Consider the following 144,179-nt stretch of genomic DNA (forward strand, 5'->3'; position numbering starts at 1 on the left):
ATGGATAGCACGGCCTACCTGGAGATTTTGGCCAAGAACCTCCGCTCCTCCATCAAGGATCTTAAGATGGGTCGTCATTTCATCTTCCAACAAGACAACGACCCAAAGCACACAGCCAAGAAAACCAAGGCCTGGTTCAAGAGGGAAAAAATCAAGGTGTTGCAGTGGTCTAGTCAGTCTCCTGACATTAACCCAATTGAAAACTTGTGGAAGGAGCTCAAGATTAAAGTCCACATGAGACACCCAAAGAACCTAGATAACTTGGAAAAGATCTGCATGGAGGAATGGGCCAAGATAACTCCAGAGACCTGTGCCGGCCTGATCAGGTCTTATAAAAGACGATTATTAGCTGTAGTTGCAAACAAGGGTTATTCCACAAAATATTAAACCTAGGGGTTGAATAATAATTGACCCACACTTTTATGTTGAAAATTTATTAAAATTTAACTGAGCAACAAAAATTGTTGGTTTGTAAGATTTATGCATCTGTTAATAAATCCTGCTCTTGTTTGAAGTTTGCAGCCTCTAACTTATTTGCATCTTATCAAACCTGCTAAATCTGCAGGGGGTTGAATACTACTTGTAGGCACTGTACAATGGCAATTGGACACGTCATGAAAGGGAGCAATGTCACAGAATTGGATATCCTATGCGATGTAAGCTTGGTAGCTAGTTCCAGTACATATAATACTGAGAGGGTTAATAGGGCTGACAAGGGCCAGCTTTATGAGCAGTTAGAGAGATGGGTGAAACTGGCTTCTCACATATCCCCACCCCAAGCGTAGTATGGTGGACATAACAAAAGTCCAGGTGAATTCATTGGGCTGTCGGTGTGTGGAGGTTTGCAGACCTCCAGTGTTGTTTGTCTAAGTAGGCAATCCCGTTTTATGGACTATTTGCTTTATGTTTTCACTGTGTGCCAGGAACAGCGGCTTTACTTTGTTCTGAGTGGTTTATGGAGTTTAAATAACCAGCCCCCATATTTTACTAAAACCATTTCTGTGCCTACCTCAAAACACAACCAAATAAGCCATATCCCTGCAATAGATAGATACGGAAAGATAGTCATATAGACAGCCAGACACACAGACAGATAAATAACTCACATACTGTGTGTCCAGCATCCGATAAATTACATTATGTTTGAGATAAACTAATTGAACCATGAATCTTCTGTAAATTAGGACAGGGTCATGAGAAATAGGCTACACAAAGCTACAGAACAGACAACACTGAATGCAGGAGCCATTACTTTTCTCCACGTGGATTCTTGGCCTCATTAGCAGACAGTGCTCATAGTTCAGTGTCATGCTGAGCAGATATGAATAACACGTTCTGAGGAGATTTCTGTGCAAAAACTTTTTGTAATATTGACAATAAAAGATGAAGAGTGAAATGATCCAAATATATCTATTTATTGCCTTCAGCATGCTTATTTCCTGTTTCTATCAATTGTGCCAACATATTCTGCTGTAATAGCATAACTCACATGTCCACTGACTACACTACAATGTAACAAAAAGGAGACAGTTGCACTCTGCAGTGCTAAGATATGTGGAGCAATGAATATGGGAATATAGACATGCATTACTGGTTTGAAAAAAACATGTAAAAATGTAGATACTTAGCACACAAAATTGGCCAGGTTTATGTGAGCCCAACAGCCAGCGGCAAGGTGACCTCTATTTTTATGGGTCCCTATCAAACTAATGCCTCTGTTTGGTTTAAAAAAACCCCTACAATTTATGGGTGGATGGGAACCTGCAAATGGAGAATTAAAACTGCCTGAGGCTGAAGAGGAGTGGTGCTCAACCAGACAGCATAACCCTGCCATCTAAGAAGAGATTGATGGCACATACTACCTTTCTAAAGTGAACAGGTGCAAACTGAGTATGAAACATAGTAACAAAAAGAAGACAGATGTAGGGTTTTTTTTAACCTAAATAGAGACATTGGTTTGATAGGGACCCAACAAAAAAGAGGTCACCTTGCCGCTGGCTGTTGGGCTCACATAAAATCTAGCCAATTTTGTGTGCTGAATATCTCAATTTTTCCATATTTTTCATAGCAGTAACATGCATGTCTATATTCCCATGTTCCTTGTTCCACATATCTTAGCAATACAGAGTGCTATTGTCTCCTTTTTGTTACTATGTTACATATTCAGTTTGCACTTGTTCACATTAGAAAGTTAGTATGTGCCATCAGTCTTTTTCTTAGATTACGGGGTTATGCCTTCTGGTTGAGCACTCCTGATCTTCAGCCTCAGGCAATTTTAATTCTCCATTTGCAGGTTCCTGTCCACCAATAAATTGTATTTTTTTTTTTTAACTCAAGCAGAGGCATTAGCTTGATAGGGATCCAATAAAAATTAAGTCACCTTGCTGTTGGCTGTTGGGCTCATATAAAATCTGGCCAATTTTGTGTGCTGAGTATCTCAATTTTTGCATGTTTTCCATAGCAGTAATGCTTGTCTATATTCCCATGTTCCTTGACCACATATCTTAGCACTACAGAGTGCAATTTTCTCCTTTTTGTTACTATGTTTCATATGCAGTTTGCACCTGTTCACATTAGAAAAGTAGGATGTGCCATCAGTCTTTTTCTTTCACTACAATATAACCACTAGGTCTCTTATCTCACTGTAAAACTATGCCACATTGCCAACCCAGGCTATCGCAATATGATAAAAAAAATTAGAGATGACTGAATGGAGTCCAGTCCTAAAATGTGCTCGCAAATTCAAACATTTTGAAATTCAATATGCAATTTGCAAAAAAAAAGAAACATGCCTGGCATCACGACATCATGACATCACATCGTGCCACATGACCTTGACCTTGACCGTGCATGCGCAGTATCATTCCAGTCCTCATCAGAAGCAGTAATCCTGGCTCAGTGTAAAAGGCCACGTGATTAGAGATTAGTGAGCCCGAACCACAAAGTTTGGGGCTTGTACCTAACAGCTGCTCTGGGTGTCGGACTATAACACGGACTTTAATAAAAAGTCCGTGTCCAAAGGTGGAGTTCCGGTGCTGTTCATATGTTAATTAGGTTTGTTGAATGGCTGCAGGAATTTTTAAATTATTTATTCCCTATCCACATTTGTTTGCAGGGCAATTGCCCTCTTTTGCTTCCTTTTGCAGCCCCCTAGCCCTTACAACAACAATTTCCCAGCACAGAAATTGGTCTACATTGACTAATATGTAGCGCTCAGCGCACCTGTGACTGTTCAGTTTCGCCTACTTCGGCTAGACTTCAGTTAAAAGTTTGGTTCTGGACCCTGACTTGACCCGGACCCTAAACCCCATATAAGTCAAGGGAGATCTGAACTTCAGTGCTGTAATATAGCTGGTGACCAAAAATAATCTCTTATGGTCAGTGGCGTCCCTTCACTGTCTCTCCTGTAGAGTGTAAGCTCTTGTGATCAGCGGATCCTCTCTTTCTCCTGTAGGAGGTAAATTCTTTTGGTCAGCGGGGTCCTCTCTCCTCCACATGTATTTTCAAAGCAATTCCAGCATTAGTATTTGGTTATATTATTCCTCAGAAATCAAAACCAACAATTGTTTTTAAAAAGTCAGCTCATCTCCAGAAAACATCTAAGTTATACCTTTATACCTGGATGAAACCTCACATGAAACAGCCGTCGTGACCCACCCTGGCTCCAAGCTCGTATATAGTATGAGTGTCATGTATGTTAATAAAATCATACTGTAAAGACGCATGAGCACCGTACATTTTTTTAGATCTGATGATGAAGCTAATGTTCATGCAGTAACCATGAAATAATAACATTTCATGACATGGTTGTGCATATGTGGCACCCCTGAGGCTTCAGTCGCCACAGAGTATTGCACCCAACATTGGGTATAATGATAAACCCGGTTCCTTAGGAGGTCAGTCCCGGTTTCACCACATTACACACTCAATACACACCAGGTTGCCCTGTTCCCACTGAGGACTGGGCTAGAGTCGGGTATCAAAAGGGGTCGCTGACAGAGAGGCATTTTCAGGATGCCCTTAACTTGGGGCCTCAGTCCCACTAGCTTAGAACTTGGAAGGGGTGAGGTGCAGCCAGCAGGGGGAGTCAGGAGCCAACACAACAGTTGTAAACCTCTCCTCCTTCCCACTGGAGCACCTGTAGATGTGACTGCTCCGCTGCTCTCCTGCTGGAGAACTCGCTAACAGTTGCCGCGGAGAGAGGGATCTCTGCTCCCCAAGGAACCGACGCCACACAGGGTGGCAGGACCCTAGGGAAAATCATATTTCACAATGGTTTTCCAGAATCTGCCTGGACGGGGAAAGTTTCAAGCTTTCCTGACCACACAGCATCCTAAAGCACAGTGCCAGGGAAGATCCGGGGCTTTGCTTCAAGCCAGACCCCACATCTGAATCGCGGCACCTGCATATAGGGACAAGAGTACATCTCGTGAAACCCAGGGTCCCCTCGTAGCTTCAAGCCAGGGGATCCACAGACAGACGTTACTAGGAGAAACCCACCGAACATCAAACCGGGCTGACCTCTAAAGGGATTCGGGTTTGTCGAAGCCCATCATAGCAAGTGACCGGTATTAACTGGGTGAGCGGCATCATACAAAATTGAGTAAACAACCTGGAACCGCAGCCATAGACTGACTATTACCTGCACTGCCGCTCACCGCCACCATTGCTACTCCCCTCATCATCCTCCCCGTGGCCGCTCTACCTGTGGAAAGCGATACCATCCCTGGCTGCTACCACCATCTGCCCCGGAAGACAGCTACAGCAGCGGCGGCCTATTCCCTGGCCGCATACCACAGGTGGCGTAAAGACAAACACCTCACTACTACCCCCATCATCTCTCCCCTGCCAACTTTCTGTACGCCTTGGGGCAACAGAGGCGGGCTAGGCCGCCCGTGACAGACAAGGGCCCGGCGATGAGTAGGTTAAAACGCATCTGCCTCGTGGGCCGCTACACATGCATGCCATGCAGATAAATAGCCTACCATATAATACATGGGTATCAGCAATGCTAAATATTAATTATCAAGTCGTTGCCAGTCATGCTAACACAGCTGAATGGGTGCCAGCATGGATTTATATAACAACTATAAGACTGGAGGTCAGGACTGAAGAAAGAATTGTTCTTTTGTTGTATTTAGCTCACAGAGCGTTGTGTACACTGATACATTGTAACTTTTATACACCTAGCTATTGGAGATACAGAAATAGTGACTACACTTTGGCCGTAGAATCTGAGGGGGTCTAATTGTTCTCTCCGTGGGGTGGATATGCAGCTAAATTTGTGCTGTAAATCCACACGTAGGATTGGATTCATCGTTTATAAGGGGTTTTTTTAGATATTTTTCTTTTTTTGTCTTTTGGTACATGTTGACTTTTTTACTATAAATGTTCCATATTGTTACATGTGGTTGATACTTTTTAACCAAAAATTGTTACAACTTTCTAAAAAGTCACAATTGACGAACCAGCCCAACATGTTCGGAAACCCCATACTCTGCCCAAAACGGGGAACAAAAAAATAAAATAAAATCTAGGCAAAATGTATTTTTTAAAATAGCACAAATCAAAAGAATAATAATGCGCAATTTGAATTAATTAAAAAAAAAAAAAACAGAACAAACTAGCAAAACAGGAGTTAATGCTGTGTTGAATTTGATGGAGAAAATGTGCAGAGTAAATTGCTTGTTGCTGAGAATTTTACTTTGCATTGCAAATATTAAAATATGCAGCGAATCCACAGCATTTCCCCAACTAAATCTGCAAAGGTATTTAAAAGGTGCCAGTATTATTAATAGCATGTGGTAAGAAAGGACTGGAGTACAGATTTTTGCAATGGAATGCAGGAAAAGTCTTGCACTGGCCCACTGGAGGAAAGGTAAATCCCCTGGTGGGCCCCTCTGAAGGAGTAAGCCACTTACCCCCAACATGAGAAGGAATTGGCCCAATAAATTGAATTCTCTTTGTAGAGTCAAATGCTGCATGTCATCATTCATTCATTCATTCATTCATTAATTCAACAAACTGCCCAGTATATTATTATATGGAGAGCTGGGGTAACTTTGTGAATGAGTGCAATGTAATATTTACATGGAGCTGAACAGGGGCCCTCAAAGTCAATGTTCCTGGTGGACGCTTGCCACCCAGATCCAACACAGAGTATACAACACAGTCCACTCAATGTGGATTTGTAACACAAATGTTATACCTAATTTACCAGTGCAGGACTGGGCCACTCAACATCGCTCCTGATTAGGAACATTTTCGGGTCTTCTCATACATGCGGTTTAAAGATATTTAAGAAAAATTCTCATACAGATATTCAAGGTATTTTTGCATCTTTTTTTATAGATAGAAAAATAAAAGAAATAAGTATATGTTTTCCCATTTTTTATGACCACAAAGGACCAGAAAACTACACTGAAAAATGTGTTTCAGATTTTGTAACAGATTTTTTTATTTTTACAGGGGTGGAGCTAGTAAGCGATTTGCATAGAGAGTGGTGTTTTTCTTTACTTTTCTCCCTGTTATTTTTTATTTAGTTCTCACTTATTTGACACCTCTTGCCCCCCAATAAGGTCATATAAGACCTTTAGGGAATTATTTTGTAGCACCCCTGCGGTACCAGGTGCCACAAATGTAACCAGTGGAACCCCAAACCCAGGAATATTCGTGCCGGCCTGTACACCAGCACCTTCAGGCCACATACACAACCCCAACACCAGACTGGGAGACTGCCTAGCAACAGGTAAAAAGGAAGGGCACTGACTGGATAGTAGCCACCCAATCTGTAGGGAGAGACTCAGTGAGGGGGAGGGGCCAGTGGTCAGTTGGGAAGTTGGCGGGAGGAAGTAGTCAGTTTTAGTGAGGAAGTGAAGGAGAAAAGTGAAGTCGAGGAGTGTGAAGGGAGGTGTAGAGGAGTTGTGAGGAGAAAAGAGCGAAAAGTACAGAAAAGACCTGAAGTAACAATGGAGTGCTATAAAAGGAGTGAGGGACTGTGAAGCACGGAACCATGACTCCAGGCACCGTGGGTTACCTGTGGAAGTGTAAGACTCCAGGAACGGCTGAATGCCTGTGGAAGTCTGAAACCAAGGCTCACACGACTCAGCACAAGGCGGGGTGCAGACCCTAGGACAGTGGGGCACTTTATGGTCAGCTGATAACTCTGCCAGGGGTGAGAAGATCTCCAGGGTCCATCGTCAATCAAAAAAATCTAAAGCACAAGTAGCGAAGAGGGGACCGAAGAATGAACCCCTTAAATAGTCCAGGCTACCTGCAGTAGGACCAAGACTGAATAGAATGGACTCCCAAGTAGCTGCAGGCAACAGGAGTCCAACCACAACAATTGTGTACAGAGGACAGGCAACCCAGGTCACAGCTGACACGGAGAACAAGGAGAGCGGGAACACTTGGAGCCGGCACCAGCGGGTCCAAGAACCACAAGTAAAAGCAAGGCAAGTTGAAACTGTAATACTGGGGTGGACTGTTTATCGCCCTGTGCACTCACACAGATGGTTCCCCATTACAATCCCCAACTGCTGGGGCTTGTCCCTGCTTGCAGAGAGCTCAAACACCTAAGCTGTACCACTTCACCAGCCCCTGCAGGACCCTGCCACGGTGGCCCCAATAACCTGGCCGCACACCGCAAGTGGCGTAGTCGAGAACTCTTTTATTTTTATTCCCTTTTATTTTTTTAAACCCCTTTTTTTATAGGACTGACCCCCAGGGTCACGGAAACGATTATCGGCTGCGACCACGACTCCCCCTGAGTGTCTCAGACGCCCGGGACCGAGTACCCACAGCCCTGGGGTGTCACAGTTTCAATATATCGTCTTCCTTCTCCTGTAACTTGGGTTGGTATACTAGCCCCTGTTACAGGGAAAATGCAGGCTCCTGGCTATGTAAGTGATCCATCTGGTTCTCATAGGAGCCAGAATCTCTTTCTCGTACCCAATGGCTATTTCAGTGATACGTATAGAAAATGAAGTGACATTAAACAATCTACATTGGATATTTTTCATTTTTTGCAAGGCCACTTGCAGCTTTTCCTCCTATTGAAATCATCCTTGATTGCACTACAGCAGCCAGGTATGTTTTTCTTTGAAATTTTTCTGAGAAAACATAGATTGCTAGTCTTCTCCTACACCATGCCAGTCAATCGAAAGGGCTTTCCCTTGGGAGAGATCTATCAATCACCCCGAACGGTATGGGGAAAAGCCAGCCGGTGGCGATGCCGGACTAGTCAGGAATCTTCCTATGGTCCATGGAGGATCTTCAACCTATAGCTCATCTGAAATACCAAAGCATTTCAGAGAAATGCATTCTGATTATTGATGTGCATGGTTTGGGCATCATGAATTGAGTGACAGGTTCCCTTTAATCCTTTGCCAATATTGTGTTATTCTTCAGTTTTCCTTTTTCGGAATTCTGAATATTTATTGGATTCTATCATTTTCATGCCCCCAAATTCACTTGGGTTTTCAAAAACTGCGTAATTATTCTCAAGCTTCTATCGTCTGGTTTTATTTTATATCTTAGCCTTGAGTCATGAAAACTTGATTCCTGATTATATTCTATATGTATATAAATATATATAATGAGATAAGAATTCCATATTTAATAGGAGTTTTTGTGAAGATTTTGTGAGAACAGCTCCCTTAGAGAATGGGAGGAATAATTGATTCAGTCTCGAAGACGTTGCGATAATGTGAGCGTCTCTGGTGGACTCATCACTGCGGAAAGTTAATATTTGCCAAGTATTTAATATATAATGTAACTGTAACTTCATAAGCCAAGTTCTGCATTTGTCCAAAGAAATCTATCATTGAATCTGACAGATGGATTGGAGGCAAAGTGAAGCCTCGAAAGATCTCATGATACTTGAGGAGGCTTAGCCGGAACAAGCTCTACATCTACTGATCAACTGGAGGCTGAAAATCCTTCCGGTTCTATTTCTTGTGGTGGTGAATGACGGCTGAAGAGTTAAAGTGCGAATGTCACCAGAGATCAAAATGCATTAAATTATTGAAAACATTTCTTAGACCATTTGAGACTAGCGGAGATACTTTGAAAAATCATGTTAGGTTATAGGTCAAACCCGATGGACTTGTGTTTACCTTCAACCTCGAGAAACTATGAAACTATATCAAAATGTCTGTCAGCCCCAGACTAGTAATCTGATATGCTGGAGAGTCAGGGGTCCACATGCCTCATTGATTACTGCAGTATTCAATATTAGAAGTAATGGATCTGTGTAAAATAATAGTCACAAGGATTTTACTCTGAAAAATTAAAGGAACTGCAGAGAAAGTTAGAGAGCTTGGTCTCCATAAGGATTTTTAGAATAATGGAGCATATTAAAGCGCACCAATCACCAGAATTTTCCTATATACCCTAAAGCCAGTGCTATACTGGCACTATCAGGCTGATTCTATACATACAGTGCTATACTGGCACTATCAGGCTGATTCTATACATACAGTGCTATACTGGCACTATCAGGCTGATTCTATACATACAGTGCTATACTAGCACTATCAGGCTGATTCTATACATACAGTGCTATACTGGCACTATCAAGCTGATTCTATACATACAGTGCTATACTGGCACTATCAGGCTGATTCTATACATACAGTGCTATACTGGCACTATCAGGCTGATTCTATACATGCAGTGCTATACTGGCACTATCAAGCTGATTCTATACATACAGTGCTATACTAGCACTATCAGGCTGATTCTATACATACAGTGCTATACTAGCACTATCAGGCTGATTCTTTACATACAGTGCTATACTGGCACCATCAGGCTGATTCTATACATACAGTGCTATACTGGCACTATCAGGCTGATTCTATACATACAGTGCTTTACTGGCACTATCAGGCTAATTCTCTGCATACAGCGCTATACTGGCACTATCAGGCTGATTCTATACATACAGTGTTATACTGGCACTATCAGGCTGAGTCTATACATACAGTGCTATACTGGCACTATCAGGCTGATTCTATACATACAGTGCTTTACTGGCACTATCAGGCTGATTCTATACATACAGTGCTATACTGGTGCTATCAGGCTGATTCTATACATACAGTGTTATACTGGCACTATCAGGCTGATTCTATACATACAGTGCTATACTGGCACTATCAGGCTGATTCTATACATACAGTGCTATACTGGCACTATCAGGCTGATTCTATACATACAGTGCTATACTGGCACTATCAGGCTGAGTCTATACATACAGTGCTATACTGGCACTATCAGGCTGATTCTATACATGCAGTGCTATACTGGCACTATCAGGCTAATTCTATACATACAGTGCTATACTGGCACTATCAGGCTGATTCTATACATACAGTTCTATACTGGCACTATCAGGCTGATTCTATACATACAGTGCTATACTGGCACTATCAGGCTGATTCTATACATACAGTGCTATACTGGCACTATCAGGCTGATTCTATACATACAGTGCTATACTGGCATTATCAGGCTGATTCTATACATACAGTGCTATACTGGCACTATCAGGCTGATTCTATACATACAGTGCTATACTGGCACTATCAGGCTGAGTCTATACATACAGTGCTATACTGGCACTATCAGGCTGATTCTATACATACAGTGCTATACTGGCGCTATCAGGCTGATGCTATACATACAGTGCTATACTGGCACTATCAGGCTGATTCTATACATACAGTGCTATACTGGCACTATCAGGCTGATTCTATACATACAGTGCTATACTGGCACTATCAGGCTGATTCTATACATACAGTGCTATACTGGCACTATCAGGCTGATTCTATACATACAGTGCTATACTGGCGCTATCAGGCTGATTCTATACATACAGTGCTATACTGGCACTATCAGGCTGATTCTATACAAACAGTGCTATACTGGCGCTATCAGGCTGATTCTATACATACAGTGCTATACTGGCGCTATCAGGCTGAGTCTATACATACAGTGCTATACTGGCACTATCAGGCTGATTCTATACATACAGTGCTATACTGGCACTATCAGGCTGGTTCTATACATACAGTGCTATACTGGCGCTATCAGGCTGAGTCTATACATACAGTGCTATACTGGCACTATCAGGCTGATTCTATACATACAGTGCTATACTGGCACTATCAGGCTAATTCTATACATACAGTGCTATACTGGCACTATCAGGCTGAGTCTATACATACAGTGCTGTACTGGCACTATCAGACTGATTCTATACATACAGTGCTATACTGGCACTATCAGGCTAATTCTATACATACAGTTCTATACTGGCACTATCAGACTGATTCTATACATACAGTTCTATACTGGCACTATCAGGCTGATTCTATACATACAGTGCTATACTGGCACTATCAGGCTAATTCTATACATACAGTGCTATACTGGCACTATCAGGCTGAGTCTATACATACAGTGCTGTACTGGCACTATCAGGCTGATTCTATACATACAGTGCTATACTGGCACTATCAGGCTAATTCTATACATACAGTTCTATACTGGCACTATCAGACTGATTCTATACATACAGTTCTATACTGGCACTATCAGGCTGATTCTATACATACCTTTAATTGTCAGCTCAAATGTATAGGTTTTGAAACACAAGAAATTAAAGTTTGTAAAATTGGGAGCTTCTTGAATGACAGCAGCTGCAGCAGCTGAAAGCTGGGGGGTATTCATTGTTATCCCTATTTATGCCAATCCTGATATAGAATCAATTTACTTTGTGACTAGAAGGACCTGTGCTGATGTCATACCCATGTGACTAGAAGGGGTGGGGCCTCAGTCAACAGAAAAATGTTGCTTCCTGATATCAGCTATGTTGGCTGAGGCTCCACCCCTTCTGGTCACATGGCTATGACATCAGCACATGGACTTTCTCTCGGCTCACTCTGTACACTCTGTACAGCGCCATTTAGTGACAAACCTCGTACTACGCCACATAGTATCCAGTATTCCATGCAGCGCCACCTAGTGACTAGCATCACTATTTTGTGGTATCTAGCATCACAGCCACTCACTTTGGGATCTGATTTTTTTTCTTGAATCCATAGACTTGGATGACGGTAGTTCATGCTGCAATTTTTTTTTTCACGGACACTGGGACTATGTAGTCTAACCTTACTCCATAATTTGTTGGCTTATTTTTTCCGAAAAATGTACACAAAAATGTGCATTTTTGGGGCACAAAACCACGACCGTTTTTCAGTTGGGCCATGCCCCTTATTGAACAAGTCATAAAAGTGTTTAAGGCTATGTGCGTACACTTCAGTTTTGTTTCTTCAGCAAACAACGCGGCTCTGGACGAAAAAACGCATAAAAAAATGCATGCATTTTTTTATACTTTTTCTGTGCATTTTTGACACGTTCTAGTGCATTTTTGCTCATGTTTTTTTCACTATATTCAATGGAAAAATGCAAAAAAAGAATTGACATGTTGCTTCTTTTTTTTACACCCAAAACTGCAGGGAAAAAAAAAGAAACGTGCGCACAGCCTTTCTGAATTCTCATAGAGTTTACTGGGGAAGGAAATGCATGCAGTTTAGGGCAACAAAGTGCACCCAAAACTGTACTGTGCGCGCAGGGCCTTAAATTCATAATAAATAAAGTCCAAGTGACAAAATATGGTTTGGGGGGCAACATTTATCCACATTTAGCTTGACAAATATGCACCTATATATTTTATTTCTTAACAGTTTTCAAAATTTGTGCTTGGTGTCAGCGACTGAGAAGTCTTGTTAGCATTCAGAGGCAGCAGCCTTGTACAGCCGAGAAGTGGTTACAATTGTATCCACTTTAGACAATGCTTTGTAAACTAAGCACATGAGGAGCAACTGCTCAGTTCTCCCTGGTGGTTTGCTGCAATGTATCAGTCTGGAGTTCAGTCTATTTAGCTTTTACTGATAGAGATTTAACCCTTCACTACACGAGACTTGCATAAATTTACCGCATTCAGCTGCGAAAAGAACTTAAAAGAAACAAAACACCAAGTTCTCGAGGGAAAGAGACAAAGAGTAAATGATTATTGAGAAGCATTAATAGCCCAAGAAGCCAGATCTGGCCGAGCGAGATAAGACAAGACGTTTTATTCCGGCATTGTGAGAAGGAAAAAAAAAATACGACAAGAAATAACAGCGAAGACGAGGATGGAAGATGAAATCTCAGGGAGCTAGAAGTGGTTTCAGCTTCTAAGAGCTTTTTAACCAGCACTTACAGCAATAAAGGGAATCAAAAGAGGCCACCACAATCCTATTCACAGCGGTGGCAACAAAGTCTTAATTTGTTGCAAACCTTTCAATGGGCAGTCTCGGGAAGGAAAAGTACACACATAAATTCTGCACCCGCTGAAGAACCATTTCTTATTTTGTTTCCATTAATTCTGTACATTTTCCGCAGATAAAATGGGGAGTTACACGTTTGTGAAACCGGTGATTTTTTTTTTATATAACAGTTTATTCCTAATTTTTCATTATATATTGCTGATTGATCCCTTATCATATCTCCACCACCCAACTCTTGTATCTCCTTTTCTTCCATGCTTATGTGAAGCCCTGGCCTATCAGGTCGTCACAGGGTATTGTGCAATCTGCCCTTCTGCACAGTATCCACTCCTCCTTGGTTACGGATCCTGGTCCTTTGGTGTTGGCGTTAAAAGTTTTTATATATATTAAGTAGAAATGGACCACGGTCACAGGACTGGCGTGACCTGTAACACAAACTTGTGTCTTGTAAAATAGTTACACCTTCTGTGCCAACCACAGTCGTCTAAAATACAACACCCGGAACCTTAACCCGGTCAAGGACCCACCTTAGGTTTCCAGGGGGAACAGGTTGTTTGGGTGGCAGATTAATGGGATACGGGACTTTGGGACTGGACTGTCGCAGGAAGGGGCTGCAACAGAGTAGGTTGAGCCTCCATTACCATGGAAACTGGTAGCGTCCCACCGTTGAGCAACGAACTCTTAGCATAATAGAATTTTAGTAACGTTTAAGTGCATTGCCTCCCCTGTGTGGGATGGACAACAGTTTAAGCTAAACAAAAATAAACCTCTGGTGTCCTGTAGCTTGCGGACGAGCTACGTTTAACCAAGGGGGAATGTGACGCCCTGGCCTATCAGGTCGTCACTGGGTATTGTGCAATCTGCCCTTCTGCACAATATCCACCCTCCTTGGTTACGGATCCTGGTCCTTTGGTGTTGCTTAGCCAATCAAAATCCTAGGAACACTTCCCACTTTAACCTACCAGACACACCATTGGGGGGCCTGAAGGGCATACGGCCGCCCACATGGGGGATTGGTGAGGGAAAGTGAGGAAAGTGACAGTTGAGCCTGAGAGTTGAGCTTGAGAAGTTGAAAGGAGAGGAGGTGGAGTGGTGGCTCTCACGAGGAGAGGCCACGGAAGAGAGTTCCTGTGTACTAGGTGGCAGATGTTGGTCTGGGCCTGGTAGGAGCTGGAACCCCAGTCGCAGGGGACAGTGTCAAGGGGCACGGACTGCCGAGGAGGGCGGCCGGCAGCCTTGAGCTATCACCGGGCAGGGGCCAGGGCATGACGGGGTACGTGGAGCCTAGGCCGGAAAGTGGCTTCACATGTTCCAATAATATTCCCGATGGGGTGAAGACTTCAAGTGTCATCCCCCACCCACTCCAAAATCGGGGTACTAGCGCACCAAAGGAAAATGACTTTCCCAATACACTCCAAAGAAATCCTACGCGTGAACCCTGAGAGCAAGCTCACTCCGTTAGCCATACGGGTGAGCGGGACCCAAAGAGTTTTATGCTCACAGGTCCAACAGAGACAGAGGTGCCAAGGACAGGGCCACAGGCTAACAGCAACACCAAGGGCACGGACCCAAGCGTGCTCCCTACAATCTGCAGCAGTGCTCAGAATTCTGGTTTACAAGCTGTCGGTGTTGTTATTCCTGGACTGAGTGAGTACACTGAAATACCCCTGTTCCTACCCCAGCGGCACCCATTCACCAACCATCCAACGGGCCCCGGGACAAAAATCACCTACCCACGGAGGGGTTAAACATCAGGCTGCCACACCATCGTCATCGAGCTTCCCAACCGCAGCGGTGGTCCCTCACATTACCACGCACCGTGGGTGGCGTCACAAACTTTCCAAACCCCCTGTACATAGCCGCCAGGTCTGGAGACCCCTCGAGCCACCACAGATCCGGATCCGAGCAGCGGCCCGGCTGCTGGCACGGGGCGGCACACCTCTGTCTGTTTGTGCGGATGGTTGTGGACCTTATTGTCACATCTATGCCTGAACTTAGTGCTGCTACTTTTGCCCAAATTACTTGGTGGCATCACACTATTATCACGGGTTCTGATGGACAATGGCTCAAAGCGGATGATTAGGTTTATTATTGTGAAGACTAGTGGTCAGTTTCCTGTCCACTTCTGTTTTCCGCAGTGAGATGGTAATGTAAATAGCTGTCTGCTGGGAGCCACGGGTGGCGTTTGCTTATATATACAGTAAATCCCAACAGCTAGTTTCTGACTTACAGCTAATTACTTCAGCTAGGCCTGGTAACTCTTATTTTGTTCCATTAGCCTCTTTCAAAATTATCATTCTGGGTTATAAAAATGTGAAAAATGTAAGTAGCACCAACAAATGACGTCCGAATAATTCTCCTTTGTATTCTGTATGCATATTAGTAGGAAGCAAGCAGGAGACATTATGCACTATATCAGTCAACTCCATCACAGGAGAATGATGTTACCTCTGACAGTGACATTGTCATGCCCCAACCCGCGGGACTGACCCCTACTGGGCACGTGGTTCCGTATGGTCTGCCCATCCCGCTGTTCTTCCTTCCATACAGCGTACTCACTCGGATTGCAGTTCTAGATCCTCCTCCAGCTCTCTGCCCGTAGCCTGCTCATCTAGAAACATGCATGCACTGAACAGATCTTCCAGGACCTTCCTTAGGTGACGCACACTGCAACCTGATGATTTAAAGGGCCAGTACTTCTTAACCTGGAAGTGCTTCTCAGCCTATTGCAGAGAGGCACTGTATATATAAGGCAGCCTCCCCTTCTGGGAGCTGCCTGAGCAACAATTTCCTGTCCCTTAGTGTTGCGTTGCTTTTCGTCATGTCCCTGTTCCCTGTCCTTTTTGTTTGCCCATGTCCTTGTTCCTAACCTCTGTTCCTTGCCTCTGCTCAGAGCTTGTTGTCCTTGTCTGGTGCTCCAGTCCTTGCCCAAGATTCCTGTTTTCCTAAAGAGTCCACATCGGGTCGGCCGTGACTGCTCCACCACAGATTGCTGGTCCGGATCTAGCATCACATGTGGAGGTCTGTACCGAGTTGTCTGGCCTCTACATCCATCCTGCTTCAAGATCAAGACCGGGCTCATTGATACCATCTACTTCCACTTTGGTCTGGACTCTGCTGATGCTCAGGTCATACCTACTTGCATTGCTACTCTGCCATACCTACGGGTATCCGGACCTCTCTAGTGCTGCGAGCGTGTGCGCACTGGACTCTACACAAGGACTCTAGTTATTTGATACTGGTCAGTAAAGCTCTTCCTTTACTGCAAGCTGTGTCCGAGTCAATTCCTGGGGTCAGCTGTCACAGTCCTCTGTGGTCCTGTGGGTTCACTACCGCACTCCCCCTGTGGTTAGTGCAACAGACATCATCAGTTTAAATCATGTTCTGCAGATTCATCCACCATGTTAACCTTTAACCTTTTTTTTTTTTGCAGACTTTTAATACCGTCTATGACATATCTGTATTTTCTGACCTTAAGGTAAGGATGACTTTTCACAACTACTTCCAGTTGATGTGTTGGATGAGAGCAGTCATCTTCTGGACTTGGATAAAATTGGGCATGGAAGAAATAAAGGACATGGTTCACCCATTTACCTATGTTAGAGGAGGTAGTAGTAGCATTGGCAGCCATTGTGATAAGGACACTGGCAGTATTAGCCAAGGTGTTAGCGGTACTCTGAATCCTGGGAAATCTTGACACAAGAAGGTCAAGACTAGAAATGAGCGGTTCTGTCGAGGCTCGGTTCGCCGGCAGTGAACAAGCCTAGCTCCACAAGCTCGAGTTTGACCTGAACCCCGGATCAATTCACTGATTGGCAGTTTGAGTCTCCACCCACATACAGCCAGCCATAAGCAGATCACTTTTGGGGGAGGGTGGGCAGGCGGCTTTTTCAAACTTTTTTTTATTTCTTACATACTATATCTGATCATGCTGTTGTTTCCCCCAGTGTGTGCCATTCACATACACTGCAAGCGGCTCGCAATGGGCTGAACACCAAGTGTACCTGAGCACAACTTGGCTCGCTCAAGTTTTGTTCACATGTAAAGTATCCGAATCCGAACCTACAATCTGAAACAGCTTTTAACTGAATCAGAACTGATGATGATGTTGATGCTTAACTTCTGGGCAGGACTTGGTAACCAGATTGGGGGGAAAGAAGTTTATGTTATTAGAGAAGGGCGAGTGGTGGCATTGCCAATAAAGAACCAAGCTGATGTACAACTACAAGAGCTTCTTGGGGCAAATTTGCCTCTGGTGGAATGCTCAAGAGTAGGTTTATTCTTCAACTGCTATTGGTGGAGGAGAGTCAATAGTGCCTGAAACCTCTGTGGTTATGTTTTGTCAATATTAGTGTATGATTTATTTTTCATATTACCAGACAAGCAATTGTTTGCAGTAGGCAGGCTCTAAGGAACCTCAAACTAAGTCGTGAAAGTCACATTTCAAATCTTGTGAAAACTATGGCTCTCAATCAGCAAATGATCGAGCATCACCTGCTTCTGTGCTAAATGCAAACTCATCCGCAATATGAGCAAGACTCACTCTATCCTTCTCCTTCTTCTCCTTTTGGGTGTCTATATAATAACCAGGTGGCATAGGTGGACATATCATTAAAGCAACCTGTAAAGCTACACAGGGGCCCAAAAAGTAAAGTGGGCCATTAATAACTACAAAGCAGGTGTAATTATGCATTATGATGAACTATTGGACAGTAAAGGGCCCATATATTGTTCTTGCACAGGGGCCCTTTTCTGTCTGTGTCCAATAGTGCCTAGTTGTGTCAAGAAGAAATTCCACAGTTTTCGAAAATCTCCTCCATAACAGCGAATGTCTGCTGAAATCTCTGATTAATAGTCACTGAGTGCCGGCGGAGAAATCCAGACCACACAGATTAGCTCTAGTATGAATTCCTTCTCAGTGAAGGTGCCCATGAGTGATGTGCTTTATTTTTACAAGCCTCTTATAGAGCTGTAATGGGTTAATCTCTTAGTAAAATTTTTACGTATGCCATTGGTTATATTAAAAACATATGCAAAAAGTCTGATGTTTATCCATTTTTGGAATTAACTCTCTCTTTCCCTTCCATTGCTTGTGGTGCTGGTGTCATGTAGCTCCGGGGTGCCTTATCTTGAATCCACCATAGATCGAGGGGCCCTTGTTTCATGACGTCAGCTGTTGGCCATGGTATACACATACGTGCTTTCCTGATAGGCAGCAATAACCAGAAAACAGGCTCTCTCTTCTTACTCATATAAAAAAAGAAAATTTGGTTATAGAAAAGCATATAGAAAAAATTGATATATATTCTCACACTACAAAGCATCTAGAAAAATATTTTGTATTCTCACAGTTGTTGTCATTAACACAATCACCTGCCTCTATACTTTTCTTTCTTTCTCCTTTCCTTCATCAATTATCCATATATATATATAGCTAGTAAGCATCCATAAGTTGCCATTTGCTTGTTTGGAAACTAGGGCCCTATTCATCAAACCAAGCAATCATTTCCATTCTGGTCTTGATAAGTAGGCATGTTGAAGTCAGACGCTCCTGACTCATTAAGAGGCACTGCCTGATTTCCGACATTGCAATATGCGAGTAATAGAATTCAAGACTATATATGTCTTCTTCGTTCTTTTTGTTTTCTTTTTCGTATGTGCTTTCTTGCTTCTTTCCATCTTCCTTTACGTCCTTGTCCTTGACAATTTTTTTTCTTCTCATTTCTGGAAGAATGTCAAACAGTTTGTTAATAAGTGATGACGTTAATGCTGAGTCCTCGCAGTTTCCGCGCTCTCCAGCCTGTTAGTCCCTGACCCGCCGTCTGACCTCCGGCTGCTCTTCTAGTTTACATCTGAATTATATTTTTTTTGCTTTGTCCTTAATAATTTATTTCTTGAAGGTTTGAATATGTTTTCAGAAAATTGATTTTTCTTTCACTCTTTCAAGCGCAGGTATGGAGGAATTGATCTCATCTCCCGGACACTGAAGATTTGGCAGCCGGATTTTCAGCTTAAATTAGAATTTCTAAGTGAAATATATTTATAGATTTATAGGGAACATTATCTACATTTAAGTATAAATGTTGTTCTGAGATGAAGCCCATATAGCGCCTAAATTGTGTTTTGAAATTCATGATCCAATGTAAAAATTATTCAGTGAAAGGTTTGTTGGTACAGATGGTCTAATGGGTAATAATTTATATTTCATGAAGCAGAGAGACCATAAGGCTATGTGCCCACGCTGCGGAAAATGCGCGGAATTTGCCGCAGATTTTTCGCGGAAATTCCGCGGATTTTTCAAAAATCTGCAGCACAGCTACTCCCCAGCCATTTCTATGGCATTTGGGAACTGCTGTGCCCACTGTCATGATTCGCCTCCCTATCCACATGGCTAGGGGGCGGAGCCTTCTCTCAGGCCTCACTTCCGGCCCCTGGATGCCTTAAAAGCTGACACTTCCAGTGAACCAGCGCCGGCTATAAGCTTAGCTCTGCTTTGCCTGTGATTGCTGGTCCTGTGATTGATATCCTGATCTGTCTGTTCCTGTGCCCCTGTGCCCTTGTCTATGTTCTGTCCCCTGGTCGTCCCTCCTGTCCTGTGTCCCCACTTCTATTTCCCCACTCGGTTGCTTCCTCCGGTACTGACCTTAGCCTGACTTTAACTTCGCTTCTGCTCGCTCCTCCGGTCCTGCTTCTGCCCGTACGGTGATTGACCCAGCCTGTCTGACTATTCCTCACATACCCTGCAGTTCTGCCTCTCAGCTGTGCTGATTAGGCAGTGCATGAGAACGCTGTGCATTTCCTTCCTGGTTCTCATTGCTCTGTGTAGTGTCATCTGCTGCAGAGCTCTGGCTCCCCCTGGTGGCAGCATTACAGTATAGCTGGCCTCAATAGGCTTATCTCCCATAGGGGAAAAAAAAAAGCCATTTAATTCTTGGTAGTGGGATCCAACTTTGCAGGATAATGGACTGTAATGGATCCACTCAGTACTTTGTGCGAGCAAGTAGCCAACCTTTCGCAGCTGGTGCAGAATTTGGCTGCAGAGCATCGCACCCTGGTAGCTTCACACAACATTCTGCAGAGTGAGGTTTCTGCTTCTGCGAGAGCCACCTCAGCGGCAGTTACCTCACATACCGTAGGACAGCATAGTCCCACTGATGTCCAACTGACCTCTCCCGAACTCACGGTGATGCTCCCCGATAAATTCTCGGGAGAGAAAAACCTATTTCGGACATTTAGGGAGAGTTGCAGGCTTCCTTTCACTCTCCGGCCTCGGTCCTCGAGAAATGAGAGCCAGCGGGTGGGGATCATCATGTCGTTACTTAGAGGGGGTCCCCAGACCTGGGCGTTTTCCCTACCCCCTTCGGCCCTGGCATTCGGTTGACCTCTTCTTTGACTCCCTCGGGGTGATATATGACGAACCAGACCGTGTACGGGTGGCTGAGGACAGGATCATGTGTCTCACTGAGGGAAACCACACTGCTGAGCTATATTGTTCTGAGTTTCAGCAGTGGTCCACTGAGGTACGGTGGAATGATTCTGCACTCAGGTGCCAATTCCGGAGAGGTCTTTTGGACTCCCTGAAAGACGCTTTGGCTCTGCACCTTACTCCCAGCACCTTGGATGATGCGATTACGGAGGCAGTTCGTATGGACCGCAGATTACGGGAAAGAAGGGGAACCATGCGTGAGATTCCGCCCCCTCTACCTAGGGCACCTTCTTTGCCGGCTATGGAACAGATGGAAGTTGGAGCCATCAGTCCAGATGAGAAGGAGAGGAGAAGACACCGGGATATCAAGCTGTGCTTTTATTGTGGACACCATGGACACTGGAGGAAAGACTGCCCGGCTTGCCCCTCCGCTAAACAGTCGTCGGGAAACTTCTAAGTCTGGGTAACGGTCGAGGAGGTTGCCCAGACTATCAGGTACCTTTCCTCTCCTCCAATAAGATACTTCTGAATGTTGACCTCCGGATCAAGGAGTCGGTCTGGTCTGCTACTGCCTTTGTTGACTGTGGGTCCGCTATGAACTTTATTGACTCTGAGTTGGTCCAAAGATTAGAGTTAGGGACAGTGGGTTAGAAGGACCCATTCAACTCCTGGCAATTGATAAAACACCGCTGCCTCAAAACCTCATTCGGTTTGCTACAGAAAAATTTACTCTGGTGATCGGGTCTCTGCATTCTGAAACTATTTCTTGTTTTGTAATGGCCAATCTCCCTGCTGGATTAGTGTTGGGGTATCCATGGTTAAGGTTACATAATCCCATTATTGATTGGGAGTGTCGTGCCATAGTCAAATGGAGTCCTGCTTGTCATAAAAGGTGTTTACAATCTGTACCTGTGTTCTCCGTAAGTCCTGAGGGTCTTCCGGAATACCTGAGGGACTACGGAGACGTATTCTCGAAAACAGAGGCCGAGGTTTTGCCGCCTCATCGCCCATATGACTGTGCCATCGATTTACTTCCCAATACCAAATTGCCCAAGGCCCGTTTATATCACCTCTCGGGTCCAGAAAGGGCTGCTATGAAATCATACATATCTGATAGTATACGTAAAGGGCATATCCGTCCTTCTTCTTCCCCTGTGGCTGCTGGGTTCTTTTTTGTAAAGAAGAAGGACGGAGGATTAAGGTCATGTCTCGATTTCCGAGAATTAAACAAAATTACTGTGAAAAACACGTATCCGCTTCCACTCCTCCCTGATCTCTACAACCAACTCTCTGAAGCCCGGTGGTTTACCAAACTAGATCTCAGGGGGGCCTATAATCTTATCCGTATTAGAGAAGGGGATGAGTGGAAAACGGCCTTTCTGACGTCAGAGGGGTTATTCGAGAATTTGGTGATGCCTTTTGGTCTAACAAATGCCCCTGCGGTGTTTCAAAATTTCATCAACGATATCTTCTCTGATTTTCTTGGTCGTTTTGTGGTCATCTATCTCGATGATATTTTGATTTATTAGATAGAGATACGCATATTATGCATGTTCGCTCAGTATTACAGACATTGCGTGATAACCATCTGTTTGCCAAGCTTGAAAAATGTGTTTTCTCTGTTCAGGAAATAGCTTTTCTTGGGTTACTCCTTTCTCGTGATGGGTTTAAAATGGACCCAGGAAAGATCAGGTTATCGTGGATTGGGTGCAACCCAGGGATATTAAGGTGCTACAACGCTTTTTGGGTTTCGCAAATTATTATCGAAGGTTCATTAAGGGGTTCTCTCAAATTGCCAAGCCATTGACTTACCTTACACGGAAAGGGGCGGATCTGCAGAACTGGTCGCAAATGGCTGTCTAGGCCTTTCTTGAGTTAAAGGACCGGTTCATGTCCGCCCCAGTCCTGGTACAGCCTGACGTCGAGGAGCCGTTTGTTGTGGAGGTGGACACCTCAGAGGTGGGGGTGGTAGCTGTTCTCTCTCAGGGCCCTGCTACTCTGACTAATCTGCGACCATGTGCGTTCTTCTCCAAGAAATTCACTCCGGCTCAGAGGAACTATGATGTGGGTAACCGTGAATTATTGGCGGTAAAGTTGGCATTCGAAGAATGGAGGCATTTTTTGGAGGGTGCTGTTCACCGTATTACTGTCATCACTGATCATAAAAACCTCGCGTATATCGAGTCCGCCAAGAGATTGACGTCTCGACAAGCGAGGTGGGCTCTTTTCTTTTCTAGATTTCATTTTTGTATTACTTTTCGGCTGGGGTCTAAAAACGTGAGGGCAGATGCACTGTCTCGTAGTTTGGACCCGGTGTCACCTCCAGAGCCTCCTTCCTCCATTCTTCCACGAGGGGTGGTGGTCGCTGCCTTGTCGTCCGAGTTAGAGGCTGAGGTCAGGGAGGCCCAGTCCTCAGCGCCATCTTCCGCTCCAGACACTAAACTGTTTGTTCCTTTGCACCTCCGGTTACGGGTACTTCAAGAGTTCCATGAGTCCGTACTTAGTGGCCATCCTGGAGTTACAGCCACTCGCAGGGCTGTTGCTCGACTGTTTTGGTGGCCATCTCTGCACTCAGATGTTGCTCGGTTTGTGTCTGACTGTGCTACATGTGCCCGTGCTAAGGTATGTCGTAACCGGCCGGCCGGGGAACTGGTTCCATTACCTGTTCCTGAAAGACCATGGACCCACTTGTCCATGGATTTCATTACGGACCTCCCTGTCTCAAATGGTATGACTGTGATCTGGGTGGTGGTGGATCGTTTTAGTAAACAGGCACATTTTGTTCCCCTCTCCGGTCTACCTTCTGCTGCGGCCCTTGCCAACCACTTTATTGACCAGGTGGTTCGGTTATATGGGTTGCCCCTGAATATTGTGTCTGACAGGGGGGTACAATTCATTTCTCGGTTTTGGAGGGCCTTGTGCAGGCGGTTGGGAATTGAGTTGTCCTTCTCATCCGCCTATCATCCCGAGTCCAATGAGCAGACGGAAAGGACGAATCAGACCCTTGAGCAAATCTTGCGGTGCTTGGTTTCTGCTCAGCAGGAGGATTGGTGTACGTTTTTGCCCCTTGCGGAGTTTGCATTCAATAGCAGAGTCCATTAGTCTACGGGAACTTCTCCCTTCTTCTGTAATTACGGGTTTCACCCTCACTTCGGGACCCTCTCTAGAGTGGATTCGGGGTGTCCAGGGGCCGACTCCATCGTTCAGCATCTGGGGGAGGTGTGGAAGGAGGTACGGCGGTGCATCAGCAGTCCCAGAAACGCCAAGCGGACAAACGCCGTTCTCTGGGACCCCCCTTTCAGGTGGGGGACAAAGTGTGGTTGTCCACTCGGAATATCAGGCTCAGGGTTCCATCTGCTAAGTTGGGTCCTAAGTTTATAGGGCCCTATGAGATCATCAAAGTGATCAACCCGGTGGCCTTTCGGTTGCAACTGCCCCAGACCTTGCGTATTCCCAATGTGTTTCATACCTCCTTGCTTAAGCCATTTGTTCCTTCGGTGGTGGATTCTCAGACCCCTCCGGCTCCAATACTGGTGGACGGTGAGGAGGAGTACGAAATTCAGCATATTATCGACTCTCGTTGGGTTCATAGTTCCCTCCAGTATCTGATTCATTGGAAGGGTTACGGTCCGGAGGACCGGTCCTGGGTGCCGGCTCGATCCGTGCGGGCCGATCGGTTAATTGCGGCTTTCCACCGAAAGTATCCTAGGAAACCTGGGGGTCCGGTGGCCCCCCCTTGAGGAGGGGGTACTGTCATGATTCGCCTCCCTATCCACATGGCTAGGGGGCGGATCCTTCTCTCAGGCCTCACTTCCGGCCCCTGGATGCCTTAAAAGCTGACACTTCCAGTGAACCAGCGCCAGCTATAAGCTTAGCTCTGCTTTGCCTGTGATTGCTGGTCCTGTGAGTGATATCCTGATCTGTCTGTTCCTGTGCCCCTGTGCCCTTGTCTGTGTTCTGTCCCCTGGTCGTCCCTCCTGTCCTGTGTCCCCCCTTCTATTTCCCCACTCGGTTGCTTCCTCCGGTACTGACCTTAGCCTGACTTTGACTTCACTTCTGCTCGCTCCTCCGGTCCTGCTTCTGCCCGTACGGTGTTTGACCCAGCCTGTCTGACTATTCCTCACATACCCTGCAGTTCTGCCTCTCAGCTGTGCTGATTAGGCAGTGCATGAGAACGCTGTGCATTTCCTTCCTGGTTCTCATTGCTCTGTGTAGTGTCGTCTGCTGCAGAGCTCTGGCTCCCCCTGGTGGCAGCATTACACCAACGCTGCGGATTTTTCCGCAGTGGAAATAATGCCGATTTCCCTGCAGAAAAATCAGCAGTATGTCAATTATTCCTGCGGATTTCTCCGCAGGGTCCCATATACTTACCTGCCATAGCAGACACCCGAGTCACTTTTTCCGCCCGGTGTACAGCAGCACGGTGGATCCAGGTACAGGAAGGAAGAGGTGGGCGGGGCCTGCAGAGCTCCGGTCATGTGACAGCCGGAGCTAGTTCAGGCCTGCCCACCTTCTCCTGCAGACGCTGACAGAGTGACCCGGCCGCCAGAAAGCGAGGTGCTGCGTGATGGAGGTGAGTATGAACTCCCGATCACTGCAGCACATGTTCTGCATTGAGGATGCAGTGCCAAAGCCATGGTACTATATCCTCAATGCAGAATGCTCGCACCATATCCGCAGGACATTCCGCAATAAAACTGCAGCATGTAAACAGACAAAGTTGTGCTGCGGTTTTCTGGGAGCTCCTGCGGAATGTTCTGCGGATATATCCGCAGGACACTGTCCCCGTGGGCACATAGCCTAAGAGCTAACACTCTACAGAGAGAGAGAGGACCACACTTATTATAAAAGCTTACACTCTAGAAAAGAGAGAAGAAACCACTGACCATAAAAGCTTATGTGTCGCCCTGGGCAAGCCAGGGGACACAGGTCACACACCACCACACCCTACATCCCAGTCAGGAACACCAAAGCTAACCAAAAATCCTTGTTGCCTTCCTCCAGAGGCTGATGATTCACACCAGGGGGTGGGCCAGGCGGTTGGCTCCGCCCACCGAGGAGATCACAGCTCTGGAGGCGGGAAAAACCAGGCAGATTAGCCCAGGCAGGGCAAGAGTGAAGTCTAGCTGAGGGCTAGAGAGGAGTAAACAACTAAGTGAAAGTAGAAGGAAGTAAAGTAGTAAAGGAGGAAAGCAAGAGTGGTGACAGAGAGAGAAAAGCCTGAAGTAGTCCAGCTGTGTGCAGGACAGGTCAGCAAGGTCAGCAACGGCGGTGACTGTCTGGAGGGGAACCGTTTGGAAGTTCCTGGAAGGACTCCGGAGGCTGTGTGCCCGGCGGTCTGGAGCAGTGTTCCGAAGGACAGTCAGCACCAGGGCAGGGGCCTCTCGGACCCCGGCAAGGCTTGGAGTCGCCAGAAATTGCCGAATCCGTCAGTGAAGGGGACGTAGATCCCCCAACAACCAAGTCCCGAGTGAAGGCAACAGCCCAACCTGTACAACAGAGACACCGCCACCGCCAGGGCACCAGTTTCTGAGGGCCAGCGCCTGCGGGCAAAGAGTAGAGCTCCTCCGGCCCAGCTTGAAGCCGGGGAGCGGGTTACCGGTGGGGACCCATCGCAACCAACAAGTACACAAAGGTGCAAGGAAGAGGGACATCACCGTCACCTACTGGGAGAGCAATTGCAGCCGTCCGTGGGACCGTCTTACCAGCCGTTTGGTTTACCGTAAAAACTGTGTCAACGTCTCAGGCTGAGTGAGTACCACAGTGCCGCAAGGCACAGCGCTGCCCCCGCGTCCCTGCGCCCACCAGGCCCTGCACCTCCCAAGTCATCACCGGGCCCCGGGATCACCAACCCCTACCCACGGAGGGGCAACACAACACCTGGCTGCTCCGCATCACCATCCCCGGGATCCCCGTATTGAGCAGCGGTGGTGAAATCACCACAGCCGTGGGTGGCGTCACGGACAATAAACAATCCCCACACCCAACCAACCCCTTTCACTCATGGGCGAGGAGTGCCGCTCGAGAAACCCCTGGGATCCGGCCCACCGCTCGAGCCACCACTGAGCAGCAACCGCCGGACCCGAGCAGAAGGGGTGAGCGTAGTGTGCTGACACCCTCCTCCCCGCCCGCGACAACTTGGCGTCACGAACAGGATCTTACCGCTCTGCCGTCAGGTAGAGGTGCGCCTTGTTACCGCCGGAGGTATCCGGCAGGAAAATTTCAGAAGCCGCCATCTTTGGCGCGAAAAGTTCCCGCTCGAGCGTCTTCTCGAGTAGTAGAGGCGCGAAGGCCAAAACCCCGCCCCGAGAAAGGAGGGGCCGGAAAGAGCTAAGGGGGACGGAAACAAGATGTCTGCGCCCGACGGAGCCGCTGGAGGAGCGGTGGTCGCAGCCGCAGCGGCACCCGCGGATGGGAATGGACCTGCCCAGGTCCCGGCCGTACCAGCGGGAGGTGCCGCGGCCCCCGCGCTCGCTCAGGTCATGCCGTTCTCCTTGCCCTATGCGCCCGGAGCTGCCTGGCTACCGCAGTATGACGGGAAACCGGATGCCCTACAGGCCTTCCGGAAAAAGCTTAACCCGTTGCTAGAGCTGTACCCCCTGAAGGATAAGCAACGTGCAGCGATAGTGCTAGGCCAGTTAACCGGTGCGGCGGAGCAGGAAGCGGAGACCTGGGCCGAGGGGGACCGGCTCTCTGTAGCCACCATCTTTGAGAAGCTACAGACTGCCTTCGAGACCCGGACTGAAGCTGAGCTGAGGATGCAGTTTTACCAGTGCCGGCAACGAGCTGGGGATAGCATTCGGGACTATGCTCTACGTCTGCAGACCGCCCTCCGCACGCTGAAGCGGGCGAACCCTATTAATGAGGCGGATAGCAACAAGATGTTAGTGGAGCAATTTGCGCAGGGGATGAGGTCCCCTGAGGATCGTAAACAACTCCGGCTGTGGGCCCTGGAACACCCTGATGTGGACTTTGCTGTGTTAAAAGAGCGGGCCATTAAAGCACTACAGCCCCCAGCAGCCGAAGTTCTGGAACCCGCCCCGTGGCCCGTCGAGACAGCTCCCGTTGTGGCGGCCTCAGCCAAACCAACATCTCCAACATCTGCAGCCCCGAGAAGCACAGTGGAAGAACTGGCAGCCCAGGTCCGTCGCATGGACGGAGACCTTGCCAAAATCCTGGCTGCACTACAACCTCTGACCAGACCTCAGCCTCCAGCACAGATACAGCTTGCTGACAGTCCAGAGGATGTTCCCTGGATGCAGCGGAAAAGTGTTAACAACCCGCGAAGCAGACCCCCAATCTGCTACAAGTGCCGTAAGCCGGGTCATTACTTCCGACAGTGCCCGTTAAACGAGCAACCCCTGGGGCCCCGGGCCAATCCTCAGGAGTAGAACATCGTGGCCCCCCGGACTGGCGGGACCGATATATCGGGGCCCGCCCTATCATCCCCATGGCTGTGGACGGCATACCAGTGATGGCTCTCTTGGACACTGGATCACAGGTAACTACCATACCGTACACGTTGTACCAGCGGTATTGGGCCGTAGACGAGCTGGCGCCCCCAGACAATAGTATAACGCTGATTGCCGCTAATGGACTTCCATTGACCCAGGTGGGGTATAAACAAGTGGCTATGACAGTGGGGCAAGCCGAACTGCAACACCAGGGTATGATTGTGATCATGAATGAACCCAGTGATCATAACCCGAAAATAGTGCTGGGAACCAATGTGATGGAGCACTGTATGACTGATGTGTTGTCCCTATTGCAACAGCTGGCCACCACAGCGGCAGGGAGCCGGCAGAGGGCTGTGCAGCGTGAGATCCGAGCCCTGATGTACCGCCAGCATGTAAGCTCAACAAGAGGGGAGATTGGTGGAGTGAGAGTGATGGATGTTGCTCCATTGACTGTGCCCCCTACGAGTGAGATGATGATCTGGTGTAGGGCAGAAGTAGGGCCTCAGGGGCGTGACTACCTTGCGATGATGGAGCCCATGCCTTCCGAGCACTGGCCCACTGTAATGGCCGCCCGAGGGGTGGTGGATGTGAAGAAAGGGAGAGTGCCTGTGAGAGTGCTGAACTGTGGAGAGGAAGAAGTCAGGCTTCCCCGGTATGCCACCATTGCCAAGCTGCTCACCCTGGACCCTCACACTATCCATGAAGCTAGTCCATCCACACTCCCACCTACCACCAACACTTCCCCACCCCAGGGGGAGACAAAGGAGTGGCATCAACAGCTACATGTAGGCACTGATAATACCCCTACACATCACAGGGCAGGGGTATACAGGGTGGTGCAGGAGTACGAACAGGTTTTCAGTAAGCACCCCCTAGACTTTGGGCAGATCAAGGGGGTCCAACACCACATCCCCACCGGTGAACATCCCCCTATCAAAGAGAGGTATAGACCTATTCCCCCTGCACATTACCAGTGTGCCAAGGATATGTTGAGGAATATGAAGGAGGCAGGGGTTATTCGGGACAGCTGTAGTCCCTGGGCTGCTCCGTTGGTACTGGTCAAGAAGAAGGATGGTACCATGCGGATGTGTGTGGACTACCGGAAGATCAACCAGATAACCCATAAAGACGCCTATCCATTACCTCGTATTGAAGAGTCTTTGGCTGCACTGAGAACTGCAAACTACTTCTCGACCCTTGACCTCACCAGCGGATACTGGCAAGTGGCCGTGGCCCCAGAGGACCGGGAGAAGACCGCCTTCACCACCCCGATGGGGCTCTACGAATTCAATAGCATGCCGTTTGGGCTGTGCAATGCCCCCGGAACCTTTCAACGGCTGATGGAGTGCTGTCTGGGACATTTAAACTTCGAGACCGTCCTGTTGTACTTGGATGATGTGATTGTTTATTCCCAGACGTATGAGGCCCATCTGGAGCACCTGGCCGAGGTGTTCGCGTCCCTTGCCAAGTACGGGATGAAGTTGAAGCCCTCTAAATGCCACCTGCTGAAACCCCGGGTGCAGTATCTAGGGCATGTGGTGAGTGCGGATGGTGTTGCCCCCGACCCTGAGAAGATTACTGCCATCCAGAGCTGGCCGAGACCAACTACAGTGAGGGAAGTAAGGCAGTTTCTGGGTCTGGTGGGGTACTATCGGCGCTTTATAAAGGGGTACACGAAGATGGCTGCCCCCATGCAAGACCTCCTCGTGGGACAGACTAAAGGTGGTAGACCCATTGGAGCCCCACTGTCGTGGGAGGACAAGCATGAAGAGTCCTTTTGCCAGTTGAAGGCGGCCTTGACCGGAGAAGAGGTCCTGGCGTACCCTGATTATGGGCGCCCGTTCATCCTTCACACAGACGCCAGTAACGTGGGGCTAGGAGCGGTCCTATCCCAGGTCCAGGATGGAAAGGAGAAGGTGATTGCCTATGCTAGCCGAAAACTCCGGCCGACCGAAAGGAACCCTGCGAACTACAGCTCCTTCAAGCTCGAGCTATTGGCGTTGGTGTCGGCCATCATGGAGCGGTTCCGCCACTACTTGGCGGCAGCAACATTCACCGCGTTTACGGACAACAATCCGCTGACTCACCTGAACACGGCCAAGTTGGGCGCGCTGGAGCAGCGGTGGGTAGCCCGGCTAGCCAACTATGATTTCACCATAAAGTACCGAGCCGGTCGCGTCAACATCAATGCGGATGCACTCTCCCGAATGCCCCACTTGTCAGAAGAGGGGTGCGAGGATGACGACCTCGAGGAGACTGAGTTGCCTGCGTTTCACCAGCCGCCTACTGAGAGGGTACAAGTACATCAGCAACGAGTGGATCTGGACCCACGGACCAGTCAAGAGTGACAGGAAGCTCAGGACCAAGCGCCGGCTGTTCGCCTTGTCAAGACTCTGGTGGAACAAGGTGCTACGGGAATAGACCCTGCCGCCCCAGCCGAAGCCCAACGCTTGTGGAAGGAACGGAAACGGCTTTACCTACACCAGGGGAGGCTGTACCGTGAGCTGATCAACCCGAAGACCCATGAGAAAATATGCCAGTTGGTCATTCCTCAAGCTGACGTCGCCACTGTCCTGCGGGCATACCATGATGGTGCTGGCCACTTCGGGTGGAAGAAGCTGGAGATGCTGTTGAGGGAGGGGTTCTATTGGAGTGGGATGCGTGAATCGGTGGAAGCCTGGTGCCGAGAGTGCGGTCCTTGTACGCTAAGGAGAAAGGACGAGACTAGCCAGAGGGCACCCTTACATCCAATAGTCACCCATCAGCCGCTGGAATTGGTCGCCCTAGACCATGTCAAGCTCACCCCTAGCCGAAGTGGGTACACCTATGCATTGACCATTGTAGACCACTACTCAAGATTTATGGTGGTAGTCCCCGTTAAGGACCTGACTGGTCGAACCGCTGCTTGAGCGTTCCAGGCTTATTTTTGCCGACCCCATGGGTACCCCGAAAAGGTGCTGACTGACCAGGGCCCGGCCTTTGAAGCAGAGGTGTTCCACGAATTCTGCCAGTTGTATGGCTGCAAGAAAATCCGGACCACTCCGTACCACGCCCAAACCAATGGCATGTGCGAGAAAATGAACCACTTGGTCCTGGGGCTTCTCAAGACGCTACCACTGGAAGAACGGAACCTGTGGCCGGAAAAGTTACCCGACCTGGTCGACATGTACAATAATATCCCCTCTAGCTCGACGAAGTGCACCCCAGCGTATCTGATGAGGGCTCGGCCTGGCCGCCTGTCGGTGGATCTGGAGATGGGGTTGGAGGCCCCCGAAGCACTCCCTTCGACGGTGGAGTGGGAAAGTCGGAGGAGAGCACAATACCGGCAAATCCAGGAGTATGTGGAGAAAAACCTCAGTCGAAGTCGAGAACAGCAGGAGCACCGGTTCAATCAGAAGGCGTCCGCGGGTCCTTTCCAGCCAGGAGATGTAGTGCTGAAATGGAAGAGGAAAGCCCACAAGCTGGATGATCAGTGGGAGCAAGTCCCTTACATCATACAACCCACAGAATGGGAAGATGGGAAGGCCTACCAGATCAGTCGTGACCAAGGGGGCACCCTGGCCACAGTTTCCCGGGACCATCTAAAAAGGTGCCCCCCAGCGTTGAAGGCATAGGCTGAAGTACCGGTTCCTCCCCCAGCGGAGAAGGCAGCAGAGGTAATCCACACGGTAATGGGTGACTTCCCAGCAAACTGGCCTACACAGAACGGCGCGGTGATTCTTCCAGTGATACTGTTCCCACAACCCGTGGATGAAGAAGTAGTGGAAGCGGTTAACCGTGAGCCAGAACCAGTGCCAGTGCCCAGGGATGAACCTGTACCCAGCTCCCCTACGCCCCCGCCTGCTCCACACTATAGCCGGGAGGAGGAACCGATTGTTCCCTCTACCCCACTGTCTAGCACCACTGACACCGGGCCCCGAAGGTCCACCCGTTCCAACCTAGGTAGACCTCCACTTAGGTACAGGGAGACCGTTCTGTGAGTAAAAGGGGTCAGGGAATGTAAAGAGTGCTTGTTTGTTTGAAAAGTTTGAAAGTTTGAAAGTTCTGCCAATGAAGAAAATAATTACCGAACAGTAACCTGATTTGCTTTTGTGATTGAACCGGCCGGAGCCGGCACCGTTGTCCCCGTGGGGACCGTTTAAAAGTTTTGCATGGGAACTTTCCATGGACAAGCCCGTGAACTTGCAGGGCAACCACAGACGTTAGTGGCTTGTAAATATGTTGTTTACCATTACCGTTTTTCGCAGGCCGCCTCCGGAGAGGCAGATTGGAGGGAGGGCCCGCAGCAGAGCAGGCTGGGGCCCAGCCACCACAGGGACCGGTGGCTACCCTCTGGAGGGCAAGGACAGATCCCGCTCGGGTACCGTGTGCTGGACTGTGGGTCAAGGGGTGCTGCCTGGGCTTTAGGGGCAGCATCAGGGCCAGGTTACTTGGGTGGGAGAGAGCGGAAACCGTAACCGTAAACCGTTATGCAACTTTAAAGTAAAATGTGCCTCCCGTTAAGGGAAGAGTTATTAAAAATGTATTTTTGTTTGATTTACCATGTTATCTTTTACAGAAAAATAAAACCGGTGTTGGACGGCAGCCCGCGGACGGTCTGCATTTTGCTAAGGGGGAATGTGTCGCCCTGGGCAAGCCAGGGGACACAGGTCACACACCACCACACCCTACATCCCAGTCAGGAACACCAAAGCTAACCAAAAATCCTTGTTGCCTTCCTCCAGAGGCTGATGATTCACACCAGGGGGTGGGCCAGGCGGTTGGCTCCGCCCACCGAGGAGATCACAGCTCTGGAGGCAGGAAAAACCAGGCAGATTAGCCCAGGCACGGCAAGAGTGAAGTCTAGCTGAGGGCTATAGAGGAGTAAACAACTAAGTGAAAGTAGAAGGAAGTAAAGTAGTAAAGGAGGAAAGCAAGAGTGGTGACAGAGAGAGAAAAGCCTGAAGTAGTCCAGCTGTGTGCAGGACAGGTCAGCAAGGTCAGCAACGGCGGTGACTGTCTGGAGGGGGACCGTTTGGAAGTTCCTGGAAGGACCCCGGAGGCTGTGTGCCCGGCGGTCTGGAGCAGTGTTCCGAAGGACAGTCAGCACCAGGGCAGGGGCCTCTCGGACCCCGGCAAGGCTTGGAGTCGCCAGAAATTGCCGAATCCGTCAGTGAAGGGGACGTAGATCCCCCAACAACCAAGTCCCGAGTGAAGGCAACAGCCCAACCTGTACAACAGACACATCGCCACCGCCAGGGCACCAGTTTCTGAGGGCCAGTGCCTGCGGGCAAAGAGTAGAGCTCCTCCGACCCAGCTTGAAGCCGGGGAGCGGGTTACCGGTGGGGACCCATCACAACCAACAAGTACACAAAGGTGCAAGGAAGAGGGACATCACCGTCACCTACTGGGAGAGCAATTGCAGCCGTCCATGGGACCGTCTTACCAGCCGTTTGGTTTACCGTAAAAACTGTGTCAACGTCTCAGGCTGAGTGAGTACCACAGTGCCGCAAGGCACAGCGCTGCCCCCGCGTCCCTGCGCCCACCAGGCCCTGCACCTCCCAAGCCATCACCGGGCCCCGGGATCACCAACCCCTACCCACGGAGGGGCAACACAACACCTGGCTGCTCCGCATCACCATCCCCGGGATCCCCGTATTGAGCAGCGGTGGTGAAATCACCACAGCCGTGGGTGGCGTCACGGACAATAAACAATCCCCACACCCAACCAACCCCTTTCACTCACGGGCGAGGAGTGCCGCTCGAGAAACCCCCAGGATCCGGCCCACCGCTCGAGCCACCACTGAGCAGCAACCGCCGGACCCGAGCAGAAGGGGTGAGCGTAGTGTGCTGACACCCTCCTCCCCGCCCGTGACACTTACACTCTATAGGAGAGACAGGACCCAGCTAACCATAAGAGCTTATACTATACAGTAGAGAGAGGACCCCACTGACCACAAGAGCTTACACTCTACAGGAGAGAGAAGAAACCACTGACCATAAAAGCTTGTGTGGTGCCCCGGCGGCTCCAGTTGCCACAGGGTACTGCATCTCACCAGAGGTGTGGTACTCATCCCAGGTAAGGAGGAGTTCGGTGCCAGTTCAAAACATGCACATTCACACATAAGCCAGTTGCCCACTCACTGGGATGGGGTTAGGGTAGTGTCATTTAGGATGGTCACCATATTATCTGGGGCCTCCCACCCACTAGATCAGGGACTCCAGTGGGCGGGGTAACTGATCTGGGGAGCAGGAGCTATACACACACTTACTCAGTCTAATCACCACTGGGAACAAAGTGAGATGCAGGAGAATACGGGACGGAGAACATAACCACCCCAAGGACTCGGGTCCCTGTGTAGCTTCAAGTCAAAGGGACTCACACAACAGAGCGCAAGGAGGAAGAACTCACGAAGTATCCCTCCAGTATCGGCCACCGAACTATCCAAGATCGTCTGGAGGTCATCACTGCGGAGTCTGGCAGTCCAACGGCAGGAGCAACTCAGTGAGTAAACACCTTAAACTGCAACTGCTGTGTCATCTGATCCTTCCCATGCCCCATGCTTCCCGCACTGGGGTGGATACTATTCTTAACATCCTCCCTGGGGCCTAGCTCTGCCTGTGGAGAGCTGCAACACCTGAGCTGCGTTACAATCCGCACCGGCAGAGAGAAACCTTGCACAGCAGCGGTTCCCATTATAGCCGCATATCATAGGTGGCATCACGAAAATCAACTACACCCATCATCACCACCATCCCATCCCCACCATTTTGGTTCGCACCACGGGATCACAGAGCCAAGCCAGGCCACTGTGACAACCCAAACCTCCAACACCGGCCCAGTGATGAGTAGTTCCCACGACCCTGCAGGTGCGTCACTTACAGGAGAGACAGCAAGCTGCTGACCATAATAGCTTACACTCTACAGGAGAGACAGGACCCTGCTAAGCATAAGAGCTTACACTCTACAGGAGAGAGAAGACCCCACTGACCACAAGAGCTTAAGCGGGCTTTACACGCTGCGACATTGCTAGCCGATGCTAGCGATGGCGAGCGTGATAGCACCCGCCCCTATCGTTATGCCGATATTTGGTGATCGCTGCCGCAGCGAACATTATCACTACGACAGCATCACACGCACTTACCTGGTCAGCGTCGTCGCTGTGACTGCCGAACAATACCTTCCTCAAGGGGAGGGACGTTCGGCATCACAGCGACGTCACCATGACGTCACTAAGCGGCCGGCCAATCAAAGTGGAGGGGCGGAGATGAGCGGGACGAACATCCCGCCCACCTCCTTCCTTCCTCATTGCTGGCGTGTGGCAGGTAAGGGGAGGTTCCTTGTTCCTGCGGCATCACACGTAGCGATGTGTGCTGCTGCAGGGACGAGGATCAACTTCGCCCATGCGACAGCAGCAATATTTGAGAATGGACCCCTATGTCAACGAGGAGCAATTTTGGACGTTTTTGCAACGATCCAAAATCTCTCCTAGGAGTCACACACAACAAGATCGCTACAGCGACCAGATGTGCATCACAAAATCTGTGACCCCAACGAGATTGCGGTAGCGATCTCGTAGCGTGTAAAGCCCGCTTTACACTCTACAGAAGAGAGAAGAAAACACTGACCATAAAAGCTTACACTCTACAGGAGAGAGAAGAAACCACTGACCATAAAAGCTTACATTCTACAGGAGAGAGAAGAAACAACTTACCATAACAGCTTACGCTCTAGAGAAGACCCCACTGACTATGAGCGCTTACAATTTACAGTAGAGAGAAAGAGGACCCAGCTGACTATAGGAGCTTACACTTTACAGTAGAGAAAAGACTCCACTGACTATGATCACTTATACTCTACAGGAGAACAGAGAGAGGATTCCGCTAATCATAAGAGCTTACACTCTACATTCTACGGAAGAGACTCTTACCCAGTGACTATGGAGATGGAATCGCTGATCTGTGATGGCCCTTGAACTGACCACAATTTTATGAGGGATGATAATCTGTAAGATTTCATAGATTCAGAGCATCATGGGGAGGCCCACACTGCCCACTCTCTGATGTTTCAGCGTTATGGGAAATGGTGTTGAGAAGAGCTCCACAGACAGAGACACGGCTAGAAAAGCCTGAGGATCATGGACAGCCCCCAGCCCAAGACCTGCAGACTACCCCTCAATAGGTTATTTTCCTCTAAAGAAATCTTCCCAGGCACTGCCTTCACCCTGCAGGGTTGTAGGTCATCATTCTTCAGGAACAGAAAGCCAAGCTGGTGTGTTTAGAGAGATAACGCCTTTTCATTTTCAGTAGATTTCCTGCTCTTGTTACTCATGTGTGCTGCTGTCATAGTAAAGGGAAAAGTTGACTTATAATGGAATTTCATATTTTTACATGATGGCACAGACTCTGGCTAATAGTAATATATGTATTAACATATGAATAATTAGTAAAGCAATTGAGGCACCACTGAAGCTCAATTAAACTGATTTAAGATGCAATGCTTTATCCTGGGTGATGAAAGAGTTAACCACTAGTGTTTATATCACTTACACAAAATCCAGTCAGACAGTTACACAGGAAGCCAGACAGTGTGGGGAATTCCAGGTTGCTGGGGCAACAGCCACTATGAGTCATCCCAAAGGTGGGGGCTTCCTGATTAAGTGAGCAAACACAAACAGTTTCTGGTCAGATCAGTCTGAGACACAGAAGAGAGCGGACAGCCTGAGCAGAGCTAAAGCAGACTGGTCCTGGGGATGGAAGGCTGGTGGAATTAGTCCCCAGACCAGGGGCCATGACACCGCACTGAGCTATACCCGGGCAGACAGGAAGAGGGCGAGAGGTAACTGGTGGAGATGGTGAGACAGAGGAGATCATGGTAGCTGGAGGTCGAGCCTAACAATTGACACAGTGCCAGCGCTGACAGGGTGCAGAACCCCTTAAGCAGATTATACTCTATGTTGTCTGCCAGAATCTGCAGAGGATGGGGATTCCAAGTCCCATCACCCACTACCCATTTTCCCAGAGCACAGTGACACATACTGTAGGAATCGGGGTCAGGATTGCAGCCAGGCCCCATGGCGAGGATCCACGCCACCTGCATATGGGATGAGACACTTAACAGAGACACCCCAAGCTGCTTCAAGCCATGGGGTTCCACAACTAAGTGCAAGGAAGGGAGGTCTCACACTCCCCAGACACCGGTGAGTGCTTCTGATTTACAGCAGCCAAAAAAATGGTCAAATAATGGCAAAAGCACATGCAAGATGCATACTGCCCCCCATGATAAAGGTTGGAATTTCACAGGTGCAGAATGCCTATAATACAACCACCCACAGCCTAATATGTCAGGAGGGGGCGGTTGCCGGCATAAGACTGCACACTAATAGGACCTAATATAGGGCGTCAGTCACACAGATACGTGCAATGCACAGTGTCCAGGCAAAGCCTATTGATCACGCCCTTCTATTAGATCAGGCGGGCTGCCCAGCACCTAAAAGGTTCACTGGTACAATGGACAGACATCCCAGGGGGCCGGCTGCATCCTGTGGAATTGTGCGATAATAAAATGATAAAAATGATAATAAAAGTGAGGTATTGGTCATATTTTGGCCAGAATATATAAGCTCGTAACCCATACGTCAAGGGTCCCCACGCTTACGAGTCCCTAACTACATCAAAAAAGCTCATCAAAGGACATAATCAAAAATAAGTTCACAGAAAAAAACTCACCAGAAATAAAGCCACCAGCCAAAAATATGGTCAAATGATGGCAAAAACACATGCAAGATGCATACGGCCCCCCATGATAAAGGTTGGAATTTCACAGGTGGCTTTATTTCTGGTGAGTTTTTTTCTGTGAACTTATTTTTGATTATGTCCTTTGGTGAGCTTGCTTCTGATTTATCTGGGATTGGCTGAGGCCCACTGCGGTGGAGAGTGGCACCTCCGGGGCATCTTAAGAACTGTGAATTAAAAGAACTTTGAACCGCAGCCCAGATGTCGTCCTTGTCATTGCCGGCGCCACCGCCCCGGACTTCGGTGCCATCAGCCGTCCCCGCCACCCTCATCCTGGGGCTCGCTCCACCTGTGGGGAGCTGGACTATCTGAGCTGCGTTAACATCAGCCCCGGAGGAGAGCAGCATCTCACAGCGGCGGCTAATCCCTGGCCACACACCATTGGTGGCGCTGCAAAGCATACCCCATTCCCAGCCAACACCGGTCCTGGAAGAGGAAAAGTCGCAGGAAGGATTGGCGGTGGAGGAGGCCGAGACCCCAGTCACCCCTGCAACCGGTGACATGCTTCTCAGGGACCCTTCAACCTCCTTCCATCCCCCTTTACACCGAACATCTGTTTGTTTGTTTTTACATGTAGCCAACGGGGCCACGGAGCCGGATCAGGCCAGTCACAGCAACCCCACAAAAGCCACTGACCCGGTGACGAGTACCCCTGAGACCCCGTGGAGCGCTATACAGTAATTGTATGAAAAATAGGATTAAAGAATACATTTTATATAGTAAAGATATTAACTCAGAGACACATTCCTGGTTTGTTCATGAAACTATACAATTACATTTGAAATGTATAGGTTTGGCAATTTGCACATGTAAGCTTTTGTGATTGGCTAATATATTTCGAGAGTAACAGATATAATATCACTAATGTTTATTTCTGTAGACAACAGATGTCAAATGTAGTTTTTCAGAAAAAAAGTCACATGATGTCTTTGTCTTTTCCAACCTTGTATACTGTTGACAATATACATTGTGTCCACCCATATCCTGTCCACCGCCATTAACTTGAGAACGGCAGCAGCTATAGGCATAGAAGTGGTGTCTAGGTATAGTAAAGTAGCCATGCTCTACCACCTATAGCACCACCTGGTGGAAAACAACGGAGTTAGCATTTTTATCTCAAAAACGGAACGAGATAGAGAAAAAAAGTGAGTTACAAAGTTGTAGGGCATCATCAATTCAATACAAATCGACACCTTGCATACAGAAATGCTAAGAAATGACCAAGAAGAATGGGCGGCTTCACCATCTGAGAAAATAAAGAGCCTCATCCATAACTACTACAAAGACTTCAAGCTGTCATTGATGTTAGAGGGGGCAATGCACGGTATTAAGAACTGGGGTATGGGAACTTTTCATCAGGGTCACTTGGATGTTTTTGGTTGTCATTATGATTTATAAAGAGAAAACACAGTAGATGACAATAAATGGCTTCACCCGACCACTAACCATGAATGAAAAAAAGATTATGTGTTATCAATCATATTCTCTGGAAAAAGGCCAATAAAAAAAATTCTGCACGGGTATGTAAACTTTGGTGCACAACTAATATATATAAAATTATTGTTTTAAAATTAGATGGCACTCAGAATGGTTTCGGAGGTTGTTGTAGTTCTAAAAGATTTCCCTTTTCCTCGGGACCTCAAATTGTACAATAATTTGAATTTGATAATGTGATCAGTGGCGACACCAGATATAGCAGCTAAGGAGAAACTTTTCTTTACTGACCCAACATTAGAAATCAATCTTAAACATAGAGTCACATGATTGCACCTCCAAATAATGAGGAAGAAGAAACCATTTCTGTTACCACCAATGATCAACAGTACCAAAGACCTAGGGTACCAAAAGGGAAATCTAATGGATCCCTAAACCCTAATTCCCACATCTCCATCTAGTGTTCAAATGACAGATTACAGACAATCTTCATGATAATGTGTTTGAAGGGTATACCGAGGACACCTTGTGGCCAAATTAATTTATTACACCTAGAAAACTCCCCCTGCAGCTAAACGAAAACTGACGTAGGTGTCAGCAGCGAAAAACATTAGCAGCACCTAGAGCTCTGGCTTATGACATTAAGGCTGCTTTCACACTACGTTTTTTTAACATGCGTCACGAACGTTTTTTGCAGTAAAAGTGGATCCTGTTTTTACAAAGAAAAACGCATGCAAACGCATGTGCTATTGGAGACATGTGATCGGCAGTGAGGGGAACTGAACGTGATAGACTGGGAGCCAGCATCTGAAAGCTGCGGACGCTGGTAACCAAGGTAAACATTGGGTAACTAAGCGAAGTGCTTTGCTTGGATACCCGATATTTACCTTGTTTACGAGCGTCCGCAGCTGCTAGGAGCCGGGCTGCCTGCTCCCTGCACACGTAACCAAGGTAAACATCGGGTAACTAAGCAAAGCGCTTTGCTTGGTTACCCGATATTTACCTTGGTTACGAGCGTCCACCGCTCTCAGGCGGGGGAGAGAGGGAGGGGAAGAGAGGGAGGGGGAGAGAGAGACTGATTACGCCAGGCTGGTTTCTGGGCATGCTCAGTAGAGCAAGCAGAATCCTGTCTATCAGCATACCAGCGTTCACATGCGTTTGCGTGCAATGTAGTCAGGATCCAGTGAAAAGCAGTATTTGGACGCAGCTCAAAAACGCTACAAGTAGCGTTTTTGAAAAAAGTAAAAAAAACTGCAACTCGCTCCATCTTCACTATAACGCACGCAAACGCATGTGAACGCATGTTGACGCGAGTCCATTGCAAATGCATTGAAATGAAAACGCATTTGCACTGGATCCGTTTTTGCGTTAAAAAAAATGTTCATGACGCATGTTAAAAAAACGTAGTGTGAAAGCCGCCTAACCCTCACAATGTTTCCATCCACAATGGTGCTATCTGATGAGCACAAGAACTTAATACATGTATCTATAGCGGTAATTATACAATCTTAATGTGATTGTATTGTTTTATTAGTCTTAAGTCTGCCACTGATCTAAGTGAATATAATAGTATATTCAGTTGTGCACACTTACAGATGAAGTCATGAGGTTACATACATAGAGCAAAAAAATAAAAATAAATTATCCCCTTCACAGATTCTACCAGGTGACAAAAGGAATCTGTTAGCAGGATTTTACTATGTAATCTGAAAGAAGCATGATTTAGTGGCAGACACCCTGATTTTAGGGATGTCACTTGCTGAGCATTTGGCAGTAATCTCAATACAATAAGTGTTTTATCACCAGGAGATTATCACTGCAGGACTAGGTGTGGCATGTCAGGCAGTCCAGTTAATCTGTGTAATCCCGTCCCACCACTGGTTGGAGGCTTGAAATTTCTATCTTTGCATAGCAGACTGACTCCCCGCTGCACAGACTTGTCCATGTGCATTCTACAGGATTGCCTCATCTAAACAGGACAAAGTGACATCTCTATTGGTACCCTCTTATTATTCTATATTTCAATACACCTTTGGATCACCGTTTTTTTGTTTGTTTATTATAACAAATTTACATTTTTTTTCTCGTATACACTGTGTATATATATATATATATTTATTTGATGGTAAGAGGAAAAATAATGCTTTTTTTTTTTTTTTTTTTTTTACGTATTATCCTTGTTTTGTAAGTAATACAGTTTTACAATTACTCCCATCTAGTAATTTTGGCCAACATCTTGTAGTAATGTAATATTTCCATCCTGGTTCTCATCATTTATTAATGTCCCCCATCCTGTTCCCCTTTTTGTAGCAATGTGCACAATCCTGCTCCCCATTCTGTAGTAACATGCTCATCCTTGTCCCCTTGTAGTAATGTGCCCTTCCTTGTTCCCATCCTGTAGTAATGTGCCCCATCCTTGTCCCCTTGTAGTAATGTGCCAATCCTTGTCCCCAACTTGTCGTAATATGCCCATTCTGGTCTCCTTGTAGTAATGTCCCCATCCTCTAGTATTATGCCCATCCTGTAGAATTGTGCCCACCCTGGTCTCCTTGTAGTAATGTCCCCATCCTCTAGTATTATGCCCATCCTGTAGAATTGTGCCCACCCTGGTCTCCTTGTAGTAATGTCCCCATCCTCTAGTATTATGCCCATCCTGTAGAATTGTGCCCATCCTGGTCTCCTTGTAGTAATGTCCCCATCCTATAGTATTGTTCCCATCCTGTAGTATTGTGCCCATCCTGATCTCCTTGTAGTAATGTCCCCATCCTCTAGTATTGTTCCCATCCTGTAGCATTGTGCCCACCCTGGTCTCCTTGTAGTAATTTGCTAATCCTCTAGTATTGTTCCCATCCTGTAGCATTGTGCCCACCCTGGTCTCCTTGTAGTAATTTGCTAATCCTCTAGTATTGTTCCCATCCTGTAGCATTGTGCCCATCCTGGTCTCCTTGTAGTATTGTGCCCATCCTCTATTATTATGCCCATCCTGTAGCATTGTGCCCATCCTGATCTCCATGTAGTAATGCCCCCATCCTCTAGTATTATGCCCATCCTGTAGCATTGTGCCCATCCTGATCTCCATGTAGTAATGCCCCCATCCTCTAGTATTATGCCCATCCTGTAGCATTGTGCCCATCCTGGTCTCCTTGTAGTAATGTCCCCATCCTCTAGTATTGTGCCTATCCTGTAGCATTGTGCCCATCCTGGTCTCCTTGTAGTAATGCCCCCATCCTCTAGTATTATGCCCATCCTGTAGCATTGTGCCCATCCTGGTCTCCTTGTAGTAATGTCCCCATCCTCTAGTATTGTGCCTATCCTGTAGCATTGTGCCCATCCTGGTCTCCTTGTAGTAATGTCCCCATCCTCTAGTATTGTGCCCATCCTCTATTATTATGCCCATCCTGTAGTATTGTGCCCATCCTGATCTCCATGTAGTAATGTCCCCATCCACTAGTATTATGCCTATCCCGTAGCATTGTGCCCATCCTGGTCTCCTTGTAGTAATGTCCCCATCCTCTAGTATTGTGCCTATCCTGCAGCATTGTGCCCATCCTGGTCTCCTTGTAGTAATGTCCCCATCCTCTAGTATTGTGCCCATCCTCTATTATTATGCCCATCCTGTAGTATTGTGCCCATCCTGATCTCCATGTAGTAATGTCCCCATCCTCTAGTATTGTTCCCATCCTGTAGCATTGTGCCCATCCTGGTGTCCTTGTAGCAATGTCCCAATCCTGTAGCATTGTGCCCATCCTGGTCTCCTTGTAGTATTGTGCCCATCCTCTATTATTGTGCCCATCCTGTTCTCCATTGTGAGGAAAGAGTTAACTTTTCACTGGTTAGAAAAAATCATAGAAATTCATTCTCCTTTTGCAAAGAGCACAACCAGCCTTGTTTATATAAACGACTTTGAGATAGTTACAAGGACTTGGAATGTTTTGACTTAGGGTGGCTTTACACGCTACGATCTTATTAGCGATCTCGTTACTACTGCGTCACGCCCATATCGTTACAGCGACGACTCCACGTCGCAGTAAAGTTGATCTCTCCACCTTCCATTATGTTTACACGTGTTTTTTCCATTTTTTAGCAAAGCGATTCAAAATCGGCCATCGACTTGTCCGTCCGCCTTTAATATCGCGAGTTATGCGTCACACTACACACATCGTATCGTTTTTTTTCCCTTGTGGTTGATTACCGTATAATTAGGCAACACAGTTGCGTGCCTGTTTAACTTTCTAGTTACGCAACTTCTTTGTTTCGCTAATTGCCCTAATCAGGTTTTTATTCCCCCACAACTATTTAATTTGTGCAGATGTGTATTTATTCAGTCTTGTAACCACAACCCCGTGCGTGTCGTTACTTATTCGTCCTGCGTTCTGCATTGTGATTTCGTTTGTTACATTTTGGAGGATTTCAAGGTATTTTTTCTTTTTTTTTCTATATTATTTTATGTCATTTTTTTCTTTTTTTTTCTTTTTTATACGTTTTTTTGTCGTAAAATATTTTATCTTGTGTTTTGGATTACCTTTAAAATAAATTTTCCTGCACAAGATATTTTTTAAACAGTTTATTATAATTCGTAATGTTTTGGGGGTTTTTTTGTTATCCAAAAATTTAAAAAAATCTCAATGTCACAATAATAACATACAAACATCTTTTGGCAGATGTCGGGCACAAAGGAGAGTTTTTTGCGCGAATTCATAGAGGTCTACAAATCCCAACCGGCTTTGTGGAAAATCAAAAGTGTGGACTACAGCAACCGGCAACTCAAAAAAGATGGCTATGCACTTTTGATAGATATTTATAATAAATATCATCCAACAACTCAAGGCAATTTAGACATAATAAAGCGTAAAATTCAAGCATTACGCACTGTTTATAAAAAAGAATTGAATAAAATAGAAATGTCTAAAAGATCGGGGGCAGGGACTGGTGATGTGTATGCTCCCAGTCTATGGTACTTTGACCTACTTGCATTCACCAGAGATCAAGAACTCCCCCGGCCATCGAATAGCAGTCTTTCAATTGTTGACGATGAACCAGCTGCTTCAATCAGTGAGGATTTGATTGTGGAGGTATTTTGTTTATTTACACTAAAATCACAATTTTAAAAATGTTAATGTGTAATTTTTTACATTTGAAAGTATATTGAATTACCGTATTTTTCGCTTTATAAGACGCACTTTTGTTCCCCCAAATTTTGGGGGAAAGTAGGGGGTGCGTCTTATAAACCGAATATACGGATTATATACTGCAGGGTCCAGGGGAGGTGGGTGCCGCTCTGGAGCGGTGCTGGGGGGGCTGGTGGAGGCTGGTGAAGCTGAGGGAGGGAATCTTTGATCTCCTGCTCCCACTCATATAATATGCAAAGCCGCTGTCCATAGCTGTGGTGCTAAAACCGCACCGCGGCGATGGGCTGGGGGAGCGACGCATATTATACCTGCCTGCGCCCCTTTGATTGCACATGCACCCCTGTGTTAGCTATGGCCCCCATGCTGCTGCCCATAGTAAAATAAAAAACTCTCTACTTACCCCCTCCAGCGTGTCTCCCTCCTGGTGCTGTGATCAGGCAGAGATTTCACTCTGCTGTGCCGATCACATGACCGGACCCTGAACCAGCAAATGCAGGCAGGAGGCCGGAGCTCAACCCTGAGGAGGGGGACACAAGGGAGCACAGTGCTGGAGGAGGTAAGGAAAGAGATTATTTTACTAAAAGCAGAAGCCTGGGGGCGATATCTAATACAGGGGGCCCGTGTGTGTCAGCCACAGGGGGCCCGTGTGTGTCAGCCCCAGGGGGGCCGTGTGTGTCAGCCACAGGGGGGCCGTGTGTGTCAGCCACAGGGGGGGCCGTGTGTGTCAGCCACAGGGGGGGCCGTGTGTGTCAGTCACAGAGGGGGCCGTGTGTGACAGCCACAGGGGGGCCGTGTGTGTCAGCCACAGGGGGACCGTGTGTGTCAGCCACAGGGGGGCTGTGTGTGTCAGCCACAGGGGGGCCGTGTGTGTCAGCCACAGGGGGGGCCGTGTGTGTCAGCCACAGGGGGGGCCGTGTGTGTCAGCCACAGGGGGGCCGTGTGTGTCAGCCACAGGGGGGGCCGTGTGTGTCAGGCACAGGGGGGGCCGTGTGTGTCAGCCACAGGGGGGGGCCGTGTGTGTCAGCCACAGGGGGGCCGTGTGTGTCAGCCACAGGGGGGCCGTGTGTGTCAGCCACAGGGGGGGCCGTGCGTGTCAGCCACAGGGGGCCGTGCGTGTCAGCCACAGGGGGGCCATGTGTGACAGCCACAGGGGGACCGTATGTGGCAGCCACAGGGGGACCGTGTGTGGCAGCCACAGGGGGGGCTGTGTGTGTCAGCCACATGGGGGGCCGTGTGTGTCAGCCACAGGGAAGCCGTGTGTGACAGCCACAGGGGGACCGTGTGTGGCAGCCACAGGGGGGCCGTGTGTGTCAGCCACAGGGGGGACCGTGTGTGGCAGCCACAGGGAGGCCGTGTGTGGCAGCCACAGCGGGGGCCATGTGTGGCAGCCACAGCGGGGGCCGTGTGTGGCAGCCACAGCGAGGGCCGTGTGTGGCAGCCACAGCGAGGGCCGTGTGTGGCAGCCACAGGGGGGCCGTGTGTGGCAGCTACAGGCGCCGTGTGCCAGCACAAGGGGGCTATATTCAATATAAGGTGGCCATATCCAGATTAAGGGGGCTAGTTTTAGGATGGGGGGCTATGAGGGATATATACCCTATATGATTTGTTAGACAGACACTGGCATTATAAGACGGACCCCATTTATTAAAAAAAAATACTCTATTCCTTCACCAAATTTAGGGGTGCGTCTTATAATCCAGTGCGTCTTATAAAGCGGGAAAAATACGGTATGTGAAATGTGTTCGTTTTGCTTTTTTATATCTGATATAGATTCATAATTTTTAAAATATGTTCTAAAGTTTACATTTTTAAATGAATTTTTAAAAATTAATCCTTTTACCCAAAAAAAAAAATATATATATATAATTTATCGTTTTAACAAACTACAAAATTCTTTAATAACTTAATTTATATTCTAGGTCCCTAACACAGATGACATGTCAGTGTCTTTACCTATTGATTCTCAAGCTCCCGAAACCACGGAGCAAGAAGCCTCCACCAGGACCCTCAAGTGTGGTAACGCAAATTATTGGAACAAGGAAACGCAAAACCCCTCCTAATCCCACGACTAGTGTAGCCACTTAAATAATGGGAATGGCGTCTAATATTTTGGAAAGACACAACCGTCCTCCTATTACTGGACTGGCTCATTTCATTGACGATGAATTGCGTTGTATGACATCTTCTCAAAAAATATTTGCACAAAATTTAATTCTTGAGGTTCTCCGTTTAGGACGTGATGACAAACTTATAAGTTCCACATTTGTGTCTTTGGGTGAAAACAACATGACCCCTACATTTGCAGATGTTGCTACTGCAGCGTCTGTGTCAAATGATCTCTCAGAACAGCAAACCAGGCAACGTTCTAGTCAAGTTAAAGGAAAAAAAAACCTCAAAAACAACGCTAATTTTTTTTTATTATTTTAAACAAGAAAAAAAAACAACTGGTATTGTTTAGTCACTAGTAGTGTTGTTGTATGAAGATCATTACCTAAATTGTGAAACATATAATTTGAAAATTAAATGTTTAAATTAATTATGAATTAACAATTTGATCATTTTGAATGTAATGTTTAAGCTAAAACAGTGTAACAAAAAAGTCAATTCAACTTATTTTATTATGTTCATACAATGTTTTGCTTTAATAACGAAATTAGAAATAAATTACATTGACTCATGTGCAGTTATTATGAATGTTAACTTAAAAATTTAAAAACAGAAGATGTGCAGAATGTTTTTTTTTTGTTTAAAAAATATTTGAATGGACAAAATTAGTAGATGTTTAACAATCATCATTTTTGAAAAGATAAGTATTTTTTTATTTTTTAAATGTAATAATTTATCTAAATGTTATATTTTTCTGGTGTATAAAAAAAAAATAAAAAAAAATAAAAAACATGATACAGCATTAACACTAATAATTTTTTATATTTATTTACATTTAGAAAGCAATCTATATCCCAGTTTATAAACTGATTCATGATTATTAACATTATTAATATAAATTTATAAATTTTAAAAAAAAAATTAAACTTCCCATTGCCAGCTAACGGCTCCTGGTCCAGAAAAATATGAACAAAATCTTTCACGGTTCAATAAGGCCTCATTTCGGCTTCTACTGAGAGAAGCCTGAGGAGACAAAGAATTGAGGGGCCTTCCATGTTGGCGCCAAGCACCAGGTGTAATTTGCCCATCCAGATTAGCTTCTACATCCACAAATCCAGGAGGAAAATAATCTTGGCCATCACGTTTGCGCAGAAAATTGTGCAAATAACATGTAGCCAAAACAACTTTATCAATAGAGTCGATTTTTTTTTTTTTTTTTTATTTTTTTAATAGAGTCGATTTTTAAATTAATTGAAGTATGCAAAATGCGGAAGCGATTAGCCAAAATTCCAAACGCATTTTCAACTACTCTCTGGGCACGACAAAGTCGGTAATTGAAAACACGACGCTCTCTAGTAATTGATGATTGTGGAAAAGGTCTCATCAAATTATTTAACAAAGGAAAAGCCTCGTCACCAATAAAAACAAAATTTAACCCAAAAATATTAGTTTTTTGAAGGCAAATTAAGATCCTTATTTAATAGTTTTTTGGCAAATGTTGTGTGTTCAAAAACACCACCATCAGATACGCGCCCATTCATTCCGACATCCACATAAATAAATTCATAATTAGCATTGGCTACCGCCATTAAAATTATACTATGATATCCTTTGTAATTAAAAAAAAAAGAACCAGAATTATGGGGCTGCGTGATCCTTATATGCTTTCCGTCTATTGCTCCCCCGCAATTAGGGAACTGCCACAACATATTGAAGGCTTCACCGAGATTCAGCCATTCATCATTACTTTTAGGAAAAATCATATAGTCTCGTAATGAATAAACAACGGCCATACACGTTTCGGGTATAAGTGAACTCAATAATGATTTTGAAATTGCCGATGAGTATTGCAGGTCAGTTAATGAACGTCCTGTTGCCAAGAAACGAAGAGTCACTCCTAAACGTTCATCCACAGGAACAGCCGGTCGCATCACTGTATCATGTCGCAAAATATGTGGACCAACTAGTGACAAAAGTAAATCAAATGAGTTGTCAGACATCCTTAAATAATTACGGAAGTCTTGGGGGTTATTCCTCTGCAATTCTTTGACAAGACACATGGGGCTGTATGTGCGACGCTGCAGGAGCCAATCACGAGACCAAATGTGTTTTTTTCTGTTTTGGCGTCTTGAAGTCCTTATTTCGTCATCCAAAGCCAGGGCTGCAGCTGCGACAAACAAAGATGCTACCACTGCTTGTTCTGGCTCTGACAGCATTTTTTGTCTTAAAAAAAGTAAAATTTAAAGAAACATTTTAAAAAAAAATACCTTTTAAAAAAAAAAAAAAATACTGGATATGCAATAATATCAAGGATGACATTTTTGTGATGACGCATGTGCGCAATTTATAGACAAGTCACCCGAGACGCTTATCACACACCCACACACAGCTACAAATAGTCTCAAATGAAGACATGCAAGTGAGCGTGCCGGCATTTTTATACTGGTTTTTCTAATTAACAGGCTGATTAGCTGACCTATCCAGATTCCGTTACAATTCATTAAGCCACCAAAAAAAACAAGTTTGCATCAATGCGGACGCACACATGAACAATAACATAAATCGCTAAATAAAAGTCACACGTAGCGATATGCCCAATGAAAGGATGTTTATTCAAAATTTAACAACAACTTGCAACGAAAATTGGGAGCGGACCCCCATGACAACGATTAACGATTTTGGGTGTTTTTGCGACGATTTTACATCGCTACTATGATTCACACGCAACGACGTCGCTCTGATCTCCGGATGTGCGTCATAATTTTCGTGACCCCAACGAGATCGCTGTTGCGAAATCGTAGCGTGTAAAGCCCGCTTTAGAAGAGAGAGAAAAACACCTTGTTATGGGTAACAGACTGTCTTGGGAATAAAAGTCATCATGTTAATTTCTCTTGCTGGGAACATGTAATCCACGCCTATGATGAATGTAGACTAATGAATATGCATGTTACATAGTTATGCCCTAATTGGTTTTTGTATAACCCTGTGTATCAAAACAAATCTATACAGTTCTTTTTGGAGCGCACATCTCTTGCTTCTGTGTAGATATCAGTGCGTGCCTGTATGTCGCTAGAGCTGAGGAAGCATGGGGGGTTACCGGGACACCCTCTGTATTAGGTCATCACTGGCAAAAGTTGTGACCGTTAGGTCAACCTAACATTTCTGGCCCGGTGGCCAGGACCCGGTGGATCGCCTTGCCAACCCGAGGAGGAGGCAACCAGACGTGGGGACCAGAAATACCTGGCCAGGTAAGAGTTGAACGCGTTCTGCTCTTTTCTCTGCTCCCCATCTCGGTTCTCTTCCCTCCTCAACGTGCAAGAGGTACACTGTGAGTAGATACTGGGTAATTGGCGGGTGACTACTGAACTCTGAGAGAACTTTTGCCAGCAGATGTTTTCTGTGTCCTTGTCTGTTTGTTTGTCTGCTTCTCTGTGCTTTGCCTTTGTTGTCCGTCTAAGATCAGAGGAGTTGGTAACATCTGGTTCCTCCAGGCTAAAACTGTGCGCCCAGGGCCAGACCGGACACCTTCAGGTTACGGGCGAATGCAGTGGGACCAGTGCCAGTGCTAAAACCCCCTTGGGATGAACCAGATAACCAACCCCATTGGCCCTCACGTCAGTGAGTGTTGCTAAGGGAACAGTGTGTCTGCCCTGTCCAATGGATGTGATATTCACTGCCCTAGTGTTAGTTGGAGGAGCCCTGTTTGCCATTGCTATCGGATATAGAGTGTACCTTTGGTACAAGAAGGGTAACCCAGTGCTATTCAACATACTCAGCCCCCTCTGAACAAAGTTAGGACGCCACCTTTCAGTAGGAATACAGATAAGGAGCTAGTCTCCGGGTACTTCCAGGGTAAGTGAGGCTAGTCCAAGGGACGTTCAAGGGTCTAAAAGCTGAAGAAGATAGACGAAGAATGGGGCAAGGAATATCAAGGGACAGAAGAGCTGGATGCACCCTGCAACATCTCATTATTTGTTATCATGGCTAAAGAACAGCCAGTCAGTCCAAGGAAGTTTTTAAGACATTTGGATTGAAGGGGAAGGATCAATTGGACCCCAACGAATGGGACAAAATAAGAGATACTAGAGCAGGAGTAATAGGAGATAAATCATGGACTGAACTGGTTAGAACTCTTTCTGACATGGCCAAGACCGCCCATGATCAAGGTTGTATATACCATGAAGAATCAGATACATGGGAAGAAACTGGGAAGAAGGCTAATGAGGATCACCAGCCTCCTCCGTACCTGTCAACTACTCCTGCAACAACTCCAAAAATAGCAGGATCCCCGGGATGGACCTGCACAAACTGTGGCCAACAAAATCCGTACTGGAGTGAAACATGCCTAGCCTGTGGAGCCCCACAGCACAAGCTACAAGCCACAGCACCAGTATCTCTTTATCCCATAGTAGAAAGAAGAGTCCTAATAAGACCACCTGTTAATCCACAAACCCCAGATGCTCCCAGAGATGCAGTTACTCGTACGTATGAAGACTACGTACCCTGGACTCCAGCCGAGCAGATGGCTTTCCTGCAAAATGCTCCAGACCCGACTAGAAGCCCAGTCAGTTTTTCACGTTACCTGAACCAAATACAGGTCTCCTACAGAAGCACTTGGTTGGACATGGAGGGCTTATGTAGAGTTAAAATGTCCCCTGAGATGTATGCCAAACTCACTGCCCATCTGACAGGACATGTTCCAGCTGATACCCGTTCTGTGGAATCGGGCCAAGACTTCATGACAAGACTCAATCTCTTCTGCGCCCAGAAGCAATGAACTAAGGGCACAATGGGACCAGTGCATCAAGGTCCTGTGGAGAATGTCAGCTCATTTTACTTGCTTTGAATATTTCCGAGGGGGCATTGCTCTAGAATCACTGTGTTGAGAAACACGTGATGGTGTCTCCGCAGTGGTGGATGTTGATCTCCCTAAGGTCAACCATCCTTGCTTTCATAGTCTTTTACTAGGCAATGCTCCCACTAGCCAGATTCCTACTCCACACTGATGAGGGGCAAATACCCCGAAACGGCTGTCTGTGGATGGATACCATGTTTGGCATAGGTGGTCTCCTTGACTGGAGACTGCCCTTCCCGTGGTTGTTCCTTCCCGGTGAAAGACCTGGCTAGTTTCCTGCCAGCGTTGAGAAACATGTGATGGTGTCTCCGCAGGCCTTCTTGCTTTGCATATTTCCCAGGGGGCATTGCTCTAGAATCACTGCGTTGAGAAACACGTGATGGTGTCTCCGCATTGGTGGATGTTGATCTCCCTAAGGTCAACCATCCTTGCTCTCATAGTCTTTTACTAGGCAATGCTCCCACTAGCCAGATTCCTACTCCACACTGATGAGGGGCAAATACCCCGAAACGGCTGTCTGTGGATGGATACCATGTTTGGCATAGGTGGTCTCCTTGACTGGAGACTGCCCTTCCCGTGGTTGTTCCTTCCCGGTGAAAGACCTGGCTAGTTTCCTGCCAGCGTTGAGAAACATGTGATGGTGTCTCCGCAGGCCTTCTTGCTTTGCATATTTCCCAGGGGGCATTGCTCTAGAATCACTGCGTTGAGAAACACGTGATGGTGTCTCCGCATTGGTGGATGTTGATCTCCCTAAGGTCAACCATCCTTGCTCTCATAGTCTTTTACTAGGCAATGCTCCCACTAGCCAGATTCCTACTCCACACTGATGAGGGGCAAATACCACGAAACGGCTGTCTGTGGATGGATACCATGTTTGGCATAGGTGGTCTCCTTGACTGGAGACTGCCCTTCCCGTGGTTGTTCCTTTCCGGTGAAAGACCTGGCTAGTTTCCTGCCAGCGTTGAGAAACATGTGATGGTGTCTCCGCAGGCCTTCTTGCTTTGAATATTTCCCAGGGGGCATTGCTCTAGAATCACTGTGTTGAGAAACACGTGATGGTGTCTCCGCAGTGGTAAATGTTGATCTCCCTAAGGTCAACCATCCTTGCTCTCATAGCTCATTTTACTACACATTAATGCAGTCATTCGCAGATGAAGGGTTTGACTTGCAAGAAGGCGCAATACGTCACCTGATGGTAAGATCCTTCATGGATGGAGAAACATGGAAAACATAGATCTTCTAGTCAACAAAGCAAGTGGCTTAGAAACCGACGCAAAGGTTAAAGGGACCAACAAGAAAGTTGTCATAGCAGCAGTGGACGGTCAGCCAGAAGGCGCAAGAAAGAAGGCACTGACATGCTACTATTGTGGAATCAAAGGACATGTGATCAGAGACTGTAGAAAAAAGAAGAGGGACACTCAAAACCAGCCCGGGAGTCAGGAAGAAATGACTGCCTGACTTGCGGCAACACGGGACAGGGATGCCAAAGGTCTATTTATACACGTCCCCCTCCAAATTGGCAACAAGGAAATAAGGGCTCTGGTGGACTCAAGAGCCTCACACTCCGTACTCCCCAGGAACCTGGTGCCTGAAGGCTCCATCTCATCCGAAGCTACTATAGTATCCGGTTTTGATGGATAAGCCCAGATAATCCCAATAACACATCCACTGAAGGTGAAACTGGGACCACACATGTTCATGTCCAAATTCTTAGTGTCCCCCCTGGGTGGAGATGCCCTGGTGGGAGCAGATGTACTATCAAGATTACAAGCTCAGATTGTATACAATGAAGATGGATCTGCTATCCTGCAAATTCCGGAAGATATTCCAGAAGAAGTCCTGTGCACTCTTCAAATGATCGAAGATCAACCAGAATCTGATGTCACACAGGAAGCAAACACGGATCCAGTACTTATACAAGTTCCTGCAAAACTCTGGTCCACGTCGAAAACTGACCTTTGCACACTACCCATACCCCCCGTAAAAGTTTCAGTCAAACCTGGAATTACACCACCACAGCTGAGACAATATCCTCTCAATGCTCAACAGGAAGTAACTCGCCCACCCCAGGGCTATGGGACACCCGGTGCCGGGCCGGACTAGTCCGGGGGACATCAGTGGTGGCGGGGCCCGACTCCGTGGCCCTGGTGGGTGTCAGTTTAATATGGCTGGTGACTTGGGAGCAATTAAAGTATTTGTTTCGTGACGCCACCTGTGGTCTGCGGCTATTAAGCCGCCGCTGCTGTGTGAGGCCTCCGGGGTGATGATACGGCAGCAATGGTGGTACTGCTCCCCACAGGTGGAGCGGAGCCCCGGGGACACTGTTAGTGCTCGTGAAAGTCTATGGTGTTGTGTGGCTAACACTGTGCAGGGCCGACAGGCAATGAAAGAACCAGGCACAAACAACAGTCTCTTTACCTTCTCCTCTTTTACTTTAGGAACAGTCCAATCCTGGGAGACCGTCACAGGTGGTGAAGGGGATCCGGTCGGCCTGGAAGTACTTGGGGTGATCTTTCTGGCCAGCTGAGTATGAGGCCTACTCCTGTTCCTTTCTTTACTACGATAGGACCCTGCTTCTCTGGATCCAGCAATGGCCCTCTTTGCTGCTGGGACCGGTGGTACATCCCTTTCCCTCTGTGGTAGGCTGCGCAGGCCCTCTCTGGTGCTTCTCTGCTGGAGTCCACACCGGGCCCTGATGCTGCAGCTGTACCTTCGGGCTGTTTATGGGCCAGGTGCTTGCAGCTCTCCTGCCCTTCGGATTCGGCTACCAGGGAGTATTTTAAGCCCTGGTGGCCACAGACTCCGATGTCCGAGTCTCTTCTCTGCCTCTCTGCTACTCCTGCTTCCCTGGGCCAAGCTGTTCCAGCTCCAGGCCCCAGATCCACAGGACAGCACACTCTGCGTCTGCTTCCTTTCACTTCTCTCTACAGACTGAACCCTACTTCCTCCCTCAGGTCAGACTTAAGGAATGCTCCCTGGAATTCCAGGTTCAGAGCTCCCCCTGCTGGCCGGAGGGAGAACTGCGTTGGATGTTAAACTTGCTGGCCAATGGACCTCCCAATTACCTCCAGGCTCAGCATTAACCCTTTGGGAGGGCAATGCTGTTGTGGCGACCAGGTCCTGGGGCGCCACACTCCCCCTTAGTTAAATTCAGTAGAAAACAAAACAAGACATACATGTTACAACCTTAAACAACTATAAGAGTCCAGTGTGGCTCCCTGCCGGGTGTCCATTGCACTGCTCCATGGGGGACCCGCCACGATAAAACCTCCAACGTAGGCTCTGGGCGTGTGTCAGAGCATTGATGACCCCACTCTATGCACGCCGGACGGGTTTTTCTTCAGGGGTTGCTGAGCACACTGGTGCTAACTATGTACAGCTAGGTGTTGGCCACCCATAGTCCAGTGGCCCAATTGTCCATTTTCTCAACCAAAAAAAAAAATTTTATACACAACATTACAGACATTTCACATAACTATTTACATTCTAATAAGTACTCTTTCTTTTTACTCTCTATACCTTGGAGGGGGCTGTCCCCGAGTGCTGCGTTGGGACCTGCGTAGCTCTGGTGTCTGCCCCTGACTACTTGGTGTGTCTTCTACCTCAGCACTACAGGTAGGCCTAACCCTGATAGGTATGCGTGATGATTGCCTACGTGGTCTGAGAGTCGCCAAGGGTATGACAGGTTCACCACTGACAGGGGGTTGATTCTCCTGTTCCACTGCTGGCGTGTCATCTCGTGTTGGAGCGGACGGTTCTTTAGGTGGATCTGGAACCTCTTCTGTTTCTGGCTCGACCAACTGCGGGAACGTCAACACTGGTACCACTATGGCATTGTTTATTCGGGTCCAAGTTTTGGGGAATTTTCCAAGGATTGTTTGGATCACCTCTTCCTCTTTTTCTGGACTTTGGGGACTTTCTTGTACTTCTTCTACTTCTTTTTGGGTTCTGCACCGTTCGGGGCACGCTTTCAGGCGGTCTCGAGAAACTGCTTGATAGGTCTTGCCTTCATCTTTGCTTATGAGGCATACCTTACTATTGTCAAAGTTGGAGGGGATAATGGTGTAGGGTTCATTCTCCCACTGATCATCTAATTTATGCGCCCTCCGCTTTTTCTTGAGGACCTGTTCTCCAGGTGCTAAGGGAGTTGCTGGAGCTGTTTGATTGTAATGCTGCTCTTGTCTCGTTCTTGCTTGGGACAGGCTCCTTTCTACGCATTCCTGGACCTTGCGGTACTGCTGTTGTCGCTCTGTATCCCAATCTTCTATCTCCTGAACCGCTTCAGGTGACACAGTCCCCATCTCAAAGTCTACAAGTAACTTGCCAGGTCTTGCTCGCATCAGGTAAGCAGGGCTGCAGTTGGTCGAATTTACTGGGATATGGTTGTACAGGTCTACCAGATCTGGTAACTTCTCTGGCCATTGGTTTATTTCTTCCAGAGGTAGAGTCTTGAGCGTATCAATAACCACATGGTTCATCTTCTCGCACAATCCATTGGTTTGGGGGTGGTACGGTGTGGTTCTGATTTTCTTACAACCGTACATGTTACAGAACTCTTGGAACACTTCTGCCTCGAATGCAGGACCTTGATCAGTCAGTACCCTTTCAGGGTAACCGTGAGGTCGACAAAAGTATGCCTGAAATGCTCTAGCTGCTGTTCTGGCTGTCTGGTCCTTCACGGGCACTACTACCAGGAAACGAGAGTAATGGTCCACAATGGTGAGGGCGTACACATAGCCTGACCGGCTTGGTGTTAACTTCACATGGTCCAGGGCCACCAACTCCAGGGGCTGCTTCGTGACAATTGGCTGTAGGGGAGACCTCTGGCTGGCATCATCTTTCCGCCTCAGGTTACACGGACCACAGTCTCGGCACCACTTCTCGACTGTCTTTCTCATGTGCACCCAGTAGAACCGATCACGGAGTAGGGTCTCCAACTTCTTCCACCCGAAGTGTCCTGCGTTATCATGGTAAGCTGCTAGGACCATTGGAGCATCCCTCTGTGGGACCACTATCTGCCAGACGAGTTCATTCGTTCGCCAGTTGACATATCTCTTGCAGAGCTTGCCTTGGTATGTGAACAGTCGTCCCCTCTCCTTCCACAGCTGCTGGGCTTCTTCTGGAGCATCTGGGCCAAGATGGGTGTCAGCTTGTGCTAGCTTTTCTTTGACCAATCGCACGGCCGGGTCACCGTTCTGTGTCTCTTCCCAATTATGGTGGAGTAATGGGTTGACCGAGACCTCGTGCTGGCTCGAGCGCTTCACTCCTACAGCATGCTCACACTGGGAAACACCTTGGTGATGGAAAGCCGGTAACTCTATCTCTTCGAGTTCATCCAGGTCTTCTCCAGACTCAGGTAAGTGAGGCATTCTGGACAGCGCATCAGCATTGTTATTCTTCTTGCCAGCTCGGTACTTGATGGTAAAGTCAAAGTTAGACAGCCGGGCCATCCATCGCTGTTCCAACGCACCTAACTTGGCTGTTGCCAGATGTGTCAACGGATTGTTGTCCGTGAAGATGGTGAACTTGGCCGATGCCAGATAGTGCTTGAAGCGTTCAGTCACTGCCCAAACAATAGCGAGGAACTCTAGCTTGAAGGAACTGTAGTTTTCTGGGTTCCTTTCTGTGGGCCGAAGCTTCCTACTGGCGTAAGCTATCACCTTCTCTCTGCCTCCCTGCACCTGGGACAGAACTGCTCCCAGGCCCACATTGCTGGCGTCTGTGTACAGTACAAACGGCTGGCTGTAGTCAGGGTAGGCCAGAATTTCTTCTCCCGTGAGAGCCCCTTTCAGCCGGACAAAGGATGTTTCTATTTGGCTGCTCCATTCAAATGGAGGGCTCTGCTTCTTAGCCTGCTTTGGCTGGCCCACCAGGATATCTTGAAGGGGCGCTGCTATCTTTGTGAAACCATCAATGAACCTTCGGTAGTAGCCCACCAGCCCAAGGAACTGCCGCACCTCCTTTACCGTGGTGGGTCTTGGCCAGTCCTTGATTACGGTGACTTTCTCCGGATCAGGTGCCACACCTTCTGCGCTGACCACATGACCCAGGTACTGTACCTTTGGCTTCAAGAGGTGACATTTGGACGGCTTTATCTTCAGGCCGTATTCCGACAAGGACTCAAACACTTCTGCTAAGTGCCTCAGGTGGTCTTTATAAGTCTTGAAATAGACTATGACATCATCCAGGTACAACAGCACGGTTTCAAAGTTGTGGTGGCCCAAGCAGCACTCCATCAACCTTTGGAATGTCCCTGGGGCGTTGCAGAGCCCGAATGGCATACAGTTGAACTCGCAGAGGCCCATTGGCGTCGTGAATGCAGTCTTCTCCTTGTCCGCCTCTGCCACGGGAACCTGCCAATACCCACTGGTGAGATCCTAGGTGGAGAAATAGTTAGCTGACTTTAAAGCTGTTAGTGACTCCTCTATTCTGGGTAGTGGATAAGCATCTTTATGTGTAATGCGGTTAATTTGTCTGTAATCTACACACATTCTCATTGTACCATCTTTTTTCTTTACGAGCACTAGTGGAGCTGCCCAAGGGCTACAGCTATCTCTGATAACCCCGGCCTCCTTCATTTCCCGTAACATTTCTTTGGCACGCTGATACTGTGCTGGGGGTACAGGGCGGTATCTCTCTTTAATGGGATGATGATCACCCGTGGGGATTTGATGTTTAACCCCTTTTACCTGCCCAAAATCTAGGGGGTGTTTGCTGAAGACCCGCTCGTACTCCTGTACCACCCGGTAAACCCCATGCTTTTGGTGTGAGGGGGTGGAGTCGGTGCCCACATGTAATTTTTGGCACCAGTCTTCCAGCTGCCCCTTGGAGCCATTGTCTTCCGCCTGGTCGGACGGGGTCAAGGGTTCCACTGCTTTGATGGTATTGTTACTGACAGTGTACAGTTTTGCTACAGTGGCGTACCGGGGCAATTTGGCTTCTTCCTCCCCACAATTCAGGACACAGACGGGCACTCTCCCCTTGCGGACGTCTGCTACCCCTCTGGCTATCAGGACTCCAGGCCTACTGTCTGAATACACCGGTTCTACCAAGGCATGGTAATCCTGACCCTTGAGGCCTATTGCTGCCCGACACCATATCAACATTTTACTTCTTGGGGGTATTGCAATGGGGAGGGGGTCACTTACCCTCACACTGCCAATTTCTCCTCCGGCCAGCTCTACCTGCTGCCTCCTCATCAGGGCTCTGATCTCCCTCTATAGGGCACGCTGCTGCCTGGAGCTGGCACCTTCAGACGCCTGTTGCAACAAAATTATCACCTCGGCAATACAATTTTCTATCACATTTGTACCAATGGTTAGCAGTGGGTCAGATTCTTTGCGATCAATATCTACAATTATCATCCCCTGACATGGCAATTCTACCCGCCCCACTTTAATGGTTACTTCTTTATACCCAATTTGAGGTAAGGGCTGACCATTACTGGCCACAATTGTTAAATCATCATCTGGGCCATGGTCAATGTCTGAATCAGCCCAATATCTTTTGTACAGTTTATAAGGGATGGTTGTTACCTGGGACCCCGTATCTAGGAGGGCATTCAAAGGGATCCCATCCAGCACAATAGGAAGGACCGGTCGTCCTCCCAGATACTTGCTGCGACTGGGGGTTGAGCCGGGCTTCCTTACACCTGGGGGTTGGCTCCTGGCCCCAGGCTCGGCCCATTTAAAGGACAGTGTCTTGCAATATGGCCCACCTGACTGCAGCGGCGGCAGATCGGTTGTCCCGTTGAATCATACCGGTCTGTATCTTTTTCTCGGGTCGGCGGAATCCTCCTCTGTCGCATCCATGGGACGTCATCTGGGCTGGAGGCCAACTCGATTCTTGCAGGCGATGGGGTCACTTGTAGAGACTGCACGGTCTTGGCAAGGGCAGCTACAGTCTTGGTCAGCTCCTGGACCTGCTGTCTGAGCTCTGCAGTGGGATCCTTATCCAGGGACTGCGCCTCAGCCCCTGCAGCGGCTCGTGTTGCAGGCACCACCCCGGGGTACGTGATAGCAAGAGGCCGGAGGGGTACTGGGTCATTCGGTGTAGATTCTCTCAGTACCCGGATGGCCTGGTCCTTAAACTTTGCAAAGTCCAGAGCAGGGTTCGGCAGGACCATGATATGCAGCTGGGTCCTGTGGGCATCTGACAGGAGCCCCTCTATGAACTGCTCAGTTAGGAGTTTGTCTTCTTCACGTACACTCTCTGGGTCCACCTGTTTAACTGCTTTCAGGGCCTCCTGCAAGTTTAAGGCATAGTCCCTTATGCTGTCTGTGGCCCGTTGTTTGCACCCAAAGAATCTCATCTTTATTTCTGCTGCGGTGCGGGTGTCAAAAGTACTCTTTAGCTTGGCCAGTATCTGGGTTGCTGTCCCTTTATCTGTATCAGGCCAGGACTTCACTTCACGCTGGGCCGCGCCGGCTAGCTGCCCCATTAATATGCCCACCTTCTGGCTCTCAGTCAGCGGATACACCCGGAACAAGCTGTGCAGCCTTTCTCTGAAGTCGCTCAAGGTATGGGACTCCCCGGAGTACTGCGGCAGCCATTCTGCTCCCGGGATGTACGGCATTGTGATCAGCATTACCGGCGCTACAGCGGGGGCTGGGGCGACGGCGACTGGGATTGCTTCGGCTGGCGCCGCGGCGTCTCGGGCTATGGCAGCCACCTATCCTCCCTCCGAGTCGGACATCTTCCTCCCCCTTAGTGAACCTTACCAGGCTCCGTTCACTTTTCAAATTCCCTTCTGGGTCGCGCGGGGTTAACGGCGCTCTGCTCTGATGGCGCGCTCCCTTCGCGCTCTTTGTCAGGCACGCCCCCCTTCTTCCTGCGCTCGGCGAGGCTAATGGCGGCGGCAGTTTGCAAACAGTAACACAGTCTTTTAAGCAAAGTTTCTGCAGGCGCACAGTACCCGGTGGGACCGGGCACGAAATCCTGTTCGTGACGCCAAAAGTTGACTCGCCCACCCCATGGCTTTTGGACACCCGGTGCCGGGCCGGACTAGTCCGGGGGACATCAGTGGTGGCGGGGCCCGACTTCGTGGCCCTGGTGGGTGTCAGTTTAATATGGCTGGTGACTTGGGAGCAATTAAAGTATTTGTTTCGTGACGCCACCTGTGGTCTGCGGCTATTAAGCCGCCACTGCTGTGTGAGGCCTCCGGGGTGATGATACGGCAGCAATGGTGGTACTGCTCCCCACAGGTGGAGCGGAGCCCCGGGGACACTGTTAGTGCTCGTGAAAGTCTATGGTGTTGTGTGGCTAACACGGTGCAGGGCCGACAGGCAATGAAAGAACCAGGCACAAACAACAGTCTCTTTACCTTCTCCTCTTTTACTTTAGGAACAGTCCAATCCTGGGAGACCGTCACAGGTGGTGAAGGGGATCCGGTCGGCCTGGAAGTACTTGGGGTGATCTTTCTGGCCAGCTGAGTATGAGGCCTACTCCTGTTCCTTTCTTTACTACGATAGGACCCTGCTTCTCTGGATCCAGCAATGGCCCTCTTTGCTGCTGGGACCGGTGGTACGTCCCTTTCCCTCTGTGGTAGGCTGCGCAGGCCCTCTCTGCTGCTTCTCTGCTGGAGTCCACACCGGGCCCTGATGCTGCAGCTGTACCTTCGGGCTGTTTATGGGCCAGGTGCTTGCAGCTCTCCTGCCCTTCGGATTCGGCTACCAGGGAGTATTTTAAGCCCTGGTGGCCACAGACTCCGATGTCCGAGTCTCTTCTCTGCCTCTCTGCTACTCCTGCTTCCCTGGGCCAAGCTGTTCCAGCTCCAGGCCCCAGATCCACAGGACAGCACACTCTGCGTCTGCTTCCTTTCACTTCTCTCTACAGACTGAATCCTACTTCCTCCCTCAGGTCAGACTTAAGGAATGCTCCCTGGAATTCCAGGTTCAGAGCTCCCCCTGCTGGCCGGAGGGAGAACTGCGTTGGATGTTAAACTTGCTGGCCAATGGACCTCCCAATTACCTCCAGGCTCAGCATTAACCCTTTGGGAGGGCAATGCTGTTGTGGCGATCAGGTCCTGGGGCGCCACAGAAGCTGCTCTGGATCCCCAAATAAAAGAACTGTTGATGTCGGGAGCTCTCAGAACTACTAAATCTCCGTACAACCCTGTTTCCTGTCAAGAAGAAACAAGTGAAGTAAGGTGACCCAGTCACGTACCGGATGGTACACGATTTGAGGGCAGTGAACTCAATACTGGAGCCCCTCACTCCTGTTGTTCCCAATCCACATACACTGCTCACACAGGTACCGGCTACATCTACCCATTATATGGTCATAGAACTTGCTAAAGCTTTTTTCTCGGTACCACTGGACCCAGCATGTCAAGACCTCTTTGCATTCACGCACAAGCAAAATCAATACATGTGGACCAGGCTGCCACAAGGGATAGGGATGCAACATTCCCCTTCGCTATATACTCAGGCTATGAGTAGTGTCCTTCAAGGCTGACAACCTCCTGAACGCTGTGTCCTCCTCCATTTCGTGGATGATTTACTACTGTGCTACCCTAGTGAAGAAGAATGTAAAATGGCTTCAATAAGCCTTCTTATCTTTCTAGCAGAATCTGGATGCAAAGCAAGCAGAGACAAATTACAATTCTGCCAAACGAGGGTCACTTTCCTGGGTCACTGTCTCTCTGCGGGACAAAAACACCTCAGCCCGGACAGACAAGAAGTGATTAGAAAAGCAAACATTCCCAGGAATCTCAAGCATCTCAGAGGATTTTTAGGACTAATATCATTCTGCAGACAATGGATTCCCAATGCATCACTACTCATGCAACCAATGTATGATTGCACGAAGAATGTTCCCCTCTGCCTTACAGAAGAAGCTCGACAAAGCTTTCAACAGCTCAAGGACCTAGTGATTGATGCACCTGCTCTGGCACTACCAAACTACGATCTCACCTTCTATCTGTTCGTAGCAGAGCTTCAAGGATTTGCCGTAGGAGTACTCACCCAGAAGACGGACAAACATCACATAATCGGGTACTACTCCTCTCAACTCGACAACATCACCAAAGCAGCACCAACTTGTGTCCGTGCTGTTACAGCAGTTTCAAACATACTGCAGAAAGCATCTGAAAACTCACTTGATTTCCCGACCACCATCCTTACCAGCCATGACATCTATGCTATTCTAAATCAAGTGCAGTTGAAACATCTCTCCATAGCAAGACAAGTCAGACTTCAGTGCACGCTGTTGCTACCCCCAAACATCTCATTTGCTTGAGTTACAAGTCTAAACCTCGTTGATCTGCTGATCTTCACAAGTTTAGAAGGGGGGACAGAGGAAGAGAGCGCACCATTTGACCATGATTGTCAGGAACTCATCGAACATGAGGCAAAGCCCTTGCACAATATTCAGGCAACACCGCTTACAAATCCAGACTTTGAACTTTTTGTGGATGGAAGCAGATATGCCGATGACACAGGCAAGTTCCACACCGGATTTGCGGTTGTAACTCTACATGCAGTTTTAGCCAAACAACCGCTACCTCCGCGCATGTCTGCTCAAGAAGCGGAACTTCTCGCCCTCATCTGGGCAATTGAGTTTCTGGAAGAACGAACAGCGAACATCTACACGGACTCAGCCTATGCACACGGCATTGCGCACGATTTTGGCACTATCTGGCAGACTAGAGGATTCCTCACAGCGGCAGGAAATCCCATCAGGCATGGAGCCTCAGTGAAGAAACTAATGGAAGTAGCCTTGATACCAAAGCAGCTAGCAATCATAAAGGTTGCTGCCCATACCAAGGCTCAAACACCCGAGGCAAGGGGAAATCGCTTGGCCGACCAAACAGCAAAACAAGCAGCCTTACTCCCTTTGAAAGAGACGGAAACAGTGTCAACGACGGAGGAAGAAACGCAGAACCTCTCTGAGACACAGGAAAACGCCTCTGAGGAAGAAAAGGCTGGATGGTGGGCCAAGGGGGCAGAAAAGGTGGAGGGGATATGGCGCCTAAATGGACTTTCCGTCCTACCACGCAGTTGGTTCCCTGCCATTTTCCAAATACTCCACTACCCTACGCATGGTAGCACAAACTCAATCATGAACCAGATGCAACCTCATTGGGTAGCCCCCGGCTTCAGACAATACGCCTCCCAGAGAATAAAAGCTTGTCACATCTGTCAACAGCATAATCCAGGCCAGCTAACTAAAACCCCGCAAAGACACATGCCAAAGATGTCTGCCCCATTTCAAAGAGTACAAATAGACTATATTCAGCTGCCAAAACATGGCATCTACGAGTTTGTACTTGTCTGTGTAGACCTCTTCTCAGGATGGCCAGAGGCCTACCCTGTCAGCTCAGCCACGGCCAGAATCACAGCAAAACAACTGGCCTGTGAGCTGGTGCCTCGGTTTGGACTCCCTGAAGTCATAGAGTCAGACCGATGTACCCATTTCACTGGACAAGTTTTCCAGAACACTTGTGCCCTGTTAGGCATTCAGTCAGCCTTACACATGCCTTCAGCTGTACATGCCCACATGCCTACATGCCCACAGTCATCAGGGAAAGTGGAAAGGTTAAATGGAACGCTAAAGCTTAAACTAGCCAAGGCAGTGGAGGAGACTGGTAGACCATGGACAGAATGTCTCTCCATAGCTCTTTACTCCATAAGGACCACCCCGCAGGAAAAGCACAGGCTCTCACCCTTTGAAATACTCTTTGGTAGTGCACCCAGATTAGGATGCTACTTCCCGCAGGAGTTACACCTGCAATGTGATAGCCTAACAGCTTAGGCTATGTGCGCCCGTTGGGTACTGTCACTGCAGAAATTTCTGCAGCGATTTGAGCAGCACACGTGCGCTTCAAATCGCTGCAGAAACAGTCCGTAATGAAAAAAAAAAAAGCCGATTCCATGCGCTCTGACTGCAGCCCCTCCCATAGACAGGGTGGTGGATGCAGGCAAAGCGCAGGAAAGAAGTGACATGTCACTTGTTAGAACGCGCGCTTCGGGAAGCAGCCGAAGCGCTGCGCTCTAAACGCCATGTGCGCACGGCTCCTGCACAATCTCCATAGATTGTGCAGGGGACGCAGGACGCATGTGTCGCGGGCGGGGAGGAGGGTGTCAGCACACCGCGCTCACCCCTTCTGCTCGGGTCCGGCGGCCGCCGCTGCTCAGTGGTGGCTCGAGCCGTGGGCCGGATCCCAGGGGTTTCTCGAGCGGCGCTCCTCGCCCGTGAGTGAAAGGGGGGTTTGGGGTTGTTGGGATAATGTCCGTGACGCCACCCACGGTTGTGGTGATGTGTAGCACCACCGCTGCTCAATACGGGGATCCCGGGGATGGTGATGTGGAGCAGCCAGGTGTTGTGTTGCCCCTCCGTGGGTAGGGGTTGGTGATCCCGGGGCCCGGTGATGGCTTGGGAGGTGCAGGGCCTGGTGGGCGCAGGGACGCGGGGGCAGCGCTGTGCCTTGCGGCACTGTGGTACTCACTCAGCCTGAGACACGGACACAGTTTGTACGGTAAACCAACGGCTGGTAGGACGGTCCCACAGACGGCTGCTTTGCTTTCCCGGTAGGTGACGGTAATGTCCCTTTTCCTTGCACCGGTATGTACGGTTGGTTGCGATGGGTCCCCACCGGTAACCCGCTCCCCGGCTTCAAGCTGGGCCGGAGGAGCACTACACTTCGCCCGCAGGCGCTGGCCCTCGGAGACTGGTGCCCTGGCGGTGGCGATGTCTCCGTTGTACGGGTTGGGCTGTTGCCTTCTGTCGGGTCTTGGTTGTTGGGAGAGCTACGTCCCCGTCACTGACGGATTCGGCAAATTTGGCGACTCCTAGCCTTGCCGGGGTCCGAGAGGCCCCTGCCCTGGTGCTGACTGTCCTTCGGAACACTGCTCCAGACCACCGGGCACACAGCCAACGGGGTCCTTCCAGGAACGTCCGAACTGTCCCACTCCGGACAGTCACCGCCGTCGCTGACCTTGCTGTTCTGGCCCTACACAAAGCTGGACCCTTCAGGCTTTCCTTCCTTCTTGTCACCTCACTTGCTTTCCTCCTTTACCACTTCTCTCTCTTTACTTTCACTTTGCTGTTTTCACTTGCCCTCCCTGGGCTAATCTGCACTTCACTCTTGCCCTGTCCGGGCTAATCTGCCTGGTACTTCCTGCCTCCAGAACTGTGATCTCCTTCGTGGGTGGAGCCAACTGCCTGGCCCACCCCCTGGTGTGAATCATCAGCCTCTGGAAGAAGGCAACAAGGATTTGTGGTTCAGCTTAGATGTGCCTACCTGGGATGTGGGGTGTGGTGGTATGTGACCTGTGTCCCCTGGCTTGCCCAGGGCGACACACATGCAGTTACGCTGCGGTGCAGATCGCAGCGTAACTGCATGCAATTATGCAACGTGCGCACATAGCCTTATGTTGTTTCCCTGCAGAAGAGGCTAACTGAGACCCACCAAAGGGTCTATTCTTCTCTACCTGATCTTGATGTCGTTCCAGGAACCCACTCCCTAAAGCCTGGTGACCGGGTCTACCTAAAGAAGCACGTGAGAAAGACCCTTGAGCCACGATTTGAAGAGCCTTTGACTGTCCAGCTGACCACTCCAACCTCAGTCAAACTTGAAGGGAGATCGACATGGGTCAGCCAGCCAGCCAGCCACTGCAAGAAGGCCTAATACTGCTGATAAGTATTTCTATGTGTACTTCCTTTTTGGGTCCTTCTACACCATGGCAGAATTCATTTGAGACCCACCATGAAGTGTTGGCTGAAAAAGTTGAGATCACAGACTGCTGGATATGTACACACGCACCTGTGACAGCCTCTTCTATGCCTTAGCCATACCAGTCCCAATAAACGAAGTGTTCCAATGGGGAGGCTGTTACAATAGACTATCAGTCAATGACACCAAGTATCAAAAACTGTGGAACACTAGTGTGCCCATACCAATAGTAGGATGGGTAGATTTCCCCTGGTGGCAAGGCAACCTTACTACCGGCCTTCCCGGAACCCAACAATATTTAGCCTTTGAAGGAAGCAGCTGGGTACCCCGTAATTACACAAAAACACCTACTATGGGCAAGATTCAAATAGAAGGAATCAAAATAAGTTTTGGGCGAACCTCTGACAGTACAGATGCATTTAAACCCTTGCTGTTAGAGAGACATCTGCATGACCATGGGTGGGTATACAATTCATTATTTCCAGAAGGCACAAATGATACTTGTTACTCCCAACCCGAAAATTTATGGTGCAATGATTCAGACCCATATGTGCCTGGCCGTGAAACCTGTGGTGAACAGTCTGCAGGGTATTGTAGTCTCCTAGGCCAACTTCCCGGATGGTGTATGCTGAGAAACGTATCAGCCTTTATAGATATAGTACATAGACTCATACTACAACATTCTGCCATCTGGGATCTCCCGCCGCAAACCTACTGGGTTTGTGGTTATAATGCCTACAAATGGCTACCAGTAGGAGTAAATGGCACCTGCACCTTGGCCCGTTTGACCCCTGCCACCTTCATTATCAATACTACTGATATACCGGCAGGAAAAATGCCTCTCCACCTACTGGTAAAGAGAGCGGCAGACAACAAAGACAGGCCTAGTGGCCGACCCCATGTGATTCAAATGAGCTATGTCAACAAATTTTTCAGTTCCCTTTTTCTCTATCCCATGATAATGCAGATGTATGATAAGTTGGTGGACAGCACCGACTATCTTGATGATCAAATTGTTGAGGTTCTCCAAGCAGTAAATAGTACCATTGCCATACAGAGACAATCATTGTAACCAACCAACATACTTTGGTACTGGATTACCTCACTGCGGCCCAAGGGGGGATGTGGCAAATAATAGGCCCCAGCTGTTGTCACTACATAAATCCAAAAGGAACCTTAAAAGCCCAAGCCAGTTTAACTGAGATACAAAAGCTGAGGAAAAAACATGATGAGGAGGTACTCAGAAGCTCAGATGCATGGCGGAGCAATACATTTTCAATACTCAACCCTGCAAACTGGTTTAAGGGAATAGGAGGATGGTTCATGGGGATACTGCAATCAGTGTTCCAAGTGCTACTCTGTTTATTAGTTGCCTATGTAGTGTTTAAGTTGCTAAAGGCTTTGTTTTTCCGCTGCTTGAGGAAATGCAAATACAATGATTATTCAGCACCCCTATGAAATCGCTATTATGTTTTTTTCTCTCTCTCTACTCTTTCCTCTAGAAATCCCCTTGGCGTATCATGATGTGACACCTGTCGGGAGGCATGCATGCAGTTTTTTGGAGGATGGATGTGGACGACACTCCCCGAGCAACCCGCGGCACGGATAGTATCTAGTGACTAGCCTGCTTTCACAGCTTCTCGATGGACCCCCATCCATCAACCATGCCAAAAGGGGGGTTATGAGGAAAGAGTTAACTTTTCACTGGTTAGGATAAATCATAGAAATGCATTCTCCTTTTGCAAAGAGCACAACCAGACTTGTTTACATAAACGACTTTGAGAAAGTTTCAAGGACTTGGAATGTTTTGACTTAGAAGAGAGAGAAAAACACCTTGTTATGGGTAACAGACTGTCGTGGGAATAAAAATCATCATGTTAATTTATCTTGCTGGGAACATGTAATCCACGCCTATGATGAATGTAGACTAATGAATATGCATGTTACATAGTTACGCCCTAATTGGTTTTTGTATAACCCTGTGTATCAAAACAAATCAATACAGTTCTTTTTGGAGCGCACATCTCTTGCTTCTGTGTAGATATCAGCGCGTGCCTGTATCTCGCTAGAGCTGAGGAAGCAGGTTGGGTTACCGGGACTCCCTTTGCATTAGCTCATCACTGGCAAAGGTTGTGACCGTTAGGTCAACCTAACACCTTGTAGTAATGTCCCCATCCTCTAGTATTGTGCACATCCTGTAACATTGTGCCCATCCTGGTCTCCTTGTAGTATTGTGCTCATTCTGTAGTATTGTGCCCATCCTGGTCTCCTTGTAGTAATGTGCCCATCCTGTAGCATTGTGCCCATCCTGGTCTCCTTGTAGTAATGTGCCCATCCTGTAGTATTGTGCCCATTCTGTAGTATTGTGCCCATCCTTGGACTGGAATTATTAAACTGGGATGATTTTTTTGTCTCTATTTTATAGACACTATACTTATTTATTATTCTGAATTGTAAATAGTCAACACAATAGAAATTCACACAGAAGTCCAGCTAAATTTTACCGGGAAGTCCTCCGAATATCGGGCTCCCTGAAGTGAGGTTCCTTCACTGGAGGCAGCGTCTTCCTTGCAGAGGTTTTTAGTTGTGAAGTTTATTAGCTCTTATTTCAGTCAGTGACATTTTTATTGTTGAACCTAAAGTTTTTATGACCTCCTTCAAATCGTATTTATGGCAGCGAGGGATTTGCGTTCACAGCTTCTGTGATGATAGACACAGCGCCATGGAAGCAGCAGGGATGAGCTGAGCTCCGCCACATCATGGTGAGGATAGCACGCACCTTGTAGCTCCACAGGGTAGGCTGCGGAATTAACTGATAGAAAGAATAACAGACATCTGAATTCTGCACTTGTACTTAAGATCAGGGGGAGATAATATTTCATGGGGTATGACAGGCGCTATAAGACCCTCTTTAGCCCCTTACCATTGTAGCTAAATTTCATTGAGTTTTCATCAACGTAGCCATAGGAGGACTTGTTTTTCACAGCCTGAGTTGTAGACTACATAATTCACTTTGACATATAATGTCTGAAAATAGAAAAAGTGGGGTGAAACAGTGAATAAGCACAATTCTTCCAGTGTATTTTTGGGGTTCATTTTTAAGATTAAATGTGCAGTAAAATGACCAGGAAACAATATGATGACTAAGAAACAAAAACTATATATTTCTCCATGTATATTTATAAAACTATATATTTATTTGGAAATATACAGTGTTCTGAAAAAGTATTTATACCCTGTTGTCTGATAGCCCTAAATAAATCCTGAGTGACCAATTGCCTCCAGAAGTCACACTGTAGTGACCGGGTGCAGCGCCCCCCCCCCCCCGGATGCTCCCGTTCTCATGCCTCGGCAGGGATTGAGTTCTTCTCACCTGCCCGGTGGGCCCATGCACCCTATTCTGTCCTGGAGCCTACCACAGCCTCTTCCTTCTTCCAGGCCACACGCAGGCCTTCTGGGAGTCCCCTCTAAGGGTTCACATGTGGCCATGTCCCCTTTCTAAAATGGCTGGTGTCCTATTACCCAAAAGTTAAAAAGGTCATTAAAAGCCACAACACCGCAAGTGGTGTCACGTATGAACACTAAGCTAAATTCTCTGTAAATATCCCCATTACAAAAAGGGCCCAGGGCACGGAACCGGGCAATGGCCACCACCGTGACATTCCAAAAGAGAGACACTGCCCAGGACCGAGTGTATCGCCCCGCGCTCGGCTGCAGCCGAGCCGCTCGGATCTGGACTCGTTGGTGGGTGGCTTTAGCGCCGGAGATGGTAGTGCAGCAAGGTGTTAACCCCTCCGTGGGTAGGGTTGATGGCCACAGGACCCGTTGGGGATAGCTGGGCGGTGCAGGGCGGTGCGCGGCCGGATGGCACTGTTGTACTCATGGTTATTGACACACACAAGTCTCTGGTTAACCAAGTTGATGGTGGTCGGTGCCCGCAGCCGGCTGCGTCTGGTCCCCCACCCGGTTCGGTGGTCTTGGCCTTTCTCCTGCACCATGTTGTGTATCTGTGGGCTACCTGCGCTTCAGCGACGGGAGTCCGCTCCCCGGCTTTGTGAATGTCGGGAGAGCCCTTTTGCCCGCAGACGCTGGCCCGTTGGATCTCTCTGCCTGTGAGGTGGCTTTCTATCCCCTTCGGTGGGCTGTTATCTTCAGTCAGGACTTGGGTGGTAAAGGACCTATAGTCCAGACCGCAATCAGCTAATTAACTAAGTCCAGTGGATTCTGCCCCTCGTTTCAGGGTCTGAGTACCCCCCTGTGTGCTCCGGTTTCCGAGTCGGTTCCCCTGGTCGGTACCGGCGGGCCACTACCCTGTCCCGGTCCACCACGGTTCCACCGAGCCGTCTTCCCGGCTCTTGCAGGCTAAGGCCATCGTATGCCTCCTAGCCAAAGGTGCCCAGGCTCCAACCCCAGCACCTGTCAGACTGCTGCAGACCTGGGCACAGGCCTGTTTCCCCTCTCCTTTACTCCTGTCAACTCTAAAACTGATCTAACTGTGTTTTCCTGCCTCAGGCCCTCTGAACTCCTCGGTGGGCGTGGCCAACTGCCTGGCTCCGCCCCCTGGTGTGTCCATCAAGCACTGAGAGAGGTGACTAGGTTTTAATGGTTGGCTGACGACACCTTTTTGGGGGACAGGTGTAGTGTGGGGATCTATCTGTGATGACCTGGCTAGTCCAGGGAGTCTCACGAGTACCCCATATCCCTGGGCGTAACAATGACATGCAAACCAAACAGTCCAGTACAACACTGCACAAGACATTCTGCCTCCCTAGACAATCACCGTGTGCCAATGAAGCGCTCTGCCTTGGGATTAGTTTGACGAGTCAGCCAGGGACTATGTGTAGAGATGTGACTAGTAGTCCACTGCAGCCACCAACCGGTTTCTTTCCACTCCACTTCAGTTGATTACAGGTCTCTGGGTATGTACATACATGGGAGAAGTCTGTAAATCATCAAGAGTAGTGCATTGAGAAACTAAACTATTCAAACCCTATTTTCTCATACTCATTCATGTTGCCTGTGGTTTGTGCAGCATGAATGCAGTGGCAGAATCTTTTTTAAGCAGGGAATATCTGCTTTATAAACAATGAACATTTTTTTCTCACAATCTGCATGGCATTGTCATCCACTTTGTGCTAACCAGAAAAGCAGGAATAAAAGTGTAAATAGGCTATGTTTGTCAATAAATTGTGCTTCCTTATAGTTAAATTGCTACCGACGCATGTTTCTATTTTTACATTGCCCTTGTTACGATCTAATTTGAGCTTTTCATGACATGTAATGTAGATGTACATCAAAGGTCGTGTCCCAGCCTTTGATGCAGGCTTGCGGCAAGCCCACATCATTCCCGGCAGATGATGGCTAATTTAAACTATTAACCCACAGATGTCTCTGTGAATCTCTGAAAGTGGCATTTAACCTACATCAATGGGGGGGCATCATTACTTGGCGTGCCCTTTAGGCCCATTAAAACTGAAGCAAAAAGAAATACACATATTTAGCATTGCTAAGTTCATAAAAGTCCAGCTAATCAAAATATAAAATAAATTAATGCGATTGGTAAATGGCACAACAGCAAAGAAAATAGAACTGCCAGAATTGTTTTTTGCAACTGCTACATTGCTATAAAAAGCAATAAGTAGAGATGAGTGATCCTGATCGTCAAAGATTGGGAAATGTAAAAATCGTATGATCTTTAGCCAGATCGGATCGGACTCGGACATCTGATCATTTACCGCAAAAGTCATTGATTGTGCCAAAGATGGAAAAATGTATAGATGGCAAAAACACTCCTCTCCCTGCTTATCACAGCCATGTCAAGTATTGGCATGGCTGTAATTGGCGACTGTAAAAAATAACCCCAAAAAACATACTTACTGAGTTCTAGAGGCTGCAGCGCTACTTCTGGGTCCAGTAGTTAACTCTAATGCATATTCACTGCTTTCTCCGGTCACCGGCATCTCTGATTGGCTGTCATTGGACCACACCCCCACCCTCTGAGACAGCGTCTGTGAGTGGTTGGAATCACAAATGCTGTCTGTGTCCTTATACTGGTGATAAATAAATAAATTGGCATAGGGTCCCCCCATATTATGATACCCAGTACAGATAAAGCATACGGCTACAGGCTACAGCCCCCAGTCCTGAGCTTATTGTGGCTGATAATCAAACTAAGAGGAACTGCATGTGACTTTTTTGAAAAAAAAAAATGTAAATAGATTTAAAAAAAAAAAAAACTTTGCGGTCCCTCCCCCAATTTTGATAGTCAGCCATAGAAAAGCCGACAGCTGTGGGCTGGTATTCTCAGGCTGGGGAGACCCATGCTCATTTTGAGCCCTCCAGCCTAAAAATAGCAGCCTACAGCCGCACAGGATGCTCACATCCATTAGACAATGTGCATTATTGATTTTTTTTCCTCAAGAAGGAGTCTATGGCTCCGAAATGCGTCGAACAATTAAATCAAACATCTAAATCCCCATTTATCTTCAGTGATCTTCTTTTGGAAGCGCGGATTAACCCTTTATTACGGGGGACTGACAGATCAGGATAAGGTGGTAAATATCCCAATCTCCATTCGGGGACAACCATGCTCCAGGCGACAAAGGAGCTGCTAGCAACCTGAAGGTTAGGCGGAGAATACAGAGCTGGGTGGCTCTGAAATAATAGGGGCCTTATCCAAGTTAAGTAACACTTGGATCAGGAGACTGTGAACCCTGTTAGTATCACAGGGTCCACTCACCCAGCCCAGGAATTCCCTGTTGACTGCACTGGAGACCTGGGAACCGGTCACGTATGTAGGGACATGTCAGACCGAACGACAACCCAGATAGTGTTTCGGTGTACCTTTGGTGCTACACCGACCACATGTGCAGGGAACATGGCAGGCAGGGTGGTGACCAGGTAGCGTTGGCCAGAAGAACGCCGTAAAAGCACCCTGTCGGCCACATATGTATGACACGTAAGACCGAGCGGTCCCCTGATTAGCATTTCTGGCCACCAGGGCTCTCAACTGGCCACGTGTGTGTGACACCCTGGACTATCCAGGTCGTCCCAGGTAGACACAACAACACTACACACACCCCCCTTCCCAGTTAGGTAACATCACTCAAACTAAAAACCTTGTCACCACCCTCCAGGTTTGATGTCCACACCAGGGGGGGGTGGGGCCAGGCGGTTGGCTCCAACCAACGAGGAGTTCACAGGCATGGAGGCGGGAAAACAGTTAGTTGTAGTCTAGCTTAGGCTCTGGAGGAGTCAAGTTCAAGTTGGAGAAGAGTTTGGACAGTGAAGGAGGGAGGTTGTGTCCATAAGCAGACCTGTGCTCAGGCCTGCCAAAGACTACTCCGGTGGCTGGGTTGGAGCCCAGTCACCATTGGCAAGGAGGCAGACGGTAGTGGCCACCTGCAGGAGACCGGGAACACCACCGGTGGAACCGTAAGGGACCGTTACAGGGTAGTGGCCCGCCGGAACCGAACCGGGGAGCCAACTGGATACCGAAGCACCAGGCAGGATACTCAGACCCCGAACTAGGCTAGAAGACACCACCATAGTCGAATTAACTCATTGCGCTCTGGACCTCAGGGGTTCATTCCCACCTAAGTCCCAATTGAAGGCAACAGCCCAACCATTCCGGATAAGTGTCACCGCCAAGGGCAAGAGATCCAAATGGCCAGCGTCTGCGGGCAAACGGGCTCCTACGACAGATACACGTCGGGGAGTGGACTACTGGTGCCTAAGCACAGGAGTCAAGATTCACACACAGAGGTGCAGGAGAAAAGCGGACATTACCAACCTAATCTGGGAAAAGCTGCAGCCGGCTGTGGGCCCCGTTCATCACTCCATTTGGTTTACCAGTGACTCCAGTGTCTTGTCTCAGAGTGAGTACACCAGTGCCATCCGGCACCGCGCCGCGCTGCACCGCAACACTACACCCTGCACCCGGGCCACGGCCCACCGGACCCCGGGACTAACATGCCCTACCCACAGAGGGGTCAACACCTAGCTGCGCTACTACACCGCTCTTGGGGGCCCCCCACACCTTCACCGCAGCGGTGGTGTCTACAATCACCACAACCCGTGGGTGGCGTCACGAACTATCCTTTCAAACCAAACACCCCCAAATCCCCGCGTGTAGCACCAACTCCCTTGCAGAGTGACGTGACCCCTGGGTCCGTGAGAGGCTCAAGCCACCACCCGCAGTGCGAGCACGGATCCGAGCGGCTCGGCGGTCGCAGCCGAGCCCGCGGGGCGGTACACATCGACTCTTCTGGTGTCACGAACAGGATTGAACCAGTCCACTTACCAGTGGAAGTGCACCTTGAAGTCCCCATCAGCGGCGTCTCGCTGAAAAAGATGAGAATCCGCCATCTTTGGCACGAAGAATTCCTGCCCGAGCCATCTTCCCTGAGCAGAAAGGGTGCCAAAGCGAGGCCCCGCCCCCTGGGAGCGGAGCAAAAAGCTAGAGAAGTGCTCGGAAAAGACCACGGGGGGGGAACGGATGGAAAGATGGCGTTCCCGGATAGGAGTGGAGGGGCGCCCGCCGCTGGAGTGGCGGGGCTCAGAAGAAGCAGAGGAGGAGTAGCCTTTGAAGACTGCGGCCCCGGTGAGCTCCCCGCCGGAACGGCTGCCTGGTTGGAGCGGGAGCTGGGCCGGTTCTGCATGAAGGTGAGGGCGCATAGTCTGCAGCAGCTGCTCGATTGGAAGGCGGAAGTCCGCAGGATGGTTGCCGTGGTGTGGGCCCGTGATCAAGAGGCCGTCGTAGCCGTGCAGTGCCGAGATCAAGCCACGCACACTCCCGAGCCAGCCCTGATCCATTGGGAGCCGGAACCGGCAGTACCGCAGCAAGTGGGCTTGAGATGGTGCAGCTCATGGAGGAGGAGGTACCGAGTATGCTGCCCCCACCGCCATTCCCGTTAACGGCCTACAGCCTCGGCACCTACTACACATGGATAGGGAACCCGGTGGATCATCAGACCGTCGGCCGGGCCGGTCCCCTGCGGTGGTAGCAGCACTCCGAATTAACCCCTGAAGTTTACAGTTCACCATTTTAAAGTTGATGTTTTAAGAACCCGCTCCTGCAATACCCGGAGTCCTTTGTTGAACGCCCCCATGTTCCCGTGGGGCGCCATCTGGTAAGCCGGGTGGAAGGAGCCGTACCCTGCCTGACTTGTTGAATGCCACCGGGACCGGTGGGCGCCATCAGGGGTTGGAGCCCCTGGTGGAGGACGGCAGGGAGTTCGAGGAGCGAGGACAGTCCTACAAGTGGAGCCCGGCTACCGTACCTGCACCGCAGGTAGTGGAAGACGGGGTCTTTATGGACAGTACAACCATGAGTGAGTGTGGCATTGGGGACCCGTGCTGTCCTGTGGTGGACAGGGGAAAGTAGCTGGAGGAGGCTGCACCGGCAGCGGAGTTTTTACAAAAAGTAAGAGTGAGGTAGCGGATCCCCATTGCCACAAGAACAGTCCCCGTTGGGACCCACCTGCAAGTCCCCGATGGGACCTATGTTTATGGTAGCGGACCAGCTACTGAAGCGCCCATCCCTGTTGGGACTTTTGTTGCCCCTTTCGTAACATAAGAAATCATGAACATGGCTGAGAACTAGCAAGCCACCCAAAAACTTTTGGGCTTGTAAATAGTGCCCTTATTGCCCTTCCCGCAACTGCCGGTTGCAGGGAGGACCCACAGCAGAGCAGGCTGGGGTCCGGTCACCACAGGAACCGGTGACCATCCTCTGGGTCAGGGGTCCCCTGTATGCGGGGCCTCTGAGTGACTGCCGGGTGCGAAGCACCGTACCCGTTCCCGCTTGGGTTGCCTGGCCAAGTTCCTGATCCGGACTGGGGAAAAGGGGTGCTTCCCACTTCTTAGGGGCAGCATCAAGGCTAGGTTGCTTGGGTGGGAAAGCAGAAGGACATGGACCCGTTATTATTAAAGTTGTTTGCAACGTTAAAAGTGATGTGCCTCCCGTAAGGGAAGAAAAAGAAAGCTTACATATTCTGGCAAATGTAAATATGTTATTATGACTGTACATGTGTTTCTTATCTTTTTGCAGTTTACAACAAAAATAAACTGGTGATGGACGGGCAGCCCGCAGATGGTCTGCATTAAAACAAGGGGGAATGTGATGCCCTGGACTATCCAGGTCGTCCCAGGTAGACACAACAACACTACACACCCCCCCTTCCCAGTTAGGTAACATCAGTCAAACTAAAAGCCTTGTCACCACCCTCCAGGTTTGATGTCCACACCAGGGGGGTGGAGCCAGGCGGTTGGCTCCAACCAACGAGGAGTTCACAGGCCTGGAGGCGGGAAAACAGTTAGTTGTAGTCTAGCTTAGGCTCTGGAGGAGTCAAGTTCAAGTTGGAGAAGAGTTTGGACAGTGAAGGAGGGAGGTTGTGTCCAGAAGCAGACCTGTGCTCAGGCCTGCCAAAGACTACTCCGGTGGCTGGGTTGGAGCCCAGTCACCATTGGCAAGGAGGCAGACGGTAGTGGCCACCTGCAAAAGACCCCGAACTAGGCTAGAAGCCACCACCATAGTCGAATTAACTGATTGCGGTCTGGACCTCAGGGGTTCATTCCCACCTAAGTCCCGATTGAAGGCAACAGCCCAACCATTCCGGATAAGTGCCACCGCCAAGGGCAAGAGATCCAAAGGGCCAGTGTCTGCGGGCAAACGGGCTCCTACGACAGATACACGTCGGGGAGCTGACTACCGGTGCCTAGGCACAGGAGACAAGATTCACACACAGAGGTGCAGGAGAAAAGCGGACATTACCAACCTAATCTGGGAAAAGGTGCAGCCGGCTGCGGGCCCCGTTCATCACTCCGTTTGGTTTACCAGTGACTCCAGTGTCTTGTGTCAGAGTGAGTACACCAGTGCCATCCGGCGCTGCACCGCAACACTACATCCTGCACCCGGGCCACGGGCCACGGGCCACCGGACCCCGGGACCAATATCCCCTACCCACGGAGGGGTCAACACCTAGCTGCGCTACTACACCGCTCCCGGGGGCCCCCACACCTTCACCACAGCGGTGGTGTCTACAATCACCACAACCCGTGGGTGGCGTCACGAACTATCCTTTCAAACCAATCACCCCCAAATCCCCACGTGTAGCGCCAACTCCCTTGCAGAGCGACGTGACCCCCGGGTCCGTGAGAGGCTCGAGCCACCACCCGCAGTGCAAGCACGGATCCGAGCGGCTCGGCAGTCGCAGCCGAGCCTGCGGGGCAGTACATGTGTACAGGACACATCAGGCCCGGTGGTCACACCGGTAGCGTTGACTGGGAAGCTAATATGAGGAGGACAGGTGGCGCAGCAGCTGCAGCCCATTTGACTCCACTGGGCTGGACTAGCAGGACTGGATGGTAGGAGGTGGAAGCCCGGCGTCTGACCCTAATGTGCTGAGCCACGGGTGGCATGACAAGCACTGGACGGCTAACCCTGACTACCGCTTCTATATGGCTTATGCCGCAATGAGGCTCTAACACTTAGGTTTGCTCTGTCTGAGCAAATGTGAAGACTGCGCACCCAATGTTGTCTCCAGCTCCTTTTATAACCTGGGTCTGCCCCAAACCCAGGGTGGACCACAATGGCACCTCCAGGGTCCAATAGCAGACTGACATGTCATGAGCGACATCACCAGCGACCTATCCGGTACCACCACGTCACTGATGACCTCATGGCTGCCTAGCCCCAAACACCTCACCAGTCATCGTCTGACGACCAATGGTGAGGTGCCGTGTTATAGGGGTGGCCCTCCACGAACCAGTCTGGAGTGGCAACATCATCAGGACACCTGATGTGTGTCGGCCTATCAGAGCCTGCCACCTCACGGACATGCCCAGTGAGGTCCTTACCGGACCTAGCCTCTGATGCACTGAGAAGTGCCTGAGCATGCTCAGTAGCCTGAACAATAGTCTCAGAACTCAGACTTTGTGCCTGAGCATGCTCAGTAGGCACAACACAGGACTTAGACACGGCACGATGACCAAGTACCTGTGTAAAGAGGCTATTTGCACTAAGTGTAGGAGCATGCTCAGTAGCCTGAACCGAGGACTTAGCCTCAGAAATGGTACTAACAGGCTGAGCATGCTCACTAGGCGAAACATTGGACTTTGGTTCTAGCTGGGGTAAATCGGCACGCACATGCGCACTAGCACGCACACTTAGGTATGGAGGAAGAAGCAGCCAGCTGGACGACCCGAGGCACAGCCAAAAATGGTAGCCGGCGCCTGGGTGCAACTGGAGCCGCAGCAGGCTGCTTGCGGCTATGGCGGTGCCGATTCGTAACACCCTTTTCTTCCATTTCCTCCAACGCTAGTGTCGCGGGCGGGGAGGACGCCGTCGCTGCTGCGCTCTCGCTAATGCTCGGGTCCGGCTCTGCTACGGCTGCTGCTGCTGCTCGGTGGCTCGAGCGGCGCTCCTCGCCCGTGAGTGAAAGGGGTGGTTGGTTTGGGGGATTTAGTCCGTGACGCCACCCACGGGTCGTGGTGAATGTGGGCACCACCGCTGCTGGTGACGGGGATCCCGGGAGTGATGGTAGGGAGCAGCTGGGATGTTGTTTTCCCCTTCCATGGGTAGGGGTCGGTGGTCCCGGGGCCCGGTGATGTTGTTGTGACGGGGAGGCAGGGTTGGTGAGGTGCAGGGTTGCAGGGACAGCGCGGCGCGGTGCCGGATGGCACAGGTGAACTCACTCAGCAAGAAAGGTACAAAGTCCTCGGTAAACCAAACGGCTGGATGGACGGGTCCCGCAGCCAGCTGCAGTGCTTCTCCCCGGACAGGTGATGGCAGCTGTCTTTCCCTGCACCTTGATGTTCTCTTTCTGACTACTATGGATTCCCAACGGTAGTCCGCTCCCCGGTGTATGGGTACCGGAGGAGCCCGTTTGCCTGCAGACGCTGGCCCTTGGGTCTCTAGCCGTAGGCGGTAGAGGTATACCCTCACGGTGTGGGCTGTTGCCTTCAATCAGGACTTTTGCTGTTGTGAAACCCCTGGGGTTCCAGTCACATTCGGATCTGACTATTGTCGGCGGCTCCAAGCCTGGTCGGGGTCCGATGGCCCTGCCTGTGTGTGCTGGCTTCACTTCGCTCCCCGGTCGGTACTGGCGGGCTGTCGCCCATCCCCGGTCCTACGGTTCCGCGTTGCTCCACCACTCCTGCAGACGGCCACCACCGTCTGCCAACCTTGCTGTCAGTGCCTGGGCCACAAACCCAGACACCCAAGTGTTCACTCCTCATTCTTCAAACTCCAAACTCTATCTGTCACTTTTCCCGCCTCCAGGCCTGTGAACTCCTCGGTGGGTGGGGCCAACCGCTTGGCTCTGCCCCACCTGGTATGGACATCAGACACTGGAGGGAGGCAACAAGGGTTTTTGTTTGGCTGGTGTCCCTGTCTAGTGGGGGTGGGGGTGTTTGGATGTTATCTGTGACGACCTGGCTAGGCCAGGGCACCACATTAGCCTCCTGAGTCCTGCAGCAGCCATCCTCAATACGTGTTTATAGTGGTTGTGTCTATAACACAACTGAACCAGGTTACTGGACATAATTTTATTCTTTCTGGCACCACCGGAGAAGACACCATCTGTGTCCCCCCTTTTTTTGTCATTTCAGTTTTGTCACGTAATCTCCTGCTGATAAAATTCTGATTGTCATCAAACAGCAAAATATAGGCTAGTAAGTGACACATCTCTGGAATCAGGGTTTCTGCCCCTATATCATGCTGCTCTCAGATTACAATGCTGAAAATGTCTTTACCATGCTGCCAAGCCTTGCCATAGCCATGGGCTGAGGAGCCTTCGAGGTGCAGGCATGCTATAGTGAAAACGGCATTTGTCAGTAGAAGTCACTTCTTTCTTTCCTTGCAAGACACTGGAATCCAATCCTAATATCATAAATGTACCAGGGGCATTAAACCAAAATGTATTAGGAGAAGATTGTTTTTCTTGCGAGGCAGAGAGCGTTTTCAGTGTGATTGTGAATGTCTGTTCTGGTTAACAAACGCATCAGTTGGGAAAAGCTGAAAGATCTTCTAGGGATTTTTACAGATGTAAGATGGTAACGGCAAAAGAGAAAAACATATTCTCAGCATAGTCTAAAGTAAAGCACATGCAGAAACATAAAAAGTGACATGAAAAAGTATTCACCCCCTTCCTATTCTTTCAGAATTCCACATTGTGCTGAAATCCAAAAACAAATCTAGTGTAGAGCATGCAGAATAGCTTTGGATTATGCCACAACCATACAGTTAGGTCCAGAAATATTTGGACAGTGACACAAGTTTTGTTATTTTAGCTGTTTACAAAAACATGTTCAGAAATACAATTATATATATAATATGGGCTGAAAGTGCACACTCCCAGCTGCAATATGAGAGTTTTCACATCCAAATCGGAGAAAGGGTTTAGGAATCATAGCTCTGTAATGCATAGCCTCCTCTTTTTCAAGGGACCAAAAGTAATTGGACAAGGGACTCTAAGGGCTGCAATTAACTCTGGTTTGGGGTTGATTACAGGTGTGTGGTTTTGCATTTGAAAGCTGTTGCTGTGACCAGACAACATGCGGTCTAAGGAACTCTCAATTGAGGTGAAGCAGAACATCCTGAGGCTGAAAAAAAAGAAAAAATCCATCAGAGAGATAGCAGACATGCTTGGAGTAGCAAAATCAACAGTCGGGTACATTCCGAGAAAAAAGGAATTGACTGGTGAGCTTGGGAACTCAAAAAGGCCTGGGCGTCCACGGATGACAACAGTGGTGGATGATCGCCGCATACTTTCTTTGGTGAAGAAGAACCCGTTCACAACATCAACTGAAGTCCAGAACACTCTCAGTGAAGTAGGTGTATCTGTCTCTAAGTCAACAGTAAAGAGAAGACTCCATGAAAGTAAATACAAAGGGTTCACATCTAGATGCAAACCATTCATCAATTCCAAAAATAGACAGGCCAGAGTTAAATTTGCTGAAAAACACCTCATGCAGCCATCTCAGTTCTGGAAAAGTATTCTATGGACAGATGAGACAAAGATCAACCTGTACCAGAATGATGGGAAGAAAAAAGTTTGGAGAAGAAAGGGAACGGCACATGATCTAAGGCACACCACATCCTCTGTAAAACATGGTGGAGGCAACGTGATGGCATGGGCATGCATGGCTTTCAATGGCACTGGGTCACTTGTGTTTATTGATGACATAACAGCAGACAAGAGTAGCCGGATGAATTCTGAAGTGTACCGGGATATACTTTCAGCCCAGATTCAGCCAAATGCCGCAAAGTTGATCGGACGGCGCTTCATAGTACAGATGGACAATGACCCCAAGCATACAGCCAAAGCTACCCAGGAGTTCATGAGTGCAAAAAAGTGGAACCTTCTGCAATGGCCAAGTCAATCACCAGATCTTAACCCAATTGAGCATGCATTTCACTTGCTCAAATCCAGACTTAAGACGGAAAGACCCACAAACAAGCAAGACCTGAAGGCTGCGGCTGTAAAGGCCTGGCAAAGCATTAAAAAGGAGGAAACCCAGCGTTTGGTGATGTCCATGGGTTCCAGACTTAAGGCAGTGATTGCCTCCAAAGGATTCACAACAAAATATTGAAAATAAAAATATTTTGTTTGGGTTTGGTTTATTTGTCCAATTACTTTTGACCTCCTAAAATGTGGAGTGTTTGTAAAGAAATGTGACAATTCCTACAATTTCTATCAGATATTTTTGTTCAAACCTTCAAATTAAACGTTACAATCTGCACTTGAATTCTGTTGTCGAGATTTCATTTCAAATCCAATGTGGTGGCATGCAGAGCCCAACTCGCCAAAATTGTGTCACTGTCCAAATATTTCTGGACCTAACTGTATGTTGTGAGATGATTGCAAACACGCATGAGAAATTTTGTCTCAAGTCACTATTCTCCCTGAGTAATAAATTCATATCCCATTTTTATGGGCACTATCGACACTCCAGCATAGAAGAATACCACCACTGATGCCTTTTTCATTTTTGAGCTATTGCTATATCTTCTCAATGGATGCTGTACGATGACTTCAGATATAGAAAAATAGCATGCACTCACCAGTCTGTTGAAGTTTTTCAGAATGTATTCTTCAGACATACAGGGGAAGGATAAGAGTGCTATGCACAGGGACGCCGGTAGCCATTTTGCAACTGTTACCGGCGCTTCAACGGGTCCATCAACGGGTTGGACCCGTTGAAGCTCCGGTAACAGGTGCAAAACGGCCGCTGTCGTCCTTGTTCATAGCACTCTTATCCCTCCCCTGTATGTCTGAAGAATAGATTCTGAAAAACTCCAACAAACCGGTGAGTGCCTGCTATTTTTCTATACCTGAAGTCACATTGTTTTCTTGAACTTGGCAGAGCACCAAGGTTTAAGAAGATACTCCAGCGAAATCGTGTCCACTACTACAGGTGGCTACTGAGAACCGGCCTCTACAATAGCAAAAGTGCTCGTGAGGATTTACTGTGTAGAACATAGAATAGTGCCCAGTGGTTCCTTCTTATAATGGACATTTTTTAATAGACTTTAGATGCTGTAGGATGACCACTGCATAGGTCCTTGAGGGGAGATGTGTATCACCGAGGTTGGTAGCCTCAGTGTTGTAAGCCCATATCAAGCTCCAGCATTTATAGTGCTGAGAATTTTAATAGGGTGTGCCAGGGCAGAGTTGTCGAGCAGTTAGAGAGATAGGTGGGACTGGCTGCTCACGTGTACCCACCCTGGGGAGTGGTACAACAGATGACCAGTTGACTGATTAACTTTCTATGTGCAGACCTCCAGTGTTTTTTGTCTTTGCTAAGGACTAACAGCTAGACATTAACACAAGCGACAAGCCCCATTACTCTACAAACTACTTGCTTTTTTTCCCCTTTAGGCCAGGAAAGGCTTCTTTTGGTTTGTTTCCTGTGCGTTTTATGAAATCTAAATTAACCAGCCTGGATGTTTTACTGAAACAGATTCCTGTGCCTGCCTCCACACAAAACCGAGGAATAGAAACACTACAAGCCTATTGAGGGTCGCATCTGCCTTTTTCCACTTAGAGACAAAATTAATCATCAAAGGTGGTCCTTATGGTCCTTGAAAGAAAAAAAAATTAGGGAATTAAGTGACTCGCCCACCCCAGGGCTATGGGACACCCGGTGCCAGGCCGGACTAGTCCGGGGGTTGTCAGTGGTGGCGGAGCCCGACTCCGTGACCCTGGTGGGTGTCAATTAAAGTGTATATTTGTTGTGACGCCACCTGTGGTTTGAGGCTATTAGGCCGCCGCTGCTGTATGGGGCCTCCGGGGCTGATGGAATGACAGCTTGGATGGTCCTGCTCCCCACAGGTGGAGCGGTATCCCGGGGCAACAGTTGGTGCTCGTGAGAGTCTATGGTGTGATGTTGTGTGAATAATACGGTGCAGGGCTGACAGGCAGTGAAAGAAACAGGCACAAACAGTAGTCTCTTTACCTTCTCCTCTTTTACTTGGCAACAGTGTAGTCCAGGGAGACCGTCACAGGTGGTAAAGATGATCCGGCCGGCCTGGAAGTGCCTGGGGGTGATCTCCTTGGCCAGTTGAGTATGAGGCCTACTCCCTGTTCTTTCTTTTCTTCTACAGGACCCTGCACTCTGAATTTAGCAATGGCCCTCTTGCTGCTGGGACCGGTGGTTTGTCCCTTTTTCTGTGTGGTAGGCTGCGCAGGCCCTCTCTGGTGCTTCTCTGCTGGAGTCCACACCGGGCCCTTGGAATGCAGCTGTACCTCCAGATTGTTAATGGGCCAGGGGGCTTGAAGCTCTCCTGCCCTCCGGATTCGGCCACCAGGGAAGGATTTTATACCCTGGCAACCACAGACTCCGATGTCTGAGTCTCTTCTGTGCCTCTCTGCAAATCTTGCTTCACTGGGCCAAGTTATTCCAGCTCTAGGCCCCAGTTCCACAAGACAGCACACTCTGCGTCTGGACTCTCTGCTCTCTCTCTACAGACTGAACACTAACTTCTCCCTCAGGTCAGACTTAAGGAATGCTCCCTGGAACTCCAGGTTCAGAGCTCCCCCTGCTGGCCTGAGGGAGAAACTACGTTGGATGTTGAATTTACTGGCCAAAGATTCCCCTAATTACCTTTAGGCTCAGCATTAACCCTTTGGAGGGGCAACGCTGTTTTGGTGACCAGGTCCTGGGGCGCCACACTCCCCCTTAGTTAAACTCAGTTCTCCCGGACTGAAGGAAACAAAAAAACATAACATGTCAGAACATTTCATCCCATTATGGGAGGCACATTTTCTTAAACGTTACAACTTAAACAATACTATAAGAGTCCAGTGTGGCTCCCTGCCGGGTGTCCATTACACTGCTCCATGGGGGACCCGCCGCGATAAAACCCCCAATGTAGGCTCTGGGCGTGCGTCAGAGCATTGATGACCCCACTCTATGCACGCCGGACGGGTTTTTCTTCAGGGGTGCTGAGCACACTGGTGCTAACTATGAACAATTAAAGTGTTGGCCACTCATAGTCCAGTGACCCAGTTGTCCATATACTCAATCATTTAAATAAAAAGCATTTTATACAAGACATTTTAAATAACTATATACATTCTAATAGGTACTTTTTCTTTTTTACTCTCTATACCTTGGAGGGGGCTGTCCCCGAGTGCTGCGTTGGGACCTGCGTAGCTCTGGTGTTTGTCCCTGACTACTTGGTGTATGCACTACCTCAATGCCACTGGTAGGCCTAACCCTGAGAGGTATGCGTGATGGTTGCTACGTGGTCTGAGATTTGCCAAGGGTACGACAGGTTCACCACTGGCAGGGGGTTGATTCTCCTGTTCCACTGCTGGCGTGTCATCTGGTGTTGGGGCGGACAGTTCCTTAGGTGGATCTGGAACCTCTTCTGTTTCTGGCTCGACCAACTGCGGGAACGTCAAGACTGGTACCACTATAGCATTATTTATTCGGGTCCAAGTTTTGGGGAATTTTCCAAGGATTGTTTGGATCATCTCTTCCTCTTTTTCTTGAATTTGGAGACTTTCTTGTACTTCCTCTACTCCCTTTTGGATTTTGCACCGTTCAGGACACGCTTTCAGGCGGTCTCTAGAAACTGCTTGATAGGTCCTGCCTTCATCTATGCTTATGAGACATACTTTACTATTGTCAAAGTTGGAGGGAATAATGGTGTAGGGTTCATTCTCCCACTGATCATCTAATTTATGCGCCCTCCACTTTTTCTTGAGGACCTGTTCTCCAGGTGCTAAGGGAGTTGCTGGGGCCGTTTGATTGTAGTTCTGTTCTACAGGTAACTTGCCAGGTCTTGCTCGCATCAAGTAAGCAGGGCTGCAGTTGGTCGAGTTTACTGGGATATGGTTATACAGGTCTACCAGATCTGGTAACTTCTCTGGCCATTGGTTTCTTTCTTCCAGAGGTAGAGTCTTGAGCATATCAATAACCACATGGTTCATCTTCTCGCACAATCCATTGGTTTGGGGGTGGTACGGTGTTGTTCTGATTTTCCTACAGCCGTACATGTTACAGAACTCTTGGAACACTTCTGCCTCAAATGCAGGACCTTGATCAGTCAGTACCCTTTCCGGATAACCGTGAGGTCGACAAAGCAGCTCTAGCTGCTGTTCTGGCTGTCTGGTCTTTCACAGGCACTACTACCAGGAAACGAGAGTAATGGTCCACAATGGTGAGGGCGTACACATAGCCTGACCGGCTTGGTGTTAACTTCACGTGGTCCAGGGCCACCAACTCCAGGGGCTGCTTCGTGACAATTGGCTGTAGGGGAGACCTCTGGCTGGCATCATCCTCCCGCCTCAGGTTACACGGACCACAGTCTCGGCACCACTTCTCCACTGTCTTTCTCATGTGCACCCAGTAGAACCGATCGCGGAGTAGGGTCTCCAACCTATTCCATCCGAAGTGTCCTGCTTTATCATGGTAAGCTGCTAGGACCATTGGAGCATCCCTCTGTCGGACCACTATCTGCCAGACGAGTTCATTTGTTCGCCATTTGACATATCTCTTGCATAGCTTGCCTTGGTAGGTGAACAGTCGTCCCCTCTCCTTCCACAGCTGCTGGGCTTCTTCTGGAGCATCTGGGCCAAGATGGGTCTCAGCTTGTGCTAGCTTTTCTTTGACCAATCGCACGGCCGGGTCACCGTTCTGTGTCTCTTCCCAATTATGGTGGAGTAATGGGTTGACCGAGACCTCGTGCTGGCTCGAGCGCTTCACTCCTACAGCATGCTCACACTGGGAAACACCTTGGTGATGGAAAGCCGGTAACTCTATCTCTTCGAGTTCATCCAGGTCTTCTCCAGACTCGGGTAAGTGAGGCATTCTGGACAGCGCATCAGCATTGTTATTCTTCTTGCCAGCCCGGTACTTGATGGTAAAGTCAAAGTTAGACAGCCGGGCCATCCATCGCTGCTCCAACGCACCTAGCTTGGCTGTTGCCAGATGTGTCAATGGATTGTTGTCCGTGAAGATGGTGAACTTGGCCGACGCCAGATAGTGCTTGAAGCGTTCAGTCACTGCCCAAACAATAGCGAGGAACTCCAGCTTGAAGGAACTGTAGTTTTCTGGATTCCTTTCTGTGGGACGAAGCTTCCTACTGGCGTAAGCTATCACCTTCTCTCTGCCTCCCTGCACCTGGGACAGAACTGCTCCCAGTCCCACGTTGCTGGCGTCTGTGTACAGTACAAACGGCTGGCTGTAGTCAGGGTAGGCCAGAATTTCTTCTCCCGTGAGAGCCCCTTTCAGCCGGACAAAAGATGTTTCTATTTGGCGGTTCCATTCAAATGGAGGGCTTTGCTTCTTAGCCTTCTTTGGCTGGCCCACCAGGAGATCTTGAAGAGGCGCTGCTATCTTGGTGAAACCATCAATGAACCTTCGGTAGTAGCCCACCAGCCCAAGGAACTGCCGCACCTCCTTTACCGTGGTGGGTCTTGGCCAGTCCTTGATTACGGTGACTTTCTCCGGATCAGGTGCCACACCTTCTGCGCTGACCACATGACCCAGGTACTGTACCTTTGGCTTCAAGAGGTGACATTTGGACGACTTTATCTTCAGGCCATATTTCGACAAGGACTCAAACACTTCTGCTAAGTGCCTCAGGTGGTCTTCATAAGTCTTGGAGTAGACTATGACGTCATCCAGGTACAACAGCACGGTTTCAAAGTTGTGGTGGCCCAAGCAGCACTCCATCAATCTCTGAAATGTCCCTGGGGCATTGCAGAGCCCGAACGGCATACAATTGAACTCGCAGAGACCCATTGGTGTCGTGAATGCAATCTTCTCTTTGTCCGCCTTTGCCACGGGAACCTGCCAATACCCACTGGTGAGATCCAGGGTGGAGAAATAATTAGCTGATTTTAAGGCTGTTAGTGACTCCTCTATTCTGGGTAGTGGATAAGCATCTTTATGTGTAATGCGGTTAATTTGTCTGTAATCTACGCACATTCTCATTGTACCATCTTTTTTCTTTACGAGCACTAGTGGAGCTGCCCAGGGGCTACAACTATCTCTGATAACCCCAGCCTCCTTCATTTCCCGTAACATTTCTTTGGCACACTGATACTGTGCTGGGGTTATAGGGCGGTATCTCTCTTTAATGGGATGATGATCACCCGTGGAGATTTGATGTTTAACCCCTTTTACCTACCCAAAATCTAGGGGGTGTTTGCTGAAGACCCGCTCATATTCCTGCACCACCCGGTAAACCCCATGCTTTTGGTGTGAGGGGGTGGAGTCGGTGCCCACATGTAATTTTTGGCACCAGTCTTCCAGCTGTCCCTTGGAGCCATTGTCTTCCGCCTGGTCGGACGGGATCAAGGGTTCCACTGCTTTGATGGTATTGTTACTGACAGTGTACAGTTTTGCTACAGTGGCGTACTGGAGCAATTTGGCTTCCTCCTCCCCACAATTCTGGACGCGGACGGGCACTCTTCCCTTGCGGACGTCTGCTACCCCTCTGGCTATCAGGACTCCAGGCCTACTGTCTGAATACACCGGTTCTACCAAGGCATGGTAATCCTGACCCTTGAGGCCTATTGCCGCCCGACACCATATCAACATTTCACTTCTTGGGGGTATTGTAATGGGGAGGGGGTCACTTACCCTTAGGCTATGTGCCCACGCTGCGGATTTTGCGCGGATTTTGCCGCGGATTTGCCGCGGATTTCCCGAAAATCTGCAGCAGCGGCACTTCCAAGCCATTTCAATGGCATTTTGGAAATGCTGTGTCCATGCTGCGGATTTTTCCGCTGCGGATTTGCCGCGGATTTTGATCCGGAAAAATCTGCAGCATGTCAATTGTTTGGTGCAGATTTGGTGCGGATTTTTGGTTTTGAATGGGGAAAAAAAAAAAAAAAATCCGCATCAAAATCCGCGGCAAATCCGCGGTAAATCCGCGGCAAATCCGCGGGTGCGGATTTGCCGCGAAAGTCGCGGATTTTCAGGCAGAAAAATCCGCAGGTACATTCTACCGTGGACACATAGCCTTACACTGCCAATTTCTCTTCCGGCCAGCTCTACCTGCTGCCTCCTCATCAGGGCTCTGATCTCCCTCTGTAGGGCACGCTGCTGCCCGGAGCTGGCACTTTCAGACGCCTGTTGCAACAAAATTATCACTTCGGCAACACAATTTTCCATCACATTTGTACCAATGGTTAGCAGTGGGTCAGATTCTTTACGATCAATATCTACAATTATCATCCCCTGACATGGCAATTCTACCCGCCCCACTTTAATGGTTACTTCCTTGTACCCAATTTGAGGCAAGGGCTGACCATTACTGGCCACAATTGTTAAGTCATCATCTGGGCCATGGTGAATGTCTGAATCAGTCCAATATATTTTGTACAATCTATAAGGGATGGTTGTTACCTGGGACCCCGTATCCAGGAGGGCATTCAAAGCGATCCCATCCAGCACAATAGGAAGGACCGGTCGTCCTCCCACATACTTGCTGCGGCTGGGGGTTGAGCCGGGCTTCCTTACACCTGGGGGTTGGCTCCTGGCCCCAGGCTCGGCCCATTTAAAGGACAGTGTCTTGCAATATGGCCCGCCTGGCTGCAGCGGCGGCAGATCGGTTGTCCAGTTGAATCAAACCGGTCTGTGTCTTTTCCTCGGGTCGGCGGAATCCTCCTCTGTCACATCCATGGGACGTCATCTGGGCTGGAGGCCAACTCGATTCTTGCAGGCGATGGGGTCACTTGTAGAGACTGCACGGTCTTGGCAAGGGCAGCTACAGTCTTGGTCAGCTCCTGGACCTGCTGTCTGAGCTCTGCAGCGGGATCCTTATCCAGGGTCTGCGCCTCAGCCCCTGCAGCGGCTCGTGTCGCAGGCACCACCCCTGGGTACGTGATAGCAAGAGGCCGGAGGGGTACTGGGTCATTCGGTGTAGATTCTCTCAGTACCCGGATGGCCTGGTCCTTAAACTTTGCAAAGTCCAGAGCAGGGTTCTGCAGGACCATGATACGCAGCTGGGTCCTGTGGGCATCTGACAGGAGCCCCTCTATGAACTGCTCAGTTAGGAGTTTGTGTTCTTCACGTACACTCTCTGGGTCCACCTGTTTAACTGCTTTCAGGGCCTCCTGCAAGTTTAAGGCATAGTCCCTTATGCTGTCTGTGGCCCGTTGTTTGCACCCAAAGAATTTCATTTTTATTTCTGCTGCGGTGCGGGTGTCAAAAGTACTCTTTAACTTGGCCAGTATCTGGGTTACTGTCCCTTTATCTGTATCAGGCCAGGACTTCACTTCACGCTGGGCCGCGCCGGCTAGCTGCCCCATTAATATGCCCACCTTCTGGCTCTCAGTCAGAGGATACACTCTAAACAAGCTGTGCAGCCTTTCTCTGAAGTCGCTCAGGGTATGGGACTCCCCGGAGTACTGCGGCAGCCATTCTGCTCCCGGGATGTATGGCATTGTGATCGGCATTACTGGCGCTACAGCGGGGGCTAGGGCGACTGGGATTACATTGGCCGGTGCTGCTGCGTCTTGAGCTATCACAGCCACCTGTTCTCCCTCTGAATCGGACATCTTCCTCCCCCTTAGTGGACCTTACCAGGCTCCGCTTTCTTTTTAAATTCCCTCCTGGGTCGCGCGGGGTTAACGGCGCTCTGCTCTGATGGCGCGCTCCCTTCGCGCTCTTTTTCGGGCACGCCCCCCTTCTTCCTGCGCTCAGCAAGGCTAATGGCGGCGGCAGTTTTCAAACAGTAACACAGTCTTTAAGCACAGTTTCTGCAGGCACACAGTACCCGGTGGGGCCGGGCACGAAATCCTGTTCGTGACGCCAAAGTTGACTCGCCCACCCCAGGGCTATGGGACACCCGGTGCCGGGCCGGACCAGTCCGGGGGTCGTCAGTGGTGGCGGAGCCCGACTCCGTGACCCTGGTGGGTGTCAATTAAAGTGTATATTTGTCGTGACGCCACCTATGGTTTGCGGCTATTAAGCCGCCGCTGCTGTATGGGGCCTCCGGGGCTGATGGAATGGCAGCTTGGATGGTCCTGCTCCCCACAGGTGGAGCGGTACCCCGGGGCAACAGTTGGTGCTCGTGAGAGTCTATGGTGTGATGTTGTGTGAATAATACGGTGCAGGGCCGACAGGCAGTGAAAGAAACAGGCACAAACAGTAGTCTCTTTACCTTCTCCTCTTTTACTTGGCAACAGTGTAGTCCAGGGAGACCGTCACAGATGGTAAAGATGATCCGGCCGGCCTGGAAGTGCCTGGGGGTGATCTCCTTGGCCAGTTGAGTATGAGGCCTACTCCCTGTTCTTTCTTTTCTTCTACAGGACCCTGCACTCTGAATTTAGCAATGACACTCATGCTGCTGGGACCGGTGGTTCGTCCCTTTTTCTGTGTGGTAGGCTGCGCAGGCGCTCTCTGGTGCTTCTCTGCTGGAATCCACACCGGGCCCTTGGAATGCAGCTGTACCTCCAGATTGTTAATGGGCCAGGGGGCTTGCAGCTCTCCTGCCCTCCGGATTCGGCCACCAGGGAAGGATTTTGTACCCTGGCAACCACAGACTCCGATGTCTGAGTCTCTTCTGTGCCTCTCTGCAAATCTTGCTTCACTGGGCCAAGCTATTCCAGCTCCAGGCCCCAGTTCCACAAGACAGCACACTCTGCGTCTGCACTCTCTGCTCTCTCTCTACAGACTGAACACTATCTCCTCCCTCAGGTCAGACTTAAGGAATGCTCCCTGGAACTCCAGGTTCAGAGCTCTCCCTGCTGGCCTGAGGGAGAAACTACATTGGATGTTGAACTTACTGGCCAAAGATTCCCCCAATTACCGTACCTCCAGGCTCAGCATTAACCCTTTGGAGGGGCAATGCTGTTGTGGCGACCAGGTCGGTCCTGGGGCGCCACATAAGTAACACAATTTTTCTCTTGTGTCAATATGAGATCTTCCAAATACTGCCTATACTCGTTCTTGAGAATTGCAAGTTGTGAACCCGAATGTTTCTAAGAATGAAGTGGCTTTTGAGGTCCACACACATTTCACCATTTCAGTTGGTTGGTCTTGGCTAGAGAAAGGACAGATGGGTCTATGATCCCTCTTTATCTCTTGGATGAAGCTGAAAGAAGTGGACTGAGGATGCTTGCAAGAGGTCATAACTAGAAAGTGGAAAAAGAGCATATATGAAGTGAAGGTTGTTCAAGGTTACAGAGGGGAGATCTCCTATGTATCTGACATAGTCAGAGAAAGCCATGCCTATCTGTAGGGAGAGGAGAAAAAGACACAAGCTTTCCTTACCTGGAGGTGAATAGAGATTTGCCATAATGTTTCAGGCAGAAAGTCAGAGCTGTGAGCGAGGGTGAGGAGAATCTGATTCCTGAAAAGTCAGGGATATTCATAGCAAAAGAGTAGCAGTCTGTTGCCTAAAGGAGTTGACGAGCTTAAGTCCAGACCAAGACTCAATAGTGATGTGGCGCCCCTGACCCGGTCAGGCACCACAGAGTATTGCACCCATGCGGGGACAATGCTTCCAGGTAATTTCCAAAGGCCAGGATGAGGTGCACACACAAACACATAGTGACCAGGTCTCCCACACCACAAGAAGGGACCCTTGGGTAGCCAGTAGGGGTTAACTTTCAATTCCCAGCTAGGGGGTGTGTTCAGAGGCTGGTTGCTAGGAAGCAGGGCAGAGAGGAAGTGAGGGGAGTCGGGAGCTGGAGGTTGAAGTGTGTGGAAGGGAGCAGAGGGTCTCTCGTGTTAGACGGGTCCTGAGGAGTGCAGTAGCTGAAAGCGGGGGAGAAAGGGTACCGTGGGTCGGCCTGAAAGACATCCAGAGAGAGGGGTGGCTGAGTACGGAGATCCTGGTATCCGAGCACGCAAGGGGAAACAGATCCCCAGTACAGGCAGCAAATCATCCAGAGCTGCTTAACCTACAGGTGGGGGGTACTTTATGCCCTCACCACTACTACACAGAGCTCGAGCCAAGCAGCAATCACCAGGCCCATAAGGGGACAGGGTCAGAAGCCATCCCACCAAGGCCACGCTGCCGGCAGACGGGCCGGAGAGAGGGGAGCAGGGTAGTAACAGCTTCCCTGGAGGAGTCCTACCACGCTTCAAGCAAGGGATCCTCCCAAACAAAAAGAGTGCAAGGAGGGCGAGTGGACAGCTACCCTCAGAACGGCCTCCTGGAATTCCTGGTTCCACCTGGTTATCACAGTGTCGCCCGGGCATCTCACCGTGACCTCTAAACAGTGAGTAAACACGTTAAAAGACTTCTTGGACTGTGTTTGAGTCATTCTGCGACCTGTGGTCCCACCCACGTACACAGGGACCTGGGGCTGGCCTTACTCTCAGGAGGCTATTACAACCGACTGCACCCACCATCAGCCCCAGGCAGCCCTTAACCTGCAGTGGCGGTCCTCACTGACCGCAATTCTGAGAGTGGCGTCACGACGAATCCCAACAAGAAGGTTCCCTACCTGTGACCAGACCGTCCCATCCCGTGGAGTCCCTAAGGGTAATACCCTGCTGCACCGCACCTGTAGGGCTCCACAGTGACTCTACGCTGAGTGATGAGCCACTGTATAACTGGGGTTTGTTAAATATTTGGCAAATTTAGCATTTTCCCCCAAGTCTTAGACAGCTTCATCAAAGTAAACAAGCATGGTAAGGACAGGGCGTGACGAAGTCCACCTGCCCAATTCTTTAGTGGCGTAACTTACATCAGAAATAATACTCCAGCTGTCGCAATCCCTCTGTGCAGGGCATCTTGCACACAGGTGATGTTTTGCTGCACCTTCCTAAACCACAGAACCGGCAGTGACATGTTTCCTTTGTGCAGAGCATCTTGCATTTGGTGATGCTCTGCTGTGTTTCTTTGAGCACTAGCTGGCACGTTGTTTACCACTTAGTCAAATAGGAAATAATTTATAGCGAAAACTCAAGACTCATCTCCCTGGGAAGAGAACAGAGCGATGTTTGTAAACCGCCAGAGTGCCTTTAGGTCTTCATTTTTTTTCAGTTGTCACCTGCGTAACAGGAACAACTGAAATGCTCTGAAAGAAGGACAAATAATAAAATGTTCCAGCCGCAGGCACATCTATAATATTTTCAGCTCAGGGTTGTAGAAATTGATGATTTTGTTATCAAAGCAGACAGACCTGCACTTATTCCTCCAGCCGGCGTGTACGGTCGGTAATTATTCTGCACGGCAGCGTCGCACTGCACTGTCTATTTCTCTCTTTCTCTTTTTTTCGCATTGCTCTCGTTCCTGCTAGCTCTGATAATACGCCTGCTCTGGGAGAGGAGGGAAGGTGTTGCTTTTTTCATTGGTTTATATTTCATTGTTTTGTTTAGTAACAGAATAAAAACCTATTAAATGCTTTAAGCAAATGTCACCCCGCAGTTGGATCGTTCTTTATTATACAGTGGTATAATGCGGTGATTGGGTTTTGTGCTTGTTCATATCACTTCCGTTTCTTACAATTAAAGTCGCAGAAAAAGACAGGACTTGCTTCAAGTACTTGTGCACAGAACACCTTGGATTGTGCAGTCTCATAGAGACGTAAAAAGAACAGTCTGGTATTGAGAAGCAATCTCATAGGGCAGGTCATCTTTTTTAATGGCCCTTGATAATTTAGTACCCCTTAAGCCATCATGGAGCTACAAGATACTGCATCCCCACCAGGATGCAGGGCCTACTCCCCTTGGGACCTGTCGCGGGCGGAGGAGGGGACGCTGCGCTCTCCCACTGCTCGGGTCCGGCTGCTGCTGCTGCTCGGTAGTGGCTTGAGCGGTGGGCCGGATCCCGGGGACTCGAGCGGCGCTCCTCGCCCGTGAGTGAAAAGGGGGTTTTGATTGTGGGGATTTGAGATTGTCTGTGACGCCACCCACGGTTGTGGTGAGATTGGTGACACCACCGCTGCTCTGGACGGGGATCCCGGGAGCGATGACAGGGAGCAGCTAGGATGTTGTTTTCTCCCCTCCGTGGGTAGGGGGTTGGTTGTCCCGGGGCCCGGTGATGGTGTAAGGATGGATGGCAGGCGGGTTACGGGGCCTGATGAGGTGCAGGGTCACGGGGGCAGCGCTGTGCCGCACGGCACGGTGGTACTCACTCAGTCCAAAGATATACATGGAGTCTCCGCTAAAACAAATTGGCTGGATGGACGGGTCCCACAGGCGGCTGCGGTGTTGTTTCTCCCGGCAGGTTGATGGTGACTGCCTTTCCCTGCACCTGTGTAGTGTAACGGTTCTGATGGGTTCCCACCGGTAACCCGCTCCCCAGCTTAAGGGTTGCTGAAGGAGCCCCTTTTGCCCGCAGGCTCTGGCCCTGGGAACTTTAGCCTTGGCGGTGACTGTGTTTCCCTCTCTCGGTTGGACTGTTGCCTTCTGTCGGGACTTGGCTGCTGGGAAACCCAGGAGGTTCCCTTCGCTAACAGATTTGGCAAATTCACGGCGACTCCTAGCCTTGCTGGGGTCAGTAAGCCCCTGCCGGATGGTGCTGGCTTCTCTTTGCGTACCGGTCCGGTACCGCCGGGCCACCGCCCGTCCACGGTCCTTATGGCTAGCTCCAATAGGCCTCTCCTGCAGACGGTCACCACCGTCTGCCAACCTTACTGTACTGTCCGGGCCACACACCCGGACCAACTTCAGACTGCTCTTTTACTACTTCACTTCCTTAACTGAAACTCCCAACCTTGACTGACTGATTCTCCCGCCTCCAGGACTGTGAACTCCTCGGTGGGCGGGACCAGCCTGGCCCTCCCCCTGGTGTGAACATCAGCCCCTGGAGGGAGGCAACAAGGGTTTTGTCTGACTTAGGTGTGCCTGACCGGGAGTGTGGGGTGTGTTGGTGTAGTTATCTGTGGCCCCTGGCTTGTCCAGGGCGCCACAGACCCAGAAGACCAGTGTCGGTAACAACACAAACACTCCAGAATCCCTGTTTTCCCCAAATTCCCCATAGACTGGTACCAGGGTCGAATCAATGGATGGCCGCCTAGAGGTGGAGCCAATCCAGTCCACTAGACGACAAGGTGGGAGGGGCGGACAGTGGACAACAGTCTAGCAGTGACAGTGAAAGTGAGCAGAATGACTGACAAAAGTGAACAGTGACCTGAGGACCCAGGCGGTTAGTTGCCGGTGGAGTACAGTTGAGTACTCCCGGAACCATAGCACCAACGGGGTACAGAATCCTAGGTCAGGCAAGCGCCCCAGGCAGACCTGATAAAATCTGCACAGTGAGGGGACCATCAAGGACCTCATTGACCTTGAAGTTCGAGACTCAGTAGCAAAGGGAGAACCGGGGACAAGACCAGAGACTCCAACCCCACAGGGTTCACGCTACCGTCATACGGACTGCTTTAAGAAGACAACCAGGAGGGGACCCCCAGCTGCTTTACGCCACGGGGACCCACCAACCAAAAGACAGGTGCAGGGAAAAAAGCCACCAGGTCACTAAACCGGCACCGGGACTAAAGGGACCTGCAGGTGAAACCAGCCGGCCCCGGATGACCAGTTACCAGCTTGCAGTGAGTAAAAGAACTAGTTACACTGAAACCCCTTGTGTGGCCTGCCTTCTTTCAACACCCATCTACATCCCCTATCCTCTGGGGCCCGGCCCTGCTTGCGGAGGGCCTAACATCCAGGCTGCCATTAACACCAGCCCCAGTAGTGGACATTGTGCTGCAGCGGCTCCATGCACACTGCCGCAACCCCCAAGTGGCATCACATGTGAACATTATTCAAATCTCCTGTAAATAATCCCCCTTTTAAAAAGCACCCAGGGCACGGGACCGGGCAACGGCCACCAAAGTGACATTTTCCCGGCTATACACCACCAGGGACTGAGTACCCCATAACCCAGGGCGACACAATAACATTATAGAGTTCAAAATTTGGAAGCAGATTTAAAACATTCATTGGTTTGCTATCACAATAACTCTTCTATTGCAGGACCTGCAATGAAATGACCAGGTGGATCTTATAATGCTCTGTACAGTGGATATAAAAAAAATCTACACTCCCCTGTTAATACCCTAGGTTTTTGTCATATAAAAAACATACCATACCAAGAAGAACCAATTTTTAGCACCCTTCGGCTGACTGATATCTTTTAAGAATGAGACCCCTTTGCTACGTTGTAAGCTGTTAACAGACAATGCCTCAAAGTAACAATCTACTCTGCCTTGTCCTTCATAACATACATCCAATCCCTCACCACCTCCTGCCGTCTTGACCTCAAAAATATTATCAGAATCCTCCCTTTCCTCAGCTTTCAATCTATGAAAATGCTAGTGCATGCCCTCATCATCTCTCACCTTGATTACTGCGACATCCTGCTCTGTGGCCTCCCTGCTAATTTTCTCACACCTCTCCAATCTATCTGTCATACTGTATGTATAGGGACAGGCTCAGTTGTATGGTTAACTCCAAGCTATGTATTAGAATTATTCTATTGTTTTATATTATATTGACTAGAATGGTGCAAATTGTCTTTTCATGGAGGAGGGAGATGAACTCTAGTGCAGAGACTGACAACCCAATCTGGCTGCCAGTAAGGAGTCTTATAGCTGCAATGCTCCTCTGGGAAATATTCAAATTGTCTCTTCAGGGAGGAAGGAGACGAACTCCGGTGCTACCTATTGGAAGTAGCAATCCTAAAAGTCAAAAGTGACCCTTTAACCCTAGAACGCATAGCTGGGGCCTTGCAGGCCTGCTAGGTCACTTGTTTTCTATGGTATATTTCTATGGTTGTGCTTCTAGGGTTAACAAGCCTTTTCATATGTCTTAGGATGTATCCCAGATCAGAACCTCAATTTGCAGACATGGTGTTTCGGGGTAAGTGACCCTGTCATTACAAAGTATGAGATCTGATTTGGCTGTATGAGAAGCTGTAGTAGAGACTGACAAACAAATCTGGCTGCCAGTGAGTAGTCTTATATCTGCAATGGTCCTCTGGAAAATATTCCCCTTAGTCCCCACTATAGCTTCTCATACTGCCAGATCGGATCTCATACTTTGCACTGACGAGTGGCAGTCACCCTGAAACACGGTGTCTGCAAATTCAGGTTGTGATCTGGCATAAATCCTAAGTAATATGAAAAGGCTTGTTAAACAGCCAATTTTGACTTTTAGGATTGCTACGTAGAATAGGTGGCGCGAGAGTTCATATCCTTCCTCTCTGAAGAGACAATTTGAATATTTCCCAGATGAGCATTGCAGCTATAAAGGCCGCTTTACACGCTGCGACATCGCTCAAGCGATCTCATTGGGGTCACGGAATTTGTGACACACATCCAGTCGCTTTAGCGATCCCGTTGCGTGTGACACCTTTGAGCGATTTTGCATAGTTGCAAAAACGTGCAAAATCTCTCATCAGTGACATGGGGGTCCATTCTCAAATATCGTTGCTGCAGCAGTAACGAAGTTGTTCCTGCTGCAGAACACATCGGTACGTGTGACACCGCAGGAACGAGGAACCTCTCCTTGCCTGCCTCCCACCCGCATGCGGAAGGAAGGAGGTGGGCGGGATGTTCGTCCCGCTCATCTCCGCCCCTCCGCTTCTATTGGGTGGCGGTTCAGTGAGCAGCTGTGACGTCGCTCTGACGCTGAACGAACCGCCCCCTTAGAAAGGAGGCGTTTCGCCGGTCACAGCGATGTCGCAGGGCAGGTAAGTAGTGTGACGGGTCTGGGCGATGTTGTGCGCCACGGGCAGCGATTTGCCCGTGTCACACAACCGATGGGGGCGGGTACCCATGCTAGCGATATTGGTCACGATATTGCAGCATGTAAAGCGGCCTTAAGACTCCTCACTGGCAGCCAGATTGGTTTGTCAGTCTCGGCAAGAAGAAACATTTTCCCCTTAAAATGGTGCAGAGATTTGTGGTGGTCTCAAGCATGAAGCATGAAAGTGCAGCCTATAATTTACTGCTGCAACATGCTTTTTGAAGCTCTAATTGACCTCAATTATAATCTGATATACTGTAAGTTGTCGCGGGCGGGGAGGAGGGTGTCAACACTGCGCTCACCCCACTGCTCGGGTCCGGCTGCTGCTGCTCTGTGGTGGCTCGAGCGGTGGGTCGGATCCCGGGGGTTCTCGAGCGGCATTCCTCGCCCGTGAGTGAAAGGGGGGTTTGTTGGTTGGTGGGGGATTGGATTAATGTCCGTGACGCCACCCACGGTTGTGGTGATTGTAGGAACACCACCGCTGCTCTGTATGGGGATCCCGGGAGCGGTGACAGGGAGCAGCAAAGTTGTTAGTTCTCCCCTCCGTGGGCAGGGGGTGGTTGTCCCGGGGCCCAGTGATGAGTTGGAGGATGAGGGATGGCGGGGCCGGTGCAGGGCTTGGTGGGGTGCAGGGACGCTGGGGCAGCGCTGTGCCTCATGGCACTGTGGTACTCACTCAGCCTGAGACGGTGACACAGTTCTCGGTAAAACACACGGCTGGAAAGACGGTTCCCACGGACGGCTGCTGTTGCTTTTCCCCAGTAGTTGACGGTGACGGTCCCTTTTCCTGCACCTAAGTCTATGTTGGTAGCGATGGGTTCCCACCGGTAACCCGCTCCCTGGCTTGGTTATGTGCTGGAGGAGCCCCTCTTTGCCCGCAGGCGCTGGCCCTGAGAAACTGGTGCCTTGGCGGTGACGGTGTCTCTCTCTAACGGTCGGACTGTTGCCTTCAATCGGGACTTGGTTGTTGGGAGACCCGGAGGTCCCCTTCACTGACGGATTTGGCAAATTCACGGCGACTCCTAGCCTTGCCGGGATCCGAAAGGCCCCTGCCACTGGTGCTGACTGTTCTTTGTATACCGCTCCGGTACCGCCGGGCCACCACCCGACCGCGGTCCTTTCGGCAACCTCCAAGCAGCCTCTCCTGCAGACGGTCACCACCGTCTGCTGACCTTGCTGTCTCAGTCCGGGGCACACACCCGGACCAACTTCAGGCTTTCTCAGCTGTCACTTCTCACTGTCCTCCTTCTCCTTCCTCTCACTTTGAACTCTCCACTTAATCTTCCTGGTTTTCTCGCCTCCAGGGCTGTGAACTCCTCGGTGGGCGGAGCCAACCGCCTGGCCCACCCCCTGGTGTGGACATCAGCCCCTGGAGGAAGGCATCAAGGATTTTTGTGTAGCTTTGGTGTACCTATCTGGGGTGTAGGGTGTGGTGGTGTCATGACCTGTGACCCCTGGCTTGCCCAGGGCATCACATTAGCTTTCCCTGGTAATGCCAAAGACATGTTCTGCAACTGACTAGAGATTGGACCATTGATTTGCTGGTCCACTGGTCAAGTCGGTAATTTGTGACCACTGGGCGGGAGCCTTGTGAATCTCCTTACCGGCATTCCTGGCTCTTCTTTGGATTAGCCAGGCTGAGGTCTGTCATCATGGCGGTTTGACGCATACACACCGGCCTAGCTACTCAAAAGAGGATCCAAAAATGGCGGGAGGTAAGGAGCTTCACAAGGCTCCCATTTCAGCCGTCACAGATAACTGGCCTGGCCAACGGACAGGAGTCCTTTTAATCAATTCTTCCATCTCTACTACTAAGTCAATTTTTTCTGAGCTGCTGATGAAGGGGTTTCTAAAGACTTAGAACAGTACCAATCTACTGTGTATTCACTTTTTAAAAATTAACTTCTAAAAGACCCCTCAACGATTTGCTTTGAAAATCTTCATAAATAGCTTCTTACTTGTGGCAATAGAATGGATCTTGGCAGGTGAACCAGTGCCACAGTGAAGATAAACGGAACATCTTCCAGAAGATTAAAAAGACTAAAGATATTAAACAAAAAGGAAACACAGAAACAATGTATGGAAAAGAAAAAAATCCAAGCTCCATCTCCAGTGCCAGGAATAATGCCGGTGCAATGACTAAACTGAAGAAATTACCAATAATTGGATGACTTGCTATTTAAAAGAATCACATTTCTCATGGGCTTCTAATTAAAGTCATTCGGGCAAGTTCCAGATATGTAATTTTCTATGTTTCTGGCATTGTAATAGAATTAGCATATGAAACGGCAAAACAAGAGTCTGGTCCGCAATATATCTGCAGCTCTGTAGGGACACGGGTAGGGGGTCTGGTCATAGTTTATCTATAGTTCTACAGGGATGGAACGTGACATAGATAACCATCCTAAAAGGCAAAGAAGAGGTCCAGTTCTTGAGGTTTCTGCCAGCAGTACTTTGGAGAATTGAGGCTGGAAATCGCCGATGTTGGCACAACATATCAAACATCTGCTAGAAATATAAAATCAGAGACTTGTCTGATGCCAGAAGAGGAAGGTTGGTTTGTTAGGAGAAGCAAAGTGTTCTCTTGTACAAGACGAGTAAATGATCCAGAGAATGTTGCTGTCCTACAGGGAACAGTACATTATGCGGGCACTTCATATTGACGGGATGCTGGCAGGGAAGTACATCTGAATCCGAGGAAATATCATTTACAATAATGTCAAGATAAAAGTCTTCATTTTATAATACATAAGAAAAGATTCTGACTTGGAGCTCATAAACACAGACCTGATACCTAAAGACTGGTGTTTCGAATGTCAGTCTTACTGGTGGGTGAGCAAGAGCAAGATGCGACTAATTCATTAACAGTCATACGCCACTTATTGAGTTTGGCAAATCACATTACAGACGCACCCAACATAACATACTGAAGATGACCTATTGATGTGATAAGTCATCAATAACAGATTAATAAAGGTCCATCAATCGGCTCGGCAACTGGTAAGAGGTACAAAGATGCAACGGCGCAACCAAGGAGGAAACAGTTGTAACTGAACCAACAACAGTTTATGCACTTTATACAGATTAGAAAAGGTGCCTTGAGCACTAGGCAAGAGGCGGCACAACTGGTAGAAATCAAAAATTATGTTACAATCGAAAATATATGATAATATACTGTATAAAGGATATATACACACAATATTATTTACGTATAATTATTCTACTCTTATAGTTAAATAATGGTCACGGTCAACGATAGCTTATTCCTAATCTCCCACCCAAGTAAGCATCAGTATCATTTCTGTAACCGTCACTAAGTCAACTATTTGAATGACGCAAACAGCACACAGGCCCCAATGGGGGGTTTATGATACAACCCAACAGGCCGCAAGTTAAATTTAGTGGGTAGCTTCTCTCACAAAGCTGACCAACCGCCTTCACTCTCTGAAGTGTGGCCTCAGCCCCCACTTGATACCATACATCTGTAGAAGAAGAAAAGGCTCACAAATACTTTCCTCCACTAAAGCCAGAATGTCCATGTTACAAGGGGATTTTTACAAACAACGCCAACTGTCCTGGTGGCAGCAGGATCTCTGCGATGTCTGATCAGCGCAGGCAGACTCGGGCATTGACCCACAGGTTTTTATTTCATAAGCAGGCTAGTAAAAATTAAACTCTGCTGGGCTGCTTGTTAGTCTCCTTTTATCACATGCTGGGGGAGCCAGTCACATTTTCTCCCCTCCTATATATGCTGGATGTAATCGTCCTTTAGTGTCAGCTATAGTTTTTCTATACTGGTCTGGTAAAGTTTTGGGATCCAGACTTACTGGTAGTTGTAGTATTTTGTTATTGTCAATGATTGTAAAGATAAACCTCGTGGTCTTTTTGTTGCTCCCTTACTTCCCTTGCTTTTCTCCTTAGTTACAAACTGTTTGTTCCTGTGAGTTTGCAGTGTGTCTGAGTTTTGTTTTTTCACTGTCTGTCTTTATCTAAGTTGCCTTAAAGAATAACGTTTGGAACTCCATTCTATGTCTGAACTGGGTGCAAAAAACCTAAAAAACATCACTATGGGGAGATAAGGTATGCACACCAGTGACTATGGAAGGGGAATACATGTAATAGCAGAAACTGCTGTGTGAATACTGACATGAAAAATTCAATAGCTATACGTAAGAATGAAATGTGAAAAATGGAACCTGCATTACTGCCATGAATATATGAATAAAGAGAAATTTAGCTACTGAATTGATCAATGCAATAGAGCCCCAACACTACGCCAAAGTATTTCTCTACGTTGGGGTCCCTAGCTTGTGTGTGTCCTCTCATGCAGTTAAAAAATTTACCGTGTATGGGACGCTGAGACCCAGGCTATATATGCGTATAATGTGGATTGGCAATAGGTGTATATGGGGAGGGTTCACAAACGAAAAACTACTAACATTAAAGAATAACGTTTGGAACTCCATTCTATGTCTGAACTGGGTGCAAAAAAACTAAAAAACATCACTATGGGGAGATAAGGTATGCAACACCAGTGACTATGCAAGGGGAATACATGTAATAGCAGAAACTGCTGTGTGAATACTGACATGAAAAATTCAATAGCTATGTGTAAGAATGAAATGTGAAAAATGGAACCTGCATTACTGCCATGAACATATGAATCAAGAGAAATTTAGCTACTGAATTGATCAATGCAATAGAGCCCCAACACTACGCCAAAGTATTTCTCTACGTTGGGGTCCCTAGCTTGTGTGTGTCCTCTCATGCAGTTAAAAGACTTACCGTGTATGGGAAGCTGAGACCCAGGCTATATATACGATGTGGATTGACAATAGGTGCTATTCCATGTATTCCCCTTCCATAGTCACTGGTGTGCATACCTTATCTCCCCATAGTGATGTTTTTTAGGTTTTTTGCACCCAGTTCAGACATAGAATGGAGTTCCAAACGTTATTCTTTAATGTTAGTAGTTTTTCGTTTGTGAACCCTCCCCATACACACCTATTGCCAATCCACATCGTATATATAGCCTGGGTCTCAGCTTCCCATACACGGTAAGTTTTTTAACTGCATGAGAGGACACACACAAGCTATGGACCCCAACGTAGAGAAATACTTTGGCGTAGTGTTGGGGCTCTATTGCATTGATCAATTCAGTAGCTAAATTTCTCTTTATTCATATATTCATGGCAGTAATGCAGGTTCCATTTTTCACATTTCATTCTTACGTATAGCTATTGAATTTTTCATGTCAGTCTTCACACAGCAGTTTCTGCTATTACATGTATTCCCCTTCCATAGTCACTGGTGTGCATACCTTATGTCCCCATAGTGATGTTTTTTAGGTTTTTTGCACCCAGTTCAGACATAGAATGGAGTTCCAAACGTTATTCTTTAATGTTAGTAGTTTTTCGTTTGTGAACCCTCCCCATACACACCTATTGCCAATCCACATCGTATATATAGCCTGGGTCTCAGCTTCCCATACACGGTAAGTTTTTTAACTGCATGAGAGGACACACACAAGCTAGGGACCCCAACGTAGAGAAATACTTTGGCGTAGTGTTGGGGCTCTATTGCATTGATCAATTCAGTAGCTAAATTTCTCTTTATTCATATATTCATGGCAGTAATGCAGGTTCCATTTTTCACATTTCATTCTTACGTATAGCTATTGAATTTTTCATGTCAGTATTCACACAGCAGTTTCTGCTATTACATGTATTCCCCTTCCATAGTCACTGGTGTGCATACCTTATCTCCCCATATTTATCTAAGTTGCCAGCACATTCATGCCCGTTCCTTTTCTGGAGGGAGGGGACAGGTCAATTCTGGTCAGGAAAATAGTAAGGCATGGCAAGCCGGCATATCCACCACCTGGCGTAATTTGGAAGGTGAGGGACAGCCTAGAGTCAGAGACAGTAGAACTGATATTGTGCAGTGTATAGATACAAAATAATACAGATACTAAGGATTACACCCACTGTATACATACAGAGTAAAGCAGATACACATATATATATATATATGTATATATATATATATATATATTTATATATCGTGCAGGTAGTGAGAATTACACCAGTATACAGGACAGGAAAAGTGATGCTGTGCACTATATATATACATTGGGAATTTATAATAAATATATATATATATATATATATATATATATATATATATATATATATATATATATATACACACAGTATATATTCCTAAATGTTGCGGTCATTGTGTCGTCCTATGTGATTATGGCCTAATATGAGGAAACTCGCAGTATTTTAAGCTTATTTCAAAAACTGAATTTATTCCACAGCACATACTTAATATGTAAATCAGATAAATTAAATAGACCACTGATCAAAATTAGAGAATACTTTCTGATACCTGCAAGTTATTGGTGTTAATTTGGCACCTGGTGCCATTCATTATCTGAGAAACCCTATGTAACTGGCAGCCTACCTTTCCAGTTTGCACTGACTTTGCAAAAATGGTGTGACGTTACAAAGTGACGGAAACGCTCCAGCAGCAAGTTGTCCAGATGAAGGCCAAAGAGGTGACTGTTGTGAATGTCATCCGAGTGGGTGCTGGTGTGTAGCTCCCTCTGGTGGCCAGGAATGGTAATGAAGCTGAGTCTGAATCTGTGATTCAGACAGGTGATGGAATTAATTGGGAATCCAGGAAATCCTATTGCAGATCAGCCTAGTTTCTTAAGGGGAGCATTTCGTGCCTGGCAGTTGCCGGTGATGGATGTTCCTGCCTGCTTCTGAAGATGGCTGGGAGTTTTTCCTTCTGGTTTTCTCATTTATTTGATGCCTTAATCTAATCCAGATAGGTTTACTGTTTCTGTGCTTAATTGCTGCATTTGTACTTAAAAATGTATCTGCATATTCCATTTGGTTCTGTGTTTGGTTTCTTGTATGTGAGGATCTGTCTTTTTGCTTTTGTGAGCAGGGCAGTTCTTCCAGCAAGGGAGCTTGCTCTCTGTTCATGTTTGGATTATTTGCACTTTAGAATATTATTTGTTCTGTGATTTTGTTTCTTCCCATTATATCTGCAGTTCTGTTTAAAGTGTCTAGCACAAGAGTATCTGATATAGTGGGGGAGAGTCCGAGTGGTCTCAGTATTTTTTATTATCAGTAGATTGGTATTTTTTGCAGGGGTTTTTACTGTCCGCAATCCGTCATCTGTCCTGTCCTGTTATATCTATTAAGTCAGGCCTCACGTTTGCTGATCTATATTTTCTGTGTACTGTGTTTTCTTACATCACCGTTATTGTATGTTGGGGGCTTGCTATTTCTTTAGGGACTGCTCTGAGACAAGTTAGGATTACTCATTTCAATCTTTGAGGTGTAGCAAGTTTCTCAGGCATTGACAAGGTGTCTAAGTGTGTTAGGAACATCCCACTGCTATTTCTAGTGTTGTCTGATAGATAGGGGATTGCGGTCAGCTTAGTTTCCAACTACTCTTATGGTTTTGTTTTTTCTTATTAATGGAATTTTTTCATGATCGTCCACGGTTACCAGATCATAACAGGTGACCCTATCAGCCACAGCAAGAGAAGTTGGTCATTCCAAGTCTATAATTTTGAGAATATTGCATCTTTAAAACATCACAAACTCTTTCAAGTGCCCCAAGAAGTCTGGTCATTCTTGAAAAACAAAGGCAAGAGAGGACAGGATAATGTGGAGAATCTCCATGGATAATTGTTTCATAACTGCAGCTGGAATTGCTCGCCTGTTCAGCACTGAACAAGATAAGGATCTGTCTCGTCATACAGTGTCATAACTAGGGATGATCGAATACTTTGATTATTCGGCTTCGCAAATATTTTCCGAATACCTTGCCGCCATTCGACTATTTGATGCACAATGTTAGTCTATGGGAAGCCCGAATAGTTCCGAATAGTTGTTATTCAGGTTTTCCATAGACTTACATTGCGCATTGAATATTCGCAAATAGTCGAATAGCGGCGAGGTATCCTGAAAATATTTGCGAAGCCGAATAATCGAAGTATTCAATCATCCCTAGTCATAACATTATGTTAATCGACAAACTGGTGAAAGACTGAACCCAAAGTGTGAAGAAGTCAGTAAAAGGTGGTGGAGGAAATGTCAGGGTTTTGGGATTGTTTTCTGCAGCAGGAGTTGGATTTCATACAGCTACATGGCAGAGTGAATGCAAGTGTGGATCAGAACCTTCTTCAACAACCCATGGTTCGTTACTTGCATTAATCAATCAGCCAGCAAATTTCATGCAGGACAATGCCCCCTGTCACACAGCAAAACGGGGAAAGCAGTTCCTTGAAACAGAAAACATTGAAACAATGAAATGGCCACAGCTCAGAATCCTAATCTAAACCTCATAGAAAACTTCTGGAAAATTCTTGGTGGCAAAGTTATGGCCAAGAAACCCAAAACATTCAAAGAACTGTGAGAGACTTGAAGAAGAGTGGACCAAAATCCCACCAGAGCAGTGTAAGAGACTAGTGAGGTCCTGTGGCCTCAGATGTGCTGAAGTCTTTCACAGCGACGGCCGGTACACGTCCTACTGATTGATGACTGTTGTTACCTACAGAAAACTTACTTATCATCTCTCTCTGTGCTACAGTCATTGCTGTTCTCTAATTATCATCATCACATCTTGGGCAAAATAAACATTTTATGTTGATAAACTTTGGCTCTTTTGTAAAACCCTGTTGTAGTGACATGGTGCACCCCTTACAAAAAACCTTCAAATGTTCATCAATGCAGATTATATTATTTCTGGAAAAAGTAAGCGATCATACATTGTTTTCTAATTCTGATCTCCAGTGTATATATACAGAATAAGGCTGGGGACACACAAGCGTATAGCATGTGATGCGAGAGCATCAGATGCGATATGCTAATGACCCCAAGATCCAGTTTTGTTGTGAACGTGATCCGAATGTCATTATACTGTATTCCGATCACAGCTGCAGAGGAGAGGGAGGAATTAATCCCCCCATCTCCTCCATTATCAGCTGATGCGATTATCGCACTGCACTCTGATGTCATCTGAGTGCAATGCGATGTTTCACTTTCACCCATAGATTTGTATGGGTGCAAGTGAATATGGATAGGATTATACCCCCAGCATGTTGCGCTTGTTTTTTTGGTCCGGTTAGGGCTGAGAATAAAATCACAGATGGGAGCGACCCCATAGTGTAACATGGGGCTGAGTGGTATATGATTTTTTTACCGCATTCCACTAGGCCCGTTTTACTCGCCGTGTGTCCTAGCCCTAATACAGACAATAAGAATTACACCCAGAACACAGGACAGGATAAGTGGTACTGCTAAGGCATGCATGGGCTCTAGTGTTCTCAAGTTGTTATATTGTTGTCGGGTGTATTAATGTGATTTTCAAAATATATAGCCATCCACTTTGTAGTGTTATGATCCGGTAACCGTGGAAGATTACAAAAAACTCCCATTGGTAGGAAAACACCAAGGAAAACAAGAGTAGTTGGAACCTGAGGTGACCGCAATCTCCTGACTATCAGACCACAGTAGAAATAGCCCTAAAGCGTTCCTAAACACCTAGATGCCACATCACAGCCTGAGAAACTTGCTACACCTCACAGATAGAAATGAGGAAATCTACCTTGTCTCAGAGAAGTCCCTAAAAAAGTAGGTAGCCCCCGACATATAGAGATTACGGTGATATAGGAAAACACGATACACAGATAGGAAAAATAGATTTAGCAAAGGCGAGGCCCAATTACCTAGATACAAAGAAAAGGAAACTGATTGCAGCCAGTACAAAAGCCCTGCAGAAAAATACCAATCTCCTGATAGTAAAAATGGCCCTGGAGGTCAAACAACCTCAACCCTACTATATCAGGAACTCTTGTAAATAATGGGAGAGACAACATACCAAAAAGAACACAAAAAATACAAAAGTGCAAATAATCAAGTTTGAAAGGGAGAATCTCCCTTTTCTTGCAGAAGAGCTAGCGAAGGCGGAACCCCCATGCTCACCAAACTAGAAAAGCAAATCTTCACCTACAAGAAAACAGATTCAAAACAAAACAAAAACCAATAAACTAAGATGTAAATGTGGCGCCCTGGGCAAGCCAGGACGTCACAAGCACTACACCAACACACCCAACACTCTCGTCAGGCACACCTAACTCAAACAAAATCCTTGTTGCCTCCCTCCAGGGGCTGATGTTCACACCAGGGGGTGGGCCAGGTGGTTGGTCCCGCCCACCGAGGAGTTCACAGTCCTGGAGGCGGGAAAAGAGGCCAGATCAGTTAGGGAAGTGAAGAGTGAAGTGGTAAAGGAGCAGACAGAAAGTGGTCCGGGTGTGTGGCCCGGACGGAACAGCAAGGTTGGCAGACGGTGGTGACCGTCTGCACGAGAGGCCTATTGGAGCTAGCCGTAAGGACCGTGGACGGGCGGTGGCCCGGCGGTACCGGACGGGTACGCAAAGAGAAGCCAGCACCATCAGGCAGGGGCTTACGGACCCCGGCAAGGCTAGGAGTCGCCGTGAATTTGTCAAATCCGTTAGCGAAGGGAACCTCCTGGGTTTCCCAGCAGCCAAGTCCCGATAGAAAGCAACAGTCCAACCATTAGAAGGAAACACAGTCACCGCCAAGGCTAAAGTTCCCAGGGCCAGAGCCTGCGGGCAAACGGGGCTCCTTCGGCAACCTTCAAGCTGGGAAGCGGGTTACCGGTGGGAACCCATTGGAACCGTTTACACTACACAGGTGCAGGGAAAGGCAGTCTCCATCAACCTGCCGGGAGGAGAGACACCGCAGCTGTCTGTGGGACCCGTCCATTCAGCCTTTTTTTTTACCGGAGACTCTGTGTACATCATTGGCTGAGTGAGTACCACCGTGCCGTGCGGCACAGCGCTGCCCCCGCGACCCTGCACCTCGCCAGGCCCCGTAACCCGCCTGCCACCCATCCCTACCCCATGACCGGGCCCCGGGACAACCAACCCCCTACCCATGGAGGGGAGAACTTACATCCAGGCTGCTCCGTGTCATCGCTCCCGGGATCCCCGTCCAGAGCAGCGGTGGTGTCACCAATCTCACGACAACCGTGGGTGGCGTCACGGACAATATCAAATCCCCACAATCAAAACCCCTTTTCACTCACGGGTGAGGAACGCCACTCGAGTCCCCGGGATCCGGCCCACCACTCGAGCCACCACCGAGCAACCGCAGCAGCAGCCGGACCCGAGCAGTGGGAGAGCGCAGCGTCCCCTCCTCCACCCGCGACAACTTGGCGTCACGAACAGGATCTTACCGCTCTGGCATCTGGTAGAGGTGCGCCTTGTGACCGCCGGAGGTGTCCGGCCGAAAAATTTGAGAAGCTGCCATCTTGGACGCGAAAAATTCCCACTCGAGCGTCTCCTCGAGCAGTGGAGGCGCGAAGGCCAAAACCCCGCCCCTGTAGAAGAGGAGCCGGAAAAAGACTAAGGGGGGCTGATGGCGTCTGGCCGCATGTAGCCCGCGGCTATAAAAGCAGGGACGCCAGGACCCTGTGGCCATTTACTGGTTCCTGGAAGAGGCCGCTGCTAAAGATGCTGAGTCCGACCGACAACACCGTGGTCCCCGCACCTGACACCGCAGCGTGGGTGGAAGTCCGGACCGTCCAGCTAAGCAGCCGTCTGCAGGTCCGCATGCAGCTCCTCCTGGACGAGTGGGAGGCTGACATGGTGGAAGTGGTGGCGGCCATACGGAGACGCGAGGTGGAGGGAGTCTTGGAAGGGAGGGTAAGTGACCCACGCCCCTGTACCCCTAGTGGGTCGGTCATCGTGGCCGAGGGAGCCGGCTCATACCCGCTCGCCCTGCTACCTCCCTCGCTACCCGTGTTGGCTGCTGCTGCCCCGCCACTAGGCCCGCTACCACCACCACCGGTAGCGGTACCCTGCCAATCCGCCCCGGCGGACCGACCTGCAGCAGAAGCCCGTGACCACCCTGATCCGCTTCCATGGAAGAAGCCGAAGGCTGAGCCTGTCAGCAAAGATGCACCGGAGGCACGGCGGGGATGCAGCTGCCAGGAGGCAGAGCAGGCCATGTCACAGCGGGGTCCCTCATTACCGAAGGTACCGGTCGTAGCCGGCATGGGGGGACTCTGGCTGGGCCCATCCCCCACCCCGACTGAACTGGAGCAAGCAGAAAGTGCTCTGCACTGGGAGCGGCAGCAAAGGCAGCTGCGCCGCGGAATTGCTGATTAAGAAAGAAGAGTTCAAGCATGGTAGCAGTTCCCGGTTACCTTGCTGTCGGTCCCCATTGGAACTCTGCTGACGTTCCAGACGGCCCTCAAGGCTAAGGAGTCCGGTTGGAGGGCAGTCTTACCCGCATCATCGGCAGCTGAAAATGGAGTCCTGTGGGACAGTGTCACCCCTGTGTGAGAGTGGCGTTGGGGGCTCGTGCTGTTCGATGGTGGACTGTGGGAAAGCTGCAGGAGGATGCTGTACCAGAGCCAGGTGTTGTGGATGGCCCCTGGGACCCAGCTGGCAGTCCCCGTCGGGACCCTACGGCAAGTCTCCGTTGGGACCCTACAGTTTTGTTTGTGGTAGCCCGTTGACTACAAAGCACTGTTGTCCCCGTGGGGACTGTTTGCAAATTATGCGTAGAAACAACTACGGACAAGCCCGAGAACAGGCAGGGCAAGCACGAACTTGTGGTCTGTAAATAAATATGTTTATGGCTTTACCGTTACCGCCTCCAGAGAGGCTGATTTGGAGGATGGGCCTAGAGGAAAGTGAAGGCCCAGGCCCGCCACTACCGCAACCGGTGGCGATCCTCCGGGGGTTTCAGGGGTTCCCCATGGACGTGGGTCCCCTGAAAAGGACAGAACCCGCTCGGGTAACTTGTGCTGGACTGGGGTCAAGGGGTGCTGCCCATTTGCTTAGGGGCAGCATCACGGCCAGGTTGCTTGGGTGGGAGAGAGCGGAATCCGTTACCGTTAGCAACGTTTAAGAATGTGCCTCCCGATGTGGGAAGAAGTTAATATACTTGTAGTATGTTTTACCGTTTATCTTTTCAGTTGTGAAAATAAAACTGGTGATGGACGGGCAGCTCGCGGACGGTCTGCATTTTACTAAGGGGGAATGTGGCGCCCTGGGCAAGCCAGGACGTCACAAGCACTACACCAACACACCCCACACTCTCGGTGAGGCACACCTAAGTCAAACAAAATCCTTGTTGCCTCCCTCCAGGGGCTGATGTTCACACCAGGGGGTGGGCCAAGAGGTTGGTCCCGCCCACCGAGGAGTTCACAGTCCTGGAGGCGGGAAAAGAGGGCAGATCAGTTAGGGAAGTGAAGAGTGAAGTGGTAAAGGAGCAGACAGAAAGTGGTCCGGGTGTGTGGCCTGGATGGAACAGCAAGGTTGGCAGACGGTGGTGACCGTCTGCAGGAAAGGCCTATTGGAGCTAGCCGTAAGGACCGTGGACGGGCGGTGGCCTGGCGGTACCGGACCGGTACGCAAAGAGAAGCCAGCACCATCAGGCAGGGGCTTACGGACCCCGGCAAGGCTAGGAGTCGCCGTGAATTTGTCAAATCCGTTAGCGAAGGGAACCTCCTGGGTTTCCCAGCAGCCAAGTCCCGATAGAAAAAAAAAGTCCAACCGTTAGAAGGAAACACAGTCACCGCCAAGGCTAAAGTTCCCAGGGCCAGAGCCTGCGGGCAAACGGGGCTCCTTCGGCAACCTTAAAGCTGGGGAGCGGGTTACCGGTGGGAACCCATTGGAACCATTTACACAACACATGTGCAGGGAAAGGCAGTCACCATCAACCTGCCGGGAGGAGAGACACCGCAGCCGTCTGTGGGACCCGTCCATCCAGCCGTTTGTTTTACCGGAGACTCTGTGTACATCATTGGCTGAGTGAGTACCACAGTGCCGTGCGGCACAGCACTGCCCCCACGACCCTGCACCTCGCCAGGCCCCGTAACCCGCCTGCCACCCATCCCTACCCCATGACCGGGCCCCGGGACAACCAACCCCCTACCCACGGAGGGGGAGAACTAACATCCAGGCTGCTCCCTGTCATCGCTCCCGGGATCCCCGTCCAGAGCAGCGGTGGTGTCACCAATCTCACGACAACCGTGGGTGGCGTCACGGACAATATCAAAACCCCACAATCAAAACCCCTTTTCACTCACGGGCAAGGAATGCCGCTCGAGTCCCTGGGATCCGGCCCACCACTCGAGCCACCACCGAGCAACCGCAGCAGCAGCCGGACCCGAGCAGTGGGAGAGCGCAGCGTCCCCTCCTCCGCCCGCGACATAAACAAGGAAGCAAAGCAAAAGCTTCAAAACTTATCTGCAGAGGTCTTGCACAGGAAAACAGGGAAGGGCAGAACTCCAAGCCAGGTTCAGAGACTGAGGAAAATTCAACTATCACCGGCACCAGGAAGGCAAAAATTGCTCTCCTATATACACCAGGCTTGTCTGCAATAGGACTTCCTTAATTCCCAATTAACGCCGACACCTGTCTGAGTCACAGACTCAGACTCAGCTTCACTACCATTCCTGTCCACTAGAGGGAGCTCCAAAACAGCGCCCACATAGATGACATTCACAACATTGCAGCATGTGTAGTTGATGTGATTTATTATTTTTTAGTAAAATATTGTTCGTATCTATTTCCATATGGACCCTGGTTTGGATTTATACTAAACTTGATGTTATTTAGACTTATGTCCATTATATTATCTGTGAGAATGGAGAGGATAAACACATCTATGTCCTTTAGTATATACAGTATACCCACTATGTTTCCAGGTCACTGAGCCTGTTGATGTCCCTCCTGACCACTGGCGCTGCAGACAACAGGTCCTGCAGGCACGCACCGCTTTTATTATATGATAACGCTGCTGGTTTGCGGTCAACGAGCTGTGGGTCATGTGAATGGAGGCACATTACATAAGCACAGTGCTGCTGTTTTGGAACTGCCCCCTAATCACATTACCCGGCATTAGTGGAGTTGCAGCAGAAACATTAGCACAGTGAGATTGCTTAGAAGCGCCCTCTTAGGGGCCCTTTGCACACTACGACATTGCAAGCCAATGCTGCGATGCCGAGCGTGATAGTTCCCGCCCCGTCACAGCTGCGATATTTTGTGATAGCTGTCTAGCCAATATTATCGCTACAGCAGCTTCACATGCACTTACCTGCCCTGCGACATCGCTTTGGCCGGTGACCCGCCTCCTTCCTAAGGGGGCGGGTCGTGTGGCATCACAGCAACGTCACACGGCAGGCGGCCAATAGAAGTGGAGGGGCGGAGATGAGAGGGATGTAAACATCCCGCCCACCTCTTTCCTTCCGCATTGCAGACGGGACGCAGGTAGGAGATGTTCCTCGCTCCTGCGACTTCACACACAGCGATGTGTGCTGCCGCAGGAACGAGGAACAACAACGTACCGTCGCAGCAGCCAAAATAATGAAAATAACCGACACTACACCGATCATACGATACCGACGCTTTTACGATTTACACACTACGATGTCGAGAGCGACGCCGGAAGTGCGTCACTTTCAATTCGACCCCACCAACATCGCACCTGCGATGTCGTAGTGTGCAAAGGGCTCCTTAGTCATGTGACCCTCCATAAGCTGATATGCGGCAGGCACATTTAAACTGGCCATTTTCCCATATCCCCCAACTGTTCCTGAGGAAATGATGCATCGAAACGCGCATCGGATCCCAAGGTTTGCTGCAGAGATTGTCCCTACTTCATGGATATGTGTTGCAATCATATAATATCAATATTGATACCTAAACATCTTTCTCACTACAAATAGAGCAGGATATATATTGATTTTTGGTTAAGTGATAGGCCATTTGGGTTGGTGCAAAGCACTGCCATTTACAAATTTATTTTGGTTATTAAATGTATGCCTAGGCTATTTGGGAGATTGCAATATATGGTCATTTACAAATATATTTTGGTTAATTATGTATGCACTTTGCTTGGATGATGCAATATAATATATTGAATTTCTTGGCCACATAGTGATTGCTTTGTAGTAAAATATTGGATGTTTATGGTATTATATGGACAGGTCAATAATTTAATTTAATATACTCCAGCTACCTCACATTTTGCATTGAAAAAAAGTAGCCCATCAGTCTTTTGTAACAACATTAGAAAAATGTAATGTATTTACTGTATTTTCTTTTACATGTTGCATTCAACGAATAATTGAACCCCCGCCCACACCAGGTTCTCAATAGCGATTGTCTCAATCACAGCAAGGGGTATGCAGGACTGCTGTGCGCTAGACATCGTAGTCCAGTAATGATAATCACCAGGTGATAAAGCCTTTAGTTTAAAGAGGATGTCCAATACTTTGGTAACCCCTACTCATTCCCTTGTTTGCCCCCATAAAAATAAATAAGCTTATACTCACCTCCGGTGCTGCTGCGGTTCCAGTGATGTTTGAGGCTGCGTTCCTGGGGCCCACATGACATTGTTCTGACATGCAACCCCTGCAACCAGTCAGCGCCCGGCGTCTGTCACCTCGCCTTCTGACATTTGATCAAGATGTGAGTAATGCACTGACTTCCTACTCAAACACCCGAAGGTGGGAAGAAGGAAGCCAGCCCTGATTGGTCGCGGGGCCCATGTGTCATAACAATGTCACATGGCCCTAAAAATGCAGCTTCAGGCATCCCTTGAACCGCGACCACACTGGAGGCGAGTATAGGCTTATTCATTTTTATGGGGGCGAACAAGGGGAATGAGAAGAGGTTGTAAAGGTAATGGACAACCTCTTTAAGTAAATAACGTCAAACAGCATGATAAGAGAAGCATAACTGAACTTTGTTTTTTAACCTTTACAGCATGCTGTCCTCGTCCTTACATAACAAAAACCTTTGAGTACTCTAGGACAGACTTAGGATTTATACTAATGAGCAGTGGTGTATTTTTTAGATGTGGCCATGTCTTTAGGACATGGTTGCTCCAATCAACTAGAATGTTATTCTATCGTCTGATTTTTACTATATGATCTGATTCTTCTAATTATATTTAATTTTGTACCTTTTTAAATTGCTCTATCATTTTGAGACCAGACAATCAAAGGAAAGTGATTTTTCTAGAGTTACCGTATGTTTCGGATTATAAGACATAATTTTCCTTCTAAAAATTTGGAAGGAAAATGAAAAAGGAAAAAGGAAAATGAGGGGTGTGTCTTAAAATCTAATAATAATATTAAAAATATTTATTCATTTATATAGCGCCATTAATTCCATAGCACTTTACAAACATCAGGATCACTGTCTCCATTGGGGCTCACAATCTAAAGTCCCTATCAGTTTGTCTTTGGAGTGTGGGAGGAAACCGGAGAACCCAGAGGAAACCCACACAAACACGGGGAGAACATACAAACTCATTGCAGATGTTGTCCTTGGTGGGATTTGAACCCAGGACCCCAGCGCTGCAAGACTACAGTGCTAACCACTGAGCCAAAATCTGAATGTAGCCCACCAGAAGGTGGAGAATGGCCACTGTGCTGGATGCCATGTGAGCTGCGGTGGAGGCTGTGTTGGATGCCGTGTGAGCTGCAGTGGAGGCTGTGCTGGCTGTGGTGGGGGCTGTCTGTGCGGGCAGCTGTCTGCCTGTAAAGGCAGTTGACTGGCTGGCTGCCTGTGCAGAGGGCTGGCTGTGTTGCGCAGGGCAGTGCGGCGGGTGTCCCGGATGCTTTGGCTTCAAATAATGCCGCCCAGAGTTGGTGTGTGTGCAGATGGAGCTCTCGGCTTGTCATTGAAACCAGAACTCCATCTGCGCACTCGCCGACTCTGGGCGCCGTTTATTTGACGCCTGGACCACTGACAGAGCATCTGTGACACTCACCACACAGCCCTGAGCAACGCTGCCATCACAGCCCCCACCACTGCCATCACAGCCCCCACCACTGCCATCACAGCCCCCACCACTGCCATCACGATTGCCATAACAGCCCTAACTGCTGCTATCACAGCCCCCACCACTGCCATCACAGCCCCCACCACTGCCATCACAGCCCCCACCACTGCCATCACAGCCCCCACCACTGCCATCACGACTGCCATAACAGCCCTAACTGCTGCTATCACAGCCCCCACCACTGCCATCACAGCCCCCACCGCAGCGCCTACATTGCCCTACTCCTGCTCCTCCCCTGCCTCCTGTGACCCTGCTCCACCACCGCTGCCACCCCCCTCCGGTAAGACACCATCAGAGTATAAGATGGATCCTATTTATTTATTTTTTTTTACATTTTTCATTTCTAAATTATTGGGGTGCATCTTATAATCCGGTGCATCTTATAAAACGAAAAATGCAGTACTTTTTTTGCAGATCTGACATCATTTTGCTATTACCAGTTGTATATCAGAAGTGACATCCAACAACATATTCCTCTATATTAATTTGTCAGCGGTAGTTTTCTGCCTGGGACCTCTGGACCATTGCAGTAATTAAGGCTGTGGTTGAGTGTTAATGAATGGATCCTGTGGGACGTCGGCTATTTTGTAATGTTTTCTCGTTTCCACGTTGGACCTGAGAATACTGGGATTTGGACTTTTTCCTCTCTTCAGTTTTTTAATTACTTTTAGTTCAGGTTGACTTGTCTCATTTCATGTAATAAAACATAGATGAAAAACATGCACACTCCGTCTAAACTCAATCAGTCTGGGAGCTGGAGACGGTGAATACAAAGCAGACACTCGAATCAATGAAAGAGGAGAAAAAGAACTTGTATGAAAAAATAGATTATATTGCTTTACAAATGGCTTGTTTCGCCTGGGAGGTCTTGTAACGTTCTGCTATTTCGGAAAACAAAAACAACTTGAAATTCTATAATTGGTTTCAATAATGGGAAGGAAATTCAATAATGCGTCCTAATTGCTTCCATATAATTCCTATCTCAATATTGTATACGTAAGAACATATTAACCGTAATATGAGCTACTATAATAAGCTAAAAAGACGCCTATCCAAAAATAAAAAAAGTCAAAAATATTTAGTACCTTTTAATTTCATAATAATTACCTAGTACATTTCCCTTGGGATCCGAAATTGCCATATAATGTCTATCCAACCAAAAGTAATGTACATAAAAGAGTTGACTTCAATCAAAACTCTGTGTCCAAAACCAGGAGTCAGAGTAAAAATCGAAAAATTGTATTTAACACTAGAAGTCCAAGAGAGGGGTCATTTAACATTTCTACCTTTGGAACCCAGAGACGGGTCGAATGACCTGAAGGATTTTAGCTAACATCCTATAATCACCGGCTTTTGTTCTGTAATTAAGGCCATTACTGTCGCACCACAGGAGGTTGTTGTTTTCTATTGAGTTTAGCCAGTTAGTTTCTAGTTAGTTCTATTAGGTTCTAGTTAGGTCATTTGACCCTCTTTCGGGACTTCAGGGGGGAGCTCGAAATTTCTGGGACTTGTAGTGTTAAAGGGAACCTGTCACCAGATTTGGTGAGTATAAGCTGCGGCCACCACCACATTCTAACATGCTGTATATAAGTGCACAGACTGCTGAGTAGAACGTAAAAATCACTTTATAATACTCACCTAAAGGTCGGTGCGGCGCAAACTGGTCAGATGGGTGTCTCTGTTCTCCAGGCGGAGCGCCTTCTCTTTCGGCCATCTTTGTCCTCCTTCTTCTGAAGCCGGGGTGCATGATGCGTCCTACATCATCTACACTAGCCGCATTGAGGTCTAGCACAGGCGCACTATAATACTTTGATCTTCCCTGCTCAGAGCAGATGAAAGTGCGCCTGCGCAGGACCTCAATGCCGGCGAGTGTAGATGACGTAGGACGCGTCATGTACCCAGGCTTCAGAAGAAGGAGGACAAAGATGGCCGAAAGAGGAGGCTCCGGTACTGGAGAACGAGACACCCATCCGCCCAGTCTGCACTGCACCGACCCTCAGGTGAGTATTATAAAGATTATAAAGTGATTTTTATGTTCTACACAGCAGCCTGGGCTCTTATATACAGCATGTTACAATGTGGAGGTGGCCGCAGCTTACAGTCACCAAATCTGGTGACAGGTTCCTTTAATATCTAGTGAAAAATAGTTTAGTAGTAGCGGCAAGGCCAGTGCAATTCAAACAATTTTGCTCTTAGTAATGCCTGCCAAATGATACAAACAATATTTAAAAGCAGTGGGCAACCAAACAGAATGCAAAAATGTAATTGTTAAACTACCCAAAAATGCAGCATAGCCACCTTTCCTATCACATGGATACTAAACATCAAACTTTCAAAAAAGAACTCCAAAGCATTTGTGTATAAAATATAAGGTACATGCATTACCGACCCTGTACTGATCATGAGTTACATCTATATTATCCTCCAGAGCTGCACTCACTATTCTGCTGGTGCAGTCACTGTGTATGTGACGCTCTGGGCAAGCCAGGGGTCACAGGTCACAACACCACACGCACCCCACATTCCCTGCAGGAACACCAAGGTCAGACCAGAAACCCTTGTTGCCTTCCTCCAGGGGCTGATGTCCACACCAGGGGGTGGGCCAGGCGGTTGGCTCCGCCCACCGAGGAGTTCACAGCCCTGGAGGCGGGAAAACCAGGCAGATGAGTTTTAGAGTTGAAAGTGTGAGGAGTAAACAGTGGAGTTGTAGTGAGAGAAGGAGAAAGAGAGAAAGTGACAGCAAGAAGCCTGAAGTTGGTCCGGGTGCGTGCCCCGGACTGAGACAGCAAGGTTGACAGACGGCGGTGACCGTCTGCAGGAGAGATTGCTCGGAGGTTGCCGAAAGGACCGTGGGCGGGTGGTGACCCGGCGGTACCGGAGTGGTATACAAAGAACAGTCAGCACCAGGGCAGGGGCCTTTCGGATCCCGGCAAAGCTAGGAGTCGCCATAATTTGCCAAATCCGTCAGTGAAGGGGACCACTGGGTCTCCCAACAACCAAGTCCCGATTGAAGGCAACAGTCCGACCGTCAAGGGGAGACACCGCCACCGCCAAGGCACCAGTTTCCCAGGGCCAGCGCCTGCGGGCAAGAGAGGGGCTCCTCCGGCCCATATCCAAGTCGGGGAGTGGGTTACCGGTGGGAATCCATCGCTACCAAAGACTATACTTAGGTGCAGGGAAGAGACCGTCACCGTTAACTGCAGGGAACATCAACACCGCAGCCATCCGAGGGAACTGTCCAACCAGCCGTTTGTTTACCGAGAACTTTATACACATTTTATTGGGCATCAATGGATGTCCAAATTGAAGGAGTAACGCCATTATTCAGTAAAAAAACAATCTTTATTTAAACATATATTTAAAATACTTTAGCATAAGGGTACCGAATAAAAGAGAGGCACGGACAGAAATAGTGATTATATCCCTATATTAATCAAAAAAATCAGTCAATGGGATATTTGCACCAAAACCAGGTGAATTTGAATAAATCAAGTGTCATATGTTCCAGTGGACCGAAAACAGACTCTGCGATTTTGTCTGCGTTTTTTATCAATACTGCAAATATTCTCTAATGCACAGTTCCCCCATAAATAATTTGTACTCAAGAGAATAAATAGAATAAAAGAGTATATGGGTTCTCTTAAAGCATAGGAAATGCAGTTTTAGGTTTCAAATGAACCATACAGTCATTATCACAGAGCCTGAATACCTCCACAGGCATTAAGACTCATTGAAAATAGGCAGACGCCCAACATTATATTATTACAATATTGTCACAATGATATCACACAAGTACATCAAATCAACAAGAGTACATCACCTGAATAATGGTGCCCTGCCGTGACCCTCACACTCCGACACGTGTTTCGCAAATGGCTTTCTCGAGGAGCGTGTCAGAGGTGAGGGGCGGGTTGGTTTAAAAGCACCAAGTGACCAATGGGAAGCAGAGAGCTCAGAACGCCTTATCGCGTCAGAGCAGAACGCAGATTAATCCAATTAAACGGCGCATGACAGCGGTTGCCACAGACGCTACTGAATGGACCTCCCACAAGTCGCGATCACGTGACTGTGATGTCATGACCCACATGTTCGTGAGTCATGGCAACCACGTAACGCTACTGACGCGATGTGGGACGGCCGGCGAGTGGCAGAGCGGTCATGCGCACTAGGTAATCTGCAGTACTTAGAAGAAAATTATACCCAAGAAATTCCTAGATACGATCAAAAAGCTTCATCCACGGCTCCCGGCCCTGTACCTGATCCCCAAAATTCACAAGGATCCAACTAACCCCCCTGGCAGACCCATAATATCGGGGAATGGTAGCCTCATTGAATTGGTGTGTCAGGTTATTGATTATTATTTGAAACCGTTGGTATGTGAATTACCATCTTACATTCAAGATACCACGGCGGCTCTCAGACGTTTGGATGGTATTCATCTAGAGGATAATATGGTGATGGTGTCTGCTGACATAGAATCCCTATATACCTCCATTAGACATCCTGATGGTCTGAGAGCTGTCTCCTGGTATCTTGAGTCCAGTAACATTGCACGACCTACGGTTGAGTTAATTTTAGTTTTATTAGAGTATATACTGACACATAACATCTTCATATTCAATGGGAAGGTCTACCTACAAACCCAGGGTACTGCCATGGGTGCTTGTTGTGCGCCATCCTATGCCAACCTTTTTTTGGGGGCATGGGAGCGGCAGATCTTTGTGAGTGATAATAACTTATGTACACATCAGGTCTTAAATTGGATCAGGTATATTGATGATGTGTGGTTCATCTGGGAGGGTGATGTGGGTGGACTACAGGAATTTATGCAGAGTTTAAATCAAAATAATCTAAACATTAAACTCACCTTTGAGTATGGTCGTGAGATCAATTTTTTGGATTTAAGAATTGTGGCACTGCCAGATGGCATGTTGTCTACCCAGGTGTTTCGTAAACCCACTGCCACTAATTCTTTATTACTTGCGTCGTCCGCACACCCCAGGAGTACTATTAAGGGGATTCCTATTGGCCAGTTCCTCAGAGTCAGGAGGATTTGCTCGGATGATACGAGTTTTATGACTCATTCTGAGGAGCTGGCTCATAGATTTGAATCTAGAGGGTACAGTCGGAGGACGATAAGGCATGGGTTTAAAAGAGCTGCAGGGTCATCCAGAAATTCCCTCCTCTTCTCTAATAAGGTGAAAGCAAAAAATGACCAGACAGTGCGTCTTATTACCACGTATAATAACAAGTGGGACAAAATGAGGACAATTGTTCAAAAACACTGGAGCATTTTATTGACGGATCCAGTGTTAAAAAGGATTCTTCCATCACGACCATCCATTGTGGCCAAACGTGGCAAAAATTTGAGGGATATGTTGGTCCATAGTAATTATGAACCATCTCGGACCAATATATCCAGCCAACCATTACAGGTAGGCTTTTTTCCATGTGGCCTTTGTAAGGCGTGTGCCAATCTTGTGAAGTCTAAGAAATTTCATAACTTTGATGGATCACGTGAGTTTGATATTAGACATCGAATCACGTGTTCCTCCAAAGGAGTGATTTATAGGATTGAGTGCCCGTGCAAAAGGGTCTACGTAGGGTTAACTACTAGAGAGTTAAAAATTCGAATCCGTGAGCACTGTCTGGACATTGAGAAAGCTAAAAGCATTACCGATGAAAGTCTGTTAAAAACTATTCCCAGACACTATAAAAAATTTCACGGCTGCAACTCCACCATGTTGAGAGCGAAGGGTATTGATCTGGTGTCCCTCGGGACTAGGGGGGGTGATCTTGGTAGGTTCCTAGCCCAAGTTGAAAGTAAATGGATTTATAGGCTGGGAACATTGACTCCTAATGGATTGAATGAGAATATGGGGTTCTCAGCTTTTTTGTAACCCTGTTTCTTTAAATGTTCAGTCGGGGTTATTAAAATCCTATGTTCACATGACGTTTCTTAGTGTTTTATGGATTCCTTGTAAGGGGATACCTGGTTTTAGTCAGGTGTGTTTGGTGGGTTTTTTCTGTTTGTTTTATGATTTTAATTGTCTGTTTTTTCAGCTTAATAGGATACCATATGTCCGGTTTATTATTACCTATGAAGTGTTCCAATTCTACACGTACAGAGATGTCTTTTTCTGATGACTTTACGGCCAGGAGAAAGGAGCCACGTTTCAAGTTGTTCTAGGGATGATGGGACGATTATAATAATTACTATTTATGTTGCGGAGTGGTGTGATTGGCAGTTATGCCACACAGATAATATATGAATATATATTATGTATGTTTGTACACTAATGTATAACCATTTGTTGTCTCAATATCCTGTCAGTTGAAGGTGTGCTTGCTTAAGTCCCATTTGTTTTGTTTCGCTGACAATGGGTACTAATTATGCGAATTTTCTCTCTGTTTTCTTCTAAGTACTGCAGATTACCTAGTGCGCATGACCGCTCTGCCACTCGCCGGCCGTCCCACATCGCGTCAGTAGCGTTACGTGGTTGCCATGACTCACGAACATGTGGGTCATGACATCACAGTCACGTGATCGCGACTTGTGGGAGGTCCATTCAGTAGCGTCTGTGGCAACCGCTGTCATGCGCCGTATAATTGGATTAATCTGCGTTCTGCTCTGACGCGATAAGGCATTCTGAGCTCTCTGCTTCCCATTGGTCACTTGGTGCTTTTAAACCAACCCGCCCCTCACCTCTGACACGCTCCTTGAGAAAGCCATTTGCGAAACACGTGTCGGAGTGTGAGGGTCACGGCAGGGCACCATTATTCAGGTGATGTACTCTTGTTGATTTGATGTACTTGTGTGATATCATTGTGACAATATTGTAATAATATAATGTTGGGCGTCTGCCTATTTTCAATGAGTCTTAATGCCTGTGGAGGTATTCAGGCTCTGTGATAATGACTGTATGGTTCATTTGAAACCTAAAACTGCATTTCCTATGCTTTAAGAGAACCCATATACTCTTTTATTCTATTTATTCTCATGAGTACAAATTATTTATGGGGGAACTGTGCATTAGAGAATATTTGCAGTATTGATAAAAAACGCAGACAAAATCGCAGAGTCTGTTTTCGGTCCACTGGAACATATGACACTTGATTTATTCAAATTCACCTGGTTTTGGTGCAAATATCCCATTGACTGATTTTTTTGATTAATATAGGGATATAATCACTATTTCTGTCCGTGCCTCTCTTTTATTCGGTACCCTTATGCTAAAGTATTTTAAATATATGTTTAAATAAAGATTGTTTTTTTACTGAATAATGGCGTTACTCCTTCAATTTGGACATCCATTGATGCCCAATAAAATGTGTATTAAGTAGCTCCTTGGAGTGCCATGAGCTAAATTAAATGGACATGAGGTGGTTAATTACCGAGAACTTTGTCATCATCTTTTGGCTGAGTGAGTACCTCCGTGCCGTGCGGCACAGCGCTGCCCCTGCGCCCCTGCACCTCCACAGGCCCCATAACCCGCCTGTCCACCATCCCAACCCCATCACTGGGCCCCGAGACCACCAAACCCCCCTACCCACGGAGAGGCAAATCAACAACTGGCTGCTCCATACCACCACTCCCGGGATCCCCAGACAGAGCAGTAGTGGTGTCCACACAATCACCACAACCGTGGGTGGCGTCACGGACAATAAACTATCCCATCAACCCAACCCCTTTCACTCACGGGCGAGGAGCGCCGCTCGAGTCCCCGGGATCCGGCCCATCGCTCGAGCCACCGAGCAGCAGCAGGCCGCGGCAGCAGCGGCAGCCAGACCCGAGCAGTGGGAGAGCGCAGCGTCCCCTCCTCCGACCGCGACATGTACATACATTACATTACTGATCCTGAGCTACCTCCTGTATTATACTCCAGAGCTGCACTCACTATTCTGCTGGTGCAGTCACTGTGTACATACATCACATTACTGATCCTGTACTGATCCCGAGTTACATCCTGTATTATCCTCCAGAGCTGCACTCACTATTCTGCTGGTGCAGTCACTGTGTACATAGATTACATTACTTATCCTGCATTGATCTTTAGTTCCATACTGTATTATCCTCCAGAGCTGCACTCACTATTCTGCTGGTGGAATTACTGTGTACGTACATTGCTTATCTTGTACAAATCCTGTGTTTCAACCTTTAATATACTCCAGAGCTGCATTCCTTAATCTGCTGGTAAAATTCACTGTGTGCTCATATTATAGATCAAACCCCTTTTCTTCTCTCAGGAAGAATTTTCTTTAAACTCATTATCGGCACAGACAGAATTACAATGATCAGGTAGTGTGGCGCCCTGGACAAGCCAGGGGCCACAGAGCACAACACGCACACACCCCACACTCCCGGTTAGGCACATCAAAGTCAGACACAAACCCTTGTTGCCTTCCTCCAGGGGCTGATGTTCACACCAGGGGGTGGGCCAGGCAGTTGGTCCTGCCCACCGAGGAGTTCACAGTCCTGTAGGCAGGAAAACCAGACAGATAAGCTAGGGAAGTGAAAGTGGAAGGAGGAAAGTGTAGGAGTGGAGCAACTGACTGACGGCGTCCGGGTGTGTGGCCCGGGCGGGGCAGCAAGGTTGGCAGACAGTGGTGACCGTCTGCAGAAGTGGCCTATCAGAGCTTACCGTGAAGACAGTGGACGGGCGGTGGCCCGGCGGTACCGGACCGGTACGCAAAGAGAAGCCAGCACCATCTGGCAGGGACTTACGGACCCCGGCAAGGCTAGGAGTCGCCGTGAATTTGCCGAACTCGTTAGTGAAGGGAACCTCCTGGGTTTCCCAACAGCCAAGTCCTGACAGAAGGCAACAGTCCAACCAGAAGAGGGAGACACCGCCACCGCCAAGGCAACCGTTTCCCAAGGCCAGAGCCTGCAGGCAAAAAGGGGCTCCTCCAGCCCATATCCAAGCTGGGGAGCGGGTTACCGGTGGGAACCCATCGGAACCATCTACCGTACATAGGTGCAGGGAAAGGCAGTCACCATCACCGCAGCCGTCTGTGGGACCCGTCCATCCAGCCGTGTGTTTTACCGAGAACTGTGTCCTCATCATTGGGCTGAGTGAGTACCACCATGCCGTGCGACACAGCGCTGCCCCCGCGACCCTGCACCTCACCAGGCCCTGTAACCCGCCTGCCATCCATCCCTACCCCATCACCGGGCCCCGGGACAACCAACCCCCTACACACGGAGGGGAGAACCAACAACAAAGCTGCTCCCTGTCATCGCTCCCGGGATCCCCGTCCAGAGCAGCGGTGGTGTCACCAATATCACCACAACCGTGGGTGGCGTCACGGACAATAAATCCCCACAATCAATCCCCTTTTCACTCACGGGCGAGGAACGCCGCTCGAGTCCCCGGGATCCGGCCCACCGCTCGAGCCACCACCGAGCAGCGGCAGAAGCAGCAGCAGCGGCCAGACCCGAGCAGTGAGAGAGCGCAGCGTCCCCTCCTCCGCCCGCGACAGTAGCACCTGTGTAAATGTAGCGCCCCACGGGGCAGGTGGTTAACCTACTTGTTGCTGGGCAGTTTCGGTTCGAGTCAGGCGTTGTCATGGGGTGGCCTTGCCTGATTCTGTTGCCCCGAGGCGTACAGTAATGGTGGGGGAAGCGGGGTATTGGGAAAAGTTTGTTGTGATGCCACCTGTGTTATGCGGCAAGGGAATAGTCGCTGCTGCCAGGTTCCTTGCCGAGGCAGGTGTTATGGCAGTTGGGATGTTGTTGCTCCCCACAGGCGGAGCGGGTCCCGGGTGGATGATGAGGGTAGTAATGACCGTTGACGCCTAAGCATTTGGCGGCGGCGCCGGTAAGAATGAGCCAACCCAGTCTCTGTGGGTTCAGGGTGTAGTTTACTCACAAGTTCAGCTGCCAGCCCCCGGTCACACTGGTCACTGCCGTGATGGGCTCTGGTCAACCCCAGATCTGGTGAGGGGCCACCACCGGTGTTTTGAGAGAGAAGGTATGAGAGTACTATTTCTAGGGTGTCCCCCTCCGCAGTTAGGTTCCCCCCCCCGGCTGAGCTCCCAATCCAAGCCCCTGGGCCCAGTAAAGTCCACGTATTCTAGAGATGTCTTGCCAGAACTATGGTCCTAATAGGTTAACGGGTCTGCTCCTGATGTGTGTTGCGCCTATTTCTACCCCAAGTGGAACCCGCCCCCCATGTGGCTGGCTTCAGTGACCGGGAAGTCCCATGATCGTATCGCCACCCCCTGCCTACCCTGAGCCAACCAACCCTGTGTGAAGGCTCCTAAGCTGTATGTACAGTGTGAATGTGGAACACCGGTGATTAACCCCCCCCCACGTACCTGGCATTAATACCGCACCTTAATTGAGGTGCATTACCCTGTGGCGACCAGAGCCTCAGGGGTGCCACATAAACAGGTGATAAAATAGGATCCACCATTCATAGCAGATGTCACAGCTCGCCCCCCCTCATAATGACCTTTGCGCAGGTTCATTACATGCTTGAGCATAACAGATAGAGCCTTAGTCAATATATTACTACTAATGTACATGCAGAATTCCTGAAAAAAAGAAGAAAGTATGAGTGTAGATTAGCCCTAGTGGTCATTGAGAAAATTGCAAGATTACAAGATATCTAGTTTTGACTTTTACCATTGAGAATCTGCCTCCAGAGCTTAATTTAAATGAAAGAGGCATTACCACTGTGAAACATGTAGACCAAGAGAGCAGACTGTCAGTCATTACATGTCTCAAACTAGTAATGCTCTCTTTGGAGGTGGCGTCTCAGGGAGATCTATAACCACCCATAGATGACAACAGCACGGAAAATAAGTTGATTTCTTTAAAATAAAAAATTGGGTCACATATATCTGTGACACAGAGGTTTTTACTAACGTTGCTAACTGTCATGACAGCATTGGGATCTGTTCAGACTACTGATACTGACACTCCGCCTGATAACTGCTCTGAGCTTTGAAATCATTGCAGGGTGACTTGGGCTTCGACCAACACATTGGTAGTTCATAGGAAGGCTAGCAAGATTTAATATCTGCTGGTCTGTTTGTTAGTCTTTTTTGATCACGTGTTGTGGAAGCCAATCACATCTGTTCTCCTCCTATATATGCTGGCTGGACAGTTTCATTAGTGCCAGCTATAGTTTATCTTAGCTGGTTTGGTGAGGGAGGTGTTGTGACCCAGATTAACTGGTGGTTGAAGAACTTGTTGTGGTTGTGGAATTAACCCTTGTCGTCTTTTTTTCACTACCTTGCTGATCTTGCTTTTCTCCTGTGTCTCTAATTGCTGGTTTCTGTGTGTTTGCAGAGTGTCAGAGAATTAGTTTTCCCCTGTCTGTCTTTGGCCTGAAACACACATCCGTTAAAAACATGCACGTGACGCGAGACACGTATTTTCCCTGCGTGTTGCGTGAGGTAAGTACGTGTCTTGGATACGTGCGGTCCACGTATGTTCTCCGTGTGCTATCCGCGATAGCACACGGAGAACAGGTAATTTACATACTCACGTGGTCCACGCTGCTGTCCAGGGTCCTGATCTTCGGCTCCAGCCCCGCTAACTCCCCGCTGACGCTGCTTCCAGCCGAGCGTAGGGGCGGAGATCAGCGCCCGGGACAGCACGCCCACCTCCTTTACACGCTCATAACGAGCGGCGTCCGGCAGGAACAGTTTGCAGCGGTAGAATCTGCGGGGCTGGTGGAGGTGAGTATTTGTTTTTTTTATTTTAAAATTAATGACACGTGTTCTCCGATGCGTGTCACATGGAACCGCAGCCACACTACATCTGTGTGGTACGGGGGCGGGACGTGTGACACCTGTGCTGCCGGAGAATACGTGGACATGTCAGCGTGCAAAAATCACAGACACATGTAACTACGGAACGGACACACGTTCCGTTCCAAAATACTTACGTGTGTCCATACAATAGTGAAAACATAGGTCCACGTGTCTCCGTGCCGCCGGTACGTGAAAAAACTGCCAAACACGTACCGGCGGCACGGATGTGTGTCAGAGGCCTTTATCTGTGTTTCCATCTCTCCTGCCCCTTCCTTCCCTGGTGAGAGGGGGAATAAGATCAGTTTTGGTCAGGAGATTATCCAGGCATCTCCACCATTAGGGGTAACCTTGAGGTTAGTGATAGCCTAGAGTCCCCTAGCATGAGGGACAGCATAGGACAATGCAGGCATTTCTTACTTCTTACTGGAAAATGGTATTCAAGGGCAGAGGTTATAAGTGCAGTAATCCAATTTTGGTGGGTTCAAAAACGAGCTGTGCAGTAGTTCCCTGTGTGCTTGGGTAAAAATCAAGTTAATTACATGCAATTTGTTTGTATTAAAGTCGTTAGTTGGAGCAACATGTCCTTAATTGCACTCTCATCACTAATAAAAGAAAGTTTTCTCAAACTCATCAAGCGTACCAACTCGTTAATTAAATGGTTCATTTAATTTGTCATCCAGGGAATCAAAGCGAAGACGGGAAAGAGGCAGCAAAGAACACAAAACAAACAGTGAAGCTCAGAAACCGGCAGCACACCGCACTGACCACAAGTCTTCATAATTAAAATCCGGGCCAGGTTGCTCATTTCCCCTCGTCAGTTAAGATGTATTTCGCCTACAAAGTATTCACTGAATTAATTAAAAAAAGGCCAGCAAAATAAATCTAAAAGAGAAATTTCTCCAATACTTTATTTATCAAGCTTCAATTCTGAGTCATAGGTGCAATACCCTAGTGACGTCCAGAGCTTAATTTACAATTCCGCTGATTTCTGTTCCTTTACCACCAATCTGCTGCATTGTGTAGTACGCCTGTGTTTCAGGATCTGTACTAGATAAGTAATGAATGCCCGACTCTCCGTACACTGAGGCACTTGCTTTGCCGAGCGCGCCTGTATTTCTCCCTTGTGGTCGGCCATTCGAAATGAGATATTCCGGATTCTTATCTCACCCAACAATTATCTCTCAGGGGCCTCCAAATTCATTAAACTGTTTTCAAACAATATAACAAATTAAAATGTAACTGATCATTTATCAATTATCATGAGGACTGAGGGAAATAGGGTAACAGAAAAGGTAAAAAGTGCTCGTAATGTGTGGCCCAGACATATGTATCCTTAATATCGGTGTTTAATGTATTTTTTGAGCACACATAAAACTGATAATACAGGGAATTAACCCAATTTTCTAGGGTAGTTTATTCCAGAAAGAGACGACTTGGTGACTGGCATTATGAAGGATGTTAGTCTTAGAGCGTTATCAGGACGGAGGGCTCATGTAGGGTGGTAGACAGGGATGAGAGAGAAGATGGAGGTACAAACTGTGGAAACCTTCATGGGAGAGAATGATCGGTTAATATTGATCTCTGTAGCATATGGGCAACCAGTGCAATGACTGGCACATCAATGGAGAAGCTGGAAATATGATTTTTTTTAGATGTTTATATGGTATAGATATGAGTGTTAGATGGGTTGGTAGGCTCTTTTTGTGGAACCTGGGGTCACGAAGATGTTTAGGTAAAAAACTTTACCTGGCCAATAGAAATTAGACATGGACCTAGCATGAGATGCAGGACCAGCTCTGAGGTCATTGTAGAGGGTTGAGGATTGTGGGCTTGATTATGGACTCTATAGTTTTGTACTTTACTTTTGGATTATAAATCTATTTACAGTACAAACCAGAAGTTTGGACACACCTTCTCATTCAAAGAGTTTTCTTTATTTTCAGGACTCTGAAAATTGTAGATTCACATTGAAGTCATCAAAACTATGAATTAACACATGTGGAATGAAACACTTAACAAAATGTGAAACAACTGAAAATATGTCTTATATTCTAGGTTCTTCAAAGTAGCCACCTTTTGCTGTGATTACTACTTTGCACACTCTTGGCATTCTCTTGATGTGCTTCAAGAGGTAGTCACCGGAAATGGTTTTCCAACAGTCTTGAAGGAGTTCCCAGAGATGCTTAGCACTTGTTGGCCCTTTTGCCTTCACTCTAAGGTCCAGCTCACCACAAACCATCCCGATTGGGTTCAGGTCTGGTGACTGTGGAGACCAGGTCATCTGGCGTAGCACCCCATCACTCTCCTTATTAGTCACATAGCCCTTACACAGCCTGGAGGTGTGTTTGGGGTCATTGTCCTGTTGAAAAATAAATGATGGTCCAACTAAATGCAAACCGGATGGAATAGCACGCCGCTGCAAGATGCTGTGGTAGCTATGCTGGTTCTGTATGCCTTCAATTTTGAATAAATCCCCAACAGTGTCACTAGCAAAGCACCCCCCCACCATCACACCTCCTCCTCCATGCTTCACGGTGGGAACCAGCCATGTAGAGTCCATCCATTCACCTTTTCTACAAAGACATGGTGGTTGGATCCAAAGATCTCAAATTTGGACTCATCAGACCAAAGCACAGATTTCCACTGGTCTAATGTCCATTCCTTGTGTTCTTTAGCTCAAACAAGTCTCTTCTGCTTGTTGCCTGTCCTTAGCAGTGGTTTCCTAGCAGCTATTTTACCATGAAGGCCTGCTACACAAAGTCTCCTCTTAATAGTTGTTCTAGAGATGAGAAGGTGTGTCCAAACTTTTGGTCTGTACTGTATATATAATTGCCTTACTTAGTGTAGCAACGAGTCCCAGGTCCAGCGAGCAAGGCGTCCACGAGTGCCCCCGCTCCCAGACTCCCACGGGGGCACCACCCTCTCGCCTGTCCCAGCAGCTCTGCATTTTCCGGTCGCAGGGTGGTACCTCCATGTGTCCCCACTCCCAGACCACAGCGGGCGCATCCTTCCACTTACTTTTCCAGCATCATCATTCCCTCCTCTCCTGTCCCAGAATATGCTGCAACATCTTCCAGCTTCCAGGCCACGTGCAGAGCTTCAGTAAGTGCCCGTAGGGTGCGCATGCGGCCATGTCCCATTTCTTAAAGGGCCAGTGTCCCATTACCTGGAAGCAATGCCTGAGGTCATCTATTACCCTAAAGGTGTTTAAACTGCCTCCCTTGACAAGCGGCACCTGAGAAACGTTGCCTATTGTGCATTGCTAGTTCTCAGATCCCCGTATGTTACTGTGTTTAGTCCCAGTACCAATCTTCTGTTGCTAACCTCTTTCTCATCTTAGAGCTTGCTCTCCACCATTGCCAGTGTGCTATCACGTCTGAACCTTCACCAAAGTGAAGCCACATCTGAGCCTATACCGCAGTGCCATCAAGTCTGAGCCATCACCAGAGTGCCACCATGCCTGAGCCATCACCACAGTGCCGTCTCATCTCAGCCACCACCTCGGTGCTGTCACATCTGAAGACTCCTGCACTGTACATAGAGACTATATCCGTCCATAAGAGACTACCACCTCTGGTCCCTGGCTGCCGTGCTTTTAAGCCATCTGTTTGGAGCACCTCACAATACCTGTATAGGGGTTCGCTGCTGGTTGCTCCTACGGGGGAGTCCGGTGCACGGTCCAGTGGGTCCATCCCAGGACGGTTGCCCCTCCCTCGGTGATTGTAACAGTATGTATTAATTTAAAAAAAAAATGATATTGAATATTGAAAAAAGAGATATTTTGCTGGCTTCCCATACAAAGATGGGCTGCAGTGTGTACATCGCCCAGGCCAAAAAACAATACTCTAGCAGGATACAGCAAATAGTATGGGCGTCACCTAATAGGCTGGGACTGTGTTATCTGCATGTGTGAACAGCGCTCTATGCAAGCCATCAGTTTGCAGTTTTACCATCCAGTAATCACCCCCTGCAGTCCATGGAGGTGTGTGTGTGATTTGCTCCTCCTGCACCTGTGATGCTTCCACTTAGTGGGAATTTAGCTGTATCCTGGTAGAGTACTGGTTTTCGGCCTGGGCGATGTACAACTGCAGCCCATCTTTGCTGTAAGTAATACTTAATTTTTGGAGGATATTTATTCCTCTTTTTGTGGCTTCCCATACATAAGCAGGTTTTAACCACATAGAGAGGTAACATTTGGTAGGGACCCAATAAATAAGAGATTACCGTGAAGTGGTTATCGGGCAGTAATGCATTAATCAATACATTAGCAAAATATCTCTTTTTTTTCAAATAATCCTTAGCAGTCTTGCAATATCACATTTTCAATTTTTTACATTTTTCATATGGCTAGTTGTATTTTTTAGTCCTTTTGTATTATAAAGCAGTTATGCTTGTTCATATTTCTCAGAATTTGATGTGCAGCTTTCACTTTATACAGATTGTGTATTTTTTAGCTAGCACCCTGTTCACATTTGCAATGGTATTCCAGCAGTCTTTTTGATTATAATTAATTTTAAGGGCACAGTATAGATTAATATTTACTTTAGGGGTGGTACTTTCAGATGACATTATTATTTTCAAAGGGGTGGGGTGCTGTTATTTGAAGGGGAAGAGTGTGCACCGCCAAGCACTCCCCCCAACAGGTCCCGGGGCCACCATCCCTGCCCACGGAGGGGTTAACAACTTGCTGCCAAACATCTCCCCCGGGTGCCCCGTAACTGCAGCGGTGGTGTCCACCTTTACCACATCCCATGGGTGGTGTCACGAACTTAACACGGCTCCGGCCGTATACCTACGTCCCCAAACCACAAACCCCCTTTTGATTGGAGTGACCGCAGGACACCCAGGTCCGGAGACCCTCGAGCCACCCACTGAAGGTCCGGATCCGAGCGGCCCCATATTACACCTGTCCCTCATAGGTAACATACAGCCAAACACATAAACCCTAGTCACCCCCCTCAGGGCTTGATGGACACACCAGGGGGCGGAACCAGGCAGTTGGAAGACGCCCACCGAGGAGTTCAGAAAGCCTGAGGCGGGAAAGTAAACAGAACAGTTTCAGAGTTCAAGTTGGAGAGGTGTGTGGGCTGGAGCTGTGTGAGAACCCAATTTGAGCAGGTGCCAGGGTAGGAGCCCTTGTACCTCAGGCTAGGAGGCAGACGGAGGCCTCTGTCTGCAGGAGCCGGGAAGACGGCTCGGTGGATCCGAGGTGGACCAGGACAGGGTAGTGGCCCGCCGGTATCGGCCCGGGGAACCGACTCGGAAACCAGAGCACAAAGGGGGGTACTCAGACCCTGAAGCTAGGTCCAGAAGCTACTGGGGGCTAGCTAATTAACTGATTGCGGCCAAGACTAGAGGTCCTGTCCCACCCAAAGTCCCGACTGAAGGCAACAGCCCAACGAGGGGGATAGAAAGCCACCGCCACAGCTCAGAGATCCTAGGGGCCAGCGTCTGTGGGCAAAGGGCTCCTCAGGCAACCACAAGCCGGGAGCGGACTCCTGAAGTTACAAGCGCAGGTAGTCCACCATCACAAACAGGTGTGGGAGAAAGACAGAGACCACCAGCCAGGTGGGGGACCAGACTGCAGCCGGCTGCGGGCACCGACCACCATCACCTTGGTTTACCAGAGACTCATGTGTTTACTAATAGTGAGTACATCAGTGCCCTCCGGCCGCGCATCTCCCTGCACCGCCAAGCACTCCCCCCAGTGGGTCCCGGGGCCACCATCCCTGTCCACGGAGGGGTTCAACTTGCTGCGCAACATCTCCCCCGGGTGCCCCGTAATTGCAGCGGTGGTGCCCACCTTCACCACATCCCGTGGGTGGCGTCACGAACTTAACACGGCTCCGGCAGCATACCTACGTCCCCAAACCATAAACCCCCTTTTGATTGGAGTGACCGCAGGACCCCCGGGTCCGGAGACCCTCGAGCCACCCACTGAAGGTCCAGATCAGAGCGGCTCGGCTGCCGAGCACGGGGCGATACATATTCCTCACCCTACGCTGAGAACCTGTTTGATCAGAGGTTCTTGAAGGTTCTAGACTGAATGCAAAGCAGTCACACACCCATATATATAATGTATCATATCTTTTTACTAGTCTGTGCATATAAGGATCACTCCATCATACTGTGCAGTCATCTATACTGAAGTGTTCGGTGAAAAGAGCAATCTGTATTTTTTGCTTCCACCGAGAGGATGACTCTTAAACGAGGCCAGTTGGAGCATTTTCTGGCTAAGTAAACTTCCAGTTTTGGCCTCTGTTTCCCTCGACAAGTGACCCTGGCTTTTATCTTCATCACTGACACTGGTCTGTAAATCCATTAGGTATCACAATGTAGGAAACAGATGAGACCATGGCGCGGTGCTGCCAACAACCTTACTAATTACAGCTTAGAACTCGGGAACATTTGACTTGTTCACTCTTCTGGAAAAGACATTTAATGGTTGTAAACAAACATAACGTGGAGGTCTTACTAATGGCCAATATGCCTATTATATAGACCGTCCCTGGAGAATATGAAATATAGATGGACCTGACTGTGTCTGACCCTAATCATGGGGATATATCTTGTTTAGTAACATTGTATTGTAACTATCAGATTTTAATATTATTGATATTCAGGAAAGTTTTGTCTCTGTATTGAGCAGAGATTTAATATGTTTCAGTTTAAAGGGAACCTGACTCTAAGTTCATACTACCTAAACCATGTGCTCCATTCTAGGTGATTGACAGGGCCCAACATACAGTATACACATAGGAGAGACTTGTCAATCAACTGTAATGGTCGTTTCTCTGTTGTAGATTTTGGTGAGTCTCACTTTATTTTGTGGGACTCGGTTTATTAAATTGATTCCCTTTCCTTTGGGGAGGAGAGGGTTAATGTCAGTTTTCCTTCCAGCAGCTCCTGGTCAAGTGTTACCGGTTGGGATCACTCCCAGATCCTATATAAATCCTTAATTTCCACCAGAGTGTGCCGGTTATTTTCATCATTTGGAAGCTTGGCCAGGAGGAGGAAGGAGCTGGTGAATCCCTCTCTCTGTGACTTTCTTTGTTGGCTGCATCAGTTCTAGGTGTGCTGGTTGTATGGTATAGAGGTTACCCAGTAGTTTGTTATCTTTCCCCCCTTTTATGCTGTTTCCCATTGTGCTGGCTCCTTTGTGTGTGGTTGCTTTGTGTTGTTGAGTTGTAGTCGTTGTTGCCCTTGATTTGTCTTTATTTGTTGGTGGGGTTATAGACTTCTGTTCTTGCCCCTTCCCCCTGGTTGTTCGGTTGTGGAGGGGGGTTTTATCATCAGGGGCAAGGACAGGAGATAGGGCCTAGGTTGGGGGCCCGGACCTCCCTACCTTCAAGCGTACCTTCAGGTGTTAGGATGAGCGCAGGAGCCCCAGCCTTAGGGCCAGCATAGGTTTCCCAGCGTTCCCTTGTCATTCGTGCCATCAACCGGATTGTTGGTAAAATAAACCAGTTGGGGTCACTGTCTGTTAGGCACCATTTTGGTGGTAATAACATTGTAAAGTAAAATATTTATTGGGAATCTGTCAGCAGGTTTTTGCTATGTAATTTGAGCAGCAGAATGCTGAGCCCTGAATAATCACACCTACTCTACTGATTGCCACTTTTCTGTGTACACTTTACATTGAGGGAAAGCTGGTAATCAATAGTGGGGGTGGGGTTGGACTAGAAGGCACAAGACACCTAGTCCTCTACTAATAATTCACCCGCTGATAAACACTGATTGTATTGAAACAGCAACAAACAGCCTAGTAAATGACATCACTAGAATTAGGGTCTTAGCTCTGCATGATGCTTCTCTCAAATTACATAGCAAAAACCTGCTGACCCCTTCACCCCGGGGGTTTTCCATTTTTTGTCTTTGTGGCTTTTAGAGGCACTTATTGGCTGATTAAATCAACTGCCAAATATTGGGAAAGATGTGGGCTCAGTATGTGAGCCCGCATCAAAGGCAGTTGTCGCTGCCTTTGATGCAGGCTCACATGCTGAGCCCGCATCTTTCCAGATCGATGACATACATATATGTCAACGGTCGTAAACGGGTTAAGGTACCTACCACATATCAGGTGTAGTAATAGAGATCGAGGGGAGGGGCCTCAGCCAACAAAGCTGATATCAGGAAGCAATACTTTCCTATTGGCTGAGGCCCTGCCCCTTCTGGTCACATGAGTATGACCTCACACAGGTGCAGGAAGTGCAAAGTTACATCAATTGTGTAATACTTATACTAATTCTAACAGGGGGAGGGAATAACTAGGAATACCCACCAGACATTATCTGATCCTCAGCTGCTGTCACTCAAGAAACTGACGATTTTATAAACTTTACTTTCTTGGATTTCAAAACCTAAACATCCGAGCTGTGCACTACAGGTATGTATAGAATCAGCCTGATAGTGCCAGTATAGCACTGTATGTATAGACTCAGCCTGATAGTGCCAGTATAGCATTGTATGTATAGAATCAGCCTGATAGTGTCAGTATAGCAATGTATGTATAGAATCAGCCTAATAGTGCCAGTATAGCACTGTATGTATAGACTCAGCCTGATAGTGCCAGTATAGCACTGTATGTATAGAATCAGCCTGATAGTGCCAGTATAGCACTGTATGTATAGAATCAGCCTGATAGTGCCAGTATAGCACTGTATGTATAGAATCAGCCTGATAGTGCCAGTATAGCACAGTATGTATAGAATCAGCCTGATAGTGCCAGTATAGCACTGTATGTATAGAATCAGCCTGATAGTGCCAGTATAGCACTGTATGTATAGACTCAGCCTGATAGCGCCAGTATAGCACTGTATGTATAGAATCAGTCTGATGGTGCCAGTATAGCACTGTATGTATAGAATCAGCCTGATAGTGCCAGTATAGCACTGTATGTATAGACTCAGCCTGATAGTGTCAGTATAGCACTGTATGTATAGAATCAACCTGATAGTGCCAGTATAGCACTGTATGTATAGACTCAGCCTGATAGTGCCAGTATAGCACTGTATGTATAGAATCAGCCTGATAGTGCCAGTATAGCACTGTATGTATAGAATCAGCCTGATAGTGCCAGTATAGCACTGTATGTATAGAATCAGCCTGATAGCGCCAGTATAGCCCTGTATGTATAGAATCAGCCTGATAGTGTCAGTATAGCACTGTATGTATAGAATCAGCCTGATAGTGCCAGTATAGCACTGTATGTATAGAATCAGCCTGATAGTGCCAGTATAGCACTGTATGTATAGACTCAGCCTGATAGCGCCAGTATAGCACTGTATGTATAGAATCAGTCTGATAGTGCCAGTATAGCACTGTATGTATAGAATCAGCCTGATAGTGCCAGTATAGCACTGTATGTATAGACTCAGCCTGATAGTGTCAGTATAGCACTGTATGTATAGAATCAACCTGATAGTGCCAGTATAGCACTGTATGTATAGACTCAGCCTGATAGTGCCAGTATAGCACTGTATGTATAGAATCAGCCTGATAGTGCCAGTATAGCACTGTATGTATAGAATCAGCCTGATAGTGCCAGTATAGCACTGTATGTATAGAATCAGCCTGATAGCGCCAGTATAGCACTGTATGTATAGAATCAGCCTGATAGTGCCAGTATAGCCCTGTATGTATAGAATCAGCCTGATAGTGTCAGTATAGCACTGTATGTATAGAATCAGCCTGATAGTGCCAGTATAGCACTGTATGTATAGACTCAGCCTGATAGTGCCAGTATAGCACTGTATGTATAGAATCAGCCTGATAGTGCCAGTATAGCACTGTATGTATAGAATCAGCCTGATAGTGCCAGTATAGCACTGTATGTATAGAATCAGCCTGATAGTGTCAGTATAGCACTGTATGTATAGAATCAACCTGATAGTGCCAGTATAGCACTGTATGTATAGACTCAGCCTGATAGTGCCAGTATAGCACTGTATGTATAGAATCAGCCTGATAGTGCCAGTATAGCACTGTATGTATAGAATCAGCCTGATAGTGCCAGTATAGCACTGTATGTATAGAATCAGCCTGATAGCGCCAGTATAGCACTGTATGTATAGAATCAGCCTGATAGTGCCAGTATAGCCCTGTATGTATAGAATCAGCCTGATAGTGTCAGTATAGCACTGTATGTATAGAATCAGCCTGATAGTGCCAGTATAGCACTGTATGTATAGAATCAGCCTGATAGTGCCAGTATAGCACTGTATGTATAGACTCAGCCTGATAGTGCCAGTATAGCATTGTATGTATAGACTCAGCCTGATAGTGTCAGTATAGCACTGTATGTATAGAATCAGCCTGATAGCGCCAGTATAGCACTGTATGTATAGAATCAGCCTGATAGTGCCAGTATAGCCTTGTATGTATAGAATCAGCCTGATAGTGTCAGTATAGCACTGTATGTATAGAATCAGCCTGATAGTGCCAGTATAGCACTGTATGTATAGAATCAGCCTGATAGTGCCAGTATAGCACTGTATGTATAGAATCAGCCTGATAGTGTCAGTATAGCACTGTATGTATAGAATCAGCCTGATAGTGCCAGTATAGCACTGTATGTATAGAATCAGCCTGATAGTGCCAGTATAGCACTGTATGTATAGACTCAGCCTGATAGTGTCAGTATAGCACTGTATGTATAGAATCAACCTGATAGTGCCAGTATAGCACTGTATGTATAGACTCAGCCTGATAGTGCCAGTATAGCACTGTATGTATAGAATCAGCCTGATAGTGCCAGTATAGCACTGTATGTATAGAATCAGCCTGATAGTGCCAGTATAGCACTGTATGTATAGAATCAGCCTGATAGCGCCAGTATAGCCCTGTATGTATAGAATCAGCCTGATAGTGTCAGTATAGCACTGTATGTATAGAATCAGCCTGATAGTGCCAGTATAGCACTGTATGTATAGAATCAGCCTGATAGCGCCAGTATAGCACTGTATGTATAGAATCAGCCTGATAGTGCCAGTATAGCCCTGTATGTATAGAATCAGCCTGATAGTGTCAGTATAGCACTGTATGTATAGAATCAACCTGATAGTGCCAGTATAGCACTGTATGTATAGACTCAGCCTGATAGTGCCAGTATAGCACTGTATGTATAGAATCAGCCTGATAGTGCCAGTATAGCACTGTATGTATAGAATCAGCCTGATAGTGCCAGTATAGCACTGTATGTATAGAATCAGCCTGATAGCGCCAGTATAGCCCTGTATGTATAGAATCAGCCTGATAGTGTCAGTATAGCACTGTATGTATAGAATCAGCCTGATAGTGCCAGTATAGCACTGTATGTATAGAATCAGCCTGATAGTGCCAGTATAGCACTGTATGTATAGACTCAGCCTGATAGCGCCAGTATAGCACTGTATGTATAGAATCAGTCTGATAGTGCCAGTATAGCACTGTATGTATAGAATCAGCCTGATAGTGCCAGTATAGCACTGTATGTATAGACTCAGCCTGATAGTGTCAGTATAGCACTGTATGTATAGAATCAACCTGATAGTGCCAGTATAGCACTGTATGTATAGACTCAGCCTGATAGTGCCAGTATAGCACTGTATGTATAGAATCAGCGTGATAGTGCCAGTATAGCACTGTATGTATAGAATCAGCCTGATAGTGCCAGTATAGCACTGTATGTATAGAATCAGCCTGATAGCGCCAGTATAGCACTGTATGTATAGAATCAGCCTGATAGTGCCAGTATAGCCCTGTATGTATAGAATCAGCCTGATAGTGTCAGTATAGCACTGTATGTATAGAATCAGCCTGATAGTGCCAGTATAGCACTGTATGTATAGAATCAGCCTGATAGTGCCAGTATAGCACTGTATGTATAGACTCAGCCTGATAGTGCCAGTATAGCATTGTATGTATAGACTCAGCCTGATAGTGTCAGTATAGCACTGTATGTATAGAATCAGCCTGATAGCGCCAGTATAGCACTGTATGTATAGAATCAGCCTGATAGTGCCAGTATAGCCTTGTATGTATAGAATCAGCCTGATAGTGTCAGTATAGCACTGTATGTATAGAATCAGCCTGATAGTGCCAGTATAGCACTGTATGTATAGAATCAGCCTGATAGTGCCAGTATAGCACTGTATGTATAGAATCAGCCTGATAGTGTCAGTATAGCACTGTATGTATAGAATCAGCCTGATAGTGCCAGTATAGCACTGTATGTATAGAATCAGCCTGATAGTGCCAGTATAGCACTGTATGTATAGACTCAGCCTGATAGTGTCAGTATAGCACTGTATGTATAGAATCAACCTGATAGTGCCAGTATAGCACTGTATGTATAGACTCAGCCTGATAGTGCCAGTATAGCACTGTATGTATAGAATCAGCCTGATAGTGCCAGTATAGCACTGTATGTATAGAATCAGCCTGATAGTGCCAGTATAGCACTGTATGTATAGAATCAGCCTGATAGCGCCAGTATAGCCCTGTATGTATAGAATCAGCCTGATAGTGTCAGTATAGCACTGTATGTATAGAATCAGCCTGATAGTGCCAGTATAGCACTGTATGTATAGAATCAGCCTGATAGTGCCAGTATAGCACTGTATGTATAGACTCAGCCTGATAGCGCCAGTATAGCACTGTATGTATAGAATCAGTCTGATAGTGCCAGTATAGCACTGTATGTATAGAATCAGCCTGATAGTGCCAGTATAGCACTGTATGTATAGACTCAGCCTGATAGTGTCAGTATAGCACTGTATGTATAGAATCAACCTGATAGTGCCAGTATAGCACTGTATGTATAGACTCAGCCTGATAGTGCCAGTATAGCACTGTATGTATAGAATCAGCCTGATAGTGCCAGTATAGCACTGTATGTATAGAATCAGCCTGATAGTGCCAGTATAGCACTGTATGTATAGAATCAGCCTGATAGCGCCAGTATAGCCCTGTATGTATAGAATCAGCCTGATAGTGTCAGTATAGCACTGTATGTATAGAATCAGCCTGATAGTGCCAGTATAGCACTGTATGTATAGAATCAGCCTGATAGCGCCAGTATAGCACTGTATGTATAGAATCAGCCTGATAGTGCCAGTATAGCCCTGTATGTATAGAATCAGCCTGATAGTGTCAGTATAGCACTGTATGTATAGAATCAACCTGATAGTGCCAGTATAGCACTGTATGTATAGACTCAGCCTGATAGTGCCAGTATAGCACTGTATGTATAGAATCAGCCTGATAGTGCCAGTATAGCACTGTATGTATAGAATCAGCCTGATAGTGCCAGTATAGCACTGTATGTATAGAATCAGCCTGATAGCGCCAGTATAGCCCTGTATGTATAGAATCAGCCTGATAGTGTCAGTATAGCACTGTATGTATAGAATCAGCCTGATAGTGCCAGTATAGCACTGTATGTATAGAATCAGCCTGATAGTGCCAGTATAGCACTGTATGTATAGACTCAGCCTGATAGCGCCAGTATAGCACTGTATGTATAGAATCAGTCTGATAGTGCCAGTATAGCACTGTATGTATAGAATCAGCCTGATAGTGCCAGTATAGCACTGTATGTATAGACTCAGCCTGATAGTGTCAGTATAGCACTGTATGTATAGAATCAACCTGATAGTGCCAGTATAGCACTGTATGTATAGACTCAGCCTGATAGTGCCAGTATAGCACTGTATGTATAGAATCAGCCTGATAGTGCCAGTATAGCACTGTATGTATAGAATCAGCCTGATAGTGCCAGTATAGCACTGTATGTATAGAATCAGCCTGATAGCGCCAGTATAGCACTGTATGTATAGAATCAGCCTGATAGTGCCAGTATAGCCCTGTATGTATAGAATCAGCCTGATAGTGTCAGTATAGCACTGTATGTATAGAATCAGCCTGATAGTGCCAGTATAGCACTGTATGTATAGAATCAGCCTGATAGTGCCAGTATAGCACTGTATGTATAGACTCAGCCTGATAGTACCAGTATAGCATTGTATGTATAGACTCAGCCTGATAGTGTCAGTATAGCACTGTATGTATAGAATCAGCCTGATAGCGCCAGTATAGCACTGTATGTATAGAATCAGCCTGATAGTGCCAGTATAGCCTTGTATGTATAGAATCAGCCTGATAGTGTCAGTATAGCACTGTATGTATAGAATCAGCCTGATAGTGCCAGTATAGCACAGTATGTATAGAATCAGCCTGATAGTGCCAGTATAGCACTGTATGTATAGAATCAGCCTGATAGTGTCAGTATAGCACTGTATGTATAGAATCAGCCTGATAGTGCCAGTATAGCACTGTATGTATAGAATCAGCCTGATAGTGCCAGTATAGCACTGTATGTATAGACTCAGCCTGATAGTGTCAGTATAGCACTGTATGTATAGAATCAACCTGATAGTGCCAGTATAGCACTGTATGTATAGACTCAGCCTGATAGTGCCAGTATAGCACTGTATGTATAGAATCAGCCTGATAGTGCCAGTATAGCACTGTATGTATAGAATCAGCCTGATAGTGCCAGTATAGCACTGTATGTATAGAATCAGCCTGATAGCGCCAGTATAGCCCTGTATGTATAGAATCAGCCTGATAGTGTCAGTATAGCACTGTATGTATAGAATCAGCCTGATAGTGCCAGTATAGCACTGTATGTATAGAATCAGCCTGATAGTGCCAGTATAGCACTGTATGTATAGACTCAGCCTGATAGCGCCAGTATAGCACTGTATGTATAGAATCAGTCTGATAGTGCCAGTATAGCACTGTATGTATAGAATCAGCCTGATAGTGCCAGTATAGCACTGTATGTATAGACTCAGCCTGATAGTGTCAGTATAGCACTGTATGTATAGAATCAACCTGATAGTGCCAGTATAGCACTGTATGTATAGACTCAGCCTGATAGTGCCAGTATAGCACTGTATGTATAGAATCAGCCTGATAGTGCCAGTATAGCACTGTATGTATAGAATCAGCCTGATAGTGCCAGTATAGCACTGTATGTATAGAATCAGCCTGATAGCGCCAGTATAGCACTGTATGTATAGAATCAGCCTGATAGTGCCAGTATAGCCCTGTATGTATAGAATCAGCCTGATAGTGTCAGTATAGCACTGTATGTATAGAATCAGCCTGATAGTGCCAGTATAGCACTGTATGTATAGAATCAGCCTGATAGTGCCAGTATAGCACTGTATGTATAGACTCAGCCTGATAGTGCCAGTATAGCATTGTATGTATAGACTCAGCCTGATAGTGTCAGTATAGCACTGTATGTATAGAATCAGCCTGATAGCACCAGTATAGCACTGTATGTATAGAATCAGCCTGATAGTGCCAGTATAGCACTGTATGTATAGACTCAGCCTGATAGCGCCAGTATAGCACTGTATGTATAGAATCAGTCTGATAGTGCCAGTATAGCACTGTATGTATAGAATCAGCCTGATAGTGCCAGTATAGCACTGTATGTATAGACTCAGCCTGATAGTGTCAGTATAGCACTGTATGTATAGAATCAACCTGATAGTGCTAGTATAGCACTGTATGTATAGACTCAGCCTGATAGTGCCAGTATAGCACTGTATGTATAGAATCAGCCTGATAGTGCCAGTATAGCACTGTATGTATAGAATCAGCCTGATAGTGCCAGTATAGCACTGTATGTATAGAATCAGCCTGATAGCGCCAGTATAGCACTGTATGTATAGAATCAGCCTGATAGTGCCAGTATAGCTTTGTATGTATAGAATCAGCCTGATAGTGTCAGTATAGCACTGTATGTATAGAATCAGCCTGATAGTGCCAGTATAGCACTGTATGTATAGAATCAGCCTGATAGTGCCAGTATAGCACTGTATGTATAGACTCAGCCTGATAGTGCCAGTATAGCATTGTATGTATAGACTCAGCCTGATAGTGTCAGTATAGCACTGTATGTATAGAATCAGCCTGATAGCGCCAGTATAGCACTGTATGTATAGAATCAGCCTGATAGTGCCAGTATAGCCTTGTATGTATAGAATCAGCCTGATAGTGTCAGTATAGCACTGTATGTATAGAATCAGCCTGATAGTGCCAGTATAGCACTGTATGTATAGAATCAGCCTGATAGTGCCA

Source organism: Anomaloglossus baeobatrachus, chromosome 12 (assembly GCF_048569485.1).
Source record: "Anomaloglossus baeobatrachus isolate aAnoBae1 chromosome 12, aAnoBae1.hap1, whole genome shotgun sequence".
NCBI lineage: Eukaryota > Metazoa > Chordata > Amphibia > Anura > Aromobatidae > Anomaloglossus > Anomaloglossus baeobatrachus.